Consider the following 144,179-nt stretch of genomic DNA (forward strand, 5'->3'; position numbering starts at 1 on the left):
GACAGGTTTTATACGAACCAAGTCTTGTACAAAACAATGAATATCAGGAAGATTAGCAATCTTTCTGTGAAGAAGAACAGAAAAGGCAGAGATTTGTCCTGTCAAGGAACTTGCGGACAAACCTTTATCTAAACCATCCTGAAGAAACTATAAAAAAATTCTCGGAATTCTAAAAGAATGCCAGGAAAAATGATGAGAAGACACTAAGAAATATAAGTCTTCCAGACTCTATAATATATCTCTCTAGATACAGATTTACGAGCCTGTAACATAGTATTGATCACAGAGTCAGAGAAACCTCTTTGACCAAGAATCAAACGTTCAATCTCCATACCCTTAAATTTAAAGATTTGAGATCCTGATGGAAAAAAAGGACCTTGCAACAGAAGGTCTGGTCTTAACGGAAGAGCCCACGGTTGGCAAAAGGCCATCCGAAAAAGAATCTGTCCATGCTGGAGCTACCAGCAGAACAAACGAGCATTCCTTCAGAATCTTGGAGATTACTCTTGGAAGAAGAACTAGAGGCAGAGAGATATAGGCAGGATGATACTTCCAAGGAAGTGATAATGCATTCACTGCCTCCGCCTGAGGATCCCGGGGTCTGAACAGATACCTGGGAAGTTTCTTGTTTAGATGAGAAACCATCAGATCTATTTCTGGAAGTTCCCACATTTGAACAATCTGAAGAAATACCTCTGGGTGAAGAGACCATTCGCCCGGATACAACGTTTGATGACTGAGATAATCCGCTTCCTAATTGTCTATACCTGGGAAATGAACCGCAGAGATTAGACAGGAGCTGGATTCCGCCCAAACCAGAATTCGAGATACTTCTTTCATAGCCAGAGGACTGTGAGTCCCTCCTTGATGATTGATGTATGACACAGTTGTGGCATTGTCTGTCTGAAAACAAATGAACGACTCTCTCTTCAGAAAAGGCCAAGACTGAAGAGCTCTGAAAATTGCACGGAGTTCCAAAATATTGATCGGTAATCTCACCTCCTGAGATTCCCAAACCCCTTGTGCCGTCAGAGACCCCCACACAGCTCCCCAACCTGTAAGACTTGCATCTGTTGAAATTACAGTCCAGGTCGGAAGAACAAAAGAAGCCCCCTGAACTAAACGATGGTGATCTGTCCACCACGTCAGAGAGTGTCGTACAATCGGTTTTAAAGATATTAATTGAGATATCTTTGTGTAATCCCTGCACCATTGGTTCAGCATACAGAGCTGAAGAGGTCGCATGTGAAAATGAGCAAAGGAGATCGCGTCCGATGCAGCAGTCATAAGACCTAAAATTTCCATGCATAAGGCTACCAAAGGGAATGATTGTGACTGAAGATTTTGACAAGCTGATATCAATGTTAGACTTCTCTTGTCTGACAAAGACAGAGTCATAGACACTGAATCTACCTGGAAACCTAAAAAGGTTACCCTTGTCTGAGGAATCAATGAACTTTTTGGTAAATTGATCCTCCAACCATGAAGAAACAACACAAGTCGATTCGTATGAGATTCTGTTAAATGTGAAGACTGAGCAAGTACCAAGATATCGTCCAAATAAGGAAATACCAATACCCTGTTCTCTGAATACAGACAGAAGGGCACCGAGAACCTTTGTAAGAATTCTTGGAGCTGATGCTAAGCCAAACGGTAGAGCCACAAAACTGGTAATGCTTGTCTAAAAAAGAGAATCTCAGAAACTAAAAGTGATCTGGATGAATCGGAATATGCAGATATGCATCCTGTAAATCTATTGTAGACATATAATGCCCTTGTTGAACAAAAGGCAGGATAGTCCTTACAGCTACCATCTTGAATGTTGGTATCCTTACATAACGATTCAATATTGATAGATCCGGAACTGGTCTGAAGGAATTGACCTTCTTTGGTACAATGAAGAGATAGAATAAAACCCCAGCCCCTGTTCCAGAACTGGAACTGGCATAATTGCTCCAGCCAACTCTAGATCTGAAACACATTTCAGAAATGCTTGAGCCTTTGCTGGGTTTACTGGGACACGGGAAAGAAAAAAATCTCTTTGCAGGAGGCCTTAACTTGAAGCCAATTCTGTACCCTTCTGAAACAATGTTCTGACAACCAGAGATTGTGAACGGAATTGATCCAAATTTCTTTGAAAAAAACGTAAAACTGCCCCATACCAGCTGAGCTGGAATGAGGGCCGCACCTTCATGGGGACTTAGGAGCTGGCTTTGGGTTTCTATAAGGCTTAGATATATTCCAAAGTGAAGAAGGTTTCCAAACTGATACCGCTCCTGAGGATGAAGGATCAGGCTTTTGTTCCTTGTTGTGATGAAAAGGAACGAAAAACAATTATTAGACCTAAATTTACCTCAGATTTTTTATCCTGTGGAAAAAAAGTTCCCTTCCTTCCAGTAACAGTTGAGATAAAAGAATACAACTGAGAACCGAATAATTTATTACCCTGCAAAGAAAGGGATAGCAAGGTTGACTTAGAAGACATATCAGCATTCCAAGTTTTAAGCCATAAAGCTCTTCTAGCTAAAATAGTTAGAGACATATACCTGACATCAATTCTAATGATATCAAAGATGGCATCACAAATAAAATAATTAGCATGTTATAGAATAATAATGCTATGAGAATTATGATCTGTTACTTGTTGCGCTAAAGCTTCTAACCAAAAAGTTGAAGCTGCAGCAACATCGGCTAAAGATATAGCAGATCTAAGAAGATTACCTGAACATAAGTAAGCTTTTCTTAGAAAGGATTCAATCTTTCTATCTAAAGGATCCTTAAAGGAAGTACTATCTGCGGTAGGAATAGTAGTACGTTTAGCAAGAGTAGAGATAGCCCCATCAACCTTAGGGATTTTGTCCCAAAACTCTAATCTGTCAGATGGCACAGGATATAATTGCTTAAAACGTTTAGAAGGAGTAAATGAATTACCCAAATTATTCCATTCCCTGGAAATTACTTCAGAAATAGCATCAGGGACAGGAAACACTTCTGGAATAACTACAGGAGATTTAAAAACCTTATTTAAACGTTTAGTTTTAGTATCAAGAGGACCAGAATCCTCTATTTCTAATGCAATTAATACTTCTTTAAATAAAGAATGAATAAATTCCATCTTGAACAAATACAAAGATTTATCAGCATCAACCTCTGAGACAGAAACCTCTGAACCAGAAGAACCATTATCAGTATCAAAATGATGATGTTCATTTAAAAATTCATCTGAAAAAAGAGAAGTTTTAAAAGACTTTTATGTATACTAGAAGGAGAAATAACAGACATAGCCTTCTTAATGGATTTAGAAACAAAATCTCTTATGTTATCAGGAACACTCTGAGTATTAGATGTTGACAGAACAGCAACAGGTAATGTAACAGTACTAAAGGAAATTTTATCTGCATTAACAAGTTTGTCATAACATTTAATACAAACAACAGCTGAAGGAACAGATACCAAAAGTGATACACTTAGCTTTGGTAGCTCCAGCACCGGGCAGCGATTTTCCTGAAGTATCTTCTGACTCAGTTGCAACGTGGAACATCTTGCGATATGTAATAGAAAAAACAACATATAAAGCAAAATTGATCAAATTCCTTAAATGACAGTTTCAGGAATAGGAAAAAAATGCCAGTGAACAAGCTTCTAGCAACCAGAAGCAATAAATAATTCGACTTAAATAATGTGGAGACAAAAGTGACGCCCATATTTTTTTAGCGCCAAATAAGACGCCCACATTATTTGGCGCCAAAAATGACGCCACATCCGGAACGCCGACACTTTTGACGCAAAAGAACGTCAAAAATGACGCAACTTCCGGCGACACGTATGACGCCGGAAACAGAAAAAAATTTTGCGCCAAAAAAGTCTGCGCCAAGAATGACGCAATAAAATGAAGCATTTTCAGCTCCCGCGAGCCTAACAGCCCACAGGAAAAAAGTCAAATTTTTTAAGGTAAGAAAAAAATGATTGATTCAAATGCATTATCCCAAATATGAAACTGACTGTCTGAAAATAAGGAATGTTGAACATCCTGAGTCAAGGCAAATAAATGTTTGAATACATATATTTAGAACTTTATAAAAAAGTGCCCAACCATAGCTTAGAGTGTCACAGAAAATAAGACTTACTTACCCCAGGACACTCATCTACATGTTTGTAGAAAGCCAAATCAGTACTGAAACGAAAATCAGCAGAGGTAATGGTATATATATAAGAGTATATCGTCGATCTGAAAAGGGAGGTAAGAGATGAATCTCTACGACCGATAACAGAGAACCTATTAAATAGACCCCGTAGAAGGAGATCATTGCATTCAAATAGGCAATACTCTCCTCACATCCCTCTGACATTCACTGCACGCCGAGAGGAAAACCGGGCTCCAACCTGCTGCGGAGCGCATATCAACGTAGAATCTAGCACAAACTTACTTTACCACCTCCATAGGAGGCAAAGTTTGTAAAAACTGATTTGTGGGTGTGGTGAGGGGTGTATTTATAGGCATTTTAAGGTTTGGGAAACTTTGCCCCTCCTGGTAGGAATGTATATCCCATACGTCACTAGCTCATGGACTCTTGCTAATTACATGAAAGAAATGTGGCCTGTTAGGGAGGCCTGAGGACAGGTTTGAAAACCAGTGCCCTAAAACAATGGACTGATGGGTTTATCCATCAGGAAAAAGATGGTCTTGCTCTGAAAACCAGAAGAATCTTCTAAGACAACGGAGTGTAATCCCTGCAGCACTGATGAAGCATACAAAGCTAAAGAGGTCTCATGTAAAACCAAACAAAAGGAATAGCAACTGATGCGGCTATCATCAAACCCAATACCATGCAAAGAGCTACAGAAGGAAAAGGAACTTACTGATGATTTACACAAGCTGAGTGTAACTTCAGCCTTCTCTGATCCATCAAAGAAAGTTTAATGTTGACAATCTATTATCACATGTAATGCTAGACTGAGGAATAAGATAACTCTTTGATAAATGGATCCTCCAACCATGCTTTTTTTTTTTAATAAAAAAGTCTGTCAGTTATGAGATACTTCTAAATATAAAGATGCATCTACTACAGACAAAAAGGAGAGGGGTTTCCATCCTTCTCCACTCCTCAAATTTTATTCACACAGAATCCATAATAAAGAGGGCAGATACCTAATCATTAAGGGCCACATTAACAAAGTGGAAATTATTTTTTGCAACATCTATGCCCCAAACGAAAAGCAAGACAAATTCATTAATAAAATCTCACACCTTCTAACAAACTGGAAATTGGCTAGAATATTTCTAGCAGGAGACTTTAATGTCTCCCTCTACACGCAAATTCCTCAATCACAAATCCGACCCACACAATCACAAATTAGAAACAGAAAAACTAAATCTATCTCCAGTACTCTGGAAGGACATAATGTACTTGACTCTTTGACTGCGCTATACGGCATCACTTCAGATCACACTTTCTACTCAATAGCACGCCGAAAGTATTTCAAGCTAGATTACATTTTCCTGAGCCAAACCCTAATTTCCAATCTGGTATCCTCCTCCATTCATTCTTGTGTGTGGTCTGATCATTCCATAATAGTAGCTAAAATACCAGGGCTTCTTTCCCCAAACAATGCAAGAAGCTGGACTTATGACCCCACACTAATGAAAAATCCCCAACATAAAGATCATATTTTCAAACAGATGATGGAATTCTGGAATATTAATACAGATTCCATCGATAACCCGATTCAGATTTGGGCAGTCCATAAATCAGTGTAAAGAGGTTTCCTAATCCAACTAAAGCCAAAATCAAAAAGGGAAACACAGTTACTATTACAGACACTACAAAAGGAGATAGCTACGCTACAGAAACAACAGACTTACCTGCTCACCGAAGGTATATAAAACATTGCAAAATCAACGCCAAAAACTAGACAAATTATTAAATGACCAGTCACTTAGAGCCGGATTAAGACTACAAACCAAATACTATATATACGCCAATAAGCCAGATCGTTATCTAGCCAATAAAATTAGGGATAGGATCAAAGATATTTCCATTCCCTTCTTACGCATAAATGCATTTGAATCTGCATCCTACCCAAAAGTAATTGTAGACACTTTTGCCAACTATTATAGTTCTTTATACGATGGCAAGAAAGTTTCCAAATCGGAACAAACTTCCTGTCTCCTGAATAGATTTCTGGAGGAAGCCACTCTTCCCGAAATTGACCAACAAGATTTGGCAACTCTTAACTCAGACATCAGCGCAAGTGAGGTACAGAGTTATCCAAAATCTGAAACCTGGTAAAGCAGTGGGCCCAGATGGCTTTTCAGGCGATGTTATATGTTATGTCTTAATTTAAAGACTTTGTTAATAAGATTCTGTAACTTGATATGAAATAAAGGTAGTGTTGCTCTTTTATGATCTAAGCAGAAAATAAAGTTTTAAATTATCTGCATAGGCAATGTGAGCAAATTATTATAAAATCTTATTACAGACCATAAGTATATGTTCAGATTGGAGTTTGAATCTGTATAGGTAGAATGCTTGTGCAGTAAAGCATATGATAATCTCAGGTACAGAGACAAAGTTTAAGGTATTCCACTTCCTGTCTTCACGCGCACACACACTCAAACTAAAATATATACAAATCCAGTCAACTCACACAATCCAAGTAATCCAGTATATGTAAGGTAAATCTTTAAGTAAGAATTATAGCAAGCTGATATACGATACTGAGTTTGGTAACAGGTACTGCTGTATGAGAGATTATGAAAGTTCAAAGCAGGTCCGGTCATATGAATTAAGTATCCGTATTGACAGAGGTAAGTATGACAGGCATAAACATATAATTGTTCCCAGTTGTTAACTTGTATTGTATACGATACCCAATAACTTTGAAGAGGAGCCCTGAGAGTTCACAGCCTTTTGCGGTCAGAGGCTGTGTGTGTGCGGCTTAGTTCCGGGACGCAGAGAAAGAAGATCCGGCGGCGTAGTGATAAGGTTAAAAAATAGAAAGTTCAGAAAGAACTGTAGTTGAATCCAATGAATCCTTAGAGTTACAAGTTATGAACTTGTCGAGGTATGACCTGAAGGATGTAGACTAGTAACTAACAAGTGTTAGCAAACAAGACACTTCAATTTTCAGGCAAGGAATGATAGTAAATGCCGCCTTATAAAGGGAGGAGAATAAGCTGGGAGGGGATAGCCCTTAAAGGGATATCACAGGCGAGTACTATAAAACTATTTAAATCCTCTCATACCTCACCTAGTCAAATTTAGCAATCATATACTTCAAGGACATACTATTCCCTCAGAACTTTTAGATGCCAAAATTATAGTCCTCCCTAAGCCAGGTAAGGACAGGTCCCTCTGTCATAATTATAGACCAATTTCCCTCATTAACCAAGATTTAAAATTTTTGACCAAAATTCTGGCCAACCGATTAAAATACTTGCTCCCAAAACCAATTCACCCAGACCAGGTTGGCCTCATTAAAAATAGGGAAGCTCCAGATAATATCAGAAGGATGATATCATTAATAGATTTGCATATTTCTAAAACGCCTTCTCTGTTATCCCTGGACGCAGAGAAGGCGTTTGACAGGGTTGACTGGGAGCACATGCAAGCTGTACTACATACCATGGGCTTTAGGGATTCTTTTATTACAGCGATTCAGAGTATATATTCATATCCCGCGGCATGCGTTAAGGCAATGGGACACCAATATGATAGATTTGCAGTCTTAAATGGGACAAGACAGGGTTGTCCTTTATCCCCTTCTCCGTTTTGCTGTTTGCATAGAGACCCTGGCGCATCACATTTGGAACTCCACAGACATTACGGGTATTAAAATAGGACAATCAGTTTACAAACTCACTCTTTTTGCAGACGACGTTTTACTCTCCCTAACCAAACCCCTTATATCTCTGCCAAATGTATACAACATCCTTAGGAACTTCTCCACTATATCTGGTTACAAAGTGAACCTTAAAAAATGTGAAGCCATGCCTCTTGCTATTCCAGACCATACAAAAAAAATTGATAGAACTAAACTTTGAGTTTAATTGGATTAAGCATCATCTCAAATATCTAGGGATCAACCTTACAAAACACTCATCGGAACTTTACCAAACCAACTATCCTCCAATTTACAATGTAATCAAACAGGACCTCACTAAATGGAGCAAACAGATTTTCTTGGTTTGGACCAGCGATCAAAATGTCTGTGTTACCAGAGATTTTATATTTATTTCGGACCCTACCGATAGGCATCCCGAATTGTGATCTAGACAATCTCCAAGCTTGCATTAACAATTTTATAAGAGGGACTAAAAAAGCTAGAATTCCTAAAACAATATTTACGACACATAGGCAGCTGGGAGGCCTGGGCGCACCAAATCTCAGACATTACTTCCAAGCAGCTAGGTTAGCCCAAACTACTCTCCTTAACAAAACAGAAGATGAGATAAGATGGACCACATTGGAGTCAGACAAATAAACTATATCCTCAAGAGCTGGCTCTGTGGGACCCACATAGAGCTCAACCCCAAAAACTTAAATTCCCAATTACATGCTCAAAGCTTCAGAACAGATCCCAGCTATACAGAAGTGGGAAAACAGAGGTCTTTATAGGATTGCAGACTTAGTAGACAAAGGCAAACTAATGACATACACACAACAGAATAAACTGTCTCCTTCCAAATTACATTGGTTTCTATATCTTCAGATATCCTCCATCATACATAAATACATACCTTTATTGACTGGTCACAAATTCACTCCCTTAGAAATAATTTGTAGCTCCTCATCCAGACCTAGAAAAACTATTTCACAATTATACCAACTAATTCAATCTTCCACACAAATCACTAATAAAATCCCTCATGATTTTGGAACTGGGACTATTACCCTCATAGATAACAAATCGATGACTGACTGAAAAAAGGCTCTTCCCCTGACATGATTCTTTGTAACAAGAGAATAAAATCGTCCCCTGGGAATCCAATTTGAAACCAATTCTGTATCCCTTGGAAACAATTCATGTTGACTTGGTAGAGGAGACAGTTTATCTTAGGTTGTTTTGACTTGTAACAATTAGGATTTGGCTTCCAAGAACAACTGGAAGAAGCCCATTTTTGAGAGTAGGAAGATGACTTTTGGTTCCTGGAATGATGAAAGTATCAAATTATTAGAAAACCTGAATTTAACCTTAGAATTCTTGTCCTGAGGGGAAGAAGTTCAGTTCCCTGCAGTCACAGTACAAATAATAGCATACAGATCAAACCCAAACAAAAGTTTTCCCTGAAAAGGAAAGGGGGGGGGGGGGGGGGGGAGAATCCTAGACTTAGGAACCATGGCAGCTGACCAGTATTTCAACCATAAAGCCCTTCTGGTCAGAATTTTTAATGCCATATTCTTTGAATAGATATTAATAATGTCAACAATAGCATCAAACACAAAAGTGCAAGCGTCACCTCATTAGTAGAAGAGTGAAGTACCATGGGCAGCCAGAGCCGCAGAGTTTAGCGATGTGCGACAGCACATTCAAGGTGAGTTTAGCACCATTTTTAAACATATATGATTACTTAAAATTCACTTGATTTTTAGCGATGGTAAATCCTAGCATTTGTTATATGCTCAATCACTTTAAGTCTTAATTAAAGGGACAGTACACTGTAAAATTGTTTTTCATTGTTTTTTAAATGACTTGTTATACCAACTGCAGAGTATAACATATTTGAGAAATTCAATTTTCATGCTTATTTGTGTATATGAAGTAGCTGATTTTGTGCTTTGAAACCACAGCCTATTACAATGGGTTGAACTTAAATGTGATATCAGATCTCATTATGTTATAACTTTGTGTATACAGACTTGCTTCCTTATCTTTTATTTGGCTGGAACACTAAAGCTCAATACATAGAGAGAACTATGGAAAATGATCATTTTATTACTTAACTATCCTGCATCCCACTGAGAGTGTAATCTCTTCTGCTGGCTGTGTATACTTAGGCTATTCAATAGCCTATACTCCAGTATTAATTTGTTCAGTATAGGTGGCGATACCACAGGCTAAATCAGCTATTTCAAATGCTGAAATAGGAGTAAAGGAGCTACTTGTAACCAATGTAATACACTCTAGCAGGTTAAAAGGATCATTGGGAATAATTTAAAGGGGAGAAACTTTTTGGGCGAACTGTCCCTTTAATCCAATAACTAACAAGACTCCTCTAAGAACTGTCTAGATAAGTCTTCACACCAAAGATTAAAGGCTGTTGCAACACAAATACTGGCCTAAAAAAGAAACCTACCTGTTTAAAACATTTCTGTGAAAATACTCTAATTTTCTATCCATATAGTCTTTACAAGAGGTACTATCCTTATAAGTAATAGTAGTATGTATAGCTAAAGTAGAAATAGCCCCATCCACCATAGGGATATATTCCAAAAGCTCTATGATAGAGGCAGGTAAAGGAAACATTTTAACTTTTAGCAGGATTAAAGGGGATACCAGGCTTATACCACTGCTTAGGAACTGGAAAAACCTCTTGTTTAAAAATAAAACCCATTGCTTTGACTTATTAGAAACCTTAGCATCCAGAATCCCTCTTTAAAGATAATGAAGATGTTCAAGAAACTGAAACATCCTTTTTTGTTTAAACTTGATCAGAGACCAACCCTTGATAATCTGAAAACAACTTACCTTCAGAGGACAAATCAGACAAATCAGCCTCTGAGACCTGGAGCTTAACAGTCTTAAACCTATTTAAATCAGATAAACTAGAGCAGGGATTATACGCAAACAACCTTTTACGATTACTTGGAGGAAGCAGAACTGCTAACATTTCAGATGTAGTAGACCGTACAAAATCTTTGGTATAACAGAATGTAGTATTAAAACAAAATGTTAGCACTTCCCTTCCGGTGTTTGCTGCCAGCTCTGGCTCTCCCAAGCCGTTGAAATGGAAATGTTTGTAGCAAACTTTGGCGGCGCTATAACACTTTAAAGGACTTTAAGCTGTCCACGCCCTCTGCAGATAAGATTCTCCAAATTTTGATCACCGCAAAAACAAAAGCTTGTTCTGCACATTGGTTTTATTGTGCTCTTGAATAAAGGCTATTGCAATAGCCAAAACGCATTGAGCTTGTTTTAATAAAAATGTCTTACGCTGCACCTGATGACGTCCTGTGGATTTTAAATAAAGGCTGATTTTTTTTTTACCTCTATCTTGTGAGTATACTCTGAATTTGCGCCATCAAATTGTTTGGGAAGCAGTGCACCATTGTGAGCTTTTGTTTTTGAGGTGATCAAAATTTGGAGAATTTTATCTGCAGAGGATGTGGACAGCTTCAAGTCCCTTAAAATGGTCAGCACCGCCAAAGTTTGCTACATACATGTACAAAATCTTTAAATCGTGGAGCAAAATCTGAAGAACTCTCTTGTATAGAACAGAGAAGCAAGAGCACCATTGGTATGATTAGAATACATTAGATGATCCACACAAGTTTGCAAAGCTGAGCAGGGGGTATTATATGAATCTTGCAAAAAGGAAATTTATGCTTACCTGATAAATTGATTTCTTCTACGATACGACGAGTCCACGGATTTCATCCTTACTTGTGGGATATTATCCTCCTGCTAACAGGAAGTGGCAAAGAGCACCACAGCAGAGCTGTATATATAGCTCCTCCCCTCCACCTCCAGTCATTCGACTGAAGGTTATAGGAAGAGAAAGGAAAAGCTAAAATGTGCAGAGGTGACTGAAGTTGTAAACAATAAAAAATATAATCTGTCTAAAATTGACAGGGAGGGCCGTGGACTCTTCGTATCGTAGAAGAAATCAATTTATCAGGTAAGCATAAATTTCCTTTTTTCTACAAGATACGACGAGTCCACTGATTTCATCCTTACTTATGGGATACAATACCAAAGCAACAGGACACGGATAAAAGGGAGGGACAAGACAGAGACCTAAACGGAAGGCACCACTGCTTGAAGAACTTTCCTCCCAAAAACAGCTTCAGAAGAAGCAAAAGTATCAAATTTGTAAAATTTGGAAAAAGTATGAAGGGACGACCAAGTCGCAGCCTTACAAATCTGTTCAACAGATGCATAGTTTTTAAAGGCCCATGTGGAAGCCACAGCCCTAGTAGAATGAGCCATAATTCTTTCAGGAGGCTGCTGTCCAGCAGTCTCATATGCCAGGCGGATAATACTCCTCAGCCAAAAAGGAAAGAGAGGTAGCCGTAGCTTTTTGACCCCTATGCTTTCCGGAATAAACAATGAATAATGAAGATGATTGACGGAAATCCTTAGTTGCCTGTAAATAAAACTTTAAGGCATGGACCACGTCCAAATTATGTAACAGACGCTCCATCTTAGAAGGATTAGAACACAAGGAAGGAACAACAATTTCCTGATTAATATTCTTATTGGAAACAACCTTGGGAAGAAAACCAGGTTTAGTACGTAAAACCACCTTATCAGAATGAAATATAAGATAAGGCAAATCACACTAACGCTGAAAGCTCAGAAACTCTTCGAGCTGAAGAAATAGCAACTAAAAACAGAACTTTCCAAGATAATAATTTAATATCTATGGAATGCATAGGTTCAAACGGAACCCCTTGAAGAACTTGAACTAAATTTAAACTCCAGGGAGGAGTAATTGGTCTAAATACAGGCTTGATTCTAGAGAGAGCCTGACAAAAAGACTAAGGGTAGTTGACATAACTGCAGCCATCTCCTGCAGAGTAAAGGAATTAGGCGCAATAGAGGTACTGGGCGTCGCTTGTGTGGGCGTTAAAGGTTGTGACACTTGGGGAGAATTGGATGGCATATCCTGATTTTCTTCAAACTGAGAATCATCCTTAGACACACTATCTTTATTTAGAATATGCTCTTTACAATGAAAGGCCCTTTCAGTACAAGAGGTACACAATGTAAGAGGGTGTTCCACAATGACATCTAAACACATAGAACATTGAGATTCCTCAATGTCAGACATGTTGAATAGACCAATAAAAACCACAAAAAATGGAGTTCCCACTCTCCCGGATGAAAAGTCTGACGACTTAGAAAATCCGCCTCCCAGTTCTCTACACCTGGGATATGGATAGCTGATAGGTGGCAAGAGTGAATCTCTGCCCAGCGAATTATCTTTGAGACTTCTAACAATCGCTAGGGAACTTCTTGTTCCCCCTTGATGGTTGATGTAAGCCACAGTCGTGATGTTGTCTGACTGAAATCTGATGTACCTCAGAGCTGCTAACTGAGGACAAGCCTGAAGAGCATTGAATATCGCTCTCAGTTCCAGAATATTTATTGGAAGGAGTGTCTCCTCCTGAGTCCACGATCCCTGAGCCTTCAGGGAGTTCCAGACTGCACCCCAACCTAGAAGGCTGGCATCTGTTGTTACAATTGTCCAATCTGGCCTGCGAAAGGTCATACCTTTGGACAGATGTACCCGAGATAGCCACCAGAGAAGAGAATCCCTGGTCTCTTGATCCAGATTTAGTAGAGGGGACAAATCTCTGTAATCCCCGTTCCACTGACTGAGCCTGCATAGTTGCAGCGGTCTGAGATGTAGGCGTGCAAGTGGCACTATGTCCATTGCCGCTACCATTAAGCCGATTACTTCCATGCACTGAGCCACCGAAGGGCGCGGAATGGAATGAGGAACACGGCAGGAATTTAGAAGCTTTGATAACCTGGACTCCGTCAGGTAAATTTTCATTTCTACAGAATCTATCAGAGTCCCCCGGAAGGAAACTCTTTTGAGTGGGGATAGAGAACTCTTTTCCTCGTTCACTTTCCACCCATGCGATCTCAGAAATGCCAGTACTACGTCCGTATGAGACTTGGCAATTTGGAAGTTTGACGCCTGTATCAGGATGTCGTTTAAATAAGGGGCTACTGCTATGCCCCGCGGCCTTAGGACCGCCAGAAGCGACCCCAGAACCTTCGTAAAGATTCTTGGGGCTGTAGCTAATCCAAAAGGAAGAGCTACAAACTGGTAATGCCTGTCTAGAAAGGCAAACCTGAGAAACCGATGATGATCTTTGTGTATCGGAATGTGAAGATAAGCATCCTTTAAATCCACTGTAGTCATATATTGACCCTCCTGGATCATAGGTAGGATGGTACGAATAATTTCCATCTTGAATGATGGAACTCTAAGGAATTTGTTTAAGATCTTTAGATCCAAAATTGGTCTGAAGGTTCCCTCTTTTTTTGGGAACCACAAACAGATTTGAGTAAAATCCCTGTCCCTGTTCCTCCTTTGGAACTGGATGGATCACTCCCATAACTAGGAGGTTTCGTACACAGTGTAAGAATGCCTCTCTCTTTATCTGGTTTGCAGATAATTGTGAAAGGTGAAATCTCCCTTTTGGGGGGGAAGCTTTGAAGTCCAGAAGATATCCCTGGGATATAATTTCCAATGCCCAGGGATCCTGGACATCTCTTGCCCACACCAGGGCGAAGAGTGAAAGTCTGCCCCCTACTAGATCCGTTACCGGATAGGGGGCCGTTCCTTCATGCTGTCTTAGAGGCAGCAGCAGACTTTTTGGCCTGCTTACCTTTGTTCCAGGTCTGGTTAGGTCTCCAGACCGTCTTGGACTGAGCAAAAGTTCCCTCTTGTTTTGCATTAGAGGAAGTTGATGCTGCACCTGCCTTGAAGTTTCGAAAGGCATGAAAATTAGACTGTTTGGCCCTTGATTTGGACCTGTCCTGAGGAAGGGCATGACCTTTTCCTCCAGTGATATCAGCAATAATCTCCTTCAAACCAGGCCCGAATAGGGTCTGCCCCTTGAAGGGAATGTTAAGTAGCTTAGACTTTGAAGTCACGTCCGCTGACCATGATTTAAGCCATAGCGCCCTGCGCGCCTGGATATCAAAACCAGAATTCTTAGCCATTAGTTTAGTCAAATGAACAATAGCATCAGAAACAAAAGAATTGGCTAGCTTAAGTGCTCTAAGCTTGTCAAGTATGTCATCCAATGGAGTCGCTACCTGTAAAGCCTTTTCCAGAGACTCAAACCAGAATGACTGGAGGTGGAGGAGCTATATATACAGCTCTGCTGTGGTGCTCTTTGCCACTTCCTGTTAGCAGGAGGATAATATCCCACAAGTAAGGATGACATCCGTGGACTCGTATCTTGTAGAAGAAATACACAATATTATTAGGAAAATGTGTTCAGTGGATCTAGCTTCTGAGGAACGAACATTCAATATGCTCTATTATGAAAAAACATCCCTAAAAAATAAAAACCACAGAAAAAAAGACAAGTTGACGTGTAAACCAACATTACCCTTAAAAAGGCTGCTTTTGGCAGTCTTGAAAATATTGCGCCCCCCCCCGATAAGGCTAAAGCAAGTAAGGAGCAATAAGTTTCCATCCAGCAATGGAGGAGAAGCGATGAGTGCTAACCCAACAGCACAATAGCATAGAGTAAAGAGACAAGAACTTACAGGCGTAGCGTAACGTATGTGAAAATTGGAGGTGCTGTAACAAAAACAAAAGCATCTGAGCAACCCACACCAGAACTAGCTACATGCATGCAAGCATTACCTAACCCAACGGGTGCCAATTAACCTCTTTATGCCGTTCGAACGTTCCATGCCATCCTAACAGCAATGGGCTTTAGCGATGTTGGGACAGAATGGAATGTTCTACCTTATATGGCATCCTGCAGCCCCCTTTGACAGAAGCAAGAATTGGACTGGGGGACGACGACGTGCCTAGCAGCGTAGGCAGTCCCCCATGGTTCAATCCAGGCCTTGAAATCATGTTATTCCATCAACTATTGTAAGGAGCAAGTGTTTACAACACTACGATGCCAGGGGTTAAACGAGTCACCAAAAACAAGCACATGCACACAAAAGAAAAAACAAGCACTAAACATCCTTAAAATGCCCAAAAAGTAAATGTATGCCTACCTGATAAATTAATTTCTACTACGATACGACAAGTCCACGGATTTCATCCTTACTTGTGGGATATTAACCTCATGCTAACAGGAAGTGGCAAACAGCACCACAGCAGAGCTGTATATATCGCTCCTCCCTTCCCTCCAGTCATTCGACCGAAGTTAGGAAGAGAAAGGAAAAGCCAAAGGTGCAGAGGTGACTGAAGTTTATAAAAAATATAATATAATCTAAATTTGTCTGAAAAAATGACAGGGAGGGCCGTGGACTCGTCGTATCGTAGAAGAAATTAATTTATCAGGTAAGCATAAATTTACTTTTCTTCTACAAGATACGACGAGACGACAGATTTCATCCTTACTTGTGGGATACAATACCAAAACTACAAGACACGGATGAAACGGGAGGGACAAGACAGAGACCTAAACAGAAGGCACCACTGCTTGAAGAACCTCTCCCCCAAAACCAGCCTCAGAAGCAGCAAAAGTATCAAATTTTGAAAAAGTATGAAGAGACGACCAAGTCGCAGCCTTGCAAATCTGTTCAACAGAAGCATCGCTTTTAAAAGCCCATGTGAAAGCCACAGCCCTAGTGGAATGAGCCGTAATTCATTCAGGAGGCTGCTGTCCATCAGTCTCATATGCCAGGCGGATGATACTCTTCAGCCAAAAAGAAAGAGGTAGCCGTAGCTTTCTGACCCCTACGCTTTCCAGAAAAAACAATGAATAATGAGATGATTGACGGAAATCCTTAGTCGTCTGCAAGTAAAACTTCAAGGCACAGACCACGTCCAAGTTATGTAACAGACGCTCCTTCTTAGAAGAAGGATTAGGACACAAGGAAGGAACAACAATTTCCTGATTAATATTCTTATTAGAAACAACCTTAGGAAGGAATCCAGGTTTGGTACGTAAAACCACCTTATCAGAATGAAAGATAAGGAGAGTCACACTGTAACACTGAAAAGCTCAGAAACTCTACGAGCAGAAGAAATAGCAACCAAAAGCAAAACTTTCCAAGATAACAATTTACTATCTATGGAATGCATGGGTTCAAAAGGAACCCCTTGAAGAACACTGAGGACTAAATTCAAACTCCAGGGAGGAGCAATTGGTCTAAAGACAGGCTTAATTCTGGATAGAGCCTGAAAAAAAGACTGAACATCTGCCAAACGTTTGTGTAGCAAAATTGACAAAGCAGAAATCTGTCCCTTTAAGGAACTCACTGATAACCCTTTCTCCAATCCTTCTTGGAGAAAGGACAGAATCCTGGGAATCCTAACTTTACTCCATGAGTAGCCCTTGGATTCACACCAAAAAAAATATATTTACGCCATATCTTATGATAGATCTTTCTAGTGACAGGCTTACGTGCCTGAATCAAAGTATCGATGACTAAATCGGAGAATCCCCGCTTAGATAAAATCAAGCATTCAATCTCCAAGCAGTCAGCTGCAGAGAATTTAGATTTGGCTGTTGGAAAGGTCCTTGAATGAGAAGGTCCTGTCTCAATGGAAGTTTCCACGGTGGCAGAGAGGACATATCCACTAGATCCGCATACCAAGTCCTGCGTGGCCACGCATGCGCGATCAGAATTACTGAAGCTCTCTCCTATTTGATCGGAGCAATCATGCGGGGAAGGAGAGGAGAACGGTGGAAACACATAAGCTAGGCTGAACGACCAAGGCACTGCCAAGGCATCTATCCGTTCGGCCTGAGGATTCCTCGACCTGGATCCATATCTTGGAAGCTTGACATTCTGTCGGGATGCCATCAGATCCAATTCCGGTCTGCCCCATCGGAGAATCAGTGAGGCAAATACCTCCGGATGGAGTTCACACTCCCCCGGGTGAAAAGCCTGTCGGCTTAAGAAATCCGCTTCCCAGTCGTCTACTCCTGGGATGTAGATTGCTGACAGATAACATGAGTGGGCCTCCGCCCATCGAATTATCTTGGATACTTCTGTCATCGCTACTCCTTATCCCCCCTGATGATCGATATAAGCAACAGTTGTGATGTTGCCCGACTGAAATCTGATGAATTTGGCCGAAGCCAACTGAGGCCATGCCTGAAGCGCATTGAATATTGCTCTCAATTCCAGAATATTGATTGGAAGTAGAGACTCTACCCGAGTCCATACACCCTGAGCCTTCAGGGAATTCCAGACTGCACCCCAGCCCAGAAGGCTGGCGTCCGTTGTTACTATCACCCACAAGGGTCTGCGGAAACACATCCCCTGGGACAGATGATCCGGCGACAACCACCAAAGAAGAGAGTCTCTGGTCTCTTTATCCAGATTTATCAGAGGAAATAAATTTGCATAGTCCCCATTCCACTGTCCGAGCATGCACAGCTGCAGTGGTCTGAGATGAAAACGAGCAAACGGAATGATGTCCATTGCCGCTACCATTAATCCAATTTTTACTTTCTGACCTCCGTCAGAAATATTTTCATGTCTACAGAATCTAACAGAGTCCCCAAGAAGGGAACCCTTGTCCATGGAACTAGTGAACTCTTTTCTAGGTTCACCTTCCATCCTTGAGTACTCAGAAAGGACAACACTGTGTCTGTATGAGATTTCGTCAGATGATAACTTGACGCCTGATAAGGCGCTACTGCTATGCCCCGCAGCCTGAGAACTGCCAGAAGGGACCCTAGAACCTTCGTGAAGATCCTGGGTGCTGTAGCCAACTGAAGGGAAGAGCCATGAACTGAAAATGTTTGTCCAGGAAGGCAAACCTTAGGAACTGATGATCTTTGTGGATAGGAATATGAAGGTATGCATCCTTCAAGTCCACGGTAGTCATATATTGACCCTCCTGGATCATTGGTAAAATTGTTCGGATGGTCTCCATCTTGAAGGATGGGACTGAGAAACTTGTTTAGACTCTCGAGGTCTAAAATAGGTCTGAACGTTACCTCTTTTTTGGGAACTACGAATAGATTTGAGTAAAATCCCTGTCCCTGTTCTAATCTTGGAACGGGACGAATTACTCCCATAGTAGAGAGGTCTTTTACAAAACGTAAGAACGCCTTTTTTATCTGGTTTACAGACAATGGTGAAAGAAGAAATCTCCCTCTTGGGAGAAAATTTTTGAATTCCAGTTGATACCCGTTGGTCACGATTTCCAGTGCCCAGGGGTCCTGAATATCTCTTACTCAAGCCTGGGTAAAGAAAGAAAGTCTGCCCCCTACTAGATCCGGACCCGGATTGGGGACCGTCCCTTCATGCTGTCTTTGTAGCAGCAATGGACTTCTTGGGTTGCTTACCCTTGTTCCAAGCCTGGCTGGGTCTCCAGACAGACTTGGCCTGAGTAAAATTCCCTTCCTGCTTTGTGGAGGAAGAGGAAGCAGAGGGTATTCCTTTAAAATTTCGAAAGGAACGAAAATTATTTTGTTTACCCCTCATCTTAACAGACTTATCCTGAGGTAGAGCGTGACCTTTACCTCCAGTAATGTCAGAAATTATTTCTTTCAACTCAGGCCCGAATAGTGTCTTCCCCTTGAAAGGAATAGCTAAGAGCTTTGATTTGGATGACACATCAGCAGACCACGATTTTAACCATAACACTCTACGCGCCAAAATGGCAAATCCTGCATTTTTCGCCGCCAATTTAGCAATTTGAAAAGCGGCATCTGTAATAAAAGAATTAGCTAGCTTGAGAGCCCTAATTCTGTCTAAAAATGTCCTCTAAAGGGGTCTCAACCTTCAGAGACTCTTCTAGAGCATCAAACCAAAAAGCTGCTGCAGTAGTAACTGGAACAATGCAAGCTGTTGGTTGTAAAAGGAAACCCTGATGAATAATTTCTTTAGAAGACCCTCTAACTTCTTATCCATAGGGTCTTTGAAAGCAAAACTGTCCTCAATAGGAATAGTTGTACGCTTAGCCAGGGTAGATATAGCTCCCTCCACCTTAGGGACAGTCTGCCAAGAGTCCCGAATGGTGTCTGATATGGGATACATTTTCTTGAAATTAGGAGGAGGAGAGAACGGTATACCCGGTCTGTCCCATTCCTTCTTTATAATTTCAGAAATTATTTTAGGAACCAGAAAATCAGTGTAAGTAGGAACCTCTAGATATTTGTCCATTTTACACAATTTCTCTGGTGGTATCACAATAGGGTTACAATAATCCAGAGTTGCTAAAAACTCCGAAGTAACAGGCGGTGGTGTTCAAGCTTAAATTTAAAGGACATGACGTCCGAATCTGTCTGAGGTAACATACTTCCTGGGTCTGAAAGTTCTCCCTCAGACAATTCCCTGACCCCCCAACTCAGAGCCCTGTGAGGGTACAAATAGCCAACCTAGCATCAGAGGACTCAGTATTCACATTAATTCCTGTCCTACTACGTAGACCCTGTAACACTGGTAATTTAGATAATACCTCTGTAAGGGTAGTTGACATAACTGTAGCCATATCCTGCAGAGTAAAAGAATTAGACGCATTTGAGGAACTTTGCGTCGCTTGTGTGGGCGTTAAACGTCGTGGCACTTGGGGAGAATAGGGGCATATCCTGATTCTCTTCAGACTGAGAATCATCCTTAAGCACACTTTCTTTACCCAAAATATGCTTTTTACATTGTAAGGCCCTTTCAGTACAAGAGGTACACAAAGTAAGAGGGGTTCCACAATGGCTTCTAAACACATAGAACAATTAGTTTCCTCAATGTCAGACATGTTGAACAGACTAGTAATAGCCACAATAGTCGTAAATCACCTCAGTTATTGATACAAACAATTCTTAGAAAAATGTGTACTGCGCCTTTAAGAAATAAAAAGCGCAACAATTTTTTCTCAAACTGCCTAAAACGTTTAAAAAACGCTACACAATTAAATATAATAACTCAATTGGCCCAAAAATTATTGCACCCTAAAACTACAAGGTGAGTTTACCCTCTAAGAGACATTTTAATAAAAAAATATATCTTAAAAAGAAAAAATAACCCCTGCACCTCGCCACAGCTCTGCTGTGGCTCCTACCTGCCCCCAGGGTACTGCAAAATGACTCGACAACAATCCGGTGAACAGAAAACAACTTTAGGCCCCACCGAAGCTAATGCCTGCTGCGTTCTTAGAGTAAACTGCGCGTCTGAGCGTGCGAAATAGGCCTCGCCCATCATGGACGTCGTCTTAACAGTCTGTATAACCGCATGGGAAGCGGTTTGGAAAATAAAGCCATGTGGTCCCCTGTACCTAAAATCTCTTAAGAAATTGCAGCCCTACTGACTTTGAGTAAAATATATAATGTCAAGCTGCCTCTCCCAGTGTCCAGCCCCAATACAGTGTCAAAGCAAAATGTATAAACACACAGGATTTTCAGTAACACTCTCAGTGATACAGGTCTACTGCTTACCCCTTCCCTTGCAGGGAAAAATGTCAGCCAGTTCTCCTCAGAAATAAAAGACTGAACATACCTCAATGCTGCTTGTAGCATGACACCGTTCTCCACACTGAAGATTTCTCTTGCACTACCTTCAGAAGCTCTGTGGGAACCAAAATGGATCTTAGTTACATCTGCTAAGATCATCAACCTCAGGGCAGAAATCTTCTTCATTCCATATCTCCCTGAGGAAAATAGTACTCACCTGTACCATTTAAAATAAAAAACTTCTTGATTGAAGAATCTAAAACTAACACTTCACTTTACCTCTTCCTATTACTAACACAGGCAAAGAGAATGACTGGGGGTGGAGGGAAGGGAGGAGATTATGATTATATATATATATATATATATATATATATATATATATATATATATATATATATATATATATATATATATATATATATATATATATACATATATACACACACACACAGCTCTACTGTGGTGCTCTTTCCCACTTCCTGTTAGCAGGAGGTTAATATCTCACAAGTAAGGATGAAATCCGTGGACTCGTCGTATCTTGTAGAAGAAATAAACAATGCACGCAAATAAAACCTAATAATAATCAGATCATATATATTTAAAAAAATAGTCCCCTGGCTATTATGTACAACCCCAAGTGTACCTAACTAATACCCTATAGGGTAAATGAGTGCCAACATTAATAAACCCTATACTATACCTAATAGGCAACCAACAAACTACAGGACATTTGCAGAAAAATACTGATTCCAGACAAAGAATATCAATCCTAGGATTGATTAAATGTACACCTGTATAGCACTCTTTCCCTATTTAACAATGGCAAGAGTTGGACAAGGTATAGGAGTCTAGAATAGGAGGAGTGAGTGGGGATGAATTAAAATATAACCTTTATTGGTAAATTTAAAAAAAGCAACATCAAACACAGTCTATATACATACTAAGTTAAAAATTGCAGGATTGGGTCTGATTAAATTATATCTGTTTTTACAGAAAATTCAGGTGGTTGTGATATATATATATATATATATAGAGAAAAACTTGGATTAATAGTCCAATTTCACGTTGTGGTTTTCTCAGTACTTCTATGCTGTTAGATATTGGTAACACTGGAGTGGTATCAGTAAAGCTATTGTGCTTCGATATTTACTCTGTTGTGAGTCTGATATTGATACTCGGCTAAATAAAAAATGCTACACGGCATTCAACAAACAATTCCCTAACATGTTTCGCCACTACCGTGGCTTTTTCAAAGGACCCTTTGAAAAAGCCACGGTAGTGGCGAAACATGTTAGGGAATTGTTTGTTGAATGCCGTGTAGCATTTTTTATTTAGCAGGAATGGTGGTCTTTATAGCATAAAAATTGTGGTTGTGCACAATATTGATTTAATGTAATTTATATAGAGAATAACCCAGTAACTATTACAAATAGAACCGGCATTTAGAGCGAGTGCTCAGTGTTGACTGCACACAAGCGGTTAAAAAATACGGAACTCGAAGGCATACACAATACCGTAAACTGTCAGCTTTAGATCAGCACTCAGCCTGCCAAAACGCTTAAAAACTAGAGTGGTAACACCTATCAATTTGTTATTTTTCAGTACAAGCTAAGCCAAGTTAACTTGATATAGTGGAACTGAACTGGCAGTTACAGCAAGAGCCCAGTATTAATTATAAACAAGCGGTTAAGAAATATAGAATATAAATATATACATAATACCGCAAATCAATTATTTAAGAGTTATATTCAACTTTGGAAAATGCATATTATGCAATTCAGCAATAAATATTACGCATCCTATTTTTTAGCATAAGCTTAGCTACGCTAACTTTACAAAACAGAACCGGCACATATATTAGAAGCCCAGTGTTGATCCAAACGTGCGGTTAAGAAATTTGGAGCATCAAAATATATATACAATACCGCAAATTGTTAGTTTGAGAGCAGCACTTAGACTTTTAAATGTCTAACATTTAGTCCGGTAATATATACCAACAAGCCTATCTTTAATATAAGCTAAGTCAAGCTAAATTCACGAGTAGCAGCTACTCTGCAGCAGCTCCGTATCAAATTCATATAATTGCTATGACTCTGAAAATGAAATAAACACAATACAATTTCAATAAAAATACTGAGGTGAATAAAGATGATAATAGAATTACAAGTCACTTAGGTGAAATATTGCAATAAAAACCGAAAATAAAAAAGTCATTCAAGAAAGTTATTACATCTAACATTAAAAGTTAGCAAAACAAGTGCACAATTGATAGAAAATCTTGCTCATGCAGCCAACATAAATACTATGCTAACTATAGCAGAAACAAGACAAAAAGTGTAACAAATAACTATCCTATACAGTTAACTATGAATCAGATATTGTACACATTTAATATATGAATAAACTTCTAAACAATGGGGTACAATTGAAACTTCTTACAAGCGCTTTGTTACAACATTAATTACACGAATCACGTGTTAGAAATAATATTATACCTATCAAAATAAGTGCAATACCAAAATCAAGTTAACCAATTGCTATCCTTTTATAGCTGAGTATCAATATCAGAGCACAATAGCTTTACTGATACCACTCCAGTGTTACCAATATCTAACAGCATATAAGTACTGAGAATACCACAATGTGAAATTGGACTATTAATCCAAGTTTTTCTCTATATATATATATATATATCACAACCACCTGAATTTTCTGTAAAAACAGATATAATTTAATCAGACCCAATCCTGCAATTTTTAACTTAGTATGTATATAGACTGTGTTTGATGTTGCTTTTTTTAAATTTACCAATAAAGGTTATATTTTAATTCATCCCCACTCACTCCTCCTATTCTAGACTCCTATACCTTGTCCAACTCTTGCCATTGTTAAATAGGGAAAGAGTGCTATACAGGTGTACATTTAATCAATCCTAGGATTGATATTCTTTGTCTCAAATAACCAGTACACAGCACCTCAGCCACTCTATAAGAGAATAAACCTGGATCACAGATAGATTTATACAAATAAAGTACATTTACCAGTCCAGAGAACAATAGGCTACCCTATTTTGTAAATTTGTGCAGTGCCATTAGTATCTTGGTTTTCTTTGTTAAATACTGATTCCAGTAGACAGCCAATCCAGTGCAGTAGAGGATCTATGTATATGAAGTATAATGTGATCCAACAGGAAGCGACACCTGTGGCAGGCCTGTGACTAACACTCACTGGGTATAATTGTGCTACTACCCCAATACTCCAAAAGCTTCCCTCTCTCTAAACAGTAGCTCTCTGAGGGGAAATGGGCCTCAAAAATCGGTCTCAGGACCACTTCTCACAGAAAAGCATCTTGAGCACCTCCATTCTTCACCTTCCTCCTGCAGAGGCAAAGATAAGACTAGTTTCCAGGAAGGTGGGAAGGGTTTTTAAGGGCTCTTATAGTTTTAGGAATCTTTGCCTCCTCCTAGTGGTCAGGAGTCGAAGTCCCACAGGTGGTAAAGGCTTGAAGATTCTCACCACCTTTATTAAAGTATATAAAAATATCTTCAAATGCATTCTGGAACATTCTAATGCCCCTTTAATAGGGATTACTACATTTGCTGTAAAAAAAGTTAAAATATGCACATTTACAACACAAATACAATTATAATAGTTTAAATATTATAGTTATAAGTGTAAAAGTTTTATTTCTATAAAATTACTGGATGCAACTAGATTTTGACATTATCTAGCTCTTCAGCTGAGGAAAATTTAAGATAGATATGAAATAGGCTATAACTTATTGGTTGAGGAAGTAAGGGTTTCCTTACAGTCTTGTTAGCACACACTTACTGCTGGTTTTATATCTGCCCTTAATTGTCCTTAGCAGAAGAGTAAGATAAGGGGGAAACCTTGGTGGAATCACAGTGGAATTAAGAAAACGAACAACTTTCAATACCAAATTATGGGAAAAGGGGACAATAAATAAAAGTATATTTAAAAAAAAAAATGTACTGTCAAACTGTCTCCCCTTTAATGTGTTTCAAATTTTTCCTTTGCCAACTAATTTGTTTATAAACAGCTCCATTAACTTCATTATCTGAATGTGTCTGTACTAGACACCTATACTGCTTGCTGTACTTTGAAGATCATTATACAAACAGGTAAAGGTAGCATAAAATAACCTCCCAGAGGTGTACAGAATCAGATAATTAAAAGGGGCATGCCCCTAAGAATAAGTGAGGGTGTTAAGGAGCAAAACCTGCTATTTCAAGCACAAAAATTAACAATTTCCCATACATTTAATATTCTGCAGCTGGTAAGTCATTTTGAACACAATAACGGTAAAGTCATTTTACAAAGCAGAATCCCTTTAAACATGTTGTTATGTTACAATCTCAAACGGTTTAATGCCCCTTACATATTTTTTATCTTAGTTGCTTATTGCTGAAAAACCTTGCGGTATGAAAATTCCATCAAGTAAATTACACTTCAAACATAATAATGAAGAGAAACTTAACAGAACCTCCACCCTAAAGATAAACAAAATAATAGGACAGGGACAAGGTTTAACACATTATTTAATATTTATTAGTCTACACAAGCAGAGCAGTGAGTGGCCAGTTTGTGGGGCTGGCAAAGGAGAGTGAGATGCTTGTTGGCTACATTCAAAATCAGACTGACCCACTCTACCCCCGCGGAGCAGAGAACATAGGCGTATATCACCCTGAAGACCTTGTAGAAATCTCTGCATACAATGAGAATTTAACAATGCAAGATAGAAAGAGAAGTGTTGTTTCATTGGGGCTCCTTGTGTCTTTGTGTAAAGGAGTTATACATTAAAATTAACACAAGTTAAAGAAACATACACGGAAAGAGGGATTAGTCCCTTTAACAACAACGGTTTAAAGGAGCAGTTCCTGTTACAACACATACTACACTCAAACTAAACCCAAACATGCATGTAAAATTTGTCTAAAAGGAAGGCACTGCCGACATCTTATTACAGTGCATGGCAAATCCCTACGGGTGAGACATCTAATCACAGGGACTGTGAATATCTTTCATATAACAGAAGGACATGAAATGTCACCTGAGCTTTCTTTGCTTAAAGGGACATTAAATTCTAAATTTTTCTGTCATTCAGATAAAGCATACAATTTTAAACAACTTTTCAATTTACTTATATTATCGAAATTGCTTAATTCTCTTGGTATTCTTTGTTGAAAAGGAAGCATTGCATTACTGGGAGCTAGTTAACGCATTTGATGAGCCAATAATATGAGGCATATATGTGCAGCCACCAATCAGCAGCTCCTGAGCCTACCTAAGTTATCTTTTCAACAAAAGGATAAAAAAGAACAAATTAAATAGAAGGAAATTGGAAAGCTGTTAAAAAGATTACATTCTCTATCTGAATCATGAAAGAAAAAGGGTTTCCTGTACCTTTAAGTAATTTAAAAACAATGAAAATGTTTATATTCTTTTTTCTAAAGAATGGCTTTATTTACTGGCAACATATGAGAAATGTTTTTCAAGGAAGGCTCTACAATAGATCAAGTTTTGTGCACGTTCAACAATGAAGTTAATTTACGTTTTAATCTATTCTGAAGACTTCTGTACTGTTTTTAGTCTGTGGACTTGCAATAGTATGCATTGCAAGTAGAACAAAATCCATATACATTACAAAAAATAGGGAAATTACAAATATTGAGAATTAGATTTTAGCAGTGGTATTCAGGTTAGTAAAAACAATTTCCCTGAAGTGTTCAGTCAACCACCTAGATTGCTACACACCTTACCCCGCCCCCCTTCCAGCTAGCGTCAGTTCATATACTACCAAACTAGGATCTATTTGTAAAGTAATAAAAGTGATTTATTATACGTCTTGTTTTCTAACACCCTTGTAGTGACATATTTAGAACTTGTGGGGTACAAGAAAAAAAGGCAGTATTGAACCATTGAAAAATGGTTATCAAGGATGTAAAAGCATTAAACTGATAAGACAAACATAAAAATGAAAGTCCAAGAGGTGGCAATGAACAACTTTCCTACAGAAGATTTGCTAAGCCTAGCCTAAGATACAGTAATAGCCCTAGCAGAAAATAAAAAGGAAGAGAGTTTGAGCTCATAGGCTCAAGAATAAAACCAAAAACGCAATTAGCAAGAGGGGCACAGAGTCATTTTGCCCTTTTATGGAACCAGAAAGAAAAGGACAAAACAGAAAATCTGGTTTCATCCTATTTCTGACAATTAGGATAGAATGGACAATCTTAGAATATACTGAGAATAAAAAAACCTTCATTACCTGTGGACAAGGCCAGAATAATTGTCTTCATTTACTTAGACAATTTCTATTTTCCATCATAAAAAAAAAAAAAATGTACAAGTTTTGTTTTTTTCTGTGGGAGTTGTCTATCCGACAGTGAGCTGATCATATTTAAATACGCTTCTTCATATACAAGATCGGAATACTGAATACAATGTCCCTTTAAACAGATCATTTATTCAATTGGTCAAAAAAAGATATTAAAAAAATTAACCCCTTAATGGCCAGATCTTTCTAAGGGGATTGTTTATTCAATATTGAGAGGGAGGGTCTAAAAGCTCGGTCTTGCCGCACTATTATTGGCAAACAAGCCCTCAATGACCAGTGACTTACAACTCGATCATTAAAGGGATATTCAAGACCCAATAGGAAAGCACATGGGTGCATTTGGGTATTGAACAGAAGCAGTTTTGTAATACACATGCATTAGCAAACATGCTTCTAATAAAAGCTATAGCTGTTTCAAAAGTGTATTTAAGTATGCACCGTGCAACAGCACTTGCTCAGAGAGCCTAAGGTGCTTGTACCATCTGGTAATGACTCAATTTGTTAATTGCTGACATGATACAAGTACCACTGATGATCTGAGCAGCTGCATAATTTAAAATGCGGGTGCAGTGACAATATCTAGCTATGCTTCACATGCACGTGCAGATAAAAATGTTAACACTAAAACAGTGGTAACTTTTACTAGAAGCATTTTTGCCAATACATGTATATTGCAAATATCTTTCTATTCAAAGATGTAATAAATCTATGTGCATTTAATTTTTGACTGGAATGTCCCTTTAAAGGTGTTAAAATTAAATATATATATATACATACATATACATACATATATATACACACATACATATATATATATATATATATATATATATATATACACACACAGCATATTGGAGTAAAGATCAATCTTTAATTTAAAAAAGGGACAATAAGCACCTAGTAATCACAAGATTTATTTTTCGTCTGTTATTCAGTTAACATACTAGGTGGAAGTTTTTGAATCTATTAACTTGTTTCCTCAAATTCTTTTTCACTGGTCAATCTCCCCCCACCACCACCACTTGCCTTACTTGGAGAGCAAGGCTGGTCACTTTTGCCAAAATATCCATCCAAGCAAATCAAAAATGTTCCTTTAATTTGTTCCCAATGATCCATTTTACCTGCTGGAGTGTATTAAATTGTTTACAGATAGCTCCTTAGCCTTTATATTGGTATTTGAAATAGCTAATTAAGCCTGTAGTATCCCTACCTATACTGAAAATGTCAATACCTAGGTATAGGCTATTTGGAAACTATGTAAACACAGCCAGCAGAAATTACTCAGTGGGAGGTAGAATAGATAAAACACTAATGTTCATTGTCAATTGTTCTTTCTATGTATTGTACAGAGATAAGAAAGGGAAGCATTTGAGTCATAAGATAAAAGATCTAATCGCACTGCAAGCTTAGCATATTTTGATGGGCTGTGGTTTCAAAGAGAAAATCCAGCTATTTTGCAAAAAAAGAGGCATACATTAGGAATTTCTCATACATTTTATATGCTACAGCTGGTATAACAAGTCATGGGGAACAGATTCAGGGGAAAACAATTTTACAGTGAACTGTCCCTTTAACTTATCGCTGCTGAAGCCAATTAGGGAAAGATATATGTGGCATGGGTAGATTTGCAGTCTGCAGGGAGCTTCAAATGGAAAACCCGTATTTTTCTGACTCAATTGCAAAGTTTTTGCTTTGCATACTTAAACATTTTATATTACAATCTCAAAGTACAGGCTGCAGAATTCTGCACCTTCAAGTAACAAAATGGACTAAATTGTCAACTCCGGCTTGTCTTGCTTGATCCTTTAGACCCCACAAGGAAGCAGGCTTAGTTGAGAAAAGAAAAGTGTGTACTCCCAAAGCATTAAGTCCTCTTAATGGCCTAAGAAAAATTAGTTCTGGAGTAACAAAGTCCCCAACTGAAAACAATTAAATGGAATATTTCAGCCAGAACTAGTAGCGTTTATATACAGGTATACCCCGCTCATACAGCGGGTTAGGGACCGGAGCCCCGCTGTAAAGTGAAAACCGCCTTAAAGTGAAACAAGGCAGTTTTAGCTTTTTTTTCAGTGTTTAAAATCTTAAAAACATGTTTGAACCAACATATATTAGGGGTGCAATAGTGCTATGTTTAGTTTAACACTAGCACAGCAAGTATTCAATTAGGATTCAATAAATACTGTACCTGTAAAATTGTGACAATTACTGTAGTACAATTTGCCAGACTATAGCACTGAGACACAAATTGCACTGCAATTATGTTAACAGAGTGAACTAAGCATAACAAAATGGTGCCAGTCACTTTTCTCACAATCTCCCAATGATTTACAGCACTGTTTCAAAATGCTTGGAGGTTGAACTTCAGCTCCTCAAAGCGCTGTATTAGCGAATCACTGTAAAGTGAAGCGCTGTAAAGTGAGGTATACCTTATGTTTACACAGACAACGTATTGCAAACACTGCTACCATAAAGTGATTAAACACGTACACACTGCTAATCCTACCTTGATATGCTCTTCAAGAAAAGCAAGAGAAATTAAGTGCATTTAAAAACAGTTTATTTTATTTTATTTGATTTGCATGCCCTATCTGAATTATGCAAGTTTAATGTTATTTGTAAAAAAAAAAAAATCACTAGATTTGGAAAACATTTAAAAATGTAAAATATTTAAAGTGATATTGAACAGTAAATAAATGCTAGATAAAGATATTCCAAGCAAATACTAGCCTGGGAATAATAAGCCAATATATTTTTTTATATTAGTAGTTTAAGTATTGAAAAAGTGTACATTTTATAGCTTTCATAAAGCAATGGAAACTGCCATGTTGTAACCTAAAGTTTTCTTTTCTGTAAAGGCCAATTAGGAACGGTTATAAAATGAGTATGCAATAAATAAGAAATCGATGTGAAATATAGCAGAGTTAAGTTTTGCATTTCCACTTTTAACAGGAATTGAGAAGCCCACAATTTTCAGAATTACAGAAAAGGGGTACAAGATTAAGAATTAAAGTATATTGCAAAGTTTAAAGGACCTGTAAATAGAGTAGATTTGCATAATCATCAAATGCATGGTAAAAAGAAAGCAATAGCACTTAGGGGCATATTTATCAGGCTCGCCGGAAACACAAGTTATGAAGCAGCGGTCTAAAGACCACTGCTCCATAACCTGTCCGCCTGCTCTGAGGCGGCAGACAGACATTGCCAGAAATCATACAGATCGAATACCTTCGGGTTGATTGACACCAGCTGCTAGCAGGGGCAGCATTGTACCAGCAGTTCACTATAACTGCTGGTGCAATGATAAATGCAGAGAGTGTATGGTGTCGGCATTTATAGATGTGCAGCAGACATGATCCGCAATATCAGATCATGTCCGCTCGCACAACGATAATTCGGCCCCTTAGTCTGAACTTCAAAAGAGTAGTAGATTTGTTTGACAAATTTCAAAGTTATGTCTATTTCCACTCATGTATTATGTGATAGCCATCAGCCAATCACAAATGCATTTATGTATATTCTGTGAAGTATTGCACATGCTCAGTAGCCAAGTAAATATTAAGACTGTGCACATTTTGTTAATGGAAGTAAATTGGAAAGTTGTTTAAAATTGTATGATCTATCTGAATCATGAAAGTTTAATTTTGACCTGAGTGTTCCTTTAAACATTTGATATTATATTAGAATCTTAAAGTGCTTTTCCCTTGAGCAGTAAGTAAAACGTGTTTTACTAGGCTAGAAGAATGAACTTCTACAGATGGCTGGACTCAAAGGAAATTACCACAAGGATGATGCAGCATAAAATATGTAGATGAGGTAAACAAAATTAAAAAAAAAAAGGACATTTGCAAAGCACAAAATGCTTTACATACAAAACAAGAGACGAATACAGGGTAATCAAAGAAAGATAATGGGAACTTTACAGAACCCCCCCCCTTTGATTTTAAGAGACTGACCCTCTATTTTTGCAGCCATGAGTGAAAAACAAATTTTAAGATGAAAAATAGTTTCAAAATAAACAGAAGCCTTAATTCTGCAGACTAGAAAAAAAAAATAGTATCAGAGGAAGAGACGGAATTAAGCGACTACCCATTTTAAGATTATCCTCAATATGGTTCAAGACTCTAGGGCCATCCTTGGTTTCAAGGTAAGAGAAAAGCCAAACCCATGTAATGGAAAAACCTTAAACCACAGATGCAGAGAACCCTTCCCTATATAAACTATAGCTTTATAAGGATAAACAAAAACACAAGGACATGTAACTTAATGAAACCAAGAGAAGCAAAGATCCCCAGTAATGCTATAATACACTGATCTGCCACAGGAAGAGAAGGGAGTTGCTGCAAGAAGAGAGTAAGACATGAGTACTTTAACCAAAGAATCCTAGCATTACTGCTGCCAGGAAATACTCATGATATCCTGGTTGGGTGACTATGTTGTATCTTGGCCATTTGAGCCGGGTAGAGCTTGTTCCTGATATGCTGCACTTGACCACACAGATCAAGCATCACACACAGAGGGAGTGGTACCAGTTGGAAAACTATTTCCTCGCACAGAGAGGTCCGGAGCCCCCGGGAGTGGGCACAGACATGGAATGAAGTCCTGCTAGCCGTGGAGACGATCCATTACCCTGAGGATTGCATATCCTGCCCTAAGTACTTTGGGAGGTCACGTGAGTTGTCAGACTGGTATCCGTAGCTCGCAGATGTGCAGCGTTGTTCATTCACACTTTACGCTGCATAGAGCATAAGGATTTTTTTTATTAGCGAGTGGGTTACTGTAACTTTTCTGACTATAACATCAAGTCTAGGCTCCCCAAAAATACGACATCCCACAAGCAATAGCTCTAACGCCTTTAGATTCTACAGGAAAGCCCCGACTATCTGGAAAGCAAAAATGCATTGCTTCAAAATATGCCAAGCAAGACTGTAAAATAGAAAATGATGTAAATAAAACAGTGCAAACACAGCAAAATAACTCACCGGGACAAATAGCTGAATAAAATCAGATCCTTTAACGCATTAACCCCCAAATCCGTGAGGAACGTGTCAAAGGGAAAGAAACGCCATCAAAACTGAATTATACAAAACCTTAAAAGGATGTAATGTAGATTAACATCATATGAAGAGACTGAGGCAGTAACTTGAAGAAGCACTGAACCAGGGAACACCTGTACAGAGAAGCACCAATTCTTTCTCCCAGACATATTCCTTGCCACAGTGTAACAAGGATGCCAGAAAAAAAACCTTGGGATACCTTGTGAATATAAACACCACTCAGCGATCAAGAGGAACACTAACATGGTTTGGGGTCTCTTCGTGCAGGTCCACCCCCACAGGCGATTATGACATCAAAAGATGGCTAAACCCCTTCATTAATGAGTTTACTAAAAAGGGTCAATCTTTTTCATGTAAGTAAAAAAATAAAAAGATCTGACCCTAACAGGGATAGGTGTATGGAGGAACAAATTGTGCCCTAAAAGCTTCAGGTAAAGTTTCTACGTAGTCAAAATGAGAATGTTGTCCTGGATATGTCACCACAAGAGTGGAAAAAATTAACAATACTAAAATGTGAAACTATATCTAGAGGACCATTTTACTAAAGTTCGCACACCAGGCAAAAAAAAAAGGTAAATGCAATGTAAACAGACATGAAACACACATACTGGAAACCCACCACCACAGCAATAGGAACTGCTACTTTTAAACAGACAGACACAATGTTTTTGTTGTATGGTTTAATAGGACTAGAGGATGGTTCATTCAGAATAACATGGTATTAATATAGACCCTGGATAGGGAGGGAAATGGAGTTTGGTTTCCACCAAAGTAGCTATGGTTTACTAACCAAACGCACATAGTTCTTTAAGGGGATCACATGCATGACACACTGGAGGGGAATGATATGGGGTATTTAAAGGAGGGGGGGGGGGAGTAGAAAGCAGGCAGTTTTTAAAAACCAAAACCACAACTTCCTGCAAATAATTCTCATACAGTATAACTTCCAGTTTAGTAATAACGCTGTCAAAAGAGCCAGCAGCCAATAGCTCTGTTCCTTTGGCAGATACAGTTCAATACACGGAAGGCCTGCATACATATATGGTTTTAGGCTGGAAAATTAATGGTTTAAAAATAGAAGTACTTCAAGACATTATAAATTATGTTTCCCTCTTTATAAAGAAAGATGGAGTTCTACATACTTTCTAATAAAAAAAAAATAAAAAAAAATCTCCTCCACAACAAAATAAAGACAAACAGGTTAATACACAATCTGGAGTAAATATGTAAGTTACATTGATTGTAGGATTCAGAAGTGCCCCATGATGCATGATTTTGCCTTGTTCACAATTCATAATTTGCCAAATTCATGTTGATTTTGCTGCATTGTTTCACAGGAAGTCCACCCTGTAGTGGCTCTGCAAGAGAGAAATTCTGTCCCATGTACATAAAGAATCTTTGGAGTTTATCAAAGTTTTTTAGTGGGTCTGTTTAATGGATGCGAAATTCTTTCTCAGGGCAAGTACAGAGCAGAAAAGGGGGCGGAAAGGGAAGTACATTTATATAAGCTACAGGTGTTTAATGATACAAGAAATACAGGTGAACTGGCCAAAACAAAAAAATAAAGTAAATGAAAGGAGTGGAGGGTGAAAGGTTACTTATAGCCTGCATTAGATACATAGATGCTGAAAGCTTTAATTCAGTTCCCAAGCCTACAGGCGGCACCACAAAATGTTTATTCTCAAGTTCATTTTTTTTTCTTTTGTCCCTCCCCAAAAGTTACTTTTTTTTTTAGATCAGTTCTAGTCATAAAGGTGAAGCGAAATCCTTATTGTTTGCTTCGAGTCTGACGTTCCTGTAAGGAGAGAAAATGGAGAGAAATGTTATGAGTCTGGCAGTGAAAGTGTTACAGAAAAAAACAAAAAGCATGCACAATATTCTCTCCAAGAAACAATATTTAAAGTAGATGTAAACTAATGAATTAGTAACCAGTTTTTAAAAATACTATTAAAAACAGGGGCACTTTCATTCATGAAAGTTTACATTGCAGCATATTTTTACAAATACCTTTCTATTCAGCAAAGCCGGATCTGCAATCCCCGCATGCTTCTCATGCTGTACTTACACAGCAATGACTAAACCAGCTTCCTCCAATAAAGGCGTGGCCTCACGAGATGGATGCTCTGGGAGGGGGGGAGCCATGATTGGAGGAAGCCGGTTTCGTCATTGGTGACTTAAGTACAGAGGATTTGCAGACGGGGGACCGCCGATCCAACTTTGCTGAAGAGAAGGTTAAGTATTTGTAAAAATACGCTGCAATGTAAACATTCATGAATGAAAGTGCCCCTGTTTTTAATAGCATTTTTTTTTAAAAACGGGCACTAATTCATGAAAGTTTGCATTCACTTTAACAGTACCCTGGTCTTTGCTTATCTTAAGATGTATATATTAAAATAAAAAAAATAATACTAATTCCAGTCTAGTATATCCAAGGCTTTTGACTGGTTTATTTACTCATATACTATCAGTCCTTGCAGCCCTTAAAACTTCAGAACTTTAAGTTGAATGGTAAAATCAGTATTATATGCAGTCATACACAGAGCACAGGTTAAGCTAATGGAAAGCTGGGACTGGTTATACAAGTATGTGAACAGTAAATTCAATACAATCTTCAAAACATTTTTTTTACAAAAATGCTGATGCAATCTGATTATATACCAATGGTTCTAGGTGGAGTAAAATTCTACATACATACTAAACATCAATTTATTTTGGTCGACAGTTTATATAAATGTTTTATACACTTACGTCTCAGTACATTTTTTCCTGATCTATTCAATAATGTTCCTTATCTTTTAGGATCTGAGAAGAGCTCACCTAGAAGTGTGAGAATGGAGGAAGGTTTATATATGAAGCTTGACTGAACAAATTCCCATGTGCATAAATTAGAAGTCAGACATCAACATGGAAGGTCAGCTAAGGTGACAACATACGTAAAATAAAGGAGTCTTAACTTTGTCAGATACCACGTTATCTACATAAACCATTACAACAATGCATGAGAAATCACTTCCTTTTCCTATTACAGAATAACTTTGACTTTCACGTGTAGGAGAAACATGACCAAAAGCATTCACAAAAAAAAAACTTTTATACAAATGTGCATGTAGTCAGACTGAAGACCATAGCTCAAAAATTCAACTTGCTGTAGAACAAAATAATGAACCGTACTAAATCAAAACTAAACCCTCATAACATTTTGTTTTTATTTAAGTATACATTCATTATATTGACTGTTTTTGTAAAAAAATTCCTGACATGTATAGTAACTCAAATTTAAGTCAAGACTCCTTTACATATGTAAAGTATAAGTATTATTATTATACTTTATTTATGAAGCGCCAACATATTCCGCAACGCTGTCCATGGATACAATTCATTTAAATAAAACAATACAAGACTTGTAAGAGACAGGACAAAATTTACAAACACATACAGGAGGGATTGAAGGCCCTATTCCCGTGGGAACTTACAATCTAGAAGGGTAGGAGGTTGAGAAACAGGAGGTGAGGACTGCAAGATTTGGAAAGATGTTAATACAGAGTTAGATGAGGCAAATGTTAGGTAAGTGAAGTTAATTTATTATTGAGTTTCGTGGTAGGCTTCCCTGAACAGAAGTCTTCAGGGAACATTTAAAGGAAGACAGATTAGGGCAAAGCCTGACAGCATGAGGGAGAGTGTTCCAGAGGGTAGGTGCTGCATGACAGAAGTCCTGCAGTCTAGCATGAGAGGAGGTGATAGTTGCGGATGCAAGGAGCAGGTCATTGTTGGATCTTAGTGGAAGGGCTGGAGTATACTTGTGTATTAGAGAGGATAGGTAGAGGGGAGTGGCGTTGGTGAGAGCTTTGTATGTAAGGGTGAGAATTTTGAATTTAATTCTACTGTGAATGGGGAGCCAATGAAGGGACTCGCAGAGAGGTGCAGCAGATACAGATCGACGGGAAAGGTGGATCAGCCTGGAAGAGGCATTTAGGATGGATTGAAGGGGGGGGGAGAGGCGGGTAAGAGGAAGGCCAGCGAGTAGGTTATTGAAGTAGTCAAGTCGGGAGATAACAAGGGATTGGATTATTTGCTTTGTGGTGTCAGCGCTCAGAAAAGGGCGAATTTTGGAAATATTGCGTAGATGGTTGCGGCAGGATGTAGAAAGCGATTGGATACGGGGGACGAAGGATAGATTTGAGTCAAGTGTGACTCCAAGGCAGCGGACTTGGGGCGATGGGGAAATGGTGATGCCGTCAACAGGGATAGAGAAGTCAGAAGTCGGCGTCGAGCTTGAGGGGGGGGATAAGAAGGAGCTCAGTCTTGGACATGTTAATCTTTAGGTGGTGAGAGGCCATCCAGGAAGAAATACCAGATAAGCAGTTGCTGACATGAGAAAGGACAGAGGGAGAGAGAGCAGGGGTGGAGAGGTAGATCTGGGTGTCATCAGCATAGAGGTGATATTTGAAGCCATAACTGTTGATAAGTATGGAGATATTTTGCACTGCAGTACATTACATAACCCCCCACAAAAAAAAAATGATAATTAATGATTCAGATAGAACTAATTTAATCGACTTTCCAATTTTCTTCTATTATCGACTTCTCTTTGTTTTCTTTATATCCTTTGTTGAAAAGCAGGAAGGTAAGCTCAGAAGCGTGCACATGCCTGCAGCTTTATATGTCAGCTATTTTGCAACTATCTTATACATTAGTAAGAGCACTAGATGGTAGCACTATTTGCTGTTATGTACGTGCCAGACACGTGAACACTACCTCTATAGATGTCTCTTTAACAAAGAACAAAATTAGAATGAAGCAAATTGGAAACTTTAGAATTGTATTCTTTAAATCATTAAAAAAAAAAAAAAAGTAGGTTTCATGTCCCTTTTACTGCTTACAAAAAGTTTTAAAATCGTTTTGAATGCAAGCCCTGGGAAATAACTCTTGAAATGTCTATGGCCAGTTAGGGACATATCTACAGTAAACAAGTAATTACTAATGAAATATTGCAGGGTCAGTTATGGGCAATGTACAATGCTTTATAAAAAATAAAAAAAAAAGTCATTTACACAATGGTCAGATTTGAAGGGACTGTCAGGGTATCTGTGATTAACATTAAATAAACTCATATCATAGAATCTAATTCATTTTTAAGTGAATTGGTCTCATAGCAGACCAGCCCCAACCACCCTTTTTCCTGATTACAATACATCCAAATGAGAACAAAGGAATAAACATTTGGTTCAATTAGAAAAAGGCATTCTATTTCAACAAGAAGTTCTCTATATGGCTCTGTTTAAAGTTGATTTCCTGCCCAAGATGGGTTTTAAACTTATCAGACCCCTGTAAAGAACAGTCGCTAGGTCTGGGAAAAATCTCTTTAAGGCTTAAAAGGACACTGAACCCAGATTTTTTCTTTCTTGATTCAGATAGAGCATGACATTTTAAGCAACTTTCTAATTTACTCCTATTATCAAATTGTCTTCATTATCTTGTTATCTTTATTTGAAATGCAAGAATGTAAGTTTAGATGCCGGCCCATTTTTGGTGAACAACCTGGGTTGTCCTTGCTGATTGGTGGACAAATTCATCCACCAATAAAAAAGTGCTGTTTAGAGTTCTGAAACAAAAAACAGCTTAGATGCCTTTTACAAATAAAGATTGCAAGAGAACAAAGAAAAATTAATAGGAGTAAATTAGAAAGTTGCTTAAAATTGCATGCTCTATCTGAATCATGAAAGAAAAAAAATTGGGTTCAGCATATTCAAAAAATTAATTACCCCTGCTGTGTTTGAATACACAAAGCTCAGACATACGTCTCAAATGGGAAAAATAGCAAGAGCCGATTACCCCTGTGGTGTTAGATACACAGCTGTACTGAGCCAAGCAGAAACATATTGCATTTTAGCTGTTAAATTCATTTTAAAATACAACTGGGATAATTTTCAATACTGTATAAAAATGTACAATTCCATGGATCTGAGAAATGCATTTCAGGTTTGTAATAAATTTAATGGATAACATTCTCATATTTTTCAGGCATCTAATAAGTACATATGTGGTTTGTGTTTTATACACTCAACAAGAAATATGCAGATATGAAATATTTATATGGGATAGTAATAAATATGAAACCACATAATTGCTGATCTCAAGGTATGTATGTTATGATGATGGCTGGGATATTAATTGGATCCATGCTAAAAAGTATTAAAATCCTTTTACATACCCATATATTTTAAATGTATAAGAATTACTTTGCATTATGAGACATATATCTGGTCTTGAAATGCTCAGGATGAGTGGTGTGACGTGGTCCATCCACTACACATGGAACATGTGACTTATTAATACAAGAAAATATAATACATTGTAAAAATATATATGAATCTATATTAAACTGTAGCAGTATTGATGGTAAAACTGCATTTCTGATTATCTGCTGCCACCTATAGTTCAAAAATGGTATTACAACCAAAAGGCATTTGGCTACTCAGGGAGGAGTTTCCCAAAATAACCTATGAGATGTTAAGATCTGAGGGCGAATCAGAGACAAGCACCGGTAAGGGCCTATCAAAATCTTGCAGGAATGATTAAAATAAAGGGTGTCACACACTAAGAGAGAGGATACAGACTCAAAGCAGCATTAACTTTTGGAGAAAAACATATATAGGCTTTGGTGCCAAGTATATTCAAAGAAAAATTAACAATTCTTGAGGTCTATACCTCTGAATATTGTGAGTGAACCCTCCATAGATGACCCACAAGAAATTCTGGAAGCTGAATAATCATTGGTTATGTTGTTATGTATGACTGTTCTATATTGTTAAAGGGACACCAGAATTTGTTGTTTAAAAAGATTAATACCTTAATTACCAATTCCCCAGTTTTGTATAACCAACACAGTTATAATTATACACGTTTTACCTCTGTAATTACCTTGTATCTAAGCCTCAGCAGACTGCCCCCTTATTTCAGTTTTTTTTTTTTTTTTTTTTTTTTTTACAGATTTGCAGTTTAGCCAATCAGAGCTGTCTCCATGGTAAAATCACATGCATGAGCTCAATGTTATCTATATGAAATACATGAACTAATGCCATCTAGTGGAGAAAAACTATCAAAATGCATTTAGATTAGAGGCGGCCTTCAAGGTCTAAGAAATTACTATATGAACCTCCTAGGTTTAGCTTTCAACTAATACCAAGAGAACAAAGCAAAATTGGTGATAAAAGTAAATCTGAAAGTTGTTTAAAATTACATGCCCTATCTGAATCATGAAAGTTTTTTTGGACTTGACTGTCCCTTTAATATTTTAAACAAAAGGTATTCTAAGACTATAGTCAGATTGCAGCTATACAGATATATTTTAGGATTTACCTTTATTTCAGCTCAGATAAATTGTCTGTTTGCATTAACTTTTGCGTTTTAATTAGAGTTATATAGAATCATTTGTGGGCTAAGTAGCTTAATTATATTTGTCTGGAATTTAACAATCCATACCTTGGTATCTCATTGTGGTATTTTAATGCAACTCTGATTTGGGAGATTATTGTGAATAAGGTAATTTGTAAAGGTATATTTGTATGATCTTTGGATAGAATATTGTAACAGTTTAAGCTTGTATATTTTGATTCATAATCTGGTTTTCTATAAATATAATTAAATGTGTTTATATATAATATAAAGAATTTAGGAATTTATATTTTAATTGTTTTGTATATGCATTTTATTGGGGGTTTGTTTTAACCCCTTAATGACAACTGACGTACCAGGTACGTCATGTATTAACAAGCAGTTAATGACAATGGACGTACCTGGTACGTCAGTTGTCTAACAGAGTGCTGGAAGCGATCACAAATGCTTCCAGCAGCTCTGAGGGTATTGCAGTGATGCCTCGATATGGAGGCATCCTGCAATACCACTTTAGAAGCCCCCGATGCAGAGAGAGCCACTCTGTGGCCCTCTCTGCACCGGTAGCGATAGTGCCGGGTGTGAGGGTGCGCACGCGCGTGCACGATGCGCGCGCGCGTGCACGATGCGTGTGTGTGCACGTGATCATGCATGTGCGCGTGCGCGCGTGCACGTGCACCCATTAGCCACACTGACACCAATGAATGATGCAGAAAGGGGAAAAAAAAGTGATTTTTTAATAAAAAAAAAAAATATAAAAGGATCTGGGAGGGGGTGGGGGTATTGTGGGGGGCTGCTACACTACAGAAATAATTTTTTAAGTAAAAATAAAATAAAAATACTTTTTGGGGCCAAACTGGGTACTGGCAGACAGCTGCCAGTACCCAAGATGGTGGTAATTAGGTAGGGGAGAGGGTTAGAGAGCTGGAGGGGGGATCAGGGAGGTTGGGGCTAAGGCAGGGGTCCATCACAGCTAAAATACTTTATTATTTTTATTTAAAAAAAAAAACAAAACCTCTTATTTAGTACTGGCAGACTTTCTGCCAGTACTTAAGATGGCGGGAACAATTGTGGGGTGGGGGAGGGAAGAGAGCTGTTTGGGAGGGATCAGGGGGTGGGATGTGTCAGGTGGGAGGCTGATCTCTAAAATTAACCCTGCAAGCTCCCTACAAGCTACCTAATTTAACCCCTTCACTGCTGGGCATAATTAACGTGTGGTGCGCAGCAGCATTTAGTGGCCTTCTAATTACCAAAAAGTAACGCCAAAGCCATATAAGTGTTATTTCTGAACAAAGGGGATCCCAGAGAAGCTTTTACAACAATTTCTGCCATAATTGCACAAGCTGTTTGTAAATAATTTCAGTGAGAAACCTAAAATTGTGAAAAATGTTGTTTTTTTTTTATTTGCTCGCATTTGGCGGTGAAATGGTGGCATAAAATATACCAAAATGGGCCTAGATCAATACTTGGGGTTGTCTACTACACTACACTAAAGCTAAAATTAACCCTACAAGCTCCCTACAAGCTCCCTAATTAACCCCTTCACTCCTGGGCATAAAACACGTGTGGTGCGCAGCGGCATTTAGCGGCCTTCTAATTACCAAAAAGCAACCCAAAAGCCATATAAGTCTGCTATTTCTGAAAAAAGGGGATCCCAGAGAAGCATTTACAACCATTTGGGCCATAATTACAGAAGCTGTTTGTAAATAATTTCAGTGGGAAACCTAAAGTTTGTGACAAATTTTGTGAAAAAGTGAACTTTTTTTTTTTTATCGCATTTGGCGGTGAAATCGTGGCATGAAATATACCAAAATGGGCCTAGATCAATACTTTGGGTTGTCTTCTAAAAAAAAATATATACATGTCAAGGGATATTCAGGTATTCCTGACAGATATCAGGGTTCCAATGTAACTAGCGCTAATTTTGAAAAAAAGTGGTTTGGAAATAGCGAAGTGCTACTTGTATTTATTGCCCCATAAATTGCAAAAAAAGCAAAGAACATGTAAACATTGGGTATTTCTAAATTCAGGACAAAATTTAGAAACTATTTAGCATGGGTGTTTTTTGGTGATTGTAGATGTGTAACATATTTTGGGGGTCAAAGTTAGAAAAAGTGTGTTTTTTTCCATTTTTTCCTCATATTTTTTTTTTTTTTTTTTAGTAAATTATAAGACATGATGAAAATAATGGTATCTTTAGAAAGTCCATTTAATGGCGAGAAAAACGGTATATAATATGTGTGGGTACAGTAAATGAGTAAGAGGGAAATTACAGCTAAACACAAACACTGCAGAAATGTAAAAATAGCCATTGTCATTAAGGGTAAGAAAATTGAAAAATGGTCCGGTCATTAAGGGGTTAAAGAATTATTATTAAATTGTATTATAACCCGGCCATATACTGACAGGATACTAAAGTCAAAATGAAACCTTTATGATACAAATATAGAATGTAGTTTTAAGACCCTTTCCAATCTTGCACACTGTGGTGCCAGCTAGTACTGAGCATGTGCACAAGTTCAGTGTTAATTTATACTAGTTTGTGATTGGCTGATGGCTGTCACATGATACAGGGGTTGGCAAATGGGTAAAAAAAATCCTCAAAAAATTCTACTGCTTATTTGAAATGTGTTTTATTCGTATTATCTTTGTTATTCACTTGTCAATTATGCAATTCTACTGTAACCAATGTCCATTTATATTACAGGTAAAATGACGACATTTCAAATACTTTTATAATTAAATACTTCAGTGGGGGAATTATGCTTTTTTTTTTTTTTTTTTTTAAAGGGACAGTCTACACCAGAATTTTTATTGTTTAAAAAGATAGATAATGCCTTTATTGCCCATTCCCTAGTTTTGCACAACCAACAGTTATATAAACATTTTACCACTGTGATTATCTTGTATGTAAGCCTCTGCAAACTTCCCCCTTATTTCAGTTCCTTTGACAAACATCTATTTTAGCCAATCAGTGCTGGCTCCTAGGTAACTCCACGTGCATGAGCACAGTGTTATCTATATGACACAAATGAACTAACACCCTCTAGTGGTGAAAAACTGTCAAAAGGGATTAGAAATTAGCATATGAACCTCCTAGGTTTAGCTTTCAACTAAGAAAACCAAAAGAACAAAGCAAAATTGGTGATAAAAGTAAATTAGAAAATGGTTTAAAATTACATTCTCTGAGTCATAAAACTTTATTTTGGACTAGACTGTCCCTTTATTGATTGTACCTTTGTAAAGACTCGGGACAGTCCCCAGACCGAAAGGAATGGCCACAAACTGGAAATGTTGGTCCAGAAACACAAATCTCAGGAACCTGAAGTGATCCCTGTGTATTGGCACATGAAGGTAGGCATCCTTCAAGTCTATAGTCATGAACTGACACTCTTGAACTAGGGGCAGAATAGATCTGATAGTTTCAATTTTGAACGATGGAATAGCCAGAAACTTGTTTAAACATTTAAGGTCTAGAATAGGGCAGAACGTGCCCTCCTTTGGAACTACGAAAAGATTTGAATAGTACCCTAGACCCCCTTTTGCTGGAGGTACTGGTACAATTACTCAGAGAAGAGAGATCCCTCACACATTCTAAAAGGCGTCTTTTCCAGTCTGGAAGACTGATTTGACAGGAGGAATCTGCCCCTGGGCGGAAGAGATCTGAACCCTATTCTGTACCCCTGGGCCATAACCTCCAGAACCCAAGGGTCCTGAACGTCCTGCAACCAGACTTCTGAGAAGAGATAATCTGCCTCCTACTTGGTCCGTTGACCGGTCGGGGGCCACCCCTTCATGCAGACTTTAGCTGACTTCCAAGTTCCCTTGGACTGATACGCTTTCGCGGCGGGCTGCTGGCATTGGGCCTTGTCCGCAGGAGAGGGACGAAAAGTAGATCCCATAGGCTTAGCCTTCTTATCCTGCGGTAGGAAAGCACCCTTGCCTCCCGTAACCATGGATATGATCGAGTCCAATCCAGGAGCGAACAGTATCTTTCCCTGAAAGGGATAGCATTCTAGACTTAGAGGTCATGTCCGCAGACCATGACTTTAGCCCCAGAGCCCTGCGGGCTAGTACGGAAAAACCCGATACCTTTGCATTCAGGCGAATAATTTGCATATTGGCATCACAAATAAGAATTAGCGACTCTCAAGGCCTTAATTCTCTCCTGAATCTCGTCGAGGGGAGTCTCGACCAAATCAGACAGCGAGACGCACCAATATGTCGCAGCTCTAGCTACCGCCGCTGCCAGCTGAAAAACAAACCCTGTGTGCTGAAACATTTTCCTCAACATGTTTTCTAAATTTTTATCCATGGGCTCTTTAAACGACAAACTATCCTCGAGAGGAATCGTCGTCCACTTCGCGAGAGTAGAGATAGCACCATCCACCTTAGGGACAGTCCCCCATAGCTCGAGCTGAAAGTCTGGGATGGGGAACAGTTTCTTAAACAAAGAAGAAGGGGAAAAGGATGAACCTAATCTCGCCAATTCATTCTTAATAATGTTAGCCATCTTAACAGGAACCGGGAAGGTCTGAGGCACTACCCTGTCCTCATATACTTTATAAAGTTTAGGAATCGAAGGTGCCTCCGGTAGTTTTGGTTCCGGAACCTCCAGCGTAGCAAGCACTTGCTTCATTAAAAAGCGCAAATTTTCCATCCTAAACCAAGTCAGGCTCCTCCGCAGCCGGAGTTTTAGATTACACAGACTCCGACCCAGAAAAAAACATCCTCCTAAGAGTCGTCATCGTCAGCGGATAATCTTTCCGAAATATCCATTGGGCCAGGTCCCCATATTTTACCCTACGCTTGCGCTTAGCAGAACATGGAAAAGCACTAATCACCTTATCAACCGCCGTTTGCAGTTGATCCGCAAAATCTGACGGCCAACAGATCTCTCCCACAGGAGGATTGGTCGTGCCCTGGGGCGCTGCACGTGTAATCGGAGATGAAAGTAGGGAATGCACCTCACGGGAAGGAGAACCCTCAGAGGAGGACGGCTCAGTAGTACTAGACATCCTATTTTTTCTAGATGTCTTAACTTTATCAAGGTATGTGAAACATAGTTGAGCAGGCGGATCTACCGGAACCTCCTCACAATAAACAGGTATTAGACTTTGTTAAAGAGGGAGTACCCTCTAACGCGTCAGAGTCCTCCAAAGCTTGTGCCTTTATTAAGGACTAGATATAAATATAGAAAAATGGCACCTTTTACCTCCAATGGCTGGGGCACTCACCACCTACTATGACCCGGACCACAGAAACCGTTTTGTCTCCTGCAACTGCCGGTCAAGCAGAGGAAGTCGAATAGGCCACAGGCCTCGCAGGACCGCCCCTCTGCTAGGGAAAAACACACACCAAATCAGCCACACAAATATTTCTGGAAATGAACCTTAAGTCCACCCAGAATCTATGCCGTGGAACAGGAACACAGCCTCTCAAGTGACAGTGTAGTAGCATCGCTCTTGACATGGACTTAAGTGTAGGAAGCAGGCAGCAAAACTCATCAACGCAGATTGCTTTTGGAGCTGTTAAAATGAGTCAGGATGGTTTCGCAGAAAGATTCTCCCTGCATCCCCGGACTTTAACTTTCACCCAAGCTCTCACTGAGAGGCTGACAGGACTACTTAAAACTCCAGTCCCATTCCGAAGAGTACTACCCTCCATAAGAGACTACTCCGAATCTTCTGACACTTCTCTGCCAACATCCTGTGACGAAAGGCAAAGAATGACTGGGGGGGATGAGGGGAGGGTGTATTTAAAGCCTTTGGCTGGGGTGTCTGCCTCCTCCTGGTGGCCAGGTTCTTATTTTCCACAAGTAAAAAAATGAAGCCGTGGACTCTCCTCCCCTTTAGATGGAAAGAAATGTTTTGGGTTTAGTGTTCTTTTAACAAGGACACAATGAAAACATGATTCTTCCCCTTACACATCTTGATACTGCATACAGCTATTTTTTGAGAAGCACAGATCTAGAGGCAACCACAGAGCACAACAATGTTCATAGAAAGGTACATAATCCTTTTATTGGGTAGGGCCCGATTCCATTCTCGGCTGCTAACACTCAGGAAATCTTACACTCTCATTGACCATCAAAAAACAAAGCAAAAAAAAAACCCATTGTCATTCGATAAGCATGCATTAGTGAATATATATATATATATATATATATATATATATATATATATATATATATATATATATATATATATATATATATATATATATATATATATATATATATATATATATATATATATATATATATATATATATATATATATATATATATATATATATACTATGCACCCTTGCAGAATATTCCAGGGGTCAACAGTTTTTAAACCAAAAAAAACAAAACCTTATTTTATGCAAGGCTGAAAAATTCCTATAAGCTACAAAGGCAAGGATAACTATTCCAGAAGGAAAATAGTTGTCCTGCTCAGTGTTTTTGACAAGCTTCTTACTTGCAAATAACTAGTACATTTCAGGGTTACTTTACATACAGGGTATACAGAGCAAAAATATATGCCCTTCATTAAATGTACCAGGGATGCACAATTCTTATTGCCCGAAGCCCCCGGGAAATGCAATTCTTGGTGCCGCGTATGTGGTTTATTTTTACATTTAGCTCTGCTGCGAGCAAGCAGACTGCAGCAGGGCTCAAATTTTTTTTTTGTGGCGCGCTGTTAGGACTAGGAGTGGGGTTACAAATATTCAGTGCAATATGTAATAGGCACACAGCCAATTTGAGCTAATTACTTAATTTTGACTAATGGAATAACAATGGTATAGATCCCAGCCCTCCCCGTGATGTCACAGACTGACTCCTGCACACTGATACTCGCTCCTCCCTGCATAGGACGACACTACCCTAAACCTAGACCAGTAGGGGATACTTGCGATAAGGAGCTTACACTGAGCAGGCTCTGGAATGGAAAACATACGAGATCTGTGAGCAATACACCAGGGGGCTATTAACCGCTATGGCGGAACGCTCTGTGCACGCTACAATGGGGCTGTGTTTTGTACAAGGGATGCGGTCCCAACTCTGCTTGTAACCTGGGTCTTGCTCTGTATCTGGGTTCCTGTTACACAAGATGTTTATGAAGCTGCTGCTGAACATGTTTTATGGTACTTTGTGCTCTATTACTGAGCAGTCAGAGCACAAAGTACCATACAAACATGCTCAGCGGCAGCTTCAAAAACACCCAGTGTATATATAAAAAGATGATAGCTTTGTGCTGGGGTACGTACTGTAAAGACCACAATACACTATAAAAAAAGGCACAACTTGCGCTTTCTGCACCGTGCAATGCGCTGTGTTGTGTTGCAGGTATTGAGACCGTTTCTGCTCTCTACACCTTGAGCTGCAATCTTGAGTTCTTCAAACCAGTGGCTGCAACATGCATGCACAAAATTTTTTTAAAAAGTGTGCTCAGGTAGGAAGAACCAGCTGTACATTTATATTTTTAGGGACTTCTTTTGTTGCGTGCTAACATTGTCAGTATTTTGCGCGGCTAGCAAGTAGCGTGGCTCCATGTTCTCTGTTCACACAGCTGCAGTATGATAATAGGGTTGTGGATGAGGGACATACAGAATGCCTCAGAGTAGAACCGTGGTGTACTCTTCGCCAGTGCCGATCATCCCCTCCATTAGTCCGAGCTGCAGTGTGCATGAGTAGCAGGCACAAGCTGTTGAGGAGTGGCCAAACTCTGCAGAGAAGGAGCTAAGTATATGCATCAACCCTCCCTAATCTGAGAGCTAGTTAGGACACTCACCCCGGTGAGTAACACCTGCTGTGTGGATGTGCCATGCAGAGATACAACCGCAGCATACTATGAATTTAATATTCAATATTTTATACAGTTTGAAAAAACTACATGGGATCCTTAATGATAATGTATGGACTAAAACTGTGACTAATGCATAAGAATTAAGGCAAAAAACTGATTGCAATGGGAGCATATATTAGTTTGAATTTGCAAGCAAAAAAAATCATTGCAGAGATGTGTCAACCTATTTCAAAAGAAGACCAAAAACTTTAAAATATACAGATGGAAAAGCAGATTGCTCGAATGTGCTAGTTATATGCAAGTAATGCAATAAAAAAAATCCTGGGGGGGGGGGCATGAAGGTATGTGGTATCATGGCACTTGGTCTTGGGGAAAAAAAAGTTAGAAGAACCTTGTTAAAAAATTTTACTTTGTAATTTTCCTGGCCATAGTGCTATAAATTACATTTGATTTACACTAAAAGGTATGGCTCAGCCAAATCCCTCTATGGGTGGGCTGCTTTACGCAGTGGGGATAGCTTGTTTTGTCACTCTACAATTCCGCACAAGGGCAACTTTCTAATTGGGGAAAAATAGTCTGCTCTACTCCTTACAGTCACAGTTAGCGTAAATGTGTGTAATATATGTGTTCATAAAGGTATGTGGTTGTGCGTGTGTAAAAGTGTGTATGAGTATGTGTAAATACGTATTTCTGTGGGTGTAAATAATGTGTATGAGCGTTTATGTATATAAAAATTATTTTGCGAATCTGGACAAGCAGATTGTCACGAGGGACAAGTAGATTGGGCTCCCGCTTTAGTCCCTTGGACAAGTAGTTTTTTTAAAAAAAAATTCCATACCCCTGTGTACTACTGGCTGCAGCCAGCCTCCGCGTTCTCTCCCTCTCAGCAACTGGCACACATCGCACAGAGAAGCAGAGCATTGCATGCTTGACAGCAAGAATTAAATCACTGCAGCATGGGTGTTCAGTCTTAAGGGGTTAAATAACTGCTGCATGTCACACAGCAGTGGTTTAAACACCTGCATGTGTTCTTAGCAACTATAAGTATATGTTTTATAAGGTAAAGTAAAAGCAGATAAATATTAAATATGAAACCGCTAGATGCTTACAAATGGGTCCTGGGACTCTAATGCTCACTGATGGTAGTGACAACACATGGAAAAGGTTAGTTTCATTAAAGGGGACACTGAACCCAATTTGTTTCATTATTCAGATAGAGCATGCAATTTTAAGCAACTTTCTAATTTACTTCTATTATCAATTTTTCTTCATTTTCTTGCTATGTTTATTTGAAAAAGAAGGCATCTAAGCTAAGGAGCCAGCCAATTTTTGGTTCAGACCAATGGACAGTACTTGCGCTTTTTGGTGCTGTCCAATCAGCAAGGACAACCCAGGTTGTTCACTAAAAATGGGCCGGCATCTAAACTTACATTCTTGCTTTTCAAATAAATATACCAAGAGAATGAATAAAATTTGATAATAGGAGTAAATTAGAAAGTTTCTTAAAATTGCATGCTCTATCTTAATCACAAAAGAAAAAGTTTGGGTTCAGTGTCCATTTAAGCAGAGGAATATGTACAGTACTTTGCCAAATTATTAGACCCATTGGTCGAAAAAGTGATTTTGATAATATTTATTAATAGTGTTGATTGATTTTTTTTAGTTTTGTAACCATTTCTTATCCTATGTTATATTGGCAACATCTACAATACAGAATTAATTTGAGGTAATATTACTGTTTGGTAAATTAACAAATGCATATGTTTTTACAGATGGGTAAACAAAGTGACTTTACAAATTGTCAGCCTGTTAAAAGCAAAAAAATATGTTGCAGCTGAAATTGTAGGCGTTTCACATAGTTATGCAAAGAATTTTAAGAAAAAAAATGGGATTGTGGGGATGATTTGAACCCAAAGCGGAAGGGCGCTTGCGGTCAACATCGTGCCACTACAACCAAGAACAGAAGAAGAATTTGAGATATCTGCACTCAAAATAGGAAAGAGTCTTGACTAAATACATTCATGATTCAGGCATCAAAGTATCTCAGTGAACTGTTTGGAAACAATTTTGTTTATTTTTTTTTAAAAAGGGACACTGAACCCAATTTTTTTATTCAGATGGAGCATGCAATTTTAACCAACTTTCTAATTTACTCCCATTATCAATTTTTCTTTGTTTTCTTGCTATTTGAAAAAGACGACATCTAAGCTTTTTTTGATTCAGAATTCTGGACAGCACTTTATTGGTGGATGAATTTATCCACCAATCAGAAAGAAAACAACCCAGGTTGTTCACAAAAATGGGCCGGCATCTAAACTTACATTCTTGCATTTCAAATAAAGATACCAAGAGAATGAAGAAAATTTGATAATAGGAATAAATTAGAAAGTTGCTTAAAATATCATGCTTTATCTGATTAACAAAAGAACAAATTTGGGTTCAGTGTCCCTTTAAATATTCTATACAGAAGAATGCGATACACCTACAATTTCAGCAATCTTGTACTGCAAATTACACAAATATGTATTGAAGATGCCTATATAACATGGAATAAGAAATGGTTACAGAACTAAAAAAACACTTAAAGGGACAGTCAACACCAGAATTTTTGTTGTTTAAAAAGATAGATAATCCCTTTATTACCCATTCCCCAGTTTTGCATAACCAACACCGTTATATTAATACACTTTTTACTGCTGTGACTATCTTGTATCTAAGCATCTTCTGACCGCGCCTAATCACATGACTTAGTTATCTATTTACTTGCATTTTAGCCAATTAGTGCAGTGTCTGCCACTAGCCACAGGCGTGATCACAATGTTATCTATATGGTTTATCTGAACTACTCTCCCCTGTTGTGAATGCTAGAATACCAAGAGAACAAAGCAAAATTGTTGATAAAAGTAAATTGGAAAGTTGATTAAAATTACATGCACTATTTGAAAAATAAAAGGTTTTTTGGACTTGACTGTCCCTTTAAGAATATGAAATTAATATAAAAAATTTAAAAAAATTTTTTTACCAATGGCTAATAATTTGGCAAGATACTATATTCTTCAAAAAACTGCAATAGTTTTTGAAAAATATTCTTTTTGGTTCCATCTTAAATAGAATGAGTATAATACATGTGTTTTCTTCTGTCTCATCTTTTTAAAAGCTTTAAAAACCAGAAAAGCCCATTACTCTAAACACAAGCACATATAATTCAATAGTTATGCAACAGTTATGAATGATCACTAACATGGATAGATCTTTAGCTTTCATTACGACATCACATTTATTCATTTTGGATACATACATACATTTTAGGCAATTAGTGCTGACTATTAAATAACGTCAAATGCGTGGCACGTTATCTATATGAAACACATGGACTAATGCCCTCTAGCTGTGAAAAACTTAAATGCAGAGGTGGCCTTCAAGGGCGGCTTAGACATTAGCCTATGAGCCTACCTAGGTTTAGCTAACTAAGAACAAAGCAAATTTGATGCTAAAAGTAAATTGGAAAGTCGTTTGAAATTACATGCCCTATCTGAATCATGAAAGTTTCATTTGGACTTTACTATCACTTTAAATGCCACATTTAACACAGCTGTCATCAGAAAGTACTCACTACATGAAATAGCACCCCCTCTTTAGCAACAGAGATATGACTTGTAGTTTTAAAGGTTTTGTATTTTTGATAAATCTGGGCAGGTTTTTATATGCACTTAAGTAAAAAAGTAAAAAGCCAGAAGTAAAATTTTATACAACAGACTCCCTGGATTGCTCAAGTCCTGTATGAAGATATAAAAAAGGACTTTAACCCCTTAATGACCACAGCACTTTTCCATTTTCTGTCCGTTTGGGACCAAGGCTATTTTTACATTTCTGCGGTGTTTGTGTTTAGCTGTAATTTTCCTCTTACTCATTTACTGTACCCACACATATTATATACAGTTTTTCTCGCCATTAAATGGACTTTCTAAAGATACCATTATTTTCATCATATCTTATAATGTACTATAAAAAAAAAATATATAAAATATGAGGAAAAAATTGAAAAACACTTTTTCTAACTATGACCCCCAAAATCTGTTACACATCTACAACTACCAAAAAACACCCGTGCTAAATAGTTTCTAAATTTTGTCCTGAGTTTAGAAATACCCAATGTTTACATGTTCTTTGCTTTTTTTTGTAAGTTATAGGGCCATAAATACAAGTAGCACTTTGCTATTTCCAAACCATTATTTTTCAAAATTAGCGCTAGTTACATTAGAACACTAATATCTTTCAGGAATCTCTGAATATCCATTGACATGTATATATTTTTTTTTAGTAGACATCCCAAAGTATTCATCTAGGCCCATTTTGGTATATTTCATGCCACCATTTCACCGCCAAATGCGATTAAATACAAAAAATCGTTCACTTTTTTACAAATTTTTTCACAAACTTTTGGTTTCTCACTGAAATTATTTACAAACAGCTTGTGTAATTATGGCTTAAATGGTTGTAAATGCTTCTCTGGGATCCCCTTTGTTCAGAAATAGCAGACATATATGGCTTTGGCGTTGCTTTTTAGTAATTAGAAGGCTGCTAAATGCCACTGCGCACTACACGTGTATTATGCCCAGCAGTGAAGGGGTTAATTATGGAGCATGTAGGGAGCTTTTAGGGATAATTTTAGCTTTAGTGTAGTGTAGTAGACAACCCCAAGTATTGATCTAGGCACATTTTGGTATATTTCATGCCACCATTTCACCGCCAAATGCGATCAAATTAAAAAAAAAACGTAAAATTTTTCACAATTTTAGGTTTCTCACTGAAATTATTTACAAACAGCTTATGCAATTATGGCACAAATGGTTGTAAATGCTTCTCTGGGATCCCCTTTGTTCAGAAATAGCAGACATATATGGCTTTGGCGTTGCTTTTTAGTAATTAGAAGGCCGCCAAATGCTGCTGCATTTCACACGTGTATTATGGCTAGCAGTGAAGGGGTTAATTATGTAGCTTGTAGGGAGCTTGCAGGGTTAATTTTAGCTTTAGTGTAGAGCTCAGCCTCCCACCTGAAACATGAGACCCCCTGATCCCTCCCAAACAGCTCTCTTCCCTCCCCCACCCCACAATTGTCCCCGCCATCTTAAGTACTGGCAGAAACTCTGCCAGTACTAAAATAAAAGCTATATTTGGGCTTTTTTTGTGTGGTTTTTTAGCATATTTACATATGCTGCTGTGTAGGATCCCCCTTAGCTCCCAGCCTCACTGATCCCCCACCAAGCAGCTCTCTAACCCTCCCCCTCTGCCTTAATGGGCGCCATCTTGGGTACTGGCAGCTGTCTGCCAGTACCCAATTTAGTAAAAAAATGTGCCTTTTTATTAAAAAAAAATACCCTTTTCTGTAGTGTAGCTTCCCCCCCCCCCCCAAGATCAACCCCCCGCCCCTTCCAGGTCCCTTAGCTGTTTATTTACAGCTTTTAAAACTTTTTTTTTTTTTTTTTTTAACTTTTCCCAGTTTATTTTTCTGTAGTGCAGTGGTTCCCTCCCGCTCCCGCCCCGTGCACGTGCCCGCCCGCCGCCCCCCGTGCACGCGCGCTCCCGCTCCCCTCGGCACATCGATGGGCGCCCACCCGCCTTGCTCCCACCCACCAACGTTACCGGCCACCGATGTCCGGTGCAGAGAGGGCCACAGAGTGGCTCTCTCTGCATCGGATGGCCAAGGGGGGTTATTGCAGGATGCCTCGATATCGAGGCATCACTGCAATAACCGGAAAGCAGCTGGAAGCGTGCAGGATCGCTTCCAGCTGCTTTCCAGACCAAGGACGTACGCCACACATCCTCGGTCATTAACTATTTTTTTTGAGGACGTGTGGCGTACGTCCTTGGTCATTAAGGGGTTAAAGGAACATTTTTCAAAATCTAGGAGCCATCTCAACAAAAACCTACATGTGGGGGCTCCAGGGGTGCTTTAAATAGTGCATTACAAGAATTGTATAAGCCCTGAATATAATATAACTATATCCACTGTCTGATTTATTTGCCTGCATTTGCTCTTGATTTGTGCGCTTCAGCTGCCGGGAGCAGACTGCACCTACATCCAGTGCAGCAAGGACTTACTTGGCAGAACCACATAACCCTATCGTGCAAGTTACTTTGTTTTCTTTCCTCTGGGTCCCTTATAGGCTGTGTACTAGAGGTAGCAGATTTTGTTTTACACTAATGCTTGGGACCAGCTTAGCACCCTCTATAGCAAATGATCTCTGCTGCACTCTGGAGAAAGGCAAGCAGGATAACAGTTTAAACAATGCATATAGTTTAGTTATAAACACTGAATGGCGTATGACAGTAGTACAGAGTTTGAGTAGCATACTGTAGGCATGACTTAACACATGGTTCTCGCAATTGCCAAACATAGCATCTACCTTAGCCTCACTACTTGATTTTCATTGGTTAGCCATGGTGCAGCCTTGCTCTCCAGTTGTCACGTGCAGAACTGAAAGTACATGTTCCCTAACTGCTGCACTTGACACAGTGAGAACTGGGGTATAATCCTCAGGATTCCCTGTAACTGTGGAGCTCTGGGAAATCCTCAAACTGTGGTTATTTTAATTTTTTGGAGGGGTTCTATTTCATCACATTTTGCTTTACTGGCGAATTTATATTGTTTATTGTAAAGCAGTGCGGATACAAATCAATGATTAAAGCGATGGTAAATCAGAGTTTAACAAACTCTAGGATTTACCATCAATAACAATAAAGTGGAGTTTAAGTCATAATTTATTTATTTTTTTAAAAAGGGTGCTAAACTCACTATCTCTGTGCTGCAACAGCTCGCTGAACATAGAAGTTCCAGCAACCCACGGCACAGCGCTCTCCTTCAATGAGGTGACGTTTGCACCTCTAAACCAATAGCCAAGCATGTCAGATGTTCCGTATGTTAGCACGGCTATTGGTTTAGAGGTGGAAACGTCACCTCATTGGTAGAAAAGCAACGTACCGTGGGTGGCTGGAGCCACTCAGTTTAGCAAACTGCAGAGGCCCAGAAATAGTGAGTTTAGCACCCTTTTGTTAAGGGATAGTAAATACTAGCGTTTGTTAAAGGGACACTGAACCCAAATTTTTTCTTTAGTGATTCAGATAGAGCATGCAATTTTAAGCAACTTTCTAATTTACACCTATTCATTTTTCTTCGTTCTCTTGGTATCTATTTGAAAAAGAAGGCATCTAAGCTATTTTTGGTTCAGACCATGGAAAGCACTTGTTCATTGGTGGGTGAATTTATCCACCAATCAGCAAGAACAATCGAGTTTGTTCACCAAAAATGGTCTGGCATCTAAACGTACATTTTTGCATTTCAAATAAAGATACCGAGAGAATGAAGACAATTTGATAATAGGAGTCAATTAGAAAGTTGCTTAAAATTGCATGCTCTATCTGAATCACAAAAGAAAAAAATTGGGTTCAGTGTCCCTTTAACCCCTTGAATGCTAATGACGGCTCTGAGCCGTCTCAGAGTTTCCCACTCTGGTGCTAATGACGGCTCAGAGCCGTCACTAGTACTCTCCCAACTTGAGGGAGATCTTGGGGCTCCCACCCGCTCCTACCCCGGCGATCGGTGCTGCATAATGAAAGGCATCGCCGGGGCTTCCGTTTTGCGTGGTGACGTCACCGCGCAACTTTATTTAACATTAACAATGTTAAATATAGGAGCAGGGGGCATGCTGCTTAGAAGCCTGTATCTCAGGCATCTAAGCAGCTACAGACCCCCAAGACCCACCGTTGGAAAGGTAATCGCCTACGCTTTCCAACGGCGTAAGTCTTGGGGATCTGAAAAAAAATTAAAAAAAATATTAACTAAAAAACCCTTTAAGAAAACCTTAGCACCCAGGTGGGAAAGTGCTTAGCACTCAAAAGGTTAAATGTTCAGATTTACCATCGCTTTAAAAAAATTAAAACAAATTCAGATTTGTTTTTATTTAAATAGGATTTTGTAAATAAAATGCGTTTGAGGAAAAAATCTATCTAAAAAATAGTTTTCCGTTTAAAGAGGGGACAAACCAAAAAAAGGATACCAAGAGAATGAAGCAAATTAAAGTACATTGGAAAGTTGTTAAATTGCATGTTCTCTATCACTGGTTTTCAAACCTGTCCTCTAGCCTCCCCAACAGGTCAGGTTTTCAGGATTATCTTGGATGAGAGCAGGTAAAATAACCATGTTTACTAATCAGCTGATTATTTCACCTGTGCTCCAGTTCAGATATTCTTCAAATGAGGCCCCATTAGTGAGGCTTGAGGACAGGTTTGAAAACCAATGTTCTATCTGAATCATGAAAGTTTAAAGGGACACGAATTGTACAGCTCTATCTCCCCCTACACATGTCCTGCTATGGCTGTATCGATATCTACTGTTGCTTGAGTAGAATGCAAAAGTGCACAGTGATTATCTGCTGGAGCATGCCTAGAAGCTGTGAACTCAGTTGAAATACAATGCCTGTGTCTAAACACTGATAAGGGGATTGGAGCAGACTACTCCAGGCAGCATGGCTATGTAATTTATCTCATTTTTACAAATTACATTTTAAAATACTTACCAGCAATTTTTACAAAAAAAATGTATGCAAACTATTTTTACTTAATTAGCCCATTAAGGATATGCATAGATCTCAACATGTTTTATGGCACTTGAATTTTTTACTTTACTATATCTTTAATCCAATTGTTCCCCTGCAATTCCATATACACAGAATTAACCCTTTACCAAGTATCAAGAAACGCAATTAACAAGAGATTGTTTGGAGTGAAACAGATCTGCACAAGGACTTAAACTATTTAAATTATTATTAAAATGTAATGATTATTTTTCTTTAGTTTATTAAAAGTATTTAAATTGAAATTAAGGTTATGGATTATGTTCTACCAACAAAAATGTTATATGAATGATTAACCTATTAAACTGGAGAGAGTTCACCTCCCAATTTAATAATTATCTTCCTATTTATAATGGTATACAACTAAATCTATCTTTCTGATAGCTGGAAAAATAATCTAAAAAAAAAGTTCTAAAAATGAAAGCTTTATGTAGAAAACCATGATTTAAATCAAATCTACCCTTCCTCATTACAAGTGTGTTTTGTTTCAACATCTAAGAGGCAGAAATGTCCGGCTGGTCAAACAAGAAGTGTGTCTTTTTTTTAGTTTATTATGGGGCTGACTCAGTATCTACAAAATTTGTCAAGCCCCGATTTTGAATCCTGAAAATGTAATTTTCATAGTGCTATGATTGTTTTAGAGGTGTGTTTGTGTTGGATTAGTTCAGACTTCTGCACCTTTTGCTTGAAGAGCTGTTCTACTGCCCAAAAATCAATGCAAAGCTGCCACTGGAGAGCTGTAAATGTAACCCACAACGGCTCACAGAGCAGTAAGATTTGAACAGCCCCACATATACCCTTCTGCTCTGCAAGACAGTGTGCCAATAGATATTACATAGCACAAGTACAATGAACCACATGGCTGCATCATATTTTAAAGTAAATACCCTACAGTTGTCTTCTTGGGTAGAGAAGAGGCTGAAAGAACAGAAGACTGAAGGTAAAACTAATCCAAGCAGAAGCTGTGAAGGGATATGCAGCTGTGCACAACACAGGAAGGAGAGGTAATTCTTACATTACTCACTATGGTGCATGCATTTAGCCCTGATATAGATTATATTTAAACATTTACATTACACAAAATAGATCAAACATTTTTGCTGTAATAGCTAATACAAACATTCTACACAATGAATAAAGATCAGCTGGCCACACACAAGATAAGATAGAACATACTCAAGAGAGACTGACATGGCACAGTACTTAATGCACATACTGCTAACAAAATGGTAGTTTAAAGGGACAGTGTACACCATTTTTTCATATAACTGCATGTAATAGACACTACTATAAAGAAGAATATGCAGATACTGATCTAAAAATCCAGTACAAAACCTTTAAAAATCTTACATAGAAGCTCCAAGTTTAGCACTGTTGAAAAAGATTAGGCTGGGTCACGCAGTGAAGGACTGGTAAAGCACAGAGCAGACCCTCCCCTGCATGACACAAACAATAGCACAAATCTGTAGACCTGGGTCTATATCTGATACTTTGGGGCTTGGATAGAGTCTGAAACTATACATTAAAGGGACAGTTTACCCAATTCAAGACTTAATTTTAAACTGCTTTCAGACTAAATTAAATATGTTAGTGCTGGGTAGTAAGTATACATTACTTTCTATGTTTTTAAATATTTTTTTTTAAAACTCTGTCTTTAGATTGTGTTGCCATACCTTAAACAGTATTTTCGGCCCGCACGGCCACTCGCTCACACTCCCTGCAAGGCATTACACATGTGCCGCCCCCACAGTGATGTCACTGCTATAGAGAACACGGACTAGCGCTCAATAAATGCGCGTCCGTGTTCAGCACTAATTACTTTTCTCCTGCATCCTAGCGGTTGGTGCGTGAGTGAGGACAACCAGAAGTAAACTCTGCCTACACATCAGTAATATAACTATTGGAGTATCCCGGCAGCAGCACTCTGCACTGCCGCATCTATGAAAGAAGCCTGCCCCTGGGCAAGGAATGCTGTCTGGAGTACGCTTCTTTCATAGATGCAGCAGAGCAAAGTGCTGCTGCTGGCATACTCCAATAGTTAGATTATTGATGTGTAGGAAGAGTTCTGCCAAGTTCTGAAAGTAGTTGGCAGCGGAGGGGCTTTAAAGGAGCTGGCTTGTGTGCAGCCTCTCTACTGAGCGTAGCAACCTCCACTCCTCTGACTCCCAGAATCAGGGCCGGTATTTTGTCCATCTCAGCCCGGCACAATGTATTTATGAGCGTTCGCATGTGAGCGCGCTTCTGGGGCCCTCTTTATCTCCCACTCCCTCAACCTTCTGGCCCTAACAGAAACCTGTATCTCTCCCCTAGACACAGCATCCACTGCGGCTCTGTCACATGGTGCAGGTATTTTACTTTCCTATCGTTGCACCTTTCAACCAATACATCCCATCTCTTCCCTCACATTTTCCTCATTCGAAACCCATACGATTTGCTTATTCTCTCCTCTTTCTATACGTGTTGCAGTCATATACCGACCCCCTGGCTCCTCATCTCAATTTCTAGATCACTTGGCTGCCTGGCTACCTTATTTCCTTTCCTCAGACACCCCTTCCCTCATTCTTGGTGACTTCAACATCCCTCTTGACAATCCCACTGCCTCCTCTGCAAAACAACTTCTGCAACTAACTTCCTCTTTCGGTTTGTCACAATGGACTGATTCTCCCACTCACAAAGATGGTCACTCCCTTAAACTGATCTTTAGCCATCGATGCACTCTCTCAAACTCCCCCTTTCCTCTTTCTGACCACCATCTCCTTACTTGCAACATATCATCCCTCCCTACAACCCTCCTTCTCACACCAAACTTCACAGAAGCATTATGTCATTAGATCAACAACAGCTTTCTAATTCCCTCAAACCTCTCCTTTTCCGGCCCTGACCAATCTGCCACTATAATTCCACCCTTACATCCGGTCCTTGACAATCTCGCCCCTCTTACCATAGCTCGGAAATCAAACACTCATCCTCAGCCCTGGCATACTCCTCTGACACAATACCTACGCAGATGTTCCCGTACTGCTGAGCGGCACTGGAGAAAATCTAGGAGTTCAGTTGATTTTCAACATTACAAATTTATCTTTAACTCCTACTATTCTGCCCTTAATTTCTATAAGCAACACTACTTCTCTTATCTCTAATCTTTCTTCAAACCCAAAACGTTTGTTCTCCACTTTCAATACTCTTCTCCGCCCTCCCCGACCTCCTAATACAACTTCTCTGTCAGCTCAACACTTTGCCAACCACTTCAATAACAAAATCGACTCCATCAGAAATGAAATCAGCTCTCAACATAATTCCATTCTCTCACCCACTCAAATGCTCTCAATCAACCACAACCCACATAACCTTAAACTTAGCTCATTCTCCCCTGTTACTAAGGAAGAAGTTTCAGCACTTATACTGCGCTCTCACCTCACTACCTGTCCCCTTGACCCTATCCCCTCACAGCTACTCCCCTCCCTCTCTGCCACCCTTACCCCTATACTCACACACACTTTCAACCTCTCCCTCAGCACCGGTATATTTCCCTCATTGCTGAAACATGCAACACCTAGCCTCAAAAAACCTTCCCTTGATCCTACCTCCTCATCCAACTACCCCCCTATTTCCCTCCTCCCTCTTGCATCAAAGCTTCTCGAAAAACTAGTTTATGCACGCCTATCCCATTTCCTTACAATAAACTCCCTCCTTAACCCATTGCAATCTGGATTTCGTCCCCATCACTTCACAGAGACAGCAATTGTTAAGGTTACCAACGACCTACTTACAGCAAAATCAAAAGGCCACTTCTCTCTGCTTATCCTCCTTGATCTGTCTGCAGCCTTTGACACTGTTGACCACCCTCTTTTGCTCCAAACCCTCAAATCCTTCAGCATCTGTGACACAGCCCTCTCGTGGCTCTCTTCCTACCTGTCAAACCGTACCTTTAGTGTAGACTTTCTGTCGGAGTACCGCAAGGCTCTGTCCTCTGTCCCCTTCTCTTCTCAATCTACACGTCATCACTAGGTTCCCTAATAAAGTCCCACGGTTTACAATATCATTTGTATGCAGACAACACCCAAATCTACTTCTCTGCACCAGACCCATCTCCTTCCTTGCTAACCCATGTCACTAACTGTCTTTCTCACATCTCTAACTGGATGTCCTCTTACTACCTCAAGCTAAATCTCTCCAAAACTGAGCTCCTTATTTTCCCCCCTTCTTCAAAACTCTCCACCCACAATCTCTCTATAACCGTCGACAACTCCATTACCCCTACCCCGCATGCCCGATGCCTCGGGGTCACATTTGACTCAGATCTTTCACTCACATTCAGTCATTCGCTAAAGCCTGCAGCTTCCACCTTAAAAACATCTCTAAAATTAGACACTTCCTTACACAAGACAACTAAGATTTTAATCCACTCTCTCATTCTTTCCCGCCTCGATTATTGCAACTCTGTCCTCTCTGGTCTCCCCACCTGCCGCCTAGCTCCTTTACAATCCATAATGAATGCCTCTGCCAGACTCATCTTCCGCACCTCTCTGCCAATCCCTTCACTGGCTTCCTCTTGCCTCTAGGATCAAACACAAAACTCTCACTCTTACATACAAAGCCCTCAACTGCACTGCTCCCCCCTACATCTCAGACCTTGTCTCCAGACACTCTCCCTCCCGTCCCCTTCGCTCTGCTCATGACCTCCTACTCTCCTCCTCTCTTGTCACCTCATCACACTCCCGTTTACAGGACTTCTCCAGACTGGCTCCCATCTTGTGGAACTCTCTGCCTCGCTCCACAAGACTCTTCTAGTTGTAAAAGCTTCAAGTGCTCCCTAAAGACTCTACTGTTTAGGGATGCATACAACCTACGCTAACCTTTCTTTATACCAGTTCCTCTCCTCCATTGCTATCCCCTGAACCCCCTTAGCACGTAAGCCTAAGAGTCCAGCTGTTTGTAGATCACCTTCTTAAGAGCTGACTTCAACAGTGCAACTCTTGGCAGGGCCCTCTACCCATTTGATCCCTATAACTGTTTTGTTGTACTCCGCATTTGTTTATAGTGCTGCGGAATCTGTTGGCGCTCTACAAATAACCGATAATAAAAAAATAATAAAAAGCAAGAATGTAAGCTTAGGAGTCGGATCACTTTTGGTTCAGCACCCTGGGTAGGGCTTTCTAATTGGTTGTTATATTTAGCCACCAATCCGCAAGCACGCTCCATAGAGCTGAACCAAATAATAGACAGGCTACTTAAATTAAATTTCTGCTTTTTCAAATAAAGATACCAAGAGAACGAAGAAAAATTAATAGGAGTAAATTAAAAAGTTGCTTAAAATTGCATGCTCTATCTGAATCATGACAGAAAAAAAATGTCTGGGTCTCATTTCCCTTTAACCCCTTAAGGACAAGACCATTTTTCAATTGTCTTACCCTTAAGAACCAGGGCTATTTTTACATTTCTGTGGTGTTTTTGTTTAGCTGTAATTTTCCTCATGCATTTACTGTACCCACACATATTATATACCATTTTTCTTGCCATTAAATGGACTTTCTAAAAATACCATTATTTTCATATCATCTTATAATTTACTATATTTTTTTTTATAATATAGGATTGAAAAAAAATAAAAATTAAAAACACTTTTTCTAACTTTGACCCCCAAAATCTGTTACACATCTACAACCACCAACCATGCTAAATAGTTTCTAAATTTTGTCCTGAGTTTAGAAATACCCAATGTTAACATGTTCTTTGCTTTTTTGCAAGTTATAGGGCAATAAATACAAGAAGCACTTTGCTATTTCCAAATAAAAAGGTTTTCAAAATTAGCAATAGTTACATTGAAACACTGATCTCTGTCAGGAATCCCTGAATATCCCTTGAAATGTATATTTTTTTAGTAGATAACCCAAAGTATTGATCAAGGCCCATTTTGGTATAGTTCATGCCACCATTTCACCGCCAAATGCGATCAAATAAAGAAAATCGTTCACTTTTTCACAAACTTTAGGTTTCTCACTGAAATTATTTACAAACAGCTTGCGGAATTATGGCACAAATGGTTGTAAATGCTTCTCTGGGATCCCCTTTTTCAGAAATAGCAGACATGGCTCTGGCATTACTTTTTGGTAATTAGAAAGCCGCTGCGCACCACACGTGTATTATGCCCAGCAGTGAAGGGGTTAATTAGGGAGCTTGTAGGGTTAATTTTAGCTGTAGTGTAGTAGGCAACCCAAAGTATTGATGTAGGCCCATTTTGGTATATTTCATGCCACCATTTCACTGCCAAATGCGATCAAATAAAAAAAATGCTCACTTTTTCACAAACACTAGGTTTCACACCATAATTATTTACAAACAGCTTGTGCAATTATGGCACACATGGTTGTAAATGCTTCTCTGAGATCCCCTTTGTTCAGAAATAGACATATATGGCTTTGGCATTGCTTTTGGACAATTAGAAGGCTGCTAAATGCCGCTGCGCACCACACTTTTATTACGCCCAGCAGTAAAGGGGCTAATTATGTATCTTGTAGGGTTAATTTTAGCTTTAGTGTAGAGATCAGCCTCCCACCTGAAACATCCCACCCCTGATCCCTCTCCTCTCTCCCACCCCACTATTGTCCCCACCATCTTAAATATCTGTTCAGCTCTCTAACACTCCCCCTCAACCTTATTGTCTGTCATCTTGGGTACTGGCAGCTGTCTGCCAGTACTCAGTTTGCATACAAATGTAAAAAAAATAATCTGTAGTGTAGCTTCCCCCATCAATAACCACCCCCACCCAGATCCCTTAGATGGAAAATGGCCCCCTCCACTCTCCCTCCTTCCCTTTCCTGTTCCATAGTGTAGGGCTCCCCCCTGCGCGAGCTACCACCGTGCGCATGCGCGTGCCCAGAAACGTGTGCGCTCCCAGCAAGTGATCCCGCCTCCCTCTGTCATTACCCCCAGCGATGGCCGCCTACCCACAGCAGCTCCTACCCACCAATGATCGCACCATCGCTGTCCGAAAAAAGGTATTGCAGTGATGCCTCAATATCGAGGCATCACTGCAATACCTTGAAAGCGGCTGTAATCGATCAGGATCGCTTCCAGCCGCTTTAAACCCCTAACGTCGTACAGGGTACGTCGCTGGTCTTTAAAGACCAGTTTGTGCCTGATGTACCCTGTGTTTTGTTAAGGGATTAAAGAGACAGAAAACCCAAAAATTATCTTTTATAATTTGGATAGAACATACAATTGTAAACGAAATCTCCAATTTACAACTTATCAAATTTGATCTGTTCTCTTGTTATCCTTAGCCGAAATAACATCATTGCCCTACTGGCAGCTAGATGAACAGATCTAGTTAGTCAATCACAAGAGACAAATGTGTGCAGGCACCAATTAGCAGCAGCTCCCACTAGTGATTAATAAAAAAAAAAGTTTAAAATAAAAACCACAAAAAAAACCTACATGCTCTCTCTGAATCATGCAAGTTTAATTTTGACTTTCCAATCTCTTTAAGCTTCTGCAAACTGCCCCCTTTATCTCAGTGCTATTTACAGACTTCCATTTTGGCTAATCAGTGCTGACTCATTTGTAACTCAGGAGTGAGAACAGTGTTATCTATATGACACACATAAAAGGGATATTCTATCTAGTCAAAGTTACATGATTCAGATAGAGAATGCAATTTTAAGCAACTTTCTAATTTACTCCTTTTATCAATTTCTTTGTTCTCTTGGTATCTTTATTTGCAAAAGCAAGAATGTAAGATTAGAAGCTGACCCATTTTTGGTTCAGCAACTGAGTAGCACTTGCTAATTGATGTCTAAATGTAGCCACTAGGGCTGGGCGATATGGGGGAGAATCCCGATTGCGATTTAATCACAATTTTCACATCACCCACTGTAACCTACATAAGCCCCATCAGCTCCCACTGTACCATCCACAATAAGCACCCCTTTTAACATCAAGCACTGCCTGCAAGGACAACCCAGGTTGTTCACCAAAAACGGGCCAGCATCTAAACTGACATTCTTGCTTTTCAAATAAAGATACCAAGAGAATGAAGACAATTTGATAATAGGAGTGAATTAGAAAGTTGCTTAAAATTACATGCTCTATCCGAATCACGAAGGAAAAACATTTGGGTTCAGTGTCCCTTGAAGCCTCTGCATAATGCCTGTCTCAGTGCTATTTACAGACTTGCATTTTAGCCAATTAGTGATGACTAACTCCACGGGATAGAGCCCAATGTTATCTCAGCAGCTCAGAGACAGGCAGAAATTTAGAGTTTTAAAGGTTATAAAGTATATTAATTGTGCCAATCAGGAGAATGGGTAGTAAAAGCTCTCTCTATCAAACATTTTTGGAGTAGACTGTCCCTTTAATACACTTTTTAAAAGAACATTGTACAGTAAAATTGTTTTCCATCTGAAGGGTTCAAAGGGACAGTCTACACTAAAATGGTTATTGTTTAAGATAGATAAAGCCTCTACTACCCATTTCCCAGCATTGCACAGCCAACATTGTTATATTGATATACTTTATAATATTTAAACCTCTAAATTTCTGCCTGTTTCAAAGCCACTATAGACAGCCTCTTACTCACATGCTTTTTTTTAATTAACTTTTCAGGAGACTGCTAGTTCATGTGGGCCATAACACTGTCCATGCCAGTGAAGTTATTTAAGATTTAGCCCAACACAGTACTAACTGCAAGTCAATAGATAGTCATGTGATCAGGGCTGACAGAAGATGCTTAGATACAAGGTAATCAGAGGTAAAAAGTGTATTAATATAACTGTTGGTTGTGCAAAACTGGGGAATGAGTAATAAAGGGATTATCTATCTTTTAAAACAAAAATTATATTGTGGACTATCCTTTTAAACGTTTGGGAAATTTGAGTATGTTTTTGTATATGAAATAGTTTCTGATAAATAAGACCACAATTAAATATGCAGAGCTTGTAGGTAGATGAAACCAAATTATTTTTTCTAATTTAAACAAAGTCTTCCATATCTTATTTCTCACTGTTTACGCACACTCCAATACTTAGAGAGCAATTGAAACATTAACATTTTAGTTTGTCACACTGCCCACTGAGATAATGTATCTTTACATCTGAGAAGAATTTTGCAAAGCATAAAGCAGTTTTATTTGGTCAAATGAGCATATTGTTTTAGGTCTTCTCATTTTACTGATTTCCCTGTCACCCAGAACAAAAGAACCCTTGCTAAGCTAACCAATCACAAACACTATATATACTTAAAAAAAGGACATTAAACCCAAACCTTTTCTTTCATGATTCCCAGAGAACATGCAATTTTAAACAACTTTCCAATTTACTTCTATTATCAATTTTGCTTCATTCTCTTAGTTTCCTTTATTGAAGGTGCCGCAATGCACTACTGGGAACAAGCTGAACTGTCACATTTGTAAACCAATAAGAAGCACATATGTGCAGCCACATATTGCAAAGAATGCTTTTCCTATATTGGTGGTTGTTGCAAACTGATAATCCTCCTTAAAGGGACATAATACTCACATGCTAAATCACTTGAAAGTGATGCAGTATAACTGTAAAAAGCTGACAGGAAAATATCACCTGAGCATCTCTATGTAAAAAAGGAAGATATTTTACCTCACAATCTCCTCAGTTTAGCAGAGTAAGTTCTGTGTAAAAAGTTATAATTAATTCAGCTGCTGCCCAGCTGCAGGTAAAAAAAAAAAAAAATGAAGAAATTAGCTGCAGCCAATCAGCATCAAAAGTGCTGGGGTCATGAACTCTTACTGTGATCTCATGAGATTTCATAGTAAACTACATTAAACTGAATAGGGAAATAACATGAGTGCACGACACTCAATCTCTTAGCTGTCCCGGGACAGACATACAGATTTGCTGCTTAGATGTCCTTTACAATGGGATGTGGCTACTGAGGAACTTTTGAGGTAAAATATTGCTATTGATATTTTCTAGTCAGCTTTTTACAGCTATGATGCATCACTTTCAAGTGTTTCAACATTTGGGTATCATGGCCCTTTAAAAGAACAAATGAGTAAAGGTAAAGTGAGAGGGGAGGAGGGGTGATCGACTGCCTCACAGAAAAGTAGCTAAAAAGCATAAACCAAAGCCTCCCTGGAAGAAAATGGAATAAGAACACATTTCAAACATTTTACAGCAAAAAGAAGCAAAATTAATAATGAACATTGCAATAATGTTTCACTTCCAGTAATGAAACGTGTGTTGAAATGTTAATTGTAATGGTCCTTAAAACAATTTCACACACAAAGGGATACCGACTACAAATGTTTTCTTCCACGATTCTGATAGAGCAGCAATTTTAAGCAGCTTTCTAATTTACTCCGATTATCAATTTTTCTTTGTTCTCCTGGTATCTATTTGAAAAAGGAGGAATGTAACCTTAACGAGCCGGCCCATCTTTGGTTCAGCACCTGGGTAGCTATTGCTGATTGGTTGCAACATTTAGCCACCAATCAGCAAGCACTACCCAGGTGCTGAAACAAAATGGGCTGACTCTTAAGCTTTACATTCCTTCTTTTTCAAAAATACCAAGAGAACAAAGAAAAATTAATAGGAGTAAATTAGAAAGCTGCTTAAAATTGCATGCTCTATCCGAATCATGAAATAGAACATTTGGGTTCAGAATCCCATTAAGAAGGTAAAATAGATAATTGGGAACACCTAAAAAGAGGGGAAAAACACAATACTGTCCCTTTTAATAGGCTAGTTTGTATGCAGTGCTCAGTAATACAAAACATGCTTTAATATTTTAGCAAGGAGCAACAAAAATATGGAAGGACGGATTTATTTAGAAAAAGAGATTTGCAGTTTCAGAGCAACCTAGAGATCTTATTTCCACTAAGAGAAACAAAGGACTTAATCTCTCGTGAAAGAAAGGGGGGTTATTCATAAAACAAGAGCACACCAGCGTGGGCTACAGCATACAAGTAAAGAGTGACATTCAATGCAGTGTGGTCCAGGCAAGGACGCGTTTCGGGATCAACCCGTATTCAAAGATAGCTATAAACCAACTTTCTTTCACGAGAGAATGAGCCGGTCTGATGTCCTTTGTTTTTCTTGTTGCATTATTTGGATTGCTCCATAGGGCTCTCCCGCTATGCTGACATCACAGATCGCCACCTGGAAATACTCATGGTGAGCCGTGGATAGAGAAGTCATTAACATCTTGGTAGGATCTTGGTGTCCTGATGATACAGGCAGGGATGAAATGATACTGATATTGGAAACCGTAAGTGCCTCTGCCGCTTAGAGTATCGTTAGCACTGCTTCTTATTGAACTGTCTGAGACGGGTGGGCTTTGGGACTCCTATATTGGTGCATGAACCCTTTTTTGGCTTGATCTTATTTCCACTAACATGACCAAATAGAGAACGATGTAAATGTGTAAGACATTAAATTTGCCTATTTTTTCTGTAATATAAAATTGAAAAACATGTACTCTTCTAAAACATTTTGTGTAAGAAAAACAGTTAAAAGGCATGATAATAAAAATATTTTTTCCAACACAGAAACATTTGTAATGTGTCAGTGTTTATGATGAGTACAACATACAGCTCTGGGAAAAATAAAGTCCACTGCAAAATTATCAATTTCTCTGGTTTTACTATTTATAGGTTTGTGCGAGTAAAATGAACATTTTGTTTATTTTTTTTTATTTTATTTTTAATTTATAAACTTCTGACATTTCTCCCAAATTCCAAATAAAATTGTCATTTAGAACATTTGGAAAAAGACAACTGGTCAAAATAAAAGATGCAGTACTTTCAGATCTCGAATAATGCAAAGAAAACAAATTCATATTAATTGTTAAACAAAAGAATACTAATGTTTTAACTTAGCAAGAGCTCAGAAATGAATATTTGGTGGAATAACCCTGATTTTCAATAACAGATTTAGTATGTATAACTAGTTTAACAAGTAAAATTTTAAACAAAAAAACAGTAAAAAAGGGAGTATTAAAGAATCTCATAAATTGTGCACAGCCTCATCTATAAGGCCAATATTTAACTTCATCCTTACTTGTCCCACACTACTTTACTAACTAAAAATAAAGTAGCTCATTAAGGTCTACATGCCATATTAATCCAAAGTGAGTGGCTATGGATGGGTCTTTCTGGTAATGTGTATACATTATAATTAATGTCTTAAAGTGTGTACCAGTTCTGGAAGAAAAAAAAAAATCCAAACTTGGTCACTCATGAAAATGCTGGATTATCCCAGAGACTTTTTCTACAAAATGTTAAAGGACCAGTAAACAGATTTGCATAATCAACAAATGCAAGATAACAAGACAATACAATAGCATTTACTCTGAATTTCAAATGAATAGTAGATATTTTTTCTAACACATTTCAAAGATATACTGTATATATTTCCACTCCCCCTGTACCATGTGATAGCAATCAGCCAATCACAAATGCAAATACGTATAGTCTGAGTTCTTGCACATGCTCAGTAGGACCTGGTGACTCAAAAAGTGTAAAAATAAAAGGACTGCACATTTTTTTAATGGAAGTAAATTGGAAGAAAAAAAAAAAATTACATGCTGTATCTGAATCATGAAAATTTAATATAACCTGAGTGTCCCTTTAAATACATGGCTAGAATACAATCACTCTATAGCAATAAGCTTTATCATTCAAATTACTAATATATATTTTGCACAATACTCATCGCAGGTGCTTAAAGGGACAGTCTACCGTAGAATTGTTATTGATTTAAAAGATAGATAATCCCTTTATTACCCATTCCCCAGTTTTGCATAGCCAACACCTTTATATTAATATACTTTTTACCTCTGTGATTACCTTGTATCTAGGAACCTTTTTCCAGCCCCCTGATCACACGACTGACTGTTTATTATCTATTGTCTTAAATTTAGCATTGTTTTGTGCTAAATCTTAAATAATCCCCTGTGTCTGAACACTGTTTTATCTATATGGCCCATGTGTACTTTGTCTCCTTGTGTTGAAAAGAGATTTAAAAAGCATGTGATAAGAGGCAGTCCTCAAAGGCTTAGACATTAGCATATGAGCCTACCTATGTTTAGTTTAAACTAAGAATACCAAGAGAAAAAAGCAAATTTGATGATAAAAGTAAATTGGAAAGTTGATTAAAATTAAAAGTCCTATCTGAATAATGAAAGTTTAATTTATACTAGACTGTCCCTTTAACACCAAGAAGCAGACTAAGTTACTTACATTTTACAAAATATAAAGAGTTCTGCGCAATGCAATAAACATATTAGAAAAGTGGCTTTTGTTTTGTTACAACTATATATAATGTGAGTGCAACCTTCTATAAAATAATTTTTATTTTAAAAAACAAAAAAACACAAAACATTTTAAAGGGACAATATAATAAAAAATACATTTTCATGATTCATATAGAGCATTGTTTCTCAAATGCGGTCCTCAAGTACCTCTACAGCAGTGTTTTTCAGCCAGTGTGCCGTGAGAGATCCTCAGGTGTGCCGCGGCAGACTGACAACAGTGCGGGGGTGTCCCTCTTTCAAATTTTGAAATATTGGTAGGTATGTGACAGGCTCATCAGGCATCATTTACAACCATGACATTGACATTCATTCACAGACGATCATTATGATTGTTTGTGAATGAATGTCAATATGTCATGAATAGTTTGTAGGAGACATGGCAGCACAGTATATATATATATATATATATATATATATATATATATATATATATATATATATACACACATATATATATATATATATATATATATATACACACACATATACACATACACACATATGGTGTATATGTATATATGTGGTGGTGTGCCACAGGATTTTTTAATGTAAAAAAGTGTGCCACGGCAAAAAAAGGATGCAAATCACTGCTCTACAGGACAGGTTTTCATTATAGCTGAACCAACGCACAGGTGAAAATCATCTTATGGGTGAGATCAGGTTAATAACCTTGTTACTAATCAGCTGACTACTGCACCTGTGCACTGGTTCAGCTATAATGAAAACCTGGCCTGTTGGGGGTACTTAAAGACCACGGTTTAAAAACACAGACAGCATGCAGGTTTAAGCAACTTTCCAATTTACTTCTATTATCTAATTTGCTTCCTTTTTTGAAACATACGTAAGTAGGATAAGGAGAAGTAATGCACTACTGGGAGCTAGCTGCCTCGTCACTGGCTTACCTGATGGTTTCAGCTAGCTCCCAAGTAGTTTATTGCTGCTCATTCAACAAACGAAGCAAATTGGAAAATTGGATGCCCTATCTTAATCATGAAATAAAGGGACACTGTACCCAAATGTTTTCTTTCGTGATTCAGATAGAGCATGCAACTTTCTAATTTACTCCAATTATCAACTTTCTACATTCTCTTGCTATCTTTATTTGAAAAAGGAAGTCCAGAACCCTGGACAGCACTTGTTTATTGGTGGATGAATTTATTTATTATTTGATAATAGGAGTAAATTAGAAAGTTGCTTAAAATTGCATGCTCTATCTGAATCACAAAAGAAAAATTGTGTTCAGTGTCGCTTTAAGGGTTTGGTTACTTATTACTAGATTTTTGTTTGCACTTGCAAACAGCTAGCAAAATGATACATGTACTAGTGAGTAAATCCCCCCCCCCCAAAAAAAAATAATATAATATATATATATATAAATAAATAAAAGACAAACCAAGTACACCCCCGACTAGTTTTAAACTAAAGTTGAATATTGGTTAGAAGATCAAAAATATGGTTCAGACACAGTATTTAGCTTGTAGAAATGGAGGGCCACATAAGAATTCTTGACAGGCACATTGTCCCCAGTCTTTAGACTGAAGAAGCCTGCACTAGATGTAGGTTATCAGGAGTTGAAACTAATTACTCAAGTTAAATAAGTTTCCTACAGGACTGTAGATTGTTATACCCCTGATCAGTCTGTAATTAAAACACTAGCCTACAAGCTTAATTACAATATAACAGATATGCAACTACAATGACCTTAACGTAATTATTGTCAGTGAGTTAAAACCAAAATTGATGAGTCACATTCAATCATTACCTTGCGCACGACCTCTTCCTCTTCTTGCCGCTTCTCATAATGAGAAAAGTCATCAAAGATGGAAGTTGTGTGCTTGTAAGTGGCAATGATTTTAAGCACTTGTTTTGCTTTTTCTAAGGGCACCTCCTGTGTGTCTCGCGAGTTTGTGACTGGTTTGTTGTCGTTGTTCTCCAGGCGAATATGCCTCAGTTGATTGTTGGGGACATCTTTGACAAACAGCCACTTGACATCGAACTTGCCCTTCCACTTGTCCTGTGACCAGACACCAGCACTGGTGCCATAGTCCACTGGAGAACGCATCTCTGCTACGCCACAAAAGTGTCCACTCCCATTGACACTGAAAAGCAGATAGACTGGACCCTTGCCATTCATAGATCGAAAGGCATTGTCCAGACGTTTATTTCCATGCTCTGTGCTACACCATATAGAGTACTTGATGGAACGATGAATGTCATCCTCTGAGTAACTCTTTATAATGAACACACGTCCATTTTTCAGATTCCAGTCAAAGTCCTTGGGATTGTAACTGTGAGCGGCCTTCAGCTTCTCTAGCACAGGGTGGGAGTCACAGCCAGGAAGTGGATGTGACTGGGCTCCTCCAAGGGGGTTTCCATCTGAACTCCCAGCCTGCCCATAAGCAGCGTTCCTGTTACGCGGAGCTAACCAACGATTCTGCGGAGCCTGTGGCTGCTGCGGAGGTGGGGGTGGGTTTTGATATGGAGTCTGAGACAAAGGAGGTGGTTGAGCAGGAATAGGCTGCATCAGCTGTTGAGGTTGTGGTTGAGGGATGGTCTGAGGAGAAGGGATCTGCTGAGGTATGGGGGGCTTGGCCACAGGTCCCTTATTATCCCAGGTACCTATGTCCATGTTGTGTTTGATGGGAGGTGGTGGTAAGGCCCCTCCAATTACAGTTACAGGCTTAGTTTTTGTTTTGGGTTGGGGCTTGGCAGGTTTGCTGGCAATAGCTGCCCATGATGTTGGCTTTGAGGGTGGCATGCTTATGCTGGTGCCCCCATTACCTGACAAAGCACTGGGCATTCCTACACTGTTAACACCAGAACCCACTGTCTTCACTGCAGATGCAGTTACATTGCTTCCTATCTTAAGTCCAACCATGCCCTGCTCAATGCTATTCATGCCTGGAGCTTTATTCAAAGTGTCATTATGAAATCCTGTTTGTCCATCAACAATAGTTCCACCTAGGGAACTAGGTGGGTAGCTATAGCTGCCTCCATAGGCAGAGCTTTGGGTCTGCTGTCCCTGAGAACCACTGGTCCCCCATGCAGAAAAGGCTGGATTTTCTGGGAAGAAGTTGAAGCGGTGCTGATAGATGTTATTCCCAAGACCCCCAGGCTGCCCAAAAACAGGATCATGCATGAAGTGGTGGTCTCCATTGCTGAGCTGCGAGTATGTGGCAAGGTAAGGGATGGGAGGATCCCCTCCAGTTGACCATGGAGCTTCACTTAGGGAGTATGGAAACCCAATAGATGGAGGGTAGTAACTCGGTAGGTATGGGTCTGTCATGGATGGGTAGCTGTTACTCTGAGAAAAAAAAAATAGAAGGATCAGTAACCATATTTATTGTTAATATTGAAAAACACAAACCAAAGCTAAGGAAAATAGTTAAAATGTATCACACAAAGTAATATATATATATATATATATATATATATATAAAACTGTTTTGATATGCTCTATTGTATAAAGTTGTTAAATCATACAGGATTAGCCCAAAATATAAATAAAGCAAAAATCCTTTTGGGGAAAGAAAAAAAAAAAAAAAAAGTGATGTACAGTTGATACCTTTCAGGGCAATGTCTTGTCATAGAAGTATTCTAAACAATACTCTTATTTTGTTTTGTCTGTTGGGGACATTAGTGTCCTAAAAACTTGCATATGTATCCCTCTAAGCTATAAAAAGGTATAACCTGTACATCATTTATCCTTTTTTGGAACAGGGATATTTTTGGTCTTTAAAGAGAAAGTAAACATATTGAGATTGTAATAAAACATTATGCCTTCTTTTTGTTCAATTTAACTCTATAGTGTGTAATTCCACTTTTGATAACTAGAAAGTTGACAATTTTAAGACATCTCAAGACTAGCCTTGCTATAAATCTGCCCTTAACCGACGTTAGCAAATGCACTGCAAAAATGTCATTGTCGCTAGCCTTGTCTACTACAGTAACAAGTGCATATTAGATCCTTCAAATAAAAAAAAAATGGATGGAGTTTGGCTATTCAAAAACAATCGTAGTAAAAACAAATTTATTTTGTTTCTAAAATGTTTAGACAAAAGCAAAAAAAAAAAAAAAGTGCTCAGTTTCTCTTTAAATACACTGGATAACATAGCACTAACCTTTTTCTTCATAAGCATACAAAATGTAGCTACACAAAGCAATCTATAGGACTATAAAGACATAAAGGACAATATTTTAGTGTGTGTAGGATCTTAAACAAGGTGATATTTATCAATTTTAATTTATGGTTTAAAAAGTACATCTAACACTGCTATGTTTCACACAGCCATTGTTTGAACAATTTATCACTTCCTAATTGCCAACGGCAGAAGGGGTTAGATAAGTGAAACTTAGGTTTCAATATGGCAGTACACAATAAATTATTTAAACCAAGGAAAATGAAAAGTCCTCAATTTTCAGAATTAAAATTACATAGAAAAAAAAAATACAAAAATACACTATTTGGCCAAAAAAAATTGGACACCTGACCATCACTTAAGCTTCTTGAACATTCCATTTGAGTCTTTAACAGCCACCACTCTTCTTTGAAGGCTTTCCACAAAATTTGTGCCTATTCTACAAAAAGAGCATTTATAAAGTCTGGCGCTGATGTTGGACAAGGTCTTGTTTGCAATAGGCGTTCAGGTTCATTTCTGGTGTGGAGGAACTTGAGTGGTTTGCACAAACAAACCATATTTTCATGGAACTCATTTTGAGCACAGGGGCACAATCATGCTTGTTAAGAAAAGAACCTTCCATAAAATGTCTTTGTATCCTGTATCATTACTATGAAAATTCATTGGTACTATGCAGCCTAGATCAACCCTGAAAGACAGCCCTACACCAATAATATCTCCACCATCAAACTTTATAATAGACACTATGCACTCTGGTAGTGCTCTTATGGTGTCCACATGCATATTCTTCTATCAGAGTACCAAATAGTGAAGCCTGATTCATAACTCCAGAGAACATTTTTCCACAGCTCCAGAGTCCAGTGCTTTACACCACCCGAGCCGACACTTGGCATTCTGCATATTGATGTGAGGCTTGTGTACAGCTGCTTGGCTATGTGAATGTTGCTTCCAGGGACAGTTTGGAAGTCTGTAGTGAGTGATGCAAAAGATAGGCGATTTTTATGTGCTACAGCACTCCGAGTTTGCATGGTCTACCACATGGTGACTGGGCTGTTGCTCAAAGACGCTTTCACTTCACAATAATAGCATGTACAGTTGACCGGGGCAGATCTAGTATGGCTTGTGGCAAAGGTGGCATCCTATGAATCCCATATGAAGTCACTGTGCTCTTCTCACCATACTTTGCCATATAGCTTTTTTAACAAAGTGCAAAATTAAACTTTTCTATTACAATCTCGTGTTTAATATCCCTTTAATCTCCTATAAACGTTCACACTGTAAATTGAAAACTAATGCTGGCTTGTCTTCCAGGGAATCCCAAGTCAGAATGCTGACTTTTGCATAAGAAACCTGTAAAAATATATTCTACAATATTATGGTGTCACTATCATAGCCATATTAGGTTCATTGAGAGTCTGCGTTATAAGCCCGGTTAAATACTTATAACAAAAAAGCAGTAAGAACAGACTTTTTTGCGAAATCTCTTGAAAGCCCGCAGAATTGTGTATATGCATTGGCATTCTAATGTCAAATCTGAGGCACTTTTCACTGTCCCAAAAAAAAACAAAAAACTAAGATGTGCTTTCCTCCGCAAAAGAACTATTTGCAGAGGGTAGACAGACTGATTCCTTTTACACAGCGTTGATGCAAATATTCAAACTTACAGAAGTGCTGGTTGTGTACATGCTTGAGCAGATCAAATAAGTGATTGGTATGTATGTACCAAATAGCAAGTTCAGTACCCTCAAATTCAGTCCAGGGGTAAATATATATGGAAGATGGCGTGTGCATAAAGAGGTAAGCTCAAGAGTGTGCAGAAGTATTGAGCACTATGACAGCAGTGTTGTGCAATATATGTTATACATATATGCAATGTTATCCACAAACAAAATTTGCCAGCTGGGGGGGGGGGCGTGATTATAATATATGCTGTTTTTTTATTAATGTTTAAAATTATGCAAGCTGCAAATTAGCTGCATAACTTAATATAAACTGATTTAATGATAATTTGTGCAAACATTGGGAAAAAATTATCTGCTAATTTTAGCTTAATAGACATGAAAGCCATCATTTTTAATTGATGATTCAGATAGAGCATACTATTTTAAACAACTTTCTAAATTTACCTCTATCATAAATGTTGCTTCATTCTCTTGGAATCTTTTAATGAAGGAGCAGCAATGCACTACTGGGAGATTATATATATATATATATATATATATATATATATATATATATATATATATATATATATATATATATATATATATATATATGGGCACTCAGGATTTGTTAACAAGCAAAACATTTTTCTTTAATTAGTTGAATCACTAATACATGGTCGACGTTTCGGCCCTCAGTTGGGCCTTCATCAGGACAAGTATAATCTTGCAACTGCCGAGTGGCAAAGATCACAGATCCAAAAAGACGAGTTAAAGAAAAATGTTTTGCTTGTTAACAAATCCTGAGAGTGCCCTTCTTCTACACCGATATCTACATTTATTATTTATAAGTATTGCACCCAGGTCGTGGCTGCTCCACCTGGTTGGAGTACTGGGCTACAGGCTATTTGATATCTATATATATATATCTCTATCTCAACAAAGGATAGCAAGAGAACTAAGCAAATAATATAAGAGTATACAATTTTAAATAACTAAGATTCACTTCTGATCAATAAATAAAAACTTTAGGTTTCATGTCTCTTTAAAATTCCAAGGGAGAACACGTATGCTCTAATAGGAAGGAGCTAAGTTTTAACAAATGATACAGAGAACAAAAACAGAAATAAATAAAAATGTACACACTAGATCTGAAGTTAACTTGTGCCCCTGTAATCAATTAATGGAATAGTCTAGACAAAATTAAAATTTCATGATTCAGATAGAGCATGCAATTTTAAGCAACTTTCCAATTTACTCCTATAATCAATTTTTCTAAGTTAACTTGGTATCTGTTTGAAAAAGAAACCATAGGAGCAGACCCATTGTTAGTTCAGCACCTGGGTAGCACTTTCTGATTGGTGCCTAAATGTAGCCAACAATCTGCAAGCTCCTAAGCTTACATTCAAATATAGATACCAAGATAATGAAGAACAATTGATAATGAGTAAATTAGTAAGTTGCTTAAAATTGCATGCTCTATCTGAATCAGGAAAGTTTTATTTTGTCTAGACTATTCAACCGACTACCAAAATCACACACTTGCAAAAATGTACATGATAACCTAGTGTGGTGAACATATATGTATTGTAGACTAGAGTAAGACAACAGATCTAGGTTTGTATAAAATATGTGGAACTCTAGCGATACAATATATTAATTATTTGTAAACTACAACCACTGAAGGTTAAAGTGAAAGCAAACTTACCTGGTTTGCAATGTTAAATAACATTCTTAGTGCCAAAATAATATGACTTTCATTCATGTTTTTTTTTTTTTATTTACCGGTAAAAAGTTATCGCCGTAATTAAACATTTTCTTTTACTCTCCAAATTCAACCATTTAATTATTTTTCTCTCTACTGGTCACGTTGTTCGCATACTCAATTGTAAATCTGGCCGTTAGGCGGCCGTCAAAACACGTCATCCGCCTACTTCTAGTTCTGGGCATGCGCAACTATTTTTCAGCCCTTACTATATTAGGAGTGCGCTCCCATTTCGCGCATGCGCACTCGCTTTATATGTACAGAACCACGTCACCCGCCTACTTATAGTTCTGGGCATGCGCAACTATTTATCAGGCCATATCATATTAGGAGCGCGCTCCCGTTTCGCGCATGCGCACTCGCTTATTTTGAAACAAACACGGTTTTACAGATAAGCGCACGCACGGTAGACTGAGAAAGCGCCGATTTGCGCATGCAATGTTATGTGATCGTGCTTTTAAAATACGTATAGAGCGGGTGGGACCGCTCTATACGTCACCACACAGAAAGATTAGGAAGTAGAGGATGGGAGGAGTTAGCATGGTACTGGTAGGAAATTTAATAGTTAATAAAACTTTAAATAATAAAGAAATTGAAAAATTCAACTTAGCGATCTTAGTAGTACAATGTAATAGAATATATTGATGTGTTATAAACGGACTAACTTTACTTTCACTTTAATTTAAAGAAAAAAAGTTTACTAACCTGGTTGGACTGACCAGACAGATACTGTTCGAAATCATTGTCATGCACGCTGTCCTTCTGGTGCAGGGATCCATTTTGAACTGAAATTAGATCATTGTTTGAGCGCCCTATTGGAAAAACTTTTGGGGAAAATTGAGTTTGTAAACTAACTTACAGAAATAATTAACCCCTTATTCATACAGGTTTAGATTAGTATTAAATGCATCCCCTGATAGAGCTGGAGCTAACATGTAACACTAAACAAGTAAAAGTTGCATCTCTGATCCTTTCATAACATCATCTATCAAGATTACCAAGTATCAGAAAATACTTAAAGGGACATAATACTCATATGCTAAATCACTTGAAACTGATGCAGTATAACTGTAAAAAGCTGACAGGAAAATATCACCTGAGCATCTCTATGTAAAAAAGGAAGATATTTTACCTCAAAATCTCCTCAGCTCAGTAGAGTTAGTTCTGTGTAAAAAGTTATACTCAGCTGCTCCCAGCTGCAGGTAAAAAAATGAAGAAATGAACAGCAGCCAATCAGCATCAGCAGTGCTGAGGTCATGAACTCTTACTGTGATCTCATGAGATTTGACTTAACATGAGATTTCATAGTAAGCTTCCTTTACCTGATTGGTGAAATAATATGAGAGTTCACGATGCTCATCCCTTCAGTTGTCCCGGGACAGACACACTAATATGCTGCTTAGAAATCCTTTACAATGGGAGGTGGCTACTGAGGATTTTTTGAGGTAAAATATCTTTTTTTTACATAGAGATGTTCTGGTGATATTTTCTAGTCGGCTTTTTACAGCTATGCTGCATCACTTTCAAGTATTTAAACATTTGGGTATTATGGCCCTTTAACTATTGATTTTAGGATTATAATAAAATGCAATGATTTAGCAGTATTTCTTGAAAAAAAATATAGAACATTAAAGGCAAACATTCAATAAATTTAGTTTATAAATTATCAGCTTTAAGTGTTTATCTCACAAGCCATCATAATGTTTAGACACACGTTAACCTTTCCTTGCTCTGTCATATATAGGATGCAGATCTCAGAAAAGCGATATAACTAGAGTGCCCAAAAGGATTTTCTTCAATACTTTTTGACAATTTACAAATGGAAATGTAGACAAGTATTTACATTATAAATATGTTCTAACTAAACAAGACAAAAAGCAAGCCTATAAATCACATAACATACCTTTATTGTCCTGTCCCTTTGGTCTCTGTTTTGGTTTCCAAATCGAGATTAGAAAAAAAAAAAAAAAAAAAAAACAATGAATGTATATAAACATCTAGTATTGAGAATATATATAATAATGCAATTGCAATATTTAAACAAGAAAACATATGTATATTGTTGCATGCTTTGTGAGGAAGCTAAGATACCTAAAACATCTAACAATCTATTTTCACATAAGATCTCAACATGACCATTCTCCCTTGTGTTAAAAAGAGAATTCAAATTTGACAACTACAGTGTTTTACTTGGGTATGCCAAAAAGAAAGTGAGTTGCATATATTTAGAAATCTATACTGCTTTCTAAAAATATTTTGGTAACATTACAGCAGGTATCTTGTGTGCTACTAGATATGTTAGACAGCGTATCTTGATATATAACAGCTTCAAATGATGACTTAAATATTTACTGTATGAGTAAATATGTAACTATATTTATAAGTCTAGCATCCAGCATGAGAACTTTTCTTGCAACTCAAAAAACATAGAAACCAATTTTAGGTATACTTTAGGTTTACCGTATTACTTCCCGTCAGATTCAAACCCCTCCCTCAATATATTACTCTACTCACTGATTTCTACTTCACCTGCACAGATTCAAAATTAATGTGGGATAATACTGTATTAACAACTAGTGGGATTCTTCAGTGTTGTGTATATTACATATACATTAATGCTTTTGATGTGTGTGTAAAACGAGAAGAGCTAGGAGAAGTATATTGAGTGGGTGATGGGAGATGACGCGCCCAGGATGGCAAAGAGATGATAGGGAGGTACAGAGGAGCCTGGAAGGCTGAGTATAAAGCAGTCACATATCATGCGATGGGTATTACTGTGACAGCACACCGTGAAAGGGACATGATTTAAAGAAGGGATATGAGAAAACGCCATGGTGTGCAAATAGGACCTATAGATTTACTGAAATCAAGAACAGTGGAACGAGAACACTTGCAAACAAGTGTATGGGATCCTAAGCAAAAACACCGCTGACCTGTGGGTCCACGCTGGTGGCAGACATCATTCATGAAGAGCCGCACGGTGCTGTAGCCTCAGTAGGCCGGGTCTCGGACGGGCGCCTCTATTAAGAAGAAGGCCGCAAGTAGTGAGTCCAGGCCTGGCTTGGCCTCCAAAGTAGTGTGTCTAAATTTCCGCAGCTAAATGTGCTGGCTGGGCGCAGAATATCTGTGCGCTGTTGGCCGCGACCCGGGATCTCACTAGCTTCAGGCCTGGCCCGGGAGGTAACAGGCTTCACACTCACCAATGGCGGCGGGGACTGGGCAGAGTGCGGCTGACGTCAGCGTCCGCGCAGTGTACGCTGGGAACGGAGGGAGAGACCGCATGCGCGTACCAAACTAGTGACAGTCTGCGCGGCGGTATGAAAGGAAGTGATACGGGGGTTTTGTGAACCGGAAGTGATGTCATGAAAGCGCCAAGGCACGTGATACCCATAAGTGTATAAGAATATTAGAAACCGAAATGTCAATCGCAGTCGCCCTCGCACAGAAACAGCAGAGAACAGGATGTTTGTTATTTTTCCATTAAAAATGTAACTGTGATTTTAGCAAATTAGAACACTGAGGTGACTGGGATATTATATTTCATTTTAGTAAACACACTGGGGCTTTTTTTTAACTTACAGAAAAATTCAGTTACAGAAAAATTAAATATATTATATTACGCAATGCATACAAGACAACAGATAAACGTTAAATCTTTGATATTTTTTCTATTTGATTTGTTATACTAGCCTTTAATAAAATATTAATCTCCGCGTATTTTAGTGTTCTAAATAATTTTCTCAGCCATATAACATTTTAAGACAAAAATGTGTATGTGGGGCTACCAACAATATTGCACTGTTTGTGTGTTCATGGACCAAAATGGGGAGCTATTTTTTTTGTGTCCTAAAGAACATTTTTCCCCTTAGACTTTACCCAGCCAGCTCTGCTCACCTACAGGGATACATTGTATGAAACCCTTAGCCTACTTATTTTTATTAATTTCTGCAGGTTTTTATACCTTTGTAACTTTTTACTGTACATAGAGACACAACGCAGTCCTTCTAGTACAAACTGTAATGGGGCATGAACACAACCTTTAAAGGGTCAACTCACACTACACACACAGCCTCAAAGGGACAGTTCCCAGTGTGCATCCACACGACACACATACTTAAAGCGATGATCAGTCATAAAAGGACAGGGGCGTGCATGCACACAACATTCACAGCCTTTAAAGGGACAACTTTCACCACATGCACGCAGTCTTAAAAGGTACAGTTGCACAGACACCCAAGGTGCACTGCCTTAAATGAACAACTCAAATCATGCACAGTTTTTGAAGGGACAGTCTAGTCAAAAACAAACTTTTATGATTCAGATAGGGCATGTCATTTTAAACAACTTTCCAATTTAATTTTATCAATTTTGCTTTGTTCTCTTAGTATTCTTAGTTGACATTTTAACCTAGGTAGGCTCATATGATAATTTCTTAGCCCTTGAAGGCTGCCACTTATCTGAATTCATTTTACAGTTTTCACAACTAGAGGGTGTTAGTTCATGTGTGCTATATAGATAACATTGTGTCACACACATTAGGTTACCTAGGAGTCAGCATTGATTGACTAAAATGCAAGTTTGTCAAAAGAACAGAGATAAGGGGGAAGTCTGCAGAGGCTTAGATACAAGGTAATCACAGAGGTAAAAGGTGTATTAATATAACTGTTGGTTATGAAAAACATGGGAATGGGTATGTGTCGGACTCTGGCTACCCTGACTGGGTAGCTTCGCCAGAAGGATCCTTCCTATACCTGGAACATGCCGCTATGTAGCGGAGCAAAGTGATTATAGCAGAGCCCACCCAATTAACCAGACAGAACCAGTATTTGGGTGAAACAAAATAACTGGCTTTATTGTGAAACACACAATGCTTATATACACATTCAGAGCCTTATCTGATCCCAAGATCTCCCGCCATTCCCGCTGGTCTACACAGTCTGGCACCTCCATAGCAGCCATAGTTCCATAGAGTCCCAGTGATAAAGAGGTGTCAGTTTCGGGGTGATCCCAGGGGAGCAGTGTTATTGAAAGCTCTCTGTCCCTAGATGCCACAGTCCAAAAAGCGGCATGATCTGTTACTGGGGACTGGAGTTACAGCCTGGGAAAGATATGGAGGTGGGGGTGTCCAAAACCCCCGGTTCCCAAGGAAGCTCCCTTCCAGCAATCACCCCACCTCTGGTCCTCCCTAGCGGCTACCAATCCCCAAAAGCTCTGGAGCGACCTGGGGTAAATGTTAGCGGGTCTCCAGGGTGATGCAGCCGACCGGCAGTTCCAGGAGCCCAGCCAGCCGGAGAGGGGTTAGGCGGGTGTCCGGGGTGATGCAGCCGACCGGCGGTTCCAGAAGCCCGGCAAGCCGAGAAGAATTTTCCCGGTCAGAGATCAACTCTCCTGACAAAGTACAAACATCAAAACAACAGATAGCAAGAGTCTGGGAGATCCTGTAAGCCGTGAAAGGGCCAAATCTGATGTGAAAAGAAGTGAGCCATGTAGAAGGGGGGTGAGGGTAGCCTTGACAGTCCTGGTATCTGTGACAGGGATTATCCATCTTTTTAAACAATAGCAATTTTGGTGTAGACTGTCCCTTTAAGGGACAGGCACACAGTCTTAAAAGCACACCTAAATGTACAGAGACCTAAAGTGACAGATAAACACACAGCACATAGTCTTAATGGTACAGCTTCGCAAACGCAGCGCACACAACCATAAAAGCATAGACCAAATCACACAATGCACACAGCCTTAAAGCACATGCAAATAGTCTTAAAGGAACAGATTCCACCCCATACTGTCACTTTCTAGCTTTAAATTAAGTTTGTGGCTTTGTTATAATAGCCTTTAAAATGTTTGTTTTCATTCTGTAGGTCTTGAAATCCCTGGCCGAGATTACATATACGGCGTAGGTTTCAGCACAACTGCTGAAACCCATGCTGCCCGTAAGTTCACCCCGCACATCGGGTGAATCACATATACGGTGCCAGCAAATCATATACTGCCGTAAGTCGGATAATCCGGCGACGTTCAGAAATGTGCGGATATAGACAGTGACTGATGACGGATATAGACAATGACAGTGGCTGATCGGAACAGCCAATAGAATGCGAGCTCAATCTGATTGGCTGATTGGATCAGCCAATCGGATTGAACTTGAATCTGATTGGCTGACTCAATCAGCCAATAAGATTTTTCCTACCTTAATTCCGATTGGCTGATAGAATCCTATCAGCCAATCGGAATTCGAGGGGCCCCATCTTGGATGACGTCCCTTAAAGGAACCTTCATTCGTCGTTAGTCCGTCGGTGAAGAAGGATGGCTCCGCGTCGGCTGCTTGAAGATGGTCCCGCTCCATGCCAGATGGAAGAAGATAGAAGATGCCGCTTGGATGAAGATGTCTGCCGGTCCGGATGTCCTCTTCTGCCCGGATAGGAGGAAGACTTTGGACCCTCTGGAGGAGCTCTTCTTGCCGGATAGGAGGAAGACTTCGGACCCTCTTCTGGACGGATCGGTGATACCCGGCGTGGTGAAGACAAGGTAGGGAGATCTTCAGGGGCTTAGTGTTAGATTTATTTAAGGGGGGTTTGGGTTAGATTAGGGGTATGTGGGTGGTGGGTTGTAATGTTGGGGGGGGGAGGTATTGTATGTTTTTTTTTACAGGCAAAAGAGCAGAATTCTTTGGGGCATGCCCTGCAAAAGGCCCTTTTAAGGGCTGGTAAGGTAAAAGAGCTTTACAATTTTTATTTTAGAATAGGGTAGGGCATTTTTTTATTTTGGGGGGCTTTGTTATTTTTTTAGGGGGCTTAAAGTAGGTGTAATTAGTTTAAAATTCTTGTAATTTTTTTATTTTTTGTAATTTAGTTTAGTTGATATAATTGTAGATAGTTTATTTAATTTATTTATTGATAGTGTAGTGTTAGGTTTAATTGTAACTTAGGTTAGGATTTATTTTACAGGTAATTTTGTAATTATTTTATCTAGGTAGCTATTAAATAGTTATTAACTATTTAATAGCTATTGTACCTGGTTAAAATAAATACAAAGTTGCCTGTAAAATAAATATAAATCCTAAAATAGCTACAATATAATTATTATTTATATTGTAGCTATATTAGGGTTTATTTTACAGGTAAGTATTTAGCTTTAAATAGGATTAATTTATTTAATAAGAATTAATTTATTTAGTTAGAATAAAATTATATTTAACTTAGGGGGGTGTTAGGGTTAGAGTTAGACTTAGCTTTAGGGGTTAATACATTTATTAGAGTAGCAGCGAGGTCCGGTCGGCAGATTATGGGTTAATACTTGAAGTTAGGTGTCGGCGATGTTAGGGAGAGAAGATTAGGGGTTAATACTATTTATTATAGGGTTTTTGAGGCGGGAGTGAGGCGGATTAGGGGTTAATAACTTTATTATAGTAGCGGTGAGGTCCGGTCGGCAGATTAGGGGTTAATAATTGTAGGTAGGTGGCGGCGACGTTGGGGGCGGCAGATTAGGGGTTAATAAATATAATATAGGGGTCGGCGGTGTTAGGGGCAGCAGATTAGGGGTACATAGGGATAACGTAGGTTGCGGCGGTGTACGGAGCGGCAGATTAGGGGTTAAAAAAATATGCAGGGGTCAGCGATAGCGGGGTCGGCAGATTAGGGGTTAATAAGTGTAAGGTTAGGGGTGTTTAGACTCGGGGTACATGTTAGGGTGTTAGGTGCAGACTTAGGAAGTGTTTCCCAATAGGAAACAATGGGGCTGCATTAGGAGCTGAACGCTGCTTTTTTGCAGGTGTTAGGTTTTTTTTCAGCTCAAAATGCCCCATTGTTTCCTATGGGGGAATCGTGCACGAGCACGTTTTTGAAGCTGGCCGCGTCCGTAAGCACCGCTGGTATTTAGAGTTGCAGTGGCGGTAAATATGCCTGTACGCTCCCTTTTTGGAGCCTAACGCAGCCCTTCTGTGAACTCTAAATACCAGCTGTATTTAAAAGGTGCGGGGGGAAAAAATACACGCGTAGCTAACGCACCCCTTTGGCCGCAAAACTCTAAATCTAGCCGCTAGTGTTAAGGTGATCCTACCCCCTATCGAAGATGAGTTCCCATTCTCCTCTAAGCTGTGCCTCCAGGATGTAGATCGTGTTTCTAAGTGGGTATAGTATCTGAAATTGTTGAGAGGGGTTTAAAGTCTTAATATACTTTTCCCATTTTTTCATGAAATGTGTAGTTCTATTCTGAAGATCTCCCAAAGCATCAGCCTGCTCATAAACCATCTGCTGATGTAGTTCTGCCCTCAACTGGGTAAGACCGGGCGACTCACCCTTAAGCCAATATTTAAAGACCAGTGTCCTAGCCTGTAGGATTATAACATGTACAAGTGTCTTAACTCCCCGGGGTAGGCCTTGGAGGTCCAAAAAAACAATAACCTGAGGCGAAAGGGCTATATGAATGTTAAAAACCTTGTTCACCCAGAAGGCTAATATGCCCCAGAATCTGTACAATTTTGGTCAAGACCAAATCATATGTAAGAGGTCCGCTCTAGGGCCGCACATTTTGCGCACTTGCCCTCTGAGTTAGGGTCCCAAACTTTGTACAGCTTAGGTGTGATGTATGCTTGGTTGAGCAATTTTGTGTGAGCCTCCCTAGTGTTTGATGCCAAAGAGGCCTTTCTGACCTTTTGTATGCTCTGCTGAACTAATGGGACTAGAATTTCTGTGTGTAGTGTGTCTGTCCATCTTACACTAATTTGTTTTAATAGGGTATTATTGTCCTCACGTCCTAGGGCCTTATAGATTGATGAAATGGAGGTATTGCCTTTCTGAAAGGAGGAGGCCAGAGCATAGATAGGATTATCCATCTCCGGCATCTCTCCCGTACAAAGAGTTTATGTAGTGTTTTATTTATAGATATGCAAAGTGATGGGACATCGGAATGTTGTACTGCAGTTGTAGGTTTCCAAAGGTACATACCCTTCTCCCATCCGCCTCCAAAAACTTTGAAATGGAATCAATGCCCTTTTCCTTCCATACTCTAAAAGGTCTGGAGGAGAGGCCAGGAATAAAGCTGGGATTTCCCTGGATTGGTAAGTATCTCATGAATTCGTGTTTAATGTTAAGTTTTCTGCAGATTTTCCTCCACGCATAAAGTGGCTGTTGCATGAGGGGATAGTCAGCTAGGAGTTTATCCGCTTTAACTGCTTTTAGATGAGGTAGGGACTTAAGGTCCCATGGTTCAATCGCTTGTGACTACAATCCTGGGACTGCAAAGCAGTGCCCGCCTGTGAGCCAGTCAAGAACGTATTTTGCCTGGGCTGCCCAAGCATAATGTTGAAGTTTCAGAAACGCTAATCCACCCGCCTCTATAGAGCTATACATTTTTTGTCTTGTAATTCTATGTTTTTTGTTAGCCCAGATAAATTTAAGGATTAGGGAGTTCCAAAACTTTAAGTCACTCCTATACAATACCCAAGGAATCATTTGTAGGAAATATAGTATTTTTGGGAAGAGGATCATCTTAATAAGTCCCGTTCTCCCAGAAACCGATAGCGGAAGCTTGGCCCAGTGTTGCAGTAGGTCCTGTGCCTCTTTTTTCAGAGGAGTATAATTGACTCCATACCACACGTTAGGGTCGGTCGAGAGTTTTATACCCAGGTATTTGAAAGTTTTCTGTACTATTTTGAAGTTAAAGTGTGTGACACCATCAGCTCCTTGTGGGGTCAACCAAACCAGCTCCGACTTGTCCGCATTGACCCTATATCCCGATATTTTCCCAAAGGCCTCCAAAATGAACATTACTTTGTTTATATTTTCAGCAGGGTTGGAGATATATAGTAACATATCATCCGCGAAGAGGGATAGGTGTTTGGTTTCCCTACCTATTCTAAGACCCTCAGTCTCTTTCCGGATCTTAATGGCCAACGGTTCGAGAGCTATATTGAACAATAGGGGAGGCAGGGAACAACCCTGTCTCGTTCCTCTCTCCAAGGTAAATGGTGAAGAGGGGATTTTGTTTACTACAATTGATGCTACTGGGGAGGCGTAAATAGCCCTCAGACCTCTAGCGAAGTTACCAGTTATACCAAGTTTTGTGAGCGTGCAAAAGAGATGATCCCAGAGTACCAGATCAAAGGCTTTTTCTGCGTCTACAAGTAGAACGCAGGCCTCTTCAGGGGTCTTCCCATTACCCAAGTTCTTTTCATTCCAGTAATGAGTTAGGACAAACTGCAGGGTACGGAGGTTGGTAACCGCTGATCTCCCCTTCACAAAACCCGTTTGATCGGGATGGATAATGGACGGGAGAATTTCCGCTAGTCTGTTAGCCATTATTTTGGTGAATAATTTATAGTCCACATTGATCAAGGAGATGGGACGGTATGATGCTGTGGAGATGGGGTCCCTATCCGGTTTTAAGATCAGACAGACCTTTGCCTCCGTGAATCTAGTGGATAAACCAACTTCTCCTGACAAAATGCCGTTAAAGAGTTGGGTCAATATCGTGGTAACATCGTCTGAGAGGAGTTTGTAAAACTCAACCGGCAAGCCATCTGGCCCGGTGTTTTTTCCAGAGGGGCCTTCCCAATAGAACGGGATATTTCCTGAGAGTCAATAGGGGCATTAAGAGAGCTAAGCTTTTGGTCCGTTAGGGAAGGAAAGTCTAAAGATGCCCAAAAAGTGTCTCTGTCTGAGTCAAGAACCTCTTGTCTTTTGTAAAGATTGGTGTAGTACTCCCTAAAAGTTTCCTGGATTCCCTCTTTGGATGTAAGGATCTTTTCTCCCTGCCTAATGGCTACGATAGGTGTCACGGGTCTCTCCAGTCTAGTAATCCTAGCCAGTAATCTACCCGTTTTATTGCCATGTCTGTAGAACTTTGCATGATTTATATTTAAGTCCCTTGCTGCATTATGTGCCAATGTCGTATCTCTGCTAAATTTGATTTATTTGTATTTGTCTCTGTTTGAGGTAGTGGGGTGTCTAAGATATTTGTTTCGGGCATTAAGCAATTGTTTCAGCAGCAAGTCCTCCCTAGTCTTCTTTTTCCTCCTAGCCCCAGCCACATATGACATTATAGGGCCCCTCAGCACTGCCTTACATGTCTCCCAGTAAAGGATAGGGTTCTCTATATGTTGTTGGTTAGTGAGCTGGAAAGTCAACCATTCCCCATGTAAATAGTTCTTAAAATTGGTGTCCCGATAAAGTAATCTTGGGAATTTAATCAGCTCTTTTACATAAAAAATAGAAATTATCCCCTAAGAGTAAAACAAAACCCCCAAAATAAAAAAAGTCCTAAAGGGGCATTTGTATGGGCATTGCCCTTAAAAGGGCAATCTGCTCTTTTCTGCCCATTAAAAAAAAAAAAAGCCCTAATCTTAAAAAAAAAAAAAAAAAAAAAAAACCCCAAAAAAGTTAAAAAACTAACACTAACCCCAAAAAATGTACTCACCGTTCCTGAAGTCCGGACATCTATCTTCTTCCGGGCAGATCCATCTTCATCCATCGCAGTACCATTTTCTTTCTTCTTGCCGGAGGTGTGGAGCGGTCTTCCTATACGCGGATCCGGAGCGGTGGTCCTCATCAGCAGCGGCAGTTATCAGCAACAGGGAGATCCTCTTCATGCGATTGTCTGCCACACACTAAAGATTGAATTCAAGGTACCCCTTTTATATTAGGGTACCTTGCATTCCTATTGGCTGAAAGTTTTAAATCAGCCAATGGGATGAGAGCTACTTAAATCCTATTGGCTGTTTAAATCAGCCAATGTGATTTAAGGAGCTCTCATCCTATTGGCTAATTTGAATTTTTCAGCCAATAGGAAAGCAAGGTACCTCAATATAACTTTAATATGTATATGAATATGAGTTTTGTAAGAAGAGATTATGAGATAGGATTGTATAGGTAGTGTGGTTGTCTGGAACAGGCAAGCCTATGTTATAGATAGTTACGTTAGCTGGATGATTAAAAAAATTATCAGAGGCTTAAAGTGAATCCCCTGAACTAGTTTAAACTTTCATTAAGATCTTTAAAGGGACGTTACAGTCAAAATGTAAATGCACATAGATTAATTACATCTTTGAATAGAAACATATTTGCAATATACATGTATTAGCAAAAATGCTTCTAGTAAACGTTATCACTGTTTTATTGTTAACATTTTTCTCTGCACGTGCATATGAAGCATAGCTAGATATTGTCACTGCACCCATGTTTTTAATAATGCAGCTGCTCAGATCATCACTGGGACTTGTATCATGTCAGTAATTAACAAATTAATTTCCAGATAGCACAAGCATTTTAGGCTCTCTGTGTTTAAAATGCTGGTGCACGGTGCATACTTAAATACACTTTTGAAACAGCTATAGCTTTTATTAGAAGCATTTTTGCTAATGCATGTATATTACAAAATTGCTCCTGTTCAATACCGAAATGCACCCATGTAGTTTCCAATTTTGGCTGGAATATCTCTTTAATAGAGTACTATTTGCATTCTGGATTTATTGATCAATCTACTTTTGATTATTTATATGTACAAGAACCAGTGGTATCTATTTTTATATACTACCAAAGGTACACAAATCCATAACTGAGATCAGAGGTAGACCAATAGTTTCTAGTATTGGGTCACTGTGAGTCATTATCTCAATGGTTGGACAGCATTCTGCAGCCTTCTGTTCTGTGATTAAAAAGTTACTTACAAAATACTCAACATTTACTTGAATTGTTGGAAGATGTCAACAATGAACAGTTAACATTGAACTTCACTACATTATGTTCTAGTATCCCCCACGAATTTGGACTGGAGTTCTTGAAATATTTTTTATTTAATTTTACCAATTACAGTGCAAGTCTTCAGGCTTATGTCATTCAGGCAACCAAATAGAGGGGCGCCTCATGTGTGTATCAGTAGGTTAAAAAAAAAATATACATGAATTGTGTTGAAAAGGTTCTCACATTTGGATAGAGCACCCTTATGTGCTAGTAGTGGCAGGCTGATAGATTCCGGGTGTATCAGCTCACCCTCTCCCGATAACAGGAACAATCTGCAGTATATCTGGATCTTATCCAAATCCAATAGAAGTTAAGACAAACGGCTAGATTACGAGTTTTGCGGTAAGGCTATTAACGCTGAAAAATTGGCCATTACGCTGGAATGGCCAGGAATGCATATTACGAGTCGCGACAGTATAGGTATACCACAAGCATTTTTAGCCTGTAACGCAATGTCCATTCCGCACTAAAAAAAAATGATGTTTGAGTGCAGGATTTTCCATAGCGCCGTATTACAGGTTGTGCGGTCCAGCTAAAATGCTTGCGTTACAGCCTATACCGACACAATCCATACCACCATCTGAGACCAGTAGTTATGGTTTTTGCGAAACAAAAATGTTTCACAAAACTCAAAACTAAACTGTTACAAAGTACACTAACACCCATAAACTACCTAACCCCTAAACCGCCACCCTCCCGCATCGCAAACACTAATATTAAACTTATTAACCCCTAATCTACTGCCCACCCACATCACGACTATTAAATAAACCTATTAACCCCTAATCCTCCGCTCCCTGACATCGCCAACACTAAATATAATTATTAACCCCTATTCCACGGCTTCCCGACATCGCCGACACTAATAACATCACCAACGCCTAAATAACCTATTAACCCCTAAACCGCCGCCCCCCCCCCCACATCGCAAACAGTAAAATAAAGTATTAACCCCTAAACCTCCAGCCCCCCACATCGTAACTACTAAACTAAACCTATTAACCCCTAAACCTCCGCCCCCCCCACATTGCAAAACACTAAATTACACTATTAACTCCTAAACCTAACATCCCCCTAACTTTAAATGAAAATATAACTATCTTAAAATACATAAAAACGTACCTGTGAAATAAAAAAAAAACTATGTTTAAGCTATAAATTAAAGTGTCATAAAACAGGTTGAGATCTGTGCATATCCTAAAAAGGCTAATTAATTTAAAATAGTTTGCATAAAAAAATTGTTTAAAAATTGCTGGCAAGTATTTTAAAATAATTTTAAAAAACAAACAAAATTAATTACATAACTAAACTGGAGCAGCTAACTCCACCCCTCTTATCAGTGTTTAGACACAGGCATTGTATTTCAACTGAGTTCACAGCTTCTAGGCATGCTCCAGCAGATAATCACTGTGCACTTTTGCATTTTACCAAAAGAACAATAAACATAGAAACAGACATAAAAGGAATTGTGTTTGTGTGTGGGGGGCAGTTAGAGCTTTACAATTCAGAAACTAAAAATGGCGAGGCAATGCAGTATAAATGTGCAGGCAAAGTAATTAAAGTACATATTATATTATTTTGTCTCTATCCCAACTTGTTTTATGTCCCTTTAACCTAACATAACTATGCTAATAAAATAAAAAACTACCAATTAAAAAATATAAATTACAAATTTAAAGAAACCTAACACTACGAAAAAATTAAAAAAATCTAAAAATTACAAAAAATAATAAACACTTAATTACGAAAAGTAAAAAAACTCTAAGCTTACAAAAATAATAAACAAAATTATCAAAAATAAAAACAATTACACCTAATCTAATAGCCCTAGAAAAATAAAAGCATTCAGCTCTTTTACTACCCTTAAAAGGGCATTCAGCTCTTTTAAATTGCCCAAAGCCCTAATCTAAAAAAACACCCAAAGAAATGGAAAAAAAAACCTAATACTAACCCCATAAAATACAAGTACCCTACGCTATTAACCCCTAAACCACCAAAAACTCCAACGCAAACTAAACCCCCTCTAAACTAAACCCCCTAAGCTACTGAAAAATAAAATAAAGTTTAAGTTACAAAAAATTGAAAAAGTCTAGTTGTAGTTTGCGTTGGGAGGTGGCGGTTTACAGCATAATCAACTAACCACCCCCATATAGGTGTGGGGGGTGGTTAGGTGATTAGTTTAGTGTTGGTTAGTTTAGTAGGCCTTAATCACCTAACCACACCCCATACCTATTAGGGGAGTGGTTAGGTGATTAGGTTAATGTTGATTAGCATTTAGTAGGCCTTAATCACCTTTACCACCCCCATACTTATATGAGGGGTGGATAGGTGATTATGATAGGGCAGCTTACACGTTAATAGTGTATTTAAGCATTTATCTACAATGTTTAAAATAGTATGCATTTTCATGTAAGATGCATATTATATTAGGCATTGTATATAAATAAAAAATGTATTTATTTTTTCTTCTGTTTATTATTGTAAACACAAATATATTTTTTTAAATTTATATTTTTGTTACAAAAGTCATTAGTATTACAATTGTATTATTACATAACATGCATGCTGTTTGGTAGAACTATAATTTTAATTATACTGTCTTAAATAACAAATTATTGTCAGGGTTTCACCCTGACTTCGCTTGTTGTTTGCCTACACCCAGGCTCCCTCTTATGCCAAACTGGAGAACATCATCAGAGAGAGACAGGTTGCAGTCCCAGAATGATGATGTCATTACTTCCTATTTAACTGCCTCAGTCCAGTCTCCCATTGCCCTTGCATGGTCTCAGACTTCACTGTGAGTTCCTGACTCCGTGTACAACCTGGATTGTTTGACGTCCCTTCTGGTTCCTTATCTCAGGCTTGTTCCTGACATCACTGATCTCCGTTTTCCTGACCCTGGCTCATCTAACTACCTGCTTTTGCTCCTGACCCAGCTCGTCTGACTACCCACTCTGGCTTTGACTCCTGGCTTGTCTTTTGGACCTGTTATTTTTTCATTTTTTTAATAAAGGTGAGATAAATTTAGAATTTCACATCTTTGTCTGTTTTCTGGTACCCTGGCAATTATGAAAACACAACAAGGAACATTAACTACATAACAATGTATAATTTTTTTTTGTTTTGTTTCATCTGTTTATTGAGAATCATATAAGAATACAGACTTTGAGGAGAAAGAGGGGAAAAAAAACAGTTTTACATCAATCATTTAATTCCTCAGCAGTCTGCGTTCAGGAACTTACAACAGATGACGATATCTAAAATAACTCTAACATAACAATGATAACATTCAATATCCTGTGCTCACTAGAACAAATACATTCATCTCTATAATTACTCCTTCTGGCCAATATCTTTTGTGTATCCTTCAAGAGGGAGAAATAGAAGTTCCCTCCTAATAGCAAATTAAAACTTTAAAACAAAATACTTCATCAAGAGGGATCTAGGGCAATCAGGTTGGGACCTCCGGGACTCCCCCGATTGTATGGGTCAAACTGTAGTTACGATTTCCCCTTATTGTCTGTAAGGATTCATCCCATATAAATCTAATGTCTGCTATAGTGTTTAGTTTTTGTTTTTTTAAGTAACCATACTCTTCCAGTGATAGTAAATTAGTGACTTTTAATCTCCATACATGTATGGATGGTATATCTGGTGATTTCCATTTATGTGCAATTAAAGATTTGGCTCCATTTATTCCTATTTGTAATAGGGCTAGTCTCAACTTACAAGTGAAGTGTGGTTGGTCGTTGAGTAGGGTTATTCTAGGGGTCAGTCTGAAACTGTCAGTATTCCCTTAAAGTGTGCTTCTATTCCCTCCCACAATGGTTTAACTTTGTCACATCCCCAACACATGTCCTTGTATATGTAGGTCTTGTCCTCCTTGGTGACTCTAACTGAGAAGGGGAACCCCCATCTGTAGGGTATACCCAGATCTCTCAGGTGTAAAGTGAGGTATCTGGCTTCTTTTCTTTTTGCCAACGTGGTGGGGCTTGGATCTGCATAGATCTGAAGAGAGTCTTCTCCAAATATTATTGGCGTTCTTCTCCTAGCCGCCTGTATGATCTTTTCTTTATCCGAATATTTGTGGCAGCGAATTATTATGTCTCTGGGAGGTGCTGAGGCTATGGGCTTGGGCCTTAATGCTCTATGTGCCCTATCCAGACTGACTTTCTCTTCGCCCTCAGTTCCCAGGAGAAATTTAAATAGATTTTGGAGATATGAGGGGATCTGGGCGGGTAATATATTTTCAGGTACTCCACGTATTCGCAAGTTTTGGTGACGACCCCTATTGTCCAGGTCTTCAACCTGTTCTTGTAGCTGTATAATAGTCGAATTTTGTTGTTGCAGTGCAATAGTCATGGACATAGCTGTTTGGGTATTGTCCTCAACTTGTTCCTCTATTTGCATTACTCTGTTACCCAGGTTCAGAACGTCTTTTTAATCTCGTCTTTCGTCTGCCAGTCCGTCTTTAATTACTTTACTGACCTGTTTCATGAATGAAGAAAAATCCTCCTTGGTTGGCAAGGCTTTTAAGTCCGCTTTGGTGATAATGTTATTGTTGTCATTGTCCCCTGCGGTCTGCATGGGGACATCCCTTTCAGTAGCCCTATCCGGTGAGGCGTGATCAGGGTCTCCTGATAAAGTTTTGTCACAGGGTTTGAAAAAGCTGTTACGCTTTCCACCGGTTATGTTTAGTCCTTTAGCGTTTTTATCCAAACGAGGGGGGCATTTATTTGCCATCATATAGTCTGTTCCTTAAGTGCACAATTCAGTCTGTTATGTTGTAATATGTGCAGATTTTAATGACGCAACAAGTCAAGTAATGTGAACTTTATTTTTCCCTGTTTAATGTTTGGTTCGTCCAGGTTATGTGAGGCCCAGTCAGTGGCAGCAGGGTTACTTAAACAGTCCTGTTTGTTTGATATTTACCAGGTTTAATCCCCTTTGCTGCACGTGTTCTGGTTATTATAGCCATGAGCTAGGGCTCTTTGCTAGTGTTTATAGTCCTCTTACCCTGTGTACAATGTAGTGAGTCTTTGCTTGATAATCCTCACCCTCGTGAGTGCTTTTCCACGGAGCCTGGTCTTGCAATCTAGCTCTTGAGTCTTGCGCTGCCTTTTGCCTTCCGGGTTTGTATTTACTGATGACCGCAACTCCACGCGGTTTTCCTCTGCAGCCTGCAGCTGTAAAATTTAGCCGTGTTAAGATTGCTCATTGCTGGGGGTCTTTTAGCTCCTGCTTTGGCTCATGCACTCTCCGAGTGATCGGTAGGCTATGGGAGATCCCTGCATACTTAATTGCTGTGATTCCTAGCTTTTTTTTTTTCCAGCCCATCTGAGATTCCTGCTATAGTGCTCTAAGCACTTGCGGCCATGTTCTTCTGCGGCCGGCTCCGCCCCCAACAATGTATAATTTTAAATATTGAATATATATGTGTAGGGCCTTAGCTTCGACAGTTAGTATTAGGTTATGACAGTTTAGGGGTTAATAGCTTGGCATTGATTGCATATAATCAATAATGTTTAAATTATATGCATAGTCATGTACAATGCATATTGTTTAAAGTATTGCATATATATATATATATATATATATATATATGTATATATATATATAGAGAGAGAGAGAGAGAGAGAGAGAGAGAGAGTAAAAGTTATTTAATGTTGCTTTCTTTTATTTTAAACATAAACATATATTTTCAAATATATATGTATGCTTGAAATAATAAACACAGCAAGCAACAATAAATCCCTTTTAAGATATATACAATACTTTAACCCTTTAATGACCAGAGCACTTTTCCATTTTCTGTCCGTTTGGGACCAAGGCTATTTTTACATTTCTGCAGTGTTTGTGTTTAGCTGTAATTTTTCTCTTACTCATTTACTGTACCCACACATATTATATACCGTTTTTCTCGCCATTAAATGGACTTTCTAAAGATACCATTATTTTCATCATGTCTTATAATTTACTATAAACATTTTTATAAAATATGAGGAAAAAATGGAAAAAAACACACTTTTTCTAACTTTGACCCCCAAAATCTGTTACATATCTACTACCACCAAAAAACACCCATGCTAAAAAGTTTCTAAATTTTGTCCTGAGTTTAGAAATACCCAATGTTTACATCTTCTTTGCTTTTTTTGTAAGTTATAGGGCCATAAATACAAGTAGCACTTTGCTATTTCCAAACCATTATTTTTTCAAAACTAGCGCTAGTTACATTAGAACACTAATATCTTTAGGAATCTCTTAATATCCATTAACATGTAAATATTTTTTTTAGAAGACATCCCAAAGTATTGATCTAGGCCAATTTTGGTATATTTCATGCCACCATTTCACCGTCAAATGCGATCAAATACAAAAAATCGTTCACTTTTTCACAAATTTTTTAACAAACTTTTGGTTTCTCACTGAAATTATTTACAAACAGCTTGTGCAATTATGCCATAAATGGTTGTAAATTCTTCTCTGGGATCCCCTTTGTTCAGAAATAGCAGACATATATGACTTTGGCGTTGCTTTTTGGTAATTAGAATGCTGCTAAATGGCGCTGCTCATCACACGTGTATTATGGCTAGCAGTGAAGGGGTTAATTAGGTAGCTTGTAGGGAGCTTGCATGGTTAATTTTAGCTTTAGTGTAGTGTAGTAGACAACCCAAAGTATTGATCTAGGCCCATTTTGGTAATATTTCATGCCACCATTTCACCGTAAATGCGATTAAATTAAAAAAAAACGTTAAATTTTTCACAATTTTAGGTTTCTCACTGAAATCATTTACAAACAGCTTGTGCAATTATGGCACAAATGGTTGTAAATGCTTCTCTGGGATCCCCTTTGTTCAGAAATAGCAGACATATATGGCTTTGGCGTTGCTTTTTGTTAATTAGAAGGCCACTAAATGCTGATGCACATCACACGTGTATTATGGCTAGCAGTGAAGGGGTTAATTATGTAGCTTGTAGGGAGCTTGCAGGGTTAATTTTAGCTTTAGTGTAGAGCTCAGCCTCCCACCTGAAACATCAGACCCCCTGATCCCTCCCAAACAGCTCTCTTCCCTCCCCCACCCCACAATTGTCCCGCCATCTTAAGTACTGGCAGAAACTCTGCCAGTACTAAAATAAAAGGTATATTTGTGGGGTTTTTTTAGGTTTTTTTAGCATATTTACATATGCTGCTTTGTAGTATCCCCCTTAGCCCCCAACCTCACTGATCCCACACCAAACAGCTCTCTAACCCTCCCCCTCTGCCTTAGCGGGCGCCATCTTGGGTACTGGCAGCTGTCTGCCAGTACCCAGTTTAGTAAAAAAAGGAATATTTTTTTCTAAAAAAAAACCCTTTTCTGTAGTGTAGCTTTCCCCCCCCCCCCCCCCCCACCAACCTCCCACAAGTTGCAGATCACTTAGAAACTGTATTGAACATTTTTTTTTCTTATTATTTAGAGCTATTCTCAGATTTTTTTTTCTGTAGTGTAGCGGTTCCCTCCCGCTCCCGCCCCGTGCACGCGCCCGCCCGCCGCCCCCCGTGCATGCGCGCGCTCACATGCGCGCCCCCGTCGCTCCCGCCCCCGATCCTGCCCCCCTGCACATTACACCACGCATCGATGGCCGCCCACCCGCCTCCCAAGTTCGCTCCCACCCACGAACGATACCGGCCATCGATGTCCGGTGCAGAGAGGGCCACAGAGTGGCTCTCTCTGCATTGGATGGCCATTTAAGGTTATTGCAGGATGCCTCCATATCGAGGCATCACTGCAATAACCGGAAAGCAGCTGGAAGCGATCAGGATCGCTTCCAGCTGCTTTCCACACCGAGGACGTGCAGGGTACGTCCTCAGGCGTTAACTGCCTTTTTTTTGAGGACGTACCCTGCACGTCCTCGGTCGTTAAGGGGTTAACGAATCTACATAGTACATTACAATGCATATTTTGTCAAGGAGATGTATTAAACCCCGGAGGGTCGGCAATACCTACCCAGGCTCCTGGAACTGATCGTCGGACTGAGCCCCGGTCCAGCGCTTCTTAAAAGGGGTGTTGACCCAGCAGGGTGCCCTTTTAGTATGTTGTCTGTAATTTGATGAGGCACCTGGGAATACCACTTGTTTGTGGGTGCTACCTTCTGGGAGGAATGGGGGACACTTTAAGATGCACCGGACTGGGGCTTAATTCTGGAACAGAATTGAAGTGTCCCCATTCCTCCCCACAAACAAGTGCTTTTTATCATATTATGATATGCTTACTCTTACAGCTTATGTTTTTCATTTCCCAGGTGTTACAGGATATTATAGAAGAACCCGGTTTCTTTCCATGCCTAATCTGGATCTAGCAGGGAGAGAAGATATAATCTTTACCAAAAATGGACCAGTTCTGAGAATATTTTAACCTTTAAATATAAAGATTGTCTAAATATGTCTTTAATGTACTATCTGTTGATCTTGTCAATAAATGTATCATGGGTCAAAACAAATAGTTGTGCTTAGGCATTATGAAAATGTATTTAAACATAAATAACCCATTGATATAGGTACAAAAGAATGCCTCTAGGCGCAATGAAATTATAAATAGATACTAAATGGAAAGAATTGTAACACCAGTTAAAATTTATCTTTTATTGTTGCTAAAAATGGAGAACACCAAAAAACGTAACAAAGTTTGCTGCCCTGTATGAGTTACAAACACTTCAAAACTTGTTGAAAACAGATTATGCTACATGCAATTATTAGGCAGAGTTGCACTGGTTGTTAACAATGTAATGTGATGCGTAGGCTGATCACAAAAAAAAAAGTATATGCATTTGGGCTTCCAGATCCCAGCCGATGTACTGGACTGATTTATGGATACATGAATAGCTGCAAAGTCTAGCAAGGACAATATATGATAAACAAGTGCCACACATAATTGTGATTGGGGTTGCATATATCACAACATTTCTCACTAGGCTCTAATTAGTAGAAGGGATCAATGTTTGTATGCAGTTTACGAATATGTACTATGTACAGACATTACATTAATTGTATTCATTTTAATGTGTCATTCATGTAGCCATAAGTGAGTGAAAATATTTTTAAATGGTACCCATAGTTATTATAATGTCCCAAGAATGAGATAAGTAAGTATCCTTTACATGTATATATGTTGAAAATGCTAGAAAGCGGTAGCCACACATTAATATTAAAATATAAATGTTGCGCTTCTTCCCCGCACCACCCTGGCTTTGGGCCAGTAATGTGCTTAGGGTAATAATTTGCAAGTATATAGTCTCAGTTCAATATTTTAAGCAAGCCTCTGCATGACAAGAGGAGTCAGGCAAGAGGAGATTTTGGGGAGCAGCCGGGTTTATTCATGAGGTTTTCCAACGTGGAGTACACTAGTATCAATAACAATTAAAATAATAATAATAATAATAATAAAATATCAATTTTAATTTACTTCAGATTTTTTTATATTTGCAATACTAGTTTGCTTCACATGCCCTTTAGAGTGTGTATCTATTTACATGCTATAGTATGAAGAATTATTTATATATGAGAAACCAAGGAAGTCAATTAATGGGTACGTCCTTATCTTAGAACTTATTTCATAATTCTTTGAGATTTAAAGTGAAGGTAAACCTTGATGAATGAAAGCCCAGTTTTTAAAAATACTATTAAAAACAGGGGTACTTTCATTCATCAAAGTTTAGAAAGCAGCCGTTTTGTTTAAAAACTTACCTTTCTTCTCTTCACAGCCAGAGCAGCTTCCCCCAACCGGAGATCCTCTCTTCACACGTCAGCAATGACTAATCCAGCTTCCTCCAATCACGACATGGCCTCAGGCAATAATTCCCCTAGGGGGAAAGCCGTGATTGGAGGAAGCCAGATTAATCATTGCTGACGTGTGAGAAGAATATCTCCAGGTGCGGGAAGCTGCTCCGGCTGTGAAGAAAAGAAAGGTAAGTTTTTAAACAAAACAGCTGCTTTCTAAACTTTGATGAATGAAAGTGCCCCTGTTTTTAATAGTATTTTTAAAATCCAGGCTTTCATTCATCAAAGTTTACCTTAACTTTAAGAGTGTACAGTGATATGTTCGAGACTAGGGGCTAGATTTATTATGCATTCTACGCCCATCATTTCAGGCTTCAAGTCATAACTTCTCAGCCACCTTTTACGTGGTGGACTGAAATCATTCCAATCCTATACGATCAGAATGATTGAGACCCCCTGCTAGCGGCCGATTGGCCGCAAATGTGCAGGGGGCGGCATTGCACAAGCATTTCACAATAGCATACACTGTCTGCATTTAGCAAAGTCAAGCGGACATGATTCGCTACAGTGAATCATGTCCGCTCGACCTGTGATAAATCTACCCCTAGGTCAGTATTAAATAATCTCCTTACCCCAGAGCATATATTCTGGGGTTTGGGAGCAGAGACTAACCAAATTAGTTTTGTATACAGTTAAGTGAAGATCAAAATGGGACTTGGGATAGAGCAGGCCTGAACTGGTTAGTGGGGGGCACCTGGGGCCAGTAGTTCAGAATATCAGAAAGAAACAGTTCCTGTGAAAAGCCCTGACGTACAGACACTTAACTACAGACTCCAGTTGTGTATGTTTGGGCCTATTGGAGAGTGAGCATCAAGAAAAATCCACTAAATGTGTGATAACACTAAAGAGATATTTATATAGAGGTATTGGGCCAGATTACAAGTGGCACACTATTTAGCGCTTTCACTCAAGCGTAAACTTCACTTGTGTTATGCTAACTAAATATCGTGACTGTAACTTCTCTTCATAGAAGTCAATGTAGAGTGCAGAAGAAAAAATCTAACACCTATCGCTAGCACGCTGACCCGACAGGAGTTCTGAATATTTCATGTTCCAATGTTCTTCACATGCAGAATAATTTTTATTGTAAATACAGGTAGCCCTCAGTTTACGCCGGGGCTAGGTTCCAGAAGGAATAGTTGTAAATCGAAACCATTGTAAATTGAACACCCAGTTTATAATGTAAGTCAATGGGAAGTGAGGGAGATAGGTTCCAGGCCCCTTTCAAAATTTTCATAAGTAACACCTAATACATTATTTTTAAAGCTTTAAAATGAAGACTTTAAATGCTAAACAGCATTATAAACCTAATAAAAACATCACACAACACAGAATATATAATTAAACTAAGTTAAATGAACAAAAACATTTGCTAAACAGCATTATAAACCTAATAAAATAATTACACAGCACAGACTTTACTTGCATTTTTCTGCAAACAGTTCTTTCTGTGCATTCCAATCTGGACTTATTTATAGACAGGAAGATCTTGTTCCTTTGAAATCTGCTCAATAGTTCAGGTCTGGTTAAACTGATTGATTTCAGCTTGCTTGGCTTTGCTGCAACAGAAGCGGACAGCTCCACCTACTGGCTATTTTAATAAATGCACTGCTTCTCAATGCTTTTCAATAGCAGTCACATGACTGGAAAAAAAGGTTGTTATTCTGAAACAGTGTAAATTGAACCGTTGTAAAACGAGGGCCACCTGTACATGTTTCTATTTATATCTGTATTTACCTTAACCTGTATATCTATTTCTATAGATATATAGGTATAGATATCTTTTGTACATTGAAATATATATTTAACAATAAAAATTACATTATTTTCTATGCGAAGAACATAGGAATGGAAAATATGCGTGACTTTGTTTTCTCGATTTAGGTCTAACACAGTGTTGGGTTACTGTACATGAAGAATTACTAATCTTACATTGCGGTATTGAAATATTACATATAAAATATTTTTTTTAAAATAACATCCCCTTTCAGGAAATAGAAACACGTAAGGACAAAGAAGGTAGGTTCCTAGAAGTCATATGTAAATTATATGGGACAGTGGTTACCCTAGTATGCTTATACGCCCCAAACTCAAAACAACACAATTTTTTTTAGAAACATTTCTAATAAACTCCTTAAGATTACAAAAGGTTCTTTAAAAATTAGCGGAGATTTTATTGTCCCACTGGACCCCACAATAAACTTCTCTACACGCACTACATCCATCACTACATCCATCCCAGCTAACCAGTTGACTTCCATTAAACAAAATATAAAGGATCTGGCTGTCCATGATGTGTGGAGTCAACTTAACCCTATGAAAATGGATTATACTTTTTATTCCGCCCCACATAGATCATACTCCAGAATAGATTATATTCTGATGGACGTCACTAGCTTTTCACACATAGTGGACAGCAGAATCTACCCATGCACCTGGTCAGATCACTCCACTTTGAGTTGCTCAGTTAGATGGCCTAATATTCCCAATAGACATTTTGCATGGAAACTAGATAATTCTATCCTTGATGACCCAATTGTATCTGAGGAAATAGAAAAATTCTTAACTGAATATTTTGATCTTAAAGGGAAAGTCAACACCAGATTTTTTGTTGTTTAAAAAGAAAGATAATCCCTTTATTACCCACCCCCCAGTTTTGCATAACCAACACTGTTATACAAATACACGTTTTACCTCTGTGATTACCTTATATCTAAGCCTCTGCAAACTGCCCCCTTATTTCAGTTCTTTTGACAGAATTGCATTTTAGCCAATCAGTGTTTATTCCAGGGTAACTTCACGTGCATGAGCTCAATGTTATCTATGAAACACATGAACTAATGCCCTCTAGTGGTCAAAATGCATTCAGATTAGATACAAATATAAGGTGGCGCATAGAAAAATGATGATTCCAGTTGTACACAATGAATGTATATATATATATATGTAGATGTCCCTATTTATCAGTAATTTCAATTTAAAGAAGTCCCCATTAATCAGTAATTCCAATTAAGTGTTCTATGAACCTTTATAACTCAAAAGGTTTAAATAATTACAAATAATTTATTTTGCTTGACATTCGTAAAAAACATTGATTAAAACATTAATAAAACCATATCTTGTTTCCAATTCTAAAATGCTAAAATTACACCTTTGTCTACTTTGTTGAGATACAAATTATTCTGATACTTTGCTCCTCCTATTCCGCTAGACAGTATCAACAATGGGTAATTAATACTGTACAATGTACATGCATATTACACAATATTAGACAATTTTGTAATTATCGTTTAGTGTGTTATTTCTCTTATTGTACTAATGGTTAATATAGCACCCTATTTATTGGTAGATGGCAAATTTATTCCTTCCTTATCAAGACTATTTCAAATGTAAATCTCCTGGCACATACTAAGAATGGCGTTTTTTTTTTTTTTTAAATTGCAGTCTTAAGTTTCTGTGATATAGTTCAGTTGTAGCATACAAAACACAGTAGTATCCAGCACAGAAACCCAGGAAGCAGGAGACCGGTGCAAGTAACTGCCAACTTGCTAGCAATGATATAGAAAAAGGACAAGGTGGTCTCCTTGCAAAAAATTCCTTATTTTATTATTTTACAAAAGGAACAGGAACAAAGTCACGACATTTCGGGGCCGTGCCCCTTAATCATGTGATAGTATCACTCATTACACACCTGTATTTTATAGGCAAGTACCTGGGAGTTTTAACCCTTACATTCTCAGAACTGCACATAATGTGTATATAGCGCCATCTTGTGTCACAATAGGTGTGAATGAAAAATTTAAAAACAACTGTTAAGAGGCCTCAAGAAACTATGATATGCTCAAATATATACTTAATATCAAAATTGATAATATATATTATAATAATGTAAACAATATCAACCCCATTGGATTAGCCTAAATAGATAGGTTTTATAGATTTAATAATCAATAGCTTATTATTGCTGATGATAAAATAAATGACCAACAGTGTACAATAAGCAGTATACTTATATAGCTTCAAACTCAGCAACTTCAAACTTCCACTCAAGGAATCAGGTGAAACAGTGGTCATAGAGATCTAAGATACAAAATACAAAAGCAACAATTAAGTTACATAGAAGGATGAACAATAATAATTAACAAATTAAAAAAACTAAAAAAATTACTTTAAATAGTAACTTAATAGAAAGGAGTCCAATCAGTAAAAAGGAGTCCAATCAATCTCTCTATTCATACCCTTAGGCTCCAGGGTATCGAGCTTAAAAATCCAAAATGTTTCACGCTGTTTGAGCAATAGCTCCCTGTTACCCCCACGCCTAGGGGTACGGATTTGCTCGATAACCTGGAACCGAAGTTGGTTGACCTGATGACCTGCAGATAGAAAATGGTGGGCTACAGGGGCAGATTGAACCTTACATCTAATGTTGCTTTTATGTTCCGTGATACGGTCCCCTATGCGTCTAGTTGATTCCCCCACATAGACACGCCCACAAGGGCATTTGATAAGATAGACAACGAATCTCGTGTTACAAGTAAAGAAATCTTTATATATAACATAACATAACATAACATATATACATTTTTAACCAGTATGTGGGTGTAAAAAATGGGGACTTTTAATGATAGACCCACAATTGCTGCAGCCTAGACATGGAAAACAACCTAGATTTTTTTTGTAAGGTAAGTCTGTCTAGAGGTTTTGCTAGGGCCCAAATCAGCTTGGACTAGAATATCACGTAGATTCTTAGACCTTTTAAATGCGGGCATGGGAAATTGCTGAAATTCTTTTATCTCTGTATTGCATCTCTGTAAAACACCCCAATGTCGGCGGATGATTTTTGTAATTAAATTACTTTGTCTGCAATATTCAGAGACAAAAGTCATTCTGCATTGGTCAGTTTTAGTAGGTTTTGATTTTAAAAGATCCTGCCTCTGCAAAGGTAGAACATCCTGAATAGTTTTAGTGACTAAATCTAGGGGATAACCACGTTTCAAGAACTTATCACCCATTTCTGTTAATCTCAATTTAGAAATGTCATCATTAGCCATGATTCTCTTAACTCGTAACATCTGGCTCTGTGGTAAGGATTTAACAAGAGATGGGTGATGAGCGCTGTTAAAGCTCAAAAGGCTATTGCGGTCAGTTTTCTTTGTGTAAATGTCAGTAAGGAAACCATTGCCATTCTTTAACACTGACACGTCCAAAAAATCAATTTTAGTTTCACTGCTGACTAAAGTAGGCGTAATATTAGTGGTAGAAGAGTTAAGATCAGCAACAAAAGACTCCAGGGCCCCAACATCGCCCAGCCAGACCCCAAAAATATCATCAATGTAGCGCCACCAGGTGGCGCCACACTGATGAAAAAGTGGATGTTCAAATACAAATTTTTCCTCATAGGAATTCATATAAATGTTGGCATAATTAGGGGCGACGTTGGAGCCCATGGCAGTACCCTGCAATTGGAGAAAAAAAGAATCTTCAAATAAAAAATAGTTGTTATATAAAATGACCTCCAATAGCTGTAAAAGAAAGTCAATCCTGTCAGCTGAATAGACGCCTTTAGACTGTAAAGCATTCCTGACTGCACCAATACCACTTGCATGAGGTATGGAGGTGTAAAGGCTACTAACATCTAGACTGAACAAAATAAATTTGTCCGTCTGTAATTGTAAATTGTCTAATTTGATCAAAAAATCATTGGTGTCTTTTATAAATGAACATGACTGCTCCACCAGGGGTCTCAATACTTTATCCAAGTAAATGGCTATATTCGAAAAAATCGAATTAGTGCCCGCAACAATTGGTCTCCCTGGTGGGGCAGTCATGGATTTATGCACTTTTGGCAGTACATATAGAACAGGCAGGGTACTGCCATGGGCTCCAACATCGCCCCTAATTATGCCAACATTTATATGAATTCCTATGAGGAAAAATTTGTATTTGAACATCCACTTTTTCATCAGTGTAGCGCCACCTGGTGGCGCTACATTGATGATATTTTTGGGGTCTGGCTGGGAGACGTTGGGGCCCTGGAGTCTTTTGTTGCTGATCTTAACTCTTCTACCACTAATATTACGCTTACTTTAGTCAGCAGTGAAACTAAAATTGATTTTTTGGATGTGTCAGTGTTAAAGAATGGCAATGGCTTCCTTACTGACATTTACACAAAGAAAACTGACCGCAATAGCCTTTTGAGCTTTAACAGCGCTCATCACCCATCTCTTGTTAAATCCTTACCACGGAGCCAGATGCTACGAGTTAAGAGAATCGTGGCTAATGATGACATTTCTAAATTGAGATTAACAGAAATGGGTGATAAGTTCTTGAAACGTGGTTATCCCCTAGATTTAGTCACTAAAACTATTCAGGATGTTCTACCTTTGCAGAGGCAGGATCTTTTAAAATCAAAACCTACTAAAACTGACCAATGCAGAATGATTTTTGTCTCTGAATATTGCAGACAAAGTAATTTAATTACAAAAATCATCTGCCGACATTGGGGTGTTTTACAGAGATGCAATACAGAGATAAAAGAATTTCAGCAATTTCCCATGCCCGCATTTAAAAGGTCTAAGAATCTACGTGATATTCTAGTCCAAGCTGATTTGGGCCCTAGCAAAACCTCTAGGCAGACTTACATTACTAAGAAAAATCTAGGTTGTTTTCCATGTCTAGGCTGCAGCAATTGTGGGTCTATCATTAAAAGTCCCCATTTTTTACACCCACATACTGGTTAAAAATGTATATATAGAGATTTCTTTACTTGTAACACGAGATTCGTTGTCTATATTATCAAATGCCCTTGTGGGCGTGTCTATGTGGGGGAATCAACTAGACGCATAGGGGACCGTATCACAGAACATAAAAGCAACATTAGATGTAAGGTTCAATCTGCCCCTGTAGCCCACCATTTTCTATCTGCAGGTCATCAGGTCAACCAACTTAGGTTCCAGGTTATCGAGCAAATCCGTACCCCTAGGCGTGGGGGTAACAGGGAGCTATTGCTCAAACAGCGTGAAACATTTTGGATTTTTAAGCTCGATACCCTGGAGCCTAAGGGTATGAATAGAGAGATTGATTGGACTCCTTTTTACTGATTGGACTCCTTTCTATTAAGTTACTATTTAAAGTAATTTTTTTAGTTTTTTAATTTGTTAATTATTATTGTTCATTATTCTATGTAACTTAATTGTTGCTTTTGTATTTTGTATCTTAGATCTCTATGACCACTGTTTCACCTGATTCCTTGAGTGGAAGTTTGAAGTTGCTGAGTTTGAAGCTATATAAGTATACTGCTTATTGTACACTGTTGGTCATTTATTTTATCATCAGCAATAATAAGCTATTGATTATTAAATCTATAAAACCTATCTATTTAGGCTAATCCACTGGGGTTGATATTGTTTACATTATTATAATATATATTATCAATTCTGATATTAAGTATATATATTTGAGCATATCATAGTTTCTTGAGGCCTCTTAACAGTTGTTTTTAAATTTTTCATTCACACCTATTGTGACACAAGATGGCGCTATATACACATTATGTGCAGTTCTGAGAATGTAAGGGTTAAAACTCCCAGGTACTTGCCTATAAAATACAGGTGTGTAATGAGTGATACTATCACATGATTAAGGGGCACGGCCCCGAAACGTTGTGACTTTGTTTCTGTTCCTTTTGTAAAATAATAAAATAAAGAATTTTTTGCAAGGAGACCACCTTGTCTGTTTTCTATATAGTTCAGTTGTAAAGGAAGTTCTTTGTTTAACACAGTATGTCTATGATAACTGATTTCTGGTGGTATAGTCTTAATTGCAATCGTTTTTTTGGCTGTTATTTCTTCCCTTTATTCTTCTTTGTTTGAACAGTGCACTGTTTTGCTGAATTCCTCATCGTAAATGGATGGTTCCGGTGGAGTAGCTGTTATTGATCCTCCATTGACCAGACAGGATTGCTCTAATCCCTCATGCAGGTGATGCTGGTCTGAATTAGCCGGTTTCTATTTGCTGAAAAGTAAACTCACTGACTTCTTGTCAGTATCTTTAATCCTGTGTAGATTCCTGTAACTGGCAAGGTAACCAGAGTGGGTGATGTCTCGTGATGTCCCCTTTAGGGATTTTCTTTACCGGATAGTCTTTCTCCTTGTAATCACAGCATGAAAATGCTGATTTTTCTTTCAGGTTTCTACGCGTTTCGGCTGTAAGCCTTTCTCTTGAACATCAAATTTGTCAACACCACCACTTAGGCTCAATCTGCTGGACAGATTCAGCTAGACAGATGATAGGCGCAGGGAAACAATTTCATCACGGAGACATATAAAACATGGAACAGACTGATAATTACATACCCATTATTGTCATCTAAACCGTCACCGTTAACTCCTATTTTAGACAATCCTGAATTCCAACCAGGATTACCACCTCGTCACCTTGACTGACTAGATAGACATTGCCATATGCCCATTTATCTTCTCACAAAAGAAGGTAGTTTTAGGACGAGATCAGACCTGTTAGAAAAGAAAAAAGAAAATAAATTTTCTCCAATTGGTATTTCTATCTACAAGCTCACACATTCATCCACCGACATAAAGACAAAATAAACATGTTACGCACACCGACAGAACATTGAGAAACTCTGCATGTCTGATACCCCAATTTTATATAACATGCTACAATAAAATCTTCCTAGCACAGAACATAATATAAAACGTTGGGAGCAGGAGTTGAACATAGAGATTACACCGAGAGTAGCAAGCAAAATCTTTCAGAGAACCATGAAAGCGTCCGTCTCCTCCTGTATATTAGAAAGCAATTTAAAAATCTTACACCATTGGTAGTATACACCTTCACATTTAAAAACATTATATCCCCATAGATCAGACTTATGTTGGCGCTGCAAAAATGAAATTGGACAAATGGGCCACATTTGGTGGAATTGTCCTAAGATACATAGCTTTTGGAAAGCAATAGTCTCACAAATCGAAATTATCCTAGGAACTAAAATCGCACTTGACCCACTAAATTGCCCACCCAAAAAATGGTCAGCTACACATTTAGCAATCCTACAACATGCGATTAACTGTGCCAAAGTATTGATTGCTAATTCCTGAAAACAAGCACAGACTCCCTCAATAGCCCAATGGGTTGATACACGAATGGCCCTTGATGCCCCTGTTTTCGCACGGACCGCTGCTCCATAACTGGACTGCTGCCTCTGAGGCTGCAGTCTGCAATCCGCCAGATTCTATATGATCAGGCTGATTGACACCCACTGCTTGCGCCCGAATGGCCGCAAATCTGCAGGGGGCGGCATTGCACAAGCAGTTCACAAGAACTGCTTATGCAATGATAAATGCCTACAGCATATGCTGTCGGCATTCATCGATGATGTCTGACAGATCGATGATAAATTGTCCCCAATGCAACTCTTCAATTAGAAGAATATCACTATATGAAAGAAAAGTGCACAGTTTTTTTATAGTCATGGTTTTTATTTTGGAAGAATATCTGTATAACAAGTACAAACATTGAACCTTCTTGATGATATCTAACATGAGGTGCAACATTCCAATTATTTAGATTCATCAAGCTTAAGACTTCAGGTGCAAAATGTTAATACCGATTTTTTTAACGACTGACAAATGCTACATTCTCTTTATCCTCTCTTTCTCTTCTCTATCTCCTAATAAAAATGAGTAAATTATTGACATTATGCACATCACTGTATTATAACTGATGTTAACAATATAAAAGAATGTTGTCAGCTTGTATTCTCTATACCACTTATAATTGTAATCTAAACTTTGTATTATATAACCTCAATAAAAAAAATCCTAAAAAAAGATATATATATATATATAAAACAATATAATAATTATAGATATTGTAATTATATATATATATATATTGTATAAGAGTTGCCATCCTCCACATGTGCCCTTTTCAGTAGCAAAGGGACAATTTATAAGGTTAAGGAGGAACTGTACGGAGGATGGTGCTTTTAGAAAACAGAGTGAGGATTTGAGAAAAAGACTCAAAGAAAGAGGCTATTCAGATATGGTCCTAGATAAAGCACAGGAGCAGGTAGCCAAAATAGACAGAAAGACACTACTCGACCCCAGAAAGAGATCTGATAATACCAATCCAATGAGGAAGAAAGAGTCTTACTTTGTCACTGAGTACAGTGCTCAATACAGAGATATCTGTAGAATAGTGAAGAAACATTTTAAAATGCTGACAGCGGATGATGGATTAGCGGAGTGTGTGGACAGAGGCCTCAAATGTTCATATAGGAAGTGTAGGACTTTGGGTAATATTCTGTCCCCCTCTTGCTTGCCAAAACTGGATAAAAAGTCTGAAAGCTCATGGTTGCAACACAAAGGGTTATACAAGTGTGGTAAACGAAAATGTAGACCCTGTGAATATGCACTATTTTCAGATAGTTTCTATTCTACTAGCACAGGAGAAACATTCAAGATCGAGACTTGCCTAAACTGTACTACCACATATGTTATTTATTTAATAACTTGTATAGAGTGTTCCGTACAGTATGTTGGTTTAACTTCTAATGATGCCAACACAAGAATTAGGAATCATCTGTCCACAATCAGTTCAGGTACAGCGACAACCCCTCTTGTCCAGCACTTTGCAAAAAAGCATAATAAAGCTCTAACCACCTTTCGCTGGCAGGCTATTGAAAGGGTGGCTACCCCCCCTAGGGGAGGGGATAGAGACAAATTGCTGGGCAAGAGGGAGATGTTTTGGATATTTAAATTGGGCACTAGAGTTCCTTTAGGTCTGAACTCTGAGTTTGACTTAATCAATTATTGGAAGTAGATTTTGCTAATTTTTTCCAATGTTTTCATTTTTTCATTTTTCTTATTTTTTCTATCTTATCCTGTGATAATGAATGTGAACTGAAATAGAATACCTTTAACAAAGGACAGAAAGGAGTTTGAAAGAATGAATTTGATTACACTAGGTTTAACTTAGTGACCCATCACTTAAACTTATATTTACATTCACATTCATATTTAGTGTTACACTGGATGTCCAATAACATTTTAATTTAATTTACATCTATATATACATGCTTACATTCTCTATTAGTCTATTTGGAAGAAGCTAGCAACATACTCTCGTTTAATGAAGGTTTATTTAAAATAGAGAAACTTTAAGTACATAGCATAATTAGCTTGTTTGTACATTATTGCTGCTGCTATCTGTCCACTTAGATCACCTTTTAGACGAATAATAGTCTGACATTGTGAATTGTAACTAAAAATAATTAACACAATCTATAAGCATATTGTGCTCCTACATAGGAGTCCTACCCTATTCTCCTTATTCAAGATTGGATTGGGAGTGATAATTACATTTCAGGTAGGAGTGACAATTTAAACATGATTTTATTGTAACCAATGAGAATTCAGATAAGGGTATAAAAGGTCTAATACAGGTGTGCCCTTTAGCTATGATTACGGCTGTGTGCCGAAACATGTCAGCTTTTTGTTCTCATGTTTGATTTTTGTCCTTTTTATATGTGTTTTTTTGATGGTACCCCCATGTTTTAATGAGTGTATTTACACTTGAATAAAGCTTTTGTTTTTACCGCTATTTTGCACTTTCTTGCTGTGAACTTTGGGCATGTGGATACGTTTATTTATCAGGTCAGCAAAAGTGCATTAGCGGATTTTGGTGCTCCATTCATACCCCTGCTTGGCGTGGACAGCTAGGCTTCTCCCTTGAGGCTCACCGCTAACCGAGGATAGGTCCCGGAATCTCTCCAATCTCATTGGATGAGCACGTACACGTGGTACGTCACACACGCATTCACGGCTTTACGGAAGTACAGAGGACTGCTTTGATGTGGATGCAAGACTACACACTGCCGTGAATTACAACTCCCGGGCTGGAAAAAATAATCACACACAGAGGAAGAATTCGGTGAGGTCGGTAAGTGGGTATAGCCGCATAGCGGTTTCTTGCATAAGTAAGCAACACTAAAATGAAGATTTATGTTTGAGACCCACACTGACACTTACTCACACCTGTGACTACGCTCTGAATTTGACAAGGCAATTCATAAGACTGTGTGTATATTTTCACTGTTAGCCTCATGCATGAAGTTCTAAGGGCAATCGCCACAAGGGGTTGATTCATGATAAGACTATCTTTGGACGGATTTGTGTGTATATTGAATGTAGGATTGAACATTTCTTCTATTACTGCTTTTATATATATATATATATATATATATATATATATATATATATATATATATATATATATACTGTATATATACTGTGTATATATATATATATATATATATACACATACACACTATTGATTGTTTTTTTGTACCATAGTAGTGTTTCTTTGCCCCTTTCGCTACATATTTTAGTTGTTCCTTTGACTTGTGGCAATTCTTTCTAAGCACAGTGGGCATTTGCTCAGGTTTGTGAAAGTGTGCATTTGTGTAAGATCATATGCATCAATATTGATGCACTCTCTCGATAGTGTATTGTGGTGAGCTCCTTCTATTGGGATCACCTTTATTGACAATCCTTTTATATAAAATTGTTCAGTACCCCTAGGTCCATTGTCTTCTAGCTTTGTCACCTGTTACCCGAGATTACACGATTTCCTTTACTTATTTTAATGAAGAACCTTTCACCTGAGACCTAATTTACAATTTAAGTTGTTTTTGTTTTTTGAACCATTTAAAACCCATTGTTGCACTACACTTCTAATTTAATTCTGGGACAAGGTCTTGTGTCTTCCTGTGCTTAATTCTGCCCTTGGTTCACACATTTGTTTTTATTTGTTTCAGTTAAGCAGTTTAATCTGTTTGCATCTATGGATACTATACTTACAGCAAACTCTTTGCATACTGTATATTCATTCCATTTTAAAAGAGTTAATGTTATATTAAATCGCTGAGATAATAGAACATGAGAGAAAATTGTTCTTTAATCTGTTTAAAGTAATATGGAAGTCAAAATGAAACTTTCATGGTCCAAATAGGCCATGCAATTTTACTTCTATTTTAAATTTACTTTGTTGAAAATCATGCCTAGGTAGGCTCAGGAGCAGTGATGTAAGCTAACTGGTGATTGGTGACAACACACATATGTCTCTTGTCAATAGTGCATTGCTGCACTGAAGATGAAATCCCTTTTATTACCCATTCCCCAGTTTTCATAACCAACACAGTTATATTAATATACTTTTTACCTATGGGATTACCTTGTATATAAGAACCTTCTAACAGCCCCCTGATCACAGGACTGTGACTATTTATTATCTATTGACTTGCATTTAGCATTGCGTTGTGCTAAATCTTAAATAACTTTCTGTGCCTGAACACAGTGTTATTTATATGGCCCACGTGAACTATAATGTCTTTTGTTGTGAAAAGCAATTTAAAAAGCATGTGATTAGATACCTAATCATTAAGGGCCACATTAACGAAGTGGAAATTATTTTTTGCAACATCTATGCCCCAAACGAAAAGCAAGACAAATTAATTAATAAAATCTCACACCTTCTCACAAACTGGAACTCGGCTAGAATATTTCTAGCAGGAGACTTTAATGTCTCCCTCTACATGCAATTTCCTCAGTCACAAATCCGACCCACACAATCACAAATTAGAAACAACAGAAAAACTAAATCTATTTCCAGTACTCTGGAAGGACATAATGTACTTGACTCTTGGACTGCGCTATATGGCATCACTTCAGATCACACTTTCTACTCAACAGCACACCGAAAATATTTCAAGCTAGATTACATTTTCCTGAGCCAAACCCTAATTTCCAATCTGGTATCCTCCTCCATTCATCCTTGTGTGTGGTCTGATCATTCCATAATAGTAGCTAAAATAGCAGGGCTTCTTCCCCCAAACAATGCAAGAAGCTGGACTTATGACCCCACACTTATGAAAAATCCCCAACATAAAGATCGTATTTTCAAACAGATGATGGAATTCTGGAATATTAATACAGATTCCATCGATAACCCGATTCAGATTTGGGCAGCCCATAAATCGGTGTTAAGAGGTTTCCTAATCCAACTAAAGTCAAAATCAAAAAGGGAAACACAGTTACTATTACAGACACTATACAAGGAGATAGCTACACTAGAGAAACAACATAGACTTACCTGCTCACCCAAGGTATATAAAACATTGCAAAATCAACGCCAAAAACTAGATAAATTATTAAATGACCAGTCACTTAGAGCCGGATTAAGACTACAAACCAAATACTATATATACGCCAATAAACCAGATCGTTATCTAGCCAATAAAATTAGAGATAGGATCAAAGATATTTCCATTCCCTTCTTACGCATAAATGCATGTGAATCTACATCCCACCCAAAAGTAATTGTAGACACTTTTGCCAACTATTATAGTTCTTTATACGATGGCAAGAAAGTTTCCAAATCGGAACAAACTTCCTGTCTCCTGAATAGATTTCTGGAGGAAGCCACTCTGCCCCAAATTGACCAACAAGATTTGGCAACTCTTAACTCAGACATCAGTGCAAGTGAGGTACAGAGAGTTATCCAAGATCTGAAACCTGGTAAAGCAGCAGGCCCAGATGGCTTTTCAGGTGAGTACTATAAACTATTTAAATCCTTTCTCATACCTCACCTAGTCAAATTTAGCAATCATATACTTCAAGGACATACTATTCCCTCAGAACTTTTAGATGCCAAAATTATAGTCCTCCCTAAGCCGGGTAAGGACAGGTCCCTCTGTCATAATTATAGACCAATTTCCCTCATTAACCAAGATTTAAAAAATGTTACCAAAATTCTGGCCAACCGATTAAAACACTTGCTCCCAAAACTAATTCACCCAGACCAGGTTGGCTTCATTAAAAATAGGGAAGCTCCAGATAATATCATAAGGATGATATCATTAATAGATTATTTGCATATTTCTAAAACGCCTTCTCTGTTGTTATCCCTGGACGCAGAAAAGGCGTTTGACAGGGTCGACTGGGAATACATGCAAGCTGTACTACATACCATGGGCTTTAGGGGTTCTTTTATTACAGCGATCCAGAGTATATATTCCTATCCCTCGGCATGCGTTAAGGCAATGGGACACCAATCTGACAGATTTGCGGTCTTAAATGGGACGAGACAGGGTTGTCCTTTATCCCCTCTCCTTTTTGCTGTTTGCATAGAGCCCCTGGCGCAACACATTAGGAACTCCCCAGACATTACGGGTATTAAAATAGGACAATCAGTTTACAAACTCACTCTTTTTGCAGACGACGTTTTGCTCTCCCTAACCAAACCCCTTATATCTCTGCCAAATTTATACAACACCCTTAGGAACTTCCCCACTATATCTGGTTACAAAGTGAACCTTTAAAAATGTGAAGCCATGCCTCTTGCTATTCCAGACCACACAAAAAAATTGATAGAACTAAACTTTGAGTTTAATTGGGTAAAACATCATCTCAAATATCTAGGAATCAACCTTACAAAACACTCATCGGAACTTTACCAAACCAACTATCCTCCAATTTATAAAGTAATCAAACAGGACCTCACTAAATGGAGCAAACTTAGATTTTCTTGGTTTGGACGTCTATCTGCGATCAAAATGTCTGTGTTACCAAAGATTTTATATTTATTTCTGACCCTACCGATAGGCATCCCGAATTGTGATCTAGACAATCTCCAAGCTTGCATTAACAATTTTATAAGAGGGACTAAAAAAGCTAGAATTCCTAAACCAATATTTACGAGACATAGGCAACTGGGAGGCCTGGGTGCACCAAATCTCAGACACTACTTCCAAGCAGCTAGGTTAGCCCAAACTACTCTCCATAACAAAATGGAAGATGAGATAAGATGGACCACGTTGGAGTCAGACATAAATAAACTATATCCTCAAGAGCTGGCTCTGTGGGACCCACATAGAGCTCAAACCCAAAAACGTAATAAATTCCCAATTACAGATTACATGCTCAAAGCTTGGTCCACTCTTGTTTCATCTCTCAAAATTCTCCCTAACAGATCCCTCAAGACCCCCCTAAAAGTAATCATACCTTCAGAACAGATCCCAGCTATACAGAAGTGGGAAAACAGAGGTCTTTATAGGATTGCAGACTTAGTAGACAAAGACAAATTAATGACATACACACAACTTCAGGATAAACTGTCTCCTTCCAAATTACATTGGTTTCTATATCTTCAGATATCCGCCATCATACATAAATACCTACCTTCATTGACTGGTCACAAATTCACTCCCTTAGAAATAATTTGTAGCTCCTCATCCAGACCTAGAAAAACTATTTCACAATTATACCAACTAATTCAATCTTCCACACAAATCACTAAAACAAGCCTTCAGCTCAAATGGGAGGCCGACCTCAATACAGAAATTGATATTTCCGACTGGAACAACTTAATATATAATGCGAGTAAAGGCCTGTTGAGTGCTGATATGCAGGAAAATTGCCTTAAAACAATTTTCAGATGGTATCTCACTCCAATTATCACCTCTCATTCCATTAAACGGGGGTCCAAGCTCTGTTACAGGGGTTGTGAAGTCGAAGGTACATACAAACACATGTGGTGGGACTGCTCTTACTCTAAAATAATCTGGAATAAATTATCACTCCTTTTAAGTAGGATACTAGATAGCCCCATTCAGTTGTCAATGAAGCAAGCCCTATTGAATGTACGCTTAAGGCAGTTTAATAAAGACATTAATCAATTTATCAAAATTTTATGTACAGCTACACGTATATGTATAGCCCGTCACTGGAAGGAGGGGGCTCCCCCCTGGGACGAAATTTTACATAAAATTAGGCACATATACAATATGTCCGCACAGGCAGCAATATTATAAGACACTCAGGAAGCTTTTCACAAAGTCTGGTTTTATTGGATCACACATGACTCCATATAATACTGTTTGAATTGTCAATATACCCAATACAGCAGAGATCTTATATGCCTTTATACATCCGTTGGTTAATCATAATATTATCCTTATTGATGAAAATTCCACTGGGTGTGTCATGGTCGGAAGGCACTATTTTCTTACTCTTCTTCATCTTCCCCTCTTATCTTCTTCTCTTCCCCCTTTGATTTTCCCAACTTTTCTCTATACTCTCTTTGTATTCAAGATCTTCATACATTTTTTGGTTAAGATGGGAATGAGGGGGTGTCCTTACCCCACTCAGGTCCCCCAGACAAACTGACAGACAAGATGCATGATAGCTGTTGTTTAAGGAGTAATCGACCAAGTAATTCCATCTATATAGCGATACAAATGTAAATGTTTTAAATGCTTTTAGGAAATCTTAGTTACTGTCTACTAATATTGGTCTCATTGATCTATCTGTCATTAAGTGGCTATGTCTTCTGTGAAGGTCTTGTTTATTCTTTTGTATTGTTTAAATATCAATAAAAAATTATTTCAAATAAAAAGCATGTGATTAGAGACAGTCCTCAATGGCTTAGAAATTAGCATATGAGCCTACCTAGGTTTAGTTTCAACTAAGAATACCAAGAGAAAAAAGCATATTTGATGGTAAAAGTAAATTGGAAAGTTGCTTAAAATTAAATGTCCTATCTGAATAATGAAAGTTTAATTTTGACTAGACTGTCCCTTTAAAGGGACATTAAACCCAATTTTTTTCTTTTATGCTTTGGATAGAGCATGCACATTTAAGCAACGTTATAATTTACTCCTATTATCAATTTTTCTTCGTTCTCTTGGTATCCTTTTTTGAAAAAGGAGGAATGAAAGCTTAGGAGCCTGCCCATTTTTAGTTCAGCACCCTGGATACATTTAGCCACCAATTAGCAAGCGCTACCCAGGTGCTGAATGTAAAATGGGCTGGCTCCTAAGCTTTCATTCCTGCTTTTTCAATGAAGAGATCAAGAGAACGAAAACAATTTGATAATAGGAGTAAATTAGAAAGTTACTTAAAATTGCATGCTCTATCCGAATCATGAAAGAAAAAAATTGGGTTTAGTATCCCTTTATCACCCCAAGTAAAAAGCAAGAACTATCAATAAGCTTAAAAAAATCTCAGACGTTTGCTTAGATTCATCTTGATAGTTTAATGTACTATTTTTTAATTTATTTGTTTTTTTTGCACACACAGCCTATGTTTAGCTAAGATTACCTAATATTCAATCATGGAAAAGTTTAGCTGTTCTTTAATTATAAAATAAAATCTGACTTCAGGAACCGTGAGTAGATTTAATGGGGTTAGTGTTAGTTTTTTTTTTTTCTTCATTTTTTTGGGTGTTTTTTTTTTTTTTTTGTAGATTAGGGCTTTGGGCAATTGTAAAAGAGCTGAATGCCCTTTTAAGGGCAGTGAAAAATAGCTGAATGACCTTTTAAGTGCAATGCCCATACAAATGCCCCTTTAGTTTGTTTTTTAGAGTTAGGTTTTTTATTTTGGGGGGTAGGTTGGGTGGTGCGTTTTACTTTTGGGGGGACTTTGGATTTTTTTACAGGTAAAATAACTGTTTAATGTAGGGCTATGCCCTACAAAAGGCCCTCTTAAGGGCTATTGGTGGTTTATTGTAGGCTAGGGGGTGTTTTTATTTTGGGGGGGCTTTTTTTTTTATTGAGGACAAAAAAATATACATTATACGATGGATGAGATATACAAATCTTCAAATATACATATCATACTAGATCAAATGCGTTTACAGTTGATTACAGTACCTCTTTTTCTTTTCCCCTTTTAACAAAGTAGTAGGTCACTCTTGGACCAAGTAGTATTTTCTTAGCTAAGTCTGGGGATTTATGCATATCGCTATTGAAAAGTAAAGAAAAGCTTTGGCAAACACAAAACAAAAAAGTAAAAACAACAAAATTGCATCCTATTAAATCCTAGTGCTAAGACAATCATCGTATATAACAACTATATGATGCAAATGCCTAATTTGGTTATTCAAATAAAGGGTATCCCAGGGCTATTTAATTTAAATTGAATATAGAACAACAGTAGAACAGCAACAACAACAACTAACAGGTCAACAAGCCGATGTACTGTGTATAGTTAAGATATATTGGTAATTGGTTATAAACATATAGTTACTCTATGAGAAAATTTGGGAGTGCTAGACCCAATTCTTGTATATCAAGCCGGCACACCACTATAAAGCTGATTTAATTTTATCCACATGGTCCTATTTTGGGTAGTAAGTAAATCTTAAGCGATAAGGACCAAGTGACCAGAAACTCCCCAAAGTTCCATTATAAAAGGATAACTATACCATCACATTAACATTATGTGCCTGTTTTCTTGGCATTAAATATGTGACCTTTTAAAGATGCTAAAGGCTCTCCATATTGCTATGAGAGTATTATTTTCAGTACGCTTACAGCTCTGCATTCCTCAAGAAATTAAAGTTAATTATAACGCTTTCTGTGTATATATTTTGTTATAAGTAATACCTGACAGTGTGGATAAAGACTTTCTTCCCAGACTACGGCAACGGCCGCAAGCCGCAGAGCATGGGTTCAACTAGTATAAAATCATGTGAGGTATCTGTCACATCAATATGAAATAAAAACTGTCTTTCAAAAGAAAGTTATATGACACATTGCTAACACACAAGCATATATTGTACAAGGGCTTCTAAATATGTTATCAAGGCTGAAAAAATATGTAAAAAATACAAATAAACTTAACTAAATATAGAACCAAACAACAGGCTGTATATCCAATGTTCAACTTGAGGTCCTAGTGGACCATATATATTAAAGGAGAACCAGCAGGTAATTTCCAACACCTAGGATTGGTATTTAGAGAGCGCAATGTCCCCACATCCAGATTCAAACTAGTGTGGTTATTATGAAACCATGTGGTCGATATTGGGGCCTTCACGTTGCCATCTGTTAGGAACATATTTGCAGTAATCTTTTCAGCAGAGTCCGATGTGTTAATTAGCTTCTCAGAAAAGTCCAAATAGGAACTATTTGATTTGATGGGAGCAGGTGATGTACAATCTATTTTGGGGAAGCAAACTACCCGGGGGCACCCCCCGGACTCCCGCTGCGGCACGGAACCCAGAAATTGCCCATCAAAAATTATTTTTTCACAAGCTCTGCTGACTGGTGTCTTCAGCTCTGCGGCAGTTGTATGCGGAGCCGTTATAGCATCGAGGAGATTTCTGGCAACCAGATCGATATAGTTAGTGTAAGTAGTATAATGCCCCCTCTCAGAAGACGCCTTATGGTATGACTGCTTGTTAGGTGGTGGTTGCCTCTGCAGGTTTTGTTGGGACATATCTGATTTTAACATCATCCTGCAGGGGTGCAGCTTCCATGGTACCGATAAAGGTATTACGCTCACTATGTTTATCGTAAATTTCTATCAGACGATCCCAGGGAGCTCCATCAATCAAGCTCTGAAAAATGCCTTTGAGTCTTGCCATGCAGTAGTCTAAGCTATTCAGAAGGCCTGCTTCTCTGTTGGCGGCCATCTTAGTAGGTTTGTGGCGTTCCCTGTCAGTTAGATTTTCTTTTGTTTGAGTAGCAGTCCGCTGCTGTTCCAACCAGAGAAGTATTGCAGGGATTATGTTTGAATTTTTAACATCCAAATTAAGACGGGGAACCTCGGCTCACCGAGGGGGGTAGCGCTGCCCGGTGTGAGCCGCCGCTCCAGGCCTCAATCGACCGATCTTGTCCTCCTGCGTCAAAAGCACAGCTGATAATCTGACATATAATGCGCCTATGTACAGCACATAGATATATATTGTTACAGTGGTGTATTTGCTGTAATATTGTTCCGTTGTCGGTGTTTTTTTCGGAACTTCGGCTGGAGTGCTAAGAAAATGCGACCATTCCTGATCGCTGCACGGACACACACCCCGGCTTTTTTATTTTTATAGGGCTATTAGATTAGGTGTAATTATTGTAATTTTGATAATTTAGTTTATTATTTTTTGTAATCTTAGTGGGGGAGTTTTCGTAATTTAGTGTTTATTATTTTTTGTAATTTTAGATTTTTTATTTTTTTTCATAGTGTTAGGTTTTTTAAATTTGTAATTTCAATTTTTTAATTGGTAGTTTTTTATTTTATTAGAATAGTAATGTTAGGTTAATGTATAGTTTAAACTTAGGTTTATTTTTATTTCACAGGTAAGTTTTTATTTATTTAAATATAGTTATATTGTAATTTTAATTTAAAGTTAAGGGGGGTGTTAGGTTTAGGGGTTAATAGCTTAATTTAGTGTATTGCGATGTGGGGGACCGGCGGTTTAGGGGATAATAGGTTTATTTAGTGGTGTGATGTGGGAGGCCGGAAATTTAGGGGTTAATAAGTTTATTTAGTCGGGGCAATGTGGGAGGCCAGAGGTTTAGGGGTTAATAGGTTTATTTAGTAGCGGCAATGGGGGAGACCGGAGATTTAGGTGTTAATAACTTTATTGTAGTTTCGTCGATGTCAGGGTGCGGCGGTTTAGAGGTTAATATATTTAAATAGTGTTGGCGATGTGGGTGGGCGGCAGATTAGGGGTTAATAGGTTTATGTAATAGTCGCAATGTGGCTGGGTGGCAGATTAGGGGTTGATAAGTTTTAAATAGTGTTTGCAATGCAGGAGGGTGGGTCGATTTAGGGGTTAATAGGTAGTTTATGGGTGTTGATATACTTTGTAACACTTTAGTTATGAGTTTTGTGAAACATTTTTGTTTCGCAAAATCCATAACTACTGGTCTCAGGTGGTGGTATGGCTCGTGTCGGTATTGTCAGTGTATCTGTGAATGTCAGTAGACAGAACATCTGAGAACAAAGGAACTCACACCTGTAAAGTCTTAGAATGACACTCTCAAATTTTGAACGCCCATATATGGAGTTTCCTGCCCAAAATGTATAATAAAGGTTATCAGGTGGTGACCCCATATAGAGATATACAGGCATGCTGTCTGTGATGACCTCTTTGGAACTGACTAAAGCCCAGAAAGAAAATAATTAACACTTACTTGGCAATCAAATGTTAGATCACAAACAGCCCCTTGAAGATTCTCAATATGCATCATGGGGTGTTGGAGACGAAATTCTGCACTATTTTCAGATAAGCTAACAGAATTTCAAGATATTATGAGCTAACAGACACATGTGATAATTTAACACAATGGCTCACTGGATTTCCTTTGAAGACTAGATACACATTAGGCTGGCTAACAGAAACACATGTTTTGCATTGTAACTTTAAAATTCATTTTAAAGTACAACTTATGTTTAATTTTCAGTGCTATACCTCAGTATTGTATACAAATGTATATTTGTAGATATAAGAAGAAATGCCTCACAGTAAAATATTAGATAAGTATTTGCTGAACTTAATAAGTAGCTATATAATCAATGTAAATTGTTTAATCAACTTGTTTCAAAATGGATAACATATTCTTATATTTTCCAGGCATCTAATAAGTACATATATAATTGGTGCTTTAAATAATATCATATGTTTTATACACCCAGCAAGAGATATACAGATATGAAATATTTATATGGGATAGTAATCCAATATAGATATAATTATATGAAACTACATCTGATTGCTAATCTCAAGGTATGTATGTGATATTAAGATGATAACTGAGAAATAAATTGAGTCCATGATGAAGGTATTATAATCCTTTTAAATGTTTTCATAGCAAATATGATTTTTAAACGCATTTTTAAGATATTATAAGTGGAGTATATTCATGTTTAATCTTGAAATACTCTGAATAAATTATATTAAATGGACCATATATGGAACATACAGGTAGCCCTCAGTTTACCCCGGGGTTAGGTTCCAGAAGGAATGGTTGTAAATCGAAACCATTGTAAATCGAAACCAAGTTTATAATGTAAGTCAATGGGAAGTGAGGGAGTTAGTTTCCAGGCCCCTCTCAAAATTGTCATAAGTAACACCTAATACATTATTATTAAAGCTTTGAAATGAAGATTTTAAATCCTAAACAGCATTATAAACCTACTAATAAAAATTGTATCATCATCAAACTAAGTTTAATGAACAAAAACATTTGCTAACAGCACCTAATTAAATAATCACACAACAGACTGCATCATCATCAAAAAAAGTTTAATGAACAAAAACGTTTTTTTACTTGCATTTTTCTGCAATCAGTTCTCTGCACTGTTAGCATGTCAGATAATATTGGGTCTGCACCTATTCTATGCATTTCAATCTGCAGTGATTAATAGGCAGTTAGGCACCTTCACCTCAAGCAGCTGGACAGGAAGATAATAGAGAAGTGACTGCTCGATAGCTAATGTCTGCTCTGTGTACACAGATCAATTTCAGACCTGTTAAGTTGCATAACTTTGCTGCAAAACAAGCGGACAGCTCCACCTACTGGCTATTTTAATTAGTGCACATGACTGAAAAAAAGGTTGTTATTCGGAAACTGCGCAAATTGAACCGGCGTAAACCGAAGGCCACCTGTATAATTATTAAAACTAGGAGATTAAAAGTATATAAAAATAGGCATTTGATAAAAATATATATATAAGAACTGTATTTACTGTATAGCAGTGTTGAAAATGAAACTGTCTTTGTCTGCTGCCCCCGATGGCCTAAATCCAGAAATACAACCAAGGAATTTGGCTGTTAAAAATGGCATTTCTCAGTAGCCATTTAGAGAAAAGAGCGTATCCAAATCTATCGAATGATTAAAAAGCGGGGAGGAGTTTTGTCTCAGACAAACACTCCCTGCACACAGAGAAGGAAAAACTTGGCTGAAATGTTTTTCTTGGTAACTGTTGCAATCCTGCTTGCTGCCATTTTTGCTTATAGGGAGACCAGTGTGCGAACACAGTTTTCTGTAAGACAAATACGTTGAGACACTCTTTGTGGATAAGAGGCTATCAAGATTAATTCTCTTACAAATGTGCATAATTCCCCTAAGACATATGACAAAAGACATATTTGGATATTAACTGAATTCTCAAACTGGTGATCTGTTAAAGTATAAGCAATTGTATATTTAATATTTTAAACAAAGATATTCTAAAGCTTTAGTTAGATTGTAGTAAGTATATTGGTATTAAATATTAATGATTAAAAACTGAACAAAGTGCACTCCAGATTTTCAAAAAACATAAGCCCTGGGTGCTGTCACAAAAGTTATATAGACAAAACAGAGAAGCACTCCAAAGGTCTTTCAAAAGAATAGTCACTTTAATAGTGAACGTTTTTGGATCACAGGGGATCCGTCCTCAGACTTACAAAGTACTATTACTTAGTAATAGTAAGTAATAGTACTTTTTAAGTCTGAGGACGGATCCCCTGTGATCCGAAAACGTTCACTATTAAAGTGACTATTCTTTTGAAAGACCTTTGGAGTACTTCTCTGTTTTGTGTATATATATATATATATATATATATATATATATTAGAATTTGCCTTATTGTAGCTAAATAAGAGGTTATTTCAATTCAGATATATTGGCATATCAATTGGATGTTAAAGTATTTTGTTATATTGTCTAACTAAGCATTGTTAAGTTAACGGTCCATACTCTGGTATTTTAATGCGATTATTATGAGTAAAGTTAATTTTAAGGGTATCTCTTTTATGATCTTTGTAAAGAATATTATAACAGCATAAGCGTGTATAATTTGATTCATAATCTGGTCTCTACATAAATATATTGCAATCTAATCTAAAGAATTTAGGAATAATTATTAATTTCAATTGTTTTGTATATACATTTTAGTTGGAGGTTGTTTTAAAGAATAATATAAATAAATTGTATTATAACCCTGGTATATACTGACATATTATCTGGAGCCATCACTGTAAGATTATTATATTTATCACATTGATATAATATATTTGTAGTAAATATAGATTATAAAAAAGAAAAAAACTCTTTTAGGAAAATTTATATATTTTTTTAATTTTTTTTAAATTAATTTTTCAAAATTAATATTCATATTTTAAAAACAAAAGTTCTCTTGTTGGTCAAAATTGTATTAGCATTTTAATTTAACCAAATACTAAGCCAAAATAATAATGTCTGTTACTAGAAGTGAATCCAATGAATATATACATAGTATTGAAATATGTTCCCCAAAATCGCCCGTTAGTCAGGCAGAAACGCTTAAAGGGATACTGAACCCAAATTTTTCCTTTCGTGATTCAGATAGAGCATGCAATGTTAAGCAACTTTCAAATTTACTCCTATTATCAAATTTTATTTATTCTCTTGCTATCTTTATTTGAAAAAGAAGGCATCTAAGTTTTTTTCTTGGTTCAGTACTCTGGACAGCACTTTTTTAATTGTGGATGAATTTATCAGCAAGGACAACCCAGGTTGTTCACCAAAAATGGTCCGGCATCTAAACTTACATTCTTGCATTTCAAATAAAGATACCAAAAGAATGAAGAAAGTTTATAATAGGAGTAAATTAGAACAATTTCATGCTCTATCTGAATTAGGAAAGAAAAAAATTGGGTTCAGTGTCCTTTTAAAACAGAAGCCATTCACCTTAAAAATAGATTAAGTATTAAGAGAGAATTAGGCAATTACATTAAGATGCTAAAGATTAAGGCCAAAAATATTGCAAATATATGGTGTGGTGAAAGCGAAATATTTCAAGGGCTGTTAAAATTTGGCCAACCTCAAAAGCCAAAGAAACGAGATGAAATAATTTTAAAAACTTGGGGTCTGCTCCTCTATGTGAATGATGAAATGTACAATAAGATTGAAGTTCAAAACTCACAATTGAAGCAACTGAGGGATGAAAATAGATGAGGAAGAGGCAGAACAAGTCCAGGATAAAATTGTCCAGTTTGTCCAAAACCTTACAAAAATATAACCAGACTTTAATAGCTCAAATAGAAGATTTGCATAAACAACTCGCACAAAGCCAAAAAGAGAGTTAAGTGGTTTAAAAGGGCCGTATCGTCATAATGAAAGCCCCTCTATTAGCAATGAGGATAATGCAGATAATTTTAAATCCCTTAAAGAATTGATGAGAAATGAACTGCATAATATTAGGGAAGAATTTAAACAAAGGACCCCTATTGGGTCAGAAATACACTTCCCAAATAGACAGTCACCTCAGGTTATAAATTCAGGGAACTGCTATACTTCAGATGAGGGGGAAAGCTCTAGTAGTGAGTCAGAGGGCAGAGCCAGCTACCCAAATAACCCCCATAATGCTAATATGGGTAAGGGATCTCCCCACAATAGAAGGACAGATAGGGAATGCTCCAGCCCCAAAAATAAGGTCCCTAGGAAAGCTCAATATACGCCCAATAAGGTATATGATACCCCTAAAATAATTACATTTTTAAATAGTGCAGTACCTAAGTTTTGCAACAGGGGAACCAATTCTATAATTGACCACTTAGTGACCTATGAAAAATGCTTTATCCATAATGTTACTAATGAGCAGTCAAAAATTGAATTTCTGCCCTGGGTATTTGAGGGTAAACATCACAAATTCTTTGCTTCACTAAAGGATATGAATATTCATTCCTGGAGTGAAACAAAAAATCAGTACAAAAAGGAGTTTGGGCAATATCGCAGTAAAACCGCTGCAAAAATAGCTGTATACGGTTTAAAATGTAGTGCCAATCAAAGCCCTATAGAATTCCTTTCTGTACTAAAAAGTGTGTACAGTATGGCCGAAGACTACCCCATTTTTGAAAGCTCAGAGTTTGTGAATTTATTTTTTGAAGCACTACCCTCACACATCAAAATGAATCTGGCTACAGATTTTGATGAGAACTGCTCATTGGACTGGCTGATCAAAGAGTACCAAGTTATACTCTATTCAGCAGTCCGATGAACAGCGGGTTAAAAAGGAACCAAGGCCCAGCCCCAAAATTGTGGCAGAAACTAGGGTGTCACCTAGCCCCCTCAATTTGGAGTCTAACAAGAAAACTTATGCGGAGGTGGCCCAAGAAAACAGGCCTTCCCTGCAAAGTTTTAGCTCTGCCCCTCCCCCAACACGGGCTGAGGTGCAGAGAGAATATACTCAAAATGGGGGCATTCCCAAATAGATAGTTATCCCCAATCAGATGAAAACCCACAAGGTAATTGGTACCCCTGTAAAAATAAATACCAAAAGTGGCGAAAATACTCTCAGGGTAACCAGACACCCCAAGTAAATAGTGCTCCCCAAGATATTAATGCTGAACAAGTTGAACCACAAAGACAACCACGTCAAAAAAGGAACAATAGCTATGATTCTGAGGGATCCCAAGGATCCAGGAATCAATACCCTGGGATATCAAAAAATCGGTCCATGGGTAAAAGTAGCTTGTCCATTCAAGTTGGCCAATTCAGTACGCAAGTAAGTCAATTATGTACACTATTTACTAATATGAGTCAAGCTTTGATGGCTCAGAACCCTAATATTTTTTTAGGGGTACAGCCAGTGGCCAGCAGTGGCACAGTCATAAATACTGCGGTATTACCTGAGAGAGGGGGGAGAGATATACCAAATTAAATAATGAATGTAAATAATGGTACTAATCATGTTCTCTCCCTACAGACCTGGAACGGACGATTTAGATGTGATGACGAGCAACCTCAGCCTGGAAGCTCTATTAAACCTCTTCCTTTGCAGTTTTCTCCTAACCTTATTCCCACAGATGCAGTACACAGGAACCCTATCAACCCTATTACAGAGGAAAGCACTGGTAAGAATGAAGTTTCTTCTGCATCAGATAACGTGGCGAATATAGGTAAAACGTGGCGAAGCCCACAGATATGTAATCATGCTAATTTTATGTGTAAAATGGTAGAAACTGCAGGGAGATATTATGTATTAGCTGAGCTCCAGGATTCAGTTGCTATCCTCCTATCATGGGATTAATTGATACTGGATCTCAGGCAACTATTTTATCCCATAGGTACTACACCCAGCTAAATGAGCTAACACCCCACAAACCTAAGATAAAATAATTTAATGGTTCACTAATAGGTGTTGGAGGTGACTCTCTCAAAGTCTATGGTATGGCATGGTTAAAACTAAGGCTGGGGAACAGGGTAATAAGACACCCTGTCATTATAGTGGATCTGCCAACTGATCATTTAATAATTGGTAGTGATCTCCTGAAGTGATTAAGCACCATAATTGATTGCATAAATAATGTTATTTGGTCACAAGTAAAAAGGCCTATTAATTATCAGTGGTCCGTTATATCTCGCACCCGACATAACTGTCACGTGGTGGAAGAGAAGCCAGATGCTGTGGAAATTAATTTCAGGAGTAACTCTGTACCTGAAATCACTATCCTACAAATAGATGATCAGACTCCTTTAAGCAGCGCTGATGGTAATATTTTTAAAATTTTGCTTGGAAAGATAGCAAATATTTCCTTAGACTGCGAAAATTAACCATATACCTCCACAAGGGAGACCCTAAATTCCCTAAAGGGGGAGATCATTCGCAATTCCTCGTAGAAATTGGGAAAGTTAAGGATGATCTATTTATCCCTCCAGCTCAGAGGAAGGCATCTGTAAAATTGAAGAACAACGAGGAAACCAATGCAAATAAAATGGAAGATATTAATAGTGGAAAAAGACATATCTCCCAAATGGATAATAGAACCATAGCACAACAAACTCATAGTAGAGGAATTTATAACTCTAATGATAATACTAACACTAAAAATAATAGGGCTAATACATACCAATATACCCCATATAGAGATAATGTAGGCCATACAAAAGCCTTTAATAATTCCAAGTAGGGATATAGGGGTTTTAAAGAACAACAGCCAAATACTAGGGGAATGGGTAAAATACACCAAACACCCACTAATCATACATGGCATCAGAATAAATCGAGCTGTTTCACTCCACCATATTGGAAACATCCCCTTAGCAAAATAATCGCCCTGAACAAAGGTCCTATCATAATAATTCCAATAATTTTGAAAATAGATATGAAATATTAGAAAATTTTGAAGAAGGACATCATACCAACCATAGTTGGAATAAACAAGGAGCGAAACCTAAAACACAACACCACCAACCAATTGCACAACATACAAATAGGGATCCACAATCAAGTAATAATAATCATGGGCTTAGTTTTATAAACCTGGCTGTCCCTCCATCAACAAGGTTTCGAAACTTAAAAGAAATAGAAGATGCCAATATTCCAAACTTAAGGGTATCCCCGGGCAAAAGAAGAAGAGGAAGTGGGGATGCAGAGGGGGGAGAAAGTCTCAGAGACGCATATTTAACCCCTTAATGACCACAATGTACCCTGTATGTCACTGGTCGTTAAAGGGTTTTTCAGGACATAATAGCACAAGTCTAGCAAGAACACGCTATTAATGCCCTCCCTCCAGCAGGCTTTGTGGAATAGAGCAGTCTCAATGCTGGTGGAAAGACCACGCTATAAAACAATCAAGTCCCAAAAAAAGGCCAGCGACATACAGGGTACGTCGCTGGTCCTTAAGGGGTTAAAGAGGATGCGGTAAAAAGGAAGAAGGCAAGTATTTTTAATTTGTCAAGCACCACACTAGGCAACAATGAAATAAATCTATTAGCCAAAGGGTTAAACTTTGCCCCCAAGTCAGCACCGGATAAATTCCAAACTTACATTGATATACAAAAATATATTCGTAATCTCACATTAAAGTATACAATACAGCACAAATCAACCTAAACAAAGACGATTATCAAACCTTGGGGGTTTCGAATAGCATGCAAGATATTGCTATAGGTTCTACACTGTCAGAGTTGGGAGATAATCAGACTCAGAATTTACTTGATCTCACTATTCATGATCAGAATGAATGTAATGTTAAAGATACTATGTTGTAGTATGAAAAAAATATAAGTGAATCACAACTGCTGAGTTAATAGGAATTGTAGCAAGGTTTAGACTAGATAATAACATGGATTACTAAAAGAAGTAATGTCAGAATCCGAGTATAAACTTTGCAATTTTGTTATATGGATAAATAGCATTAGGTATTTCTATAGCTGTATCGAGTAAATGATTACTGGAGGAACAACAGAAAAACCATGACTATAACCAAAGGAAAAAATGAAACAGTGTTAACACAAAAAATAGCTACTATGAAAGTATAAAGCTTTACCACAATATATAAGGAATTATGGCCAAGTATGCGTAGCAGTTATTGCAAAAAAGATAATAGCATGAAAAATAAGTAAGAGGTTACAGACTGTACCTTGAGGGTAAACAAAGTATTAGAAAGTTTAAGGAAAAATCTCACAGCTTGAATTGGGGAAGCAGTTGCAGCGCTGATGCCGAAAATATTGGCGTGTGACGTCACAGCTCCACGATGCAGGGCGGAGGATTAGGCTGAATGAAGTAAGCTGACAGCAACGGCTTGGAAAAAATGTCAATCTGGTAACAAAAGATGAAGGCTGATTTCAGCAGGAAAAGTTTGGTGAATCCGAAAAGAAATAATTTAGGATGAAATCCAAAGAGGTAAATTAGTGCTCAGTTTGAATCACACTAAGGTTAGTGGAAACCAATAACAAGCAAAGTGGAGAGGGGGGAGGAGGCTTAAATAGCATAGCAGGTAAATTGATCAGAGAATTAAAGGGATATTCTCAGTACAAGTAACTGGTTGTTATTAAACGATATGTAAACGTGACAGGATGCTCCCCTAAATGATCCACTCCGTGGATCAGGGATGAGGACGATCCGGATTCTGTTGATGGCTCCCAAGAGTCATGTTCCGAAGTGTAGCCTTTCCATCTTATCAGATACTGTAAGTTACCCCTATACATTCTAGAGTCAAGTATGGATTTAACCTCATATTCAATGTTGGGATCAATGGAGATAGGAGGAATACTTTGGCGTGAAGTGGCATCACGTACAGAACGGTAGGGTTTTAGTAGGGAAACATGGAAGGTAGGGTGTATTTTCAGAGTGCTAGGTAATTGTAACCGAACTGCATTCTCATTTATGATTTTGATTATCTGAAAAGGTCCAATGAATAAAGGTGAAAGTTTCTTGCTAGGAGTATTAAGATGTAAGTTTTTGGTTGACAGCCAAACTAAATCTCCAAGGGAGTACCGTGGTGGAGCCATCCTTCTTAAGTCGTAATAAAGTTTCTGTTTGGTTTTAGCTTGTTCAATAGCGTCCCTGACTTTTGCAAAATTAGAAGTGATGGAATTTGTTAAATCAGAGATATATGGTAGTGAACTGATTTGGGGTAGTAGTTGAAATGTTGGATGGAATCCATAGTTAATGAAGAATGGAGTCTGGTTGGTTGTGGAATGTACTGTGTTGTTGAAGGTAAATTCAGCATAGGGCAGATGTTGAGACCAAGAGTGTTGGTCGAAATGACAATAAGACCTTAGGAATTGTTCAATGCTTTGGTTAGACCTTTCAGTCTGACCATTAGTCTGAGGATGATAAGAGGTTGAAAGTCTTTTGTCAATATTGAACATCTTGCAAAATTCAGTCCAGAGAGAACTAGTAAACTGGGAGCCACGGTCTGTTAAAATGCGTCGAGGGAGACCGTGAAGTCTGAAAACGTGTAGTAAGAGCAAATGTATAGTTTCGGCAGCGGTAGGTAGCTTGTGGTACGGTATAAGATGTATCATCTTACTGAATAAGTCCACCACAACAAGGATAGTAGTATTATTGGAGGATCTGGGGAGATCAACGACATAATCCAAGGCTATGTCGGCCCAAGGTCGTGATGGAGTAGGTAAAGGCATGAGTAACCCATAGGGCCTATGTTTTGATCTTTTAGTGGTAGCACAAACTGAACAGGTGTTAATGTACTTCATTATGTCGGTATTCATATCAGGCCACCAGTAACTCCTTTTAATAAGCTCTTGTGTCTTGTGGATTCCGGTATGTCCCGCAAGTAAGGATTCATGAGCTGAATGTAATATCAAATCTCTGATAGAAGGGGGTACATATAACTTCTCATCAAAATAATAAAGGGAATCCTGTTTCATTTGTAACTGTTGAAGAGGCTTAGTTTGATCTTTATGTTGTTCTTCTCTTAGGAATGGAATAGAATCAATGAGAAACAACAGGTATTTATTCTCTGGGATTACAGATTCTTTTGGAAGACAGAGATCGGAGGGAGTAGGCAGTCGTGAGAGAGCGTCTGCCTTCTTGTTCTTACTAGCCGGTCTGTAAGTGATAAGGAAATCAAATCTGGAGAAATACAGATTCCAACGAACATGTCGGGCAGTGAGGGTTTTAGTACTTTTGAGGTACTGTAAATTCCTATGATCAGTATACACTATGGTTGGGTATGTCACACCTTCAAGGAGATGACGCCACTGTTCAAAAGCAACCTTGATAGCCAGTAACTCTTTGTCACCCACGGGGTAATGCAACTCAGGAGCCGTCAAACATCTTGAATAAAAAGCTACGGGATGTAGAGGTTTCTTTAAGTGTTCTCTTTGTGAAAGAACGGCTCCAATAGCATAATCGGAGGCATCGACCTCTAATACATATTGGAGTTGGTTGTTAGGGTAACGTAATATAGGTGCAGAGGTAAATTTTTGTTTTAGGAGATCAAAAGCCTTTTGGGATTCAGCAGTCCAGATGAACTTAGTATTTGATTTTGTGAGGTTGGTAAGTGGTTTGGCAATTGCTGCAAAATTATTTATAAATTTTCGGTAAAAATTTGCAAAGCCAAGGAAGCTTTGTACCTGTTTCTTATTACTTGGCTCTGGCCACTGTCTTATGGTGGTGATTTTTGAGTCATCCATCTGTATGCCAAATTCCGAAATCTGATAACCAAGAAAGGTGATCTGGTTTGTGTGAAATATACATTTCTCGGCTTTAGCATATAAAGAATGTGAGCGTAAGCGTGATAATACCTGTCTGACGTGTTTTATGTGATCTTCTAATGTTTTTGAATAGATCAAAATATCATCAAGATAGATTACAATATAGGTGTCAAGAATATCTTTGAAAATATCGTTAATAAAGTGTTGGAAGGTTTCCGGGGCGTTGCAGAGACCGAATGGCATGGCGGTATATTCGTACAAGCCATAACGAGTACGGAATGCCGTCAGCCATTCGTCTCCAGCCCTCATACGAACGAGATTATATGCACCTCGAAGGTCAAGTTTAGTGAAGACCTTGGCACCTTCCAAACGCTCAATTAGCTCTGAAATAAGGGGCAAAGGATACCGATTTTTAACAATAACCTTGTTCAGCTGCCGGTAGTCCACTATGGGTCTTAAACTGCCATCTTTATTTTTTACAAAAAACATACCGGCCGCAGCGGGGGAAGTAGATGGTCTGATGAACCCCTTCTGTAGATTTTCCTCAATATATGATTTTAAGTGTTCCAGTTCAGGTTTAGACAACGGGAACACATGACCGCAAGGTATGACTGCACCTGGTAATAAATCAATAGGGCAGTCATAAATACGATGCGGCGGTAGATTTTGAGATTCTTTTTTACTGAAAACATCAATAAAGTCAGCATAAACATCAGGTATCTCTATATCAGTGGAGATTTGAGGTGGTTGTAAAAGCAGAGTAGGGTAGCAAGTGGATAAGCAGTAATCAGAATTAAGCTTTACAGTTAGATCTGACCATGAAATCAGAGGGTTATGTAATTTTAACCATTGTAGGCCTAAAATGAGAGGGAAGACGGGGGATGTAATGACATCAAAGGAAATGTACTCCCTATGGTGGTCTGGTGTGGATAGGAGCAATGGTATTGTTTCATACATTACCGGTCCAGAGGACAAAACCTCCCCATCAATACCCCTTAAAGGTACAGGAGCCTTTTTTTTTATAAGTGGAATTTTATTTTTTGTGGCAAAAGACACATCAATGTAAGAGGCAGAAGCACCAGAGTCAATTATCCCTGAAACGTTCACTCGAAGTTGATCCCACTGCAAGAGAAGGCATAGGTTACAGTAGCTTGCAGAGTGTGACACAGCATTTAAGGAATTAAACGGATGGGAGTTCTTACCCTTATTCTGTTTCTGGAGAATGGGACAGGCCTTGACAGTATGCTCTTCGGATGCACAGTACATGCATAAATTCTGGGAGCGCCTTCTTAACTTTTCTTGATTGCTTAATGGGCCTTTAAGAAACCCAATTTCCATAGGTTCAGTGGTGTTTTTAACATGAGAATGTGTAGGTAAAGAGGAGTGTTGTTTTTTATGTGTTGATTCATGATAACCTTTCTCGTTTTGTCTCTCCCTAAGCCTTCTGTCAATACTGATACTGAGATTAATTAGTTCCTCCAAAGTGTGAGGAATTTCAATGCGAGAAAGTTCGTCTTTAATAGATTCTGACAAACCCAGTCTAAACTGGTTTTTTAGAGACAAATTATTCCATTGGGTGTCAGTAGCTAGCCTCTTAAAATCTGCAATATAATCTTCTACATCTCTTCTTCTCTGTTTAAGAGAGCGCATTGCAGTTTCAGCGGTTAATTGTTTGTAAGGGTCGTCATAAAGCTGACCAAGGGTAGAAAAGAAGGAATCTAGAGAGTTAAGTATATCATCGTTTGTTTCCAGGAAGGAATTAGCCCAGCTTCTGGGTTCTGCTCTTAAATAGGAAATGGTAGTCATCACCTTAACTCTGTCAGTGGGATATGTGTATGGTTTTAGTGCAAACAACAGAAGACAAGAGTTTTTAAAATCTCTAAATTGTTTTCTGTCCCCTGAGAATACATCTGGGAGACTAACTTGTGGTTCCTGGAACCGGGTACTACTATCTACAAAGTCTTTAATATAAGTTTTCAGTCCCTGGTTTTCTTGTTTGAGGGTATTGAGGCCATCAGTTAAGGCATCCACTTTTTGAGAGAGAGTTTGTATCTGATTAGACATCTCAGCTGGATCCATATTTTAAGGCTTGTTATTCTGTAATGTTAAAGATACTATGTTGTAGTATGAAAAAAATATAAGTGAATCACAACTGCTGAGTTAATAGGAATTGTAGCAAGGTTTAGACTAGATAATAACATGGATTACTAAAAGAAGTAATGTCAGAATCCGAGTATAAACTTTGCAATTTTGTTATATGGATAAATAGCATTAGGTATTTCTATAGCTGTATCGAGTAAATGATTACTGGAGGAACAACAGAAAAACCATGACTATAACCAAAGGAAAAAATGAAACAGTGTTAACACAAAAAATAGCTACTATGAAAGTATAAAGCTTTACCACAATATATAAGGAATTATGGCCAAGTATGCGTAGCAGTTATTGCAAAAAAGATAATAGCATGAAAAATAAGTAAGAGGTTACAGACTGTACCTTGAGGGTAAACAAAGTATTAGAAAGTTTAAGGAAAAATCTCACAGCTTGAATTGGGGAAGCAGTTGCAGCGCTGATGCCGAAAATATTGGCGTGTGACGTCACAGCTCCACGATGCAGGGCGGAGGATTAGGCTGAATGAAGTAAGCTGACAGCAACGGCTTGGAAAAAATGTCAATCTGGTAACAAAAGATGAAGGCTGATTTCAGCAGGAAAAGTTTGGTGAATCCGAAAAGAAATAATTTAGGATGAAATCCAAAGAGGTAAATTAGTGCTCAGTTTGAATCACACTAAGGTTAGTGGAAACCAATAACAAGCAAAGTGGAGAGGGGGGAGGAGGCTTAAATAGCATAGCAGGTAAATTGATCAGAGAATTAAAGGGATATTCTCAGTACAAGTAACTGGTTGTTATTAAACGATATGTAAACGTGACAATGAAACATTGAGCATAGTAATTTTAAAAGGAAATCCAGTTTCTACCCTTATTCAGCCCAAGGTGAATACATCACTACATTTAACAAATTAGTTTGTGGGGATCTGAAGAAATTATGGGAGTCCAAAGATAAAACTTGGGTAACTAAATATAATGACAACCTCTGATGAACTCTGAAATCTTTACAAGATAATAGGAATATTATTATTAGGGCAGCAGATAAGGGTGGGGGGGGTTTGTCATACAAGACAGGAGTGACTACCTAAAGGAAGCCAATAATATTCTTAGCGACAGTCAAACATACAAGAAACTCCACTTTGATCCAACTTTGAAATTTAAGAAAGAATTAAGTTTTATCTTGAAAGATGCAAACAATGATAACATTTTAAATAATAATCAATTCCATTTTTTAATGGAATCACACCCAACCATACCCACATTTTATCATTTGCAGAAGGTGCATAAAACACAGATAGCACCTCCTGGTAGACCCATTATATCCGGGATAGGGTCCCTGACTAATAACTAATCTATATACATTGATCACTACTTACAGCCAGTTGTGAAATCCACTAGAGCCTATCTCATGGATAACCTTCATACCATCAAGATATTTGAGGGTCTCCAATGGCAAGACAACTATATATGGATCACGTGTGACGTATCATATCTGTACACGTGTATTCCCCACAATTTTGGCATTAAGGCTGTACAAGAGTCACTAGGTAGTACAAATATCCCCCAAAACCATTTAGATTTCATTATAACAGGTATCACGTTCATATTAAATCATAATTATTTCACATTTGAAAAGCAGTTTTCAACAAGTACAAGGGACTGCGATGGGGACCACATTTGCCCCATCGTATGCAAATGTATTTATGCATAACTTTGAAGAGCAACACATATGGGCTAACAATCCCCACATCAGCAACCTGATCAGATATTATCGCTATATTGATGGTATCGTTATGATTTGGAGAGGATCAGAGACTGACTGTGGAGATTTAGTCAACCATATGAATAATAACAATTATAATTTTAAATTCACTTCTATGGTGGACAAACAGCAGGTGGAATTTTTAGATCTTTTGCTCTTCGTTGACGAAAATAGGAAGATAGCAGTTTCCAATTATCGCAAACCCACAAATAAGAACAGGTTTTTGAACGCCAAAAAAAAGGTCACCTGCCGAGGTGGAAAACCAACATTCCCCTGGGACAGTATCAACGAATTAAAAGAAACTGCACCAGGAAGGTGGATTACTATAAGCAAGAGGCCCTGTTAGATGCTAGGTTTAAGGAGAAAGGATATGATTCTACAACAATACAAGTGGCAAAAGATAAAGTTAGAAATATGGAAAGAAAAACTGTTTTGAAACCAAAAAACAGAAATTTAGTCCCAAATGAAGTAGTATGTAACAATGAAGCCAGATTCATCACTACTTATAATCAGGGTAGTAAAGATATCCAAAACATCCTCAAAAAACACTGGGGGTTTTAAAAGCAGACCCTGTATTAGGTGCCACTCTACAGTTGAAACCTTTGGTGACATTTAGAAAAAACAGGGATCTGAAGAATATACTATCTTCCACCAAACTACGTGGCACCAATAAAGATACAGCACCCATCACCACATGGTTAGAACAAAAACCAGGTACATATAGATGTGGAGTGAGCAGGTGCGGGATGTGTAGTTTTATCAAAAAAGGTAGTTCTTTTGGAACTATGATGAATCAAAAACTTTTACAATTAAATATAAATGCGATTGTGGCACTAATCATGGCGTTTATCTCCTCAGCTGTAGCTGCAACCTCATTTACATTGGTAGGACTAAGAGGAATGTACGAACCAGGCGGATTGATCATGTTAATAACTTTAAAGCGGGGTTAACAACCCACAGTGTGTCTGAACATTTCAGAATAAGGCACAATAAGGACCCCACAAGTCTGAAAATACAGATCATAGATTGGATTCCACCAAATAGATACCCCAATAGATTACTTTCCATGAAATGCAGGGAGTCATATTGTATTTACCAACTGTAATCCATGCACCCTCAGGGCTTAAATATTGAACTAGACCTACAGGCTTTTATGTAAAAACAACACCTAAGCATGTGGTAACAATACCTTTGTTCTTAATAGGGTCCTTACATGCTAAGCGTTTTTAACTACCATTTTTCTTTTTAACAACCATTCTTTTTTTTAACAACCTTTCTTTTATTACCGTTTCTATTTCATGATGTGGTTTTTCCATTGATATATGCTCACATTCATATGTTCACATAGATATATTTATTTTATTTTATTCTTACCATGATCATATCTATATTGGCTATACAATATTCATAACACAAATATGGGAGCTATCAATTCTGCATTTGGTACATATACATTTTTCTTTGCACTTGCTCTTTCAACTAATGATGTTTTATACAATGTTTTTTATATATATTTCTAATGGTGAGTTTATTTATATTTTATAATTTACAGAGGGTGTTTTATGTACCCCAAATTTCATGATATATAGGGTTCACACCCTATGTTGTTTAACATTAAGTGCTTAGTACATCCTCTGTTTTATCCAATCAGCATAGTTATGTGCATGGCTCACAGCATGCCATTGGCTAAGTCTCAGGTTCCAATAACATAGGCTCTTAAAAAGCCAGTTTGAGCCTTGGTTTGACAGATTGCTAACTCTTAAAAAAGTCTGAGCGTTCTCAGAAGAAACGTACGTAGAGTCTCTATTACCATACCAGCAGTTTTCTAATAACCCCTGGCATTTAGCATCCAGACTTGGTTCAGATCGACCCAGGTGGCTGAATCTGCTCAGGATAACACACAAGAACCGTACCGGAGGGATTGCTTTTTTCATATATGCCTATATTGATTTTAAACGCTAGTGAGTATGCATTTTGTTATATGAACTCACTTTGTAATAAATAATCTGCATTTGAGTGTCTTTGTTTTACACGGTTATCTCTTCCTATTGGGTGTTATCTGGAAGTGCACACCCCTCACTATGGGCAGCAGACCATCCTGAGTCATGGGGGAAATGTAAATTATAATTAAGGGGATCTCACCTCTAGGTTGGAAGAAGCCTATGAGATAGGACAGGCTGAAATCTTTCCAGGATTTCAGCAAATAGTCAAAGAGCAAATCTCCTTAGCTAATGGCTAGTCCAGTGATGATGAACGCCAACAGCTACGAGAAATCCTGATGGAATACAAGGATATTTTTGCTAGGGATTCTTATGACTGTGGGACTACAGACTTGACATTGCAAAAATTCAAACAGATCCCAATGCACCACCTGTCTTTGTTAATCAATACAGACTTCCTTTAGCCTCATATGATTATCTTGCAGAGATCATAAGGAATCTGGAAGAAAGGGGTATTATCCGACAGCTGCATAGCTCTTATAACAATCCTATTCTAGGTGTCCTTAAGCCCAATGGACAATGGTGTTTGTGTGCTGAATAAAGACAGCTAAACAAATGAGTGTACATGTCTGGCTGGCCTGAGCACTATATTGACCAGTGCCTAGCGCAGATGCAGGGATCTAAAGTATTGACTGTCATTGATTGTACACAGGGATATTGGACCATAAAAGGTACATGAGGAGGACCAGTATAAGCTTGCATTCTCATTCCAAAAGGTCCAGTATGCATTCCAAGGCTTCCATTTGGATACATAAATTCAGGACATGAATTTGCTGTATTCATGCATAAGGCTATGCCTGGTGTACTGGAAAGGGGGACCTTATCTGATGTTGATGTTTTAATCAAAAGCACAGATTTTGAAAAACACATTGCAGAACTTAAACATGTCCACAGCCAACTTAAAAGGGCAGGTGTCAAATTATCCCTAGCAAAAGCTGAAGGGGGCAAACCTTTCTACTTAGAGACAGGTTACACAGATATAAGCATTAGTGCCGTTTTATACCAAAAGCATGATAATTTAAGCAAAGTAATTGCTTATTCAAGCAAAACTCTATCCCCAGTAGAAATAAAATTTAGTGATTGCGAAAAAGCCCTCTTATCTACTGTATGGGCTCTACAAAATTTCCGCAGCTATATGCAGGGCGAGAAAATTATTGTAGAAATGGCCCACCAGCCTTTGCTATATCTACAAAGTGATAGAATAAGATATGGAAATATGTCTAAAAGCCGCATAACAGCTTGGACTCTTTCCTTACAAGGCTGGCCTTTAGAAATTCGCTATAAGCAAAAAAAAAAAGAATCCAGTCACACAGGGGCTTGCTGAGCTCCACGACTGTACTGCTAAGGATCATGGGGAAGAGTTATTAGAAGATGATTTCCTGGAGGAACAATTGCTTTCCCCAATGAGGACCATTGTCAAACATTACCTTGGTATATTTTGATGGTTGTTCTTACCATGCCACTATTGAAAATGAGCGCAGATTAGTCGCCAGCATTGGTATAACTTGGATAAATGGATTCCCAAATATTTCTGTAGGTTTCAACATTGGACCAAGATCCAGTCAAGTTGCAGAACTAACTGCTGTTCTAAAAACAATTGAGATGGCTATTGGACACGGTATTCATGAATTTGTGATCATTACTGACTCAAATTATGTGCGTGACAGTTTTGTTGAAAACATTCCAACTTGGAAAAGAAATGGCATACAGAAAACTAATAACAAACCAGTCAAACATGGCAAGTTGTTCTGCAAGATTGATAATCTAGTGGTGTCCAATGGGTTAACCATGCCCTGGAAAAAAACCAAGGGTCATTCCAGGGTTCTAAGTCCTGAAAAGGAATGCAATGATCTTGTGGATTCATTAGCCAAACAAGGAGCCGTAACTGGAGAACTCCTCAATATCGACCACTTAATGGGTGCAGTCCAGGTTGAAGCAATTACCAGGAACCAGGATAAACAACCGAGTGAGCCTAACCTGGTACAATGGAGTCAGGATTCTCCTAGTGAGGACCTGATCACTAGTCAAAAAGAAGACCCCATTGTAGGCATCTACTATAAACACATAGAAAATCCTGAAAGCAACCCCATCTCAAAAGAGGACGGTATTGGCAAGGAAGATCTTAGAATATTAATGAAATCCAGATCACAATTTAAGTTACAGGATGGTTTGTTAATTAGAACCTCCAAAACAGGCATCCAGCAATGGGTGGTATCTACAAAGTTCAGAAGTCTCATGCTTCAACATGCCCATGATGCTCCCACATCTGGCCATCGTGGTGCCAAATTAACATATTAAATATTATGTGACTACGCCTTTTGGCCGCACATGTTGAAGGATGTTCAAACCTACTGTCAAGGTTGTTTAACTGTCCACAATTCCAACCCACTGCACCAACGCATAGAGCCCCATTGCAGAAAAGGGGGATGAAAATGCCATGGTCAGATATACAAATTGATTTTATTGGTCCAGTAACAAGGTCATCAAGAGGTAATAAATACATGTTGACAGTGATATGCCTGTTCACTAAATGGGTAGAGTGCATCAGTGCACCCAACAATAGTGCTGAAGTCTGTGAAAGAGGATGACTTCCTGTGGGCGGAGCGTGCAACAAGCGCACGCGCTAGAGATCAGTGAGAGAGAGCTGAACTCCAACAGACCCCGCAACAAAAACTTCTATTGACGGGAGTGAGAGACCCGCTTGGGGAGAAAACACCATGGCGATGGAAGTCCCTTGTACCGATATCTAGCTGGTTGGTATCAGCACAAATCACACACACAACACCGACAGCTATACGGAAGAGAGGCAGCAGCCGGAAGACAAAGTGCCCCCATTGAACGCTACCTGCACGCCAACGGACCGTACCAATATCGAAACACACCCCGGAGAGGGGGGGGTGGTGTTAACAGTTGCACAGAGCAGCCGACCGCCGGGGAACTGACGGAGGTGTCTTGCAGGGACCCGGGCAATCGGCGGATCAACTGGGAAGAACTCTGACTAGGCGACAGGACGGCAGGCGAGTAGCGGACCACGCAAGTATAAGCCTTTGTAGGCGGTGGTGTTTAAAGCTTTCGTCTGTGTGCCTGTATATGTTTGGAGAAGCGGTGTGGGTGGCAATGGAACTGTAATGAAATGGGGGTTGAAGAGTGACGGATCTTATCCGCTATGAGCGGCCAGGAAATCGGTGTTGTTGTATGGTGATGAGATTACTGGAAAGTTACTTTGTTTCAGGACTTAAGACATAAAACCCGGAGGTGGCAAAAGGCAGTCAGTTGAGATACAGAGCGCACAGGGAGACGCTAAGGCCAGAGGCCGGAGTAGATTAGTAGGATTATCTTGGAGCTGACTGTGGAGAAATTGCCGATATCTGTATCAAGATTTAGAAACCCTCACAGTCACATAAAGGTTAATGTCTGGAGTAAAGCAGCTGGGGTTTCACTATTGAGCTGTTTTATTTCTACACACAGTCGCACGGCGAGATCCGGACTATAAGGTTGGGATAGGTGGAGGGAAGGGTTAATCCTGCAACCACTCTGCAAACAGGAAGCCCGCTTTTCCCTCAAGTTGCGCCCTGATAAGTAAGGGGTACTGACTTTGTGGAGCGGAGTACAGCTTGCAGTACAGAAAGGCTGTGTAATGGGAGAATTGTGCTCAGGATAAGATTGAAAAAAGGAAATCAGCAGTAAAACTCCCAAACACACACACTTGACTGAAGGGACAGCAAAGGGTGAAAGCTAAACATTGTGATAATTGTTATCTGACGTATTTAAGGCTTTGTATTTTGCTTTTCTTGTCTCTTCTCTTCAATCATGAATTAAATCTAGATTTTGGTGTGTCGGTAAGGTCAGGTATTGATTACATCATCTGAAGAAACTGAAGGGGTACAACATTAGTCCAGGTTGACAGTGTGCTGTTGTTCAGATATTATCTTTCTTGTTGTCTACTTTTCTCTTTTTGCTAGTAGGAATATTTTTACACTAATATAAAAGAAGAACTCATGTGTCAAGGTAAAAAGATAAAGGGGAAGCGGAGAAGTTATCAGGACAGACCTATCAGAGAATAGGGCACTCAGGATTATATCAACAGCTTTACAGGGTTAGGTAACCAGCTGTAGACAGACAGTGCTGGATTACTAGGCTAGATTACTGGTTCTGGCATTTGACAAAAGGCTGCAGGGGAGTGGGAATAGGCCAGGCAGAGCAGAAGGGAGAAAAGAGACGCTGTGAGACAGTTAGTCACGGGTATTAACTGATATTTCACTTATCACACAATAGATCAAACAGGCATTAGAAGCCGCACTTGGACTCCGTAGGGGGAGCTCTTCCAATCTTTTATTTAGAACAACCACACTTGTAAACTTATTACACTTACAACTACACTTGCAACAGCACATTTGGCACCATAAGCTACAGGGTGCACTCGACCCACTCTAGGTGTGTTGAGAGGGGTCTGTTTCACTTTCCTCACTTTTTTTTTTTTCTCTATTGTTAATTGCTTCACTAATATAATCACAACTAAATTACATTTTTTATATTTTCACATCACTACACACTACATGGAGAGATATATCCCTAACTTGAAAGTTAGGTCCCCTGCAATGCCCCCCAGGAGAGATAAAAAGCCCAAATCCGCACAAGAGATAGGCGCAGAGGAGAATATGGATCCTCAGATACCCGGTATGGAGAAACAGTTGACACTTAATCAACTCGCAGAAATGCTTCTACCTCAATTTGACTCAGTCAAAAAGGAGATAGCCACCCTTTCTACTGAGATTAGATCTTTCTCTAATAGGATACTAGAGGTGGAAGAAAGAATCTCAGTGGTGGAAGACAGACAAAATACACAAGAGACCAACTGGACCAATTATGAGAGTAAAATTAAAATGATGCAATCTAAAATAGAAAACCTGGAAGACAGGTCTCGCAGGAACAATATTCGCATAATTGGTCTACCTGAGTCCAGTGAATACCTAGATCTTGCATTGTTCGCTTCAGTCACCTTACCACAATTGTTAGGGATGCAGCTGGTAGAGAAAATTCACGTAGAAAGAGCACACAGGACGGGAGGAATAAGGGAGTCCCAAGAAGGTAATCAGCGCCCTAGAATGGTAATAATCAAATACTTAAATTTCCAACATAAGGTAGAGATCATGAGACATTATAGGAAAATTCAGGGGTTCAAGATAGGTACGAGGCCTGTCTTCCTGTTTCAGGACTTTTCATCGGAGACTTCCTCAAAGAGAAAGACAATGGCACCCTACTGCTCTAGTTTGATTAAGGCAGGGATCCAGGCGAACATGAGATATCCTGCCAAAATTGTAATTCTCTCAGATGGGAGTGTGACCGTATTGAACACACCTACAGAAGCTAAACAATATTGTATTGAAAGGGGTATTGTGTTATGACAGGATGTCTATATGTACGTATTAATATGGAATCTGTAAATATGCAATATGTGGGTCAGCTATTTTGTACAGTAAGGGGACGGGAGGGGGTTGGGGGGATCCTCCCTTTTTTTTTTTTTTTTCTTCTTCTCTTTCCTTCTTCTCTCTGCTTTTTGTATCCCCCTTTATATACTTTTCTTACATGTGTGCCTGGTGGTATAACGGTTCTTTTTATGTATATTACAGGTCTATCTACAAGCGGCCTTGAACACCCGATC

At 38.3% G+C, this 144,179-nt stretch overlaps 1 protein-coding gene across 3 annotated transcripts; it reads right to left on the minus strand.

Annotated features, from left to right (window-relative positions):
* Positions 1-33,358: 33,358 nt before the first annotated feature.
* On the minus strand, positions 33,359-80,626 carry YTHDF1 (YTH N6-methyladenosine RNA binding protein F1). Of its 3 annotated transcripts, none has more exons than XM_053708814.1 (6): positions 80,297-80,625; positions 79,267-79,291; positions 78,069-78,148; positions 71,561-73,102; positions 35,442-35,510; positions 33,359-34,488 (listed from the first exon to the last, which is right to left on the minus strand). In XM_053708814.1, the coding sequence occupies exons 1-5, from the start codon at positions 80,324-80,326 to the stop codon at positions 35,469-35,471; spliced, it is 1,719 nt and encodes a 572-aa protein (XP_053564789.1). In that variant the 5' UTR covers positions 80,327-80,625; the 3' UTR covers positions 33,359-34,488; positions 35,442-35,468. The 3 variants fall into 3 exon arrangements, with proteins under 3 accessions (XP_053564789.1, XP_053564624.1, XP_053564706.1); XM_053708649.1 differs by having other exon boundaries at positions 78,069-78,187; XM_053708731.1 differs by lacking the exon at positions 35,442-35,510 and having other exon boundaries at positions 78,069-78,187; positions 80,297-80,626.
* Positions 80,627-144,179: the final 63,553 nt, after the last annotated feature.

The sequence above is a fragment of the Bombina bombina genome, chromosome 1, assembly GCF_027579735.1.
Source record: "Bombina bombina isolate aBomBom1 chromosome 1, aBomBom1.pri, whole genome shotgun sequence".
Taxonomy (NCBI): domain Eukaryota; kingdom Metazoa; phylum Chordata; class Amphibia; order Anura; family Bombinatoridae; genus Bombina; species Bombina bombina.

Bases quoted from the DNA above. Each gene is read 5' to 3' on its own strand.
- YTHDF1 (XM_053708649.1), bottom strand. From the start codon at position 80,326: ATGATGTCTGCCACCAGCGTGGACCCACAG. The intron at 79,292-80,296 runs GTCAGCGGTGTT...AAACCAAAACAG, and splicing joins CCACCAGCGTGGACCCACAG to AGACCAAAGGGACAGGACAA. The intron at 73,103-78,068 runs GTTAGTAAACTT...TTTTTTTCTCAG, and splicing joins TGTCTGGTCAGTCCAACCAG to AGTAACAGCTACCCATCCAT.